The sequence below is a fragment of the Papio anubis genome, chromosome 1, assembly GCF_008728515.1.
Source record: "Papio anubis isolate 15944 chromosome 1, Panubis1.0, whole genome shotgun sequence".
NCBI classification, from domain to species: Eukaryota; Metazoa; Chordata; class Mammalia; order Primates; family Cercopithecidae; genus Papio; species Papio anubis.
The window spans coordinates 132,912,457-133,039,299 of record NC_044976.1 but is presented as its reverse complement, the minus strand read 5'-3'; the positions used below and the strand labels follow the sequence as shown (position 1 = coordinate 133,039,299).

At 40.9% G+C, this 126,843-nt stretch overlaps 1 long non-coding RNA gene across 1 annotated transcript; it reads right to left on the bottom strand.

Annotated features, from left to right (window-relative positions):
* Positions 1-6,325: 6,325 nt before the first annotated feature.
* On the bottom strand, positions 6,326-107,940 carry LOC116270245. The gene is made up of 5 exons (XR_004178186.1): positions 107,859-107,940; positions 107,326-107,584; positions 105,753-105,872; positions 76,408-76,571; positions 6,326-11,391 (listed from the first exon to the last, which is right to left on the bottom strand). It is a non-coding gene; the product is annotated as an uncharacterized LOC116270245 (long non-coding RNA).
* Between the last annotated feature and the right edge of the window lie 18,903 nt (positions 107,941-126,843).

Sequence of the window (126,843 nt, the reverse complement as noted above, 5' to 3'; positions counted from 1 at the left end):
AAAGAAAGAAAGAGAAAGAAAGAAAGAAAGAAAGAAAGAAAGAAAGAAAGAAAGAAAGAAAGAAAGAAAGAAAGAGAAAGAAAGAAAGAGAAAGAAAGAAAGAAAGAAAGAAAGAAAGAAAGAAAGAAAGAAAGAAAGAAAGAAAGAAAGAGAGAAATTTGGATAAAGGAAAAAGAAAATAGGAACAAGATAAACTAGAGCTAAAGTTAATACAGAAGGTGTACTGCATTTGGTTCTATACCACTGGCTGATGATAAGTTTCAACTTTGGCTCTGAGCTTCCTAGAAATCAAGTCAAAAAGTAAAACACAATTAGTTAACATGAATCGCAGTGGCAACAAAGTATAAATCCACTTTTTATTAATGTCTCTGTTTCTAGGTGGGATGGAGTAGCGTACAGTAAGTAATCAGTGCTCCCTCTAAAAGTAACTGGAAGAGCTAAATAAAATTCATAAATCATCTACTTGAAGGAATCTGATTGTTTCTAAGGCAATGAGAATACAGAGACCAAGACTTCAGAGAAGGGAGAATCTCAGAGAGGTGAGGGAACTTCTATAGCCACTTTCAGCCATTTGCCCATTTGGAGCAGGGGCAGGAGGCTGACTCCGGGTTTGGCACTAGCAGAGGGTCGCAACGGGACAAAATCAGCAGAGTTTTTGAGGGAGACCTGGTATCCCTCAAGCATGCAGCATATCTCACTCAGCACATGTGCCAAATGCTGGGGCTACGTGGAGGAGGAATGTAAGGAGAAGCCCTCTGACGAGGTGAGCTGAGTTTTTGAGAGTTGGACAAGACACAGATTAGAGTTCAGGACCTGGCGGGGAGAGAGAACATGGAGATTTTAAGCAGCACTGGAAGACCAAGAATCCAGGCTTATATCCTACCAGCTACCCAGAATGAAGACACTCTGCTCTGCTTTCGAGGTGGATTTGCCCCATGCCCAAGCCCAGGGCTCCTCCCATGCCAATACATTTCTCAAGTTAGCAATGTCTGTATATAGACAGTAAACATCATTGCATACTTCCTATCTTTAATATAGGTTACAGGAGCCAAAAGATTGAATCTGACTTCCTCCCTTGAAATGCCAATCATAGGATATTTACATATATTTGAGTCAAATTCAACCACACTTTCCTTTAAGTATAACGATCAAAATGCTCCACTTGTGGCCTTTAGGAACAAACATGAAGGCCTCCCCCTCCCCCGCAGCCCCGGGCTGCTCTACCTCTTCAAGGAGATGGGCTCTCCCAGTTCTCTAACACTAGAAGGTTGGATCCCTGCTGCTGCACTTTAATAGCTTCAGCTAAAGCGGCCTCGGTTCATTATCTTCCCTCTAATTTACTCACTCCATACTCAGCATCTCATCATTTAAAAGGATGATATTCCTAAGGGTTCCTTCTCAGCTTCACAACGTCTTTCTGAGATCAAGTCTCACATGGCATCATTTAGATCTTTTTTGTTTTGTTCTTTGGGAAACAAACAAACAAAAGGCCAGGTGCGGTGGCTTACACCTGAAATCCCAGCACTTTGGGAGGCCAAGGTGGGCAGATCACCTGAGGTCAGGAGTTCAACACCAGCCTGACCAACATGGAGAAACTTCATCTCTACTAAAAATACAAAATTAGCCAGGTGTGGTGGTGCATGCTAATCCCAGCTACCTGAGAGGCTGAGGCAGGAGAATCTCTTGAACCTGGGAGGCGGAGGTTGCAGTGAGCCGCGATCATGCCATTGCACTCCAGCCTGGGCAATAAGAGTGAAACTCCGTCTCAAATAAATAAATAAATAAATACAAAGAAGCCTGGGAGTTTCCTTAACTTCCTTTTTCCCCCTCCCCCTTCTTATTCATCAAACATTTGTTGATTACCTATATAAGCCAAGCACTGTCATAGGTGCTAGTCATGAAGACACAAAAGATTATCATTACACCAAAGACAAAGACCAAAATCATAAAAATCTCTGAAGCAGGAAAAAAAAAAAAGTTGCATAAATTTTTTTAACAACTCATCACCTCCCACTTAAGCTCATAAAAAAACCTCACTGATTTTAGTGTCTTAACTTCTACTTTACTGTGTATGTGTCCAAACCACTGAAAAATTCTGTGAGGGCTATCTTGCCACATCCATGCTCTTCAGAGACCCACAGGCCAAGACTAAGAGCTAAGTCAACAATCACACTATTCTCCCCAGAAAAAAAAAAAAAAATTAAAAATTAAAAAAAAAAACTATATATATATAGAGAGAGTAATGGATACGCTTGACCTGAGCACAGGGCCCTACATCCCTTTAGAGTTAGGGTGGCCAGAGTTCAGGACCGTTAGAAGCTCCATTCCCCAAAAGCAACTTAAGTCTGTCTTGGGGACCACAAAGGACCTTAATGGTCACGAATGGAGTTTTTTTCTCTTTCTTCCTCCAGCATCATCTGCTTGATAGAAACTATTGTTTCATAGTGTTTATTTTCATTTTCTTCTCTTCCAAAAGTAATAAGTCACAGTCTTTGATATTTGCATGTAACTTTTCAAAGCCCATTTATTTCCATTTTCTCGTTCAATCCCCTGCAGTAACCCTATGAAGTTCAGAGAGCAAAGTTTATGGAATCCCATGTTATAAATGAGCAAAGTGAGGTGCAGAGATTTACCTAAAGTCACAAAGCTAGATAGTGACAGAGCTGGAACTAGAATCTGGATCTCTTGATCCTCATTGCCATTGTCTAGTAACCGTATCACATGGTCATCACACACTGCTACCAGCACACACACACTGTTTATAGTGTGATCCCTAGGGTCCAGAACCACCAAGCTGGGGAAGAATCTGGACAGAGAGCCCAGGGAGGATTATTGCTTGTCTAATTTTTAGAACGCGCTGGTCCCAGGATTTGTTGAAATGTGATAGCAAAAGGAACGTGCACCCTCGGAAAGACAGCAAGGCATAGCATTATGTTAACACCAGGTGAAGCAAGGCCTTTGATCATAAGGCATTTGTCATATACTGAGTATCCCAAGACTATATGGTTCCTACTTTTGGTCCCATCCTACCCCCACCTTCCCTCATGACCCCTCAATAATCACTATCCTGACTCTTGTTTTTCTATTTGTGCCTCTGCGGCTTTTCTTTGGCTCAAAAGCTTTCCCTTCCTCTTTTCACCTAGCCTAGCAAATTCTTTCAACTCCAGCTAACTCTCATACCTTCAGTATCTCAACTAGCACAACACTGGAGATTTGACCCGATTGGGTAAAATGTGAACATATTTACATATATATTTATGGAATATGTATGTACATATATAAAAATATATATCTAAATATAGATATTTATATAGACATATATGTTCACGTGTAACATGTAACACGTGAACATATAGATATATATCTATATATACATACATATATACATAAATATACACACATATATATTAAATATTTATTATAATGTTTATATTGCTTTTTATCCTGTATATATATTTGTTTCATATCTTTTTCCTAGTTTTTATCTGTATCAATGTTTCTTACATACTTATATCACTATACTGTATATTCTGATCTTATAGACTTGAAGCTCCTAGAGTTCTTGTCAGCTTTCAGAAAAAAACATTAATAAGCAAATATGTGAAGCACCAGTGATGCACGGCCCTAATGGCCCCAGTGCCTGATTTCCATGGTAAGCAGGGTCCCTGTCTCCTTGTCTGCTCCTGCCAACACTGTTGTTCTTCTGTAGACTCTTAGTCTTTCCACATGAGACCTCTGAGCAAACCTGAGCTCTGCAGGTGGTTGTGAAAACTGAGAGGTCCAGAGAAGGGACTTTGTGTGAAGCTCTTCCTGCAGTCCCATGATCATGTTCCTGGCCCCAAAGTTCAGACTCAAGGAGACTAGGTCTTCATGGGCCTCTATCCCTACTGACCACAGAAAAAAAAGTGGAGCCTTATTTTTTCTTGCATTACTTTTAGCTCCTGTGACTGCCTTTTACAAGTTAGGAATCCAGGCCTCAGAATGCAAAACAACAGGGTAAAGGCAACGTTTTAGGGTATGAACCGGGAATTCACCTGGCTACTTTGGATGGAAAGCTGATGATGCAGTAGATGCATTTGGAACCCTTTTATCCCAAGATACAAAGCCCAGGAATTAGGAGAAGTCTGCCCTCAGAGAAAATGAAATATTTTTACAGTTAAGTTAAAATATAGAGAACAGTATAGAATAATGGAAAGACTAATGAAGTCTGCCATTATCACAGCACAATATACAAAATTAAGGAAGAGGACAGAAGTTCTAGCATTTATTAATCACATTCTGTGTGTCTGATGCTATGCTAGGTACTTTACATATATTCTCTTACTCTTTGTAACAGCCCTTAAGGCAGCGATCAGTGATAGGTGTCAAGACTACGGTTAGAGAAGCCAAAACTCTGACCGTGCTCTCCCAGCAAGTAGGCAAAGACTGATTAGGTCCGGTAATAGTGTTTTCAAACATGTTTCTTCCCATCACTTTATGTCCCTAAACCTCAGTTTCCTCATTCGTACAAGGTTAGACTAAATCAGTCATTCTTAGCCTTTTCTGGAACTGGTCACAGAGTCTTTTGAGCATCTGATAATAGAAAATTTTTTCCTTCTGCAAATGTACTTTTGTTTTCATACATTTAGTTTGGAATGCAATTTCAGGGGATTCACAGGTCTCTGTAGCCCATTCATGGCTGGTCCATGAATCTGGGGTTCCTCTGCCTTGACATTCCTTGAGTCTCACACTCCACAGGCAGTAGAGCACAGAGGTCAAGAGCATGCTTGTGGCCGAGTGTGGTGGCTCATACCTGTAATCCCAGCACTTTAGGAGGGTGAGGTCAGGAGTTCAAGACCAGTCTGGCCAACATGGCAAAACCTCTTCTCTACAAAAGACACTCAAACTAGTTGGGTGTGGTGGTGCATGCCTGTAGTCCCAGCTACTTGGGGAGCTGAGGCAGGAGGATCGCTTGAGCCCAGGAGGTCGAGGCTGCAGTGAGTCATCTTCATGCCACTGCACTCCAGCCTGGGTGACAGAGCAAGATGCCCTCTCCAAAAACAAACAAACAAACAAAAAACTATTAACTGATACATTGTTGGAAATTTGAAAAAAGGGGATAAAGAAAAAAGAAGAAGTAGAAGAAAACAGCACGCTTGCTGGAGCTGGGTCGAATCCCAGTTCTGCCACTTAGCTTTCTCTATAACCTGGTGTGAGTTACCTAATGTTTCTTGGCCTCACTTTCTCCTCTGTAAAACTGGAATAATACTACTACTATTATGTAATAATACTAATACTAATAAGGTTATTGTGAGGATTAAATTTGTTGACACCACTTAAAATGGTACCCAGAATATATTAAGTGTTCATTGAATATTCTTTGAATTTTGAATTCTCTTTTTCCCTATTCGGCACAACCAAGGGGGCTCAAGGGGCAGATGAGTTTCTGTTTTACCCACAGAAAGACTCTTTTACTGGCAGGAAGGATGCCAAAGGCAACTCTCAGGTGTCAGCCTAGACTTAACAAACACACAAGCAAGAAAGAGCCAATCTGGGCAGCTTCTAGCATTGTTCACTTAAGATAAATTCAACCAAAGAGGGCTTTTGCCAGCCTTTTATGTCTTTGTCTCAGGGCCCTGTTCAGGCCATCTAACACACAGTCCCCCCTACCACCCACCCCCCCACACACACATACACACAGATCACAACACTAGTACCTCAGGCCTAGTTTCACAAACCTGAAACTAGCATCACCTTCTCATTAACAGACAAGGCCACATAAACCTTCTCAGCACATCTCTGGGAACATGAATGATGAGAACCCAGGGAAACAAAAGTGAGTTTCCAATTTGGAAATATGTGTAGGTGAATTAACACATAGCAGCCTTGGTGGAAGACAAGGGAGAGGTGATAAAGGGACAATCTGGTGCAGAAGGGAACCAAAGCATCCCTGGTGCTTCAGTTTCTGGGTAGGGGTAAGTTGGCCCTGCAGGGCTTCTAGCTCCAGCCTTCCTCATTTAGCATAATGAGACTAGGTGTGGGCACTGTATATCCTATTCATCTGACTCCATTCTTTGGCCTCAGGCTGTCCCTCAAACCTCAATTACATCTCACCCCCATAAAGGTACATTGGAAGTTGGTTGCAGAAAGGAAGCCATGAGGCTGCGCAGATACACATGATTTTTAGATAAAGGTCACTTCAGCACATCGCACTCTGAGGGCCCAGGTGGAAATCACCTGGGGTTGGGAGACAGGTAGCACTGCGTCCTTGTCTTAGCTTTACTATTAGCTAAATGTAGAGCATGGGCAAATCACTCACCTGTTTTGACTCCATTTCCTCATCTGTAAAATGAGGAAGAGTGACTTAGATATTTCTAAGGTCCATTCCAAAATGAATAGTCTAGAAATTCTAGTTGTCTGACCCTAAGAACTCAATGACATGTGGGATTGATGCTGGAAAGAACAAAAACCACAGTGGTGCACCTAAAATAAATTTGGGGCCAGCAGGAGAAAAGCTCTTCCTCTCCTAATCCCAAACCCTGAATGGCTTTGCCACTCTTTTTCAAAGTGGAAGCATTCTGAATACCAAAAGGGGACTCCCACCCCAGGACTCTGAACTGGTAGTAAGTTGCCTGCTTCCTATGAGGGGAAAGTGTGAGATGAAAATGGGAAGTCCCAGCACTGCCGTGCCCCAGCTTTGTACCATGGATCCTAAAGGCCTGGTTTGCCTGTTGAGAAGAAGAGATGTTTCTCCCTTTCCTAACCACAAACAGTTGTCACAGGCCAAGTCAGGGGAGTGAGAATAAGCACCCCTGTACTTTTTATACACAACGGTCCTCTAGTTGGCTGAGTGGGTCCCAGGGCTTCAGACCGCTGGGCTAGAATTTCAGGATCATCAGGATACTTCTGTTCATCCTCCTATCTGGAAAAACATAAGGTGCCAGTTCCCCACCAACCATTGCAACAGTGGTTTTATGACCCCTAGGGGAGCCTGACACTGGTGTATACTCAGACAACTACTGCAGCCCAGTATTTTAGTACATGATTGTGGAGTCTAAAGAGGTCCCTTTCCCATGGAGATACCCTTAGTTCTCCTATCAAGTTTGGCAGTCCCAGCCCAAGTTGGAAATAAGGGAAAACTTGACTCAAGGATCCCACAGAGGAATGGATCCCTTACATAGCCCTGCTGGCTCTCTCACTCATTACCCTCCACTAGGAGCCCCACATGTTCCTCTCCCTCCTCTCAGCCATTGCATATGCTGTATCTTCAGCCTGAAATGCTACTTCTTGGCCCCACCTCTAGAGCAAAAGATGCTCTGGAGCAGGGTGGCTTGTAGCACTATGATGCTCCTACAGGTTAGGCTAGGGCAGGGTTTCTGCACTCACCTGCCACTAAGCAGAGTTTAGGGTTTAAAATTTTTAAGTATTTATCAGTCACTTCCTGTGTGCTTTACCCCAAAGGCAAGATTCTCCTGAAATTCAGACTTCACATCCCTGAACCTGGAAAGTGGTAGAGAGTTGGAAACAAGTAGTCTTTCTTGCAAAAAACAGCCATGCAACTTCAGGGGCTATACCTCCAAGCCCAAAGCCCAACAAATCTTCCAGTATGTGCTATAAAGTTCTCACACCATAAAAATCACAGCAATTTTGTAGCAGAAAGGGTACCATAGATTATCTAATCCAACTTAATCTTACTACAGGAAGTACAAAGAGACACATAACAACGTCCTCACTGTCACACAATTAATTTATGACCAAGTCAGGATTATAATTAGGGTTGTTACTCAAAAGTAAGCTAAATACTTTTTTCTAAGTTAACTTCAAATCATTCATCAGAACTAATAACATTGCAACCATCTGTTGATTTGTAGAAATGATTTTCAGAAATTATTGGGATGATTATTTGTTTGATTTAGATGTCACTAGCTAAATGGTATTTCTGATCCATGATTTGGATATAAGAAACTGCCTCAAATTCTTCCAGTAACTTCCCCCACTGGATGAATGATGATTAGGTTCCAGTTCCTGGTGCACCGTTGCAGCTGGAAGATACACTGCCCACAATTCAGGACTATGTATATACAATTCATGTCAGCATTTCCCACAAAGTCTTGCATAGCCTATGCTGCAGGCCCCATTGACAATGCTGCCTTTAACACTGCCATTACTGGAAATGCCACTAATACCATGTGCCTCACTGCCTGCTTTGCCAAAACTCAGATGCTTTAGAACAGTGAGTCAAGAGCTCTGCTGCCTTCGTGCCTCGGCCAACTATCTCTGTCATACTACCACTACTCTGCAGCCTCCCTGGATGACACCAGTGAGACATTTATGATTTAAAATAGTAGAGAATTTTTAAAATATAAACAAGATTATTTATCCTCTCTTGGTATCTGCTGAGATCCCAAGATGGATATTTCATATCATATCATATTCAATGTTTCTGCTATCAACGAAATCATGCTAATACTGAAGGCTTATTGACCAATAGTCACTGTAAAATCTTCAACAATGAGCTTCAACTAATTATTATTTTATTTTTATTTTATTGAGTTTAATGCTTAGCTCAGTAACTATTAACCAACCAATATTTTATATGCAATAACCTACTAAAATGTTTTGATAATTTAATAATTGGTTGCATATTGGATTTGCTTATAACCCAGGTCTCCTGGCTTAAGTTCTATTTGTTATATCATGTGGCCACCCTATGGGAAAAACCTAACTGGCCAAGAATTTACTCAGTCTTTCAGTGCCTTCAGTTACCTTTCAATACTTTTCGGTTATAGTCAGTCTTTCAGATGACTCCAGTAAGGACTCCTGAAGAGTCATCCTTACATCAACATGAATTTATTATATGTTGACTTTATGCTCAGCAGTGTGCAAGCTATAACATTCCATGAGCCTCAGGATTCATGATAGACTCTTCATCACTGATAATGAATGAAAATTTCTCATCTGCCTCAAACACTCATCTCTGGTTTAACTTGGTAAAATAGAAAGAAATGGCAGAGGGAACGATTAGTCCTTCAACATGTCCTGTTTTCCTATAAAGGTCTTTGCAAATCGAGATGTCTGTTTCTTTTTCCCTGTCAGAAAGAGCCAACAGAAATACCTGACACCAGAAATAGAAAAAAAAAAAAAAAAAAAGTAAGATGACTATTTGCTGTCTTCAAACAGTCCGTTTCCTGTTCCAGGGCCACAGTGTGGACTCTAACACAGAAGATTAGCTCTCCTGGTTAGTCATTTAAATGTCCTCATGGTATGCCAGTCTCCGTGAGTATGCTTACCACCAAAACATCCCACCACTCCATGCACTCACAGCACTCTTCCTTGGAACTCAGAGCATGAAGAATGTAGTAGGAGGCAACCAAACATCAACAATTGATTTGAGGAATACAGAGCAGAAAAAGGAAAAAATGGTACCCAAGTTAGGATCCGAGATGCAACAGCTGAGCTAATTATGAGAAAGTAACAAGGCACTGGGCTTCTTCAACAAATAATTCTTTGATATTTAAGGAGTTTTGATCATATTTCCTATTGAAGGTATAAAGAAAAATCCATGTACATGGAACTTTTGTGGAAGGAGGAGAGCAAACATTTCACAAATGAACCCTTATGCTATGAAGAGGACAAAATTAAAGCACCCTCCAGAATCAAAATATAGCATGGAACAACTGGAACTCACATATACTGCTACGGGATGGTAAAATGGTAAAGCCCTTCAAAACAATTTTTGGTATTATGCAGAATAGTACATCATATGCTACACATATGAAAGTTCCACTTCTAAGTGTATACTCAAAGGAACTGAGTACTTATCTCTACCAAAAGTTTTATACAATAATAATTATAGGAGCTTTGTTCATAATGGGCCCAAACTAGAAATTATCCAAATTCCCATCTACAGTAGATTTGCTAAATAAAATATTCAAACAAAGTAATATACAACAATGAAAATGAATAGTTGACAACTGCATGCAACAGTAGGATGAATCTCATAAACAAAATGTTGAGTGAAAGAAGTCAGACACAAAGAGTATTTATGCATCATCTAATTCCGTGTATATAAGTACAAAAATGGGCAAAATTCATCTATGTTGCTGGAAAGCAGGATAATGGCTACCTTTGGGGGGTGGTGAGAAAAGTTACTGGAATGAAGCATGAAGAGAGCTTCTGAAATGCTGGTATAGTTCTGTTTCTTAATTCGGGTACTGTTTAGATGTGTTCAGTTTATAAAATTCATAAAATTCAACACTTAAGCTGTGTATACTTTTCCATGTTCATATTTGTGGCAAAATGAAAAAAAAAAAATGACTCCAATTCTTCTCCAATACCTGCATCCCAGATCTTTACCATCTAATTTTTTGTGCTCTCCCACTCTGACTCTGGGCTTGGCCACATGAATTGCTTTGGCCAATGAGATGTAAACATGATTTCAGCAGTGACTTGAAAAATGTTTGAATATTCTGGCTTCTGGTCTTGTTCCTGTTCAATTTCCAGGAAAACATACCCAGGCTAGTCTGCAGGAGGATGAAACAGAGCACAGCAAAGTTGCCCCATTCATCTGTGTCATAGCCATCCTAGATGAGCCAATAGCCAGCTGACTCTCAGTTATGCTTGAGTGAATCAACACAGAACAGAGAACAGTCCAAACAAGTCCAGCTAGGAGCCAAATAAATGTTCATTTAAAGACATTGAGCTTTGGATAAGTTGTTAAGCAGCATTATTGTGTAACAAATAATACAATTATTTACTTCCATTTAAACTTTAAAAGTGCATGCAATACAACATAATCCCACAAAATTAGGCTCAAAAGATTCTCCTAACCTATTTATTTTGAGCATGGCTACACCCTAGAGGAAAGAGATCCCACAGGAACAGGATCCCAAAAGCATAACAGGACATCCAAGTAAAATCAAAGCCTAAGACAGCCAGAAACAACTCGTAAACCAACCTGAAGAAGTTCTCTAAGACATCTAAAAATTCTGTCCTGTTTTTCTCAGAAGATGCAGAAGCAAATGGTTGCTTCTGCCACCTCCCATTTTTTAAATGCCCTCTTACTGCGCCCTACTCTATATAAGAAAATCTTTTACAATATTCAACAGGTTGTATTAAAATACATATATATACGTGTGTGTGTGTATATATATATATAAAAAATATTAGTTTTTGTTCCTATTTCACCATGGAGAAAGAACTTTGTAGACCCTCTTGGCAGCTTTTAGACCCACCATTGAACATTGATGGGTTTTAACATTCTGCCGGTCTTCTAGCATATAACTGAGTAATAGCCATGTTACCTGGATTAACCTGAGCTTTTGCAGAACTCAAGATAGGCAGCAGCAGGAACAGCACCAAGAGCATTCTGGGAATCAGGATCATCTCAGAAGATGGTGTTGGAACTGGAGTCTGCCGCCAACCAATAATGCAAGAAAACAGAAAGGGAAGCAGAGGAAATGAGTGAGGCAGATACTGCCAACATGAATGAATACACTTCTCACAGTTAATTTTGTGTTTCTGCAGTGTTTATTTTTATATATGGGACTTCAAATCATAGACTTTGGGAGTTGAATGGCACATCCAATAATCACCTAATACAAGAATTTTCAAACTCTATCAGATTGCACACTCATGAAATTTAAATTAGCAAAACTACAGTCAGACAACAAAGTTTTCCTAAGATAAATACTTACCCAAATGGTGAATAATGGCAAAGTAAAACTTATATTTATCATGTAAACTGATGTTTTCAAAATCTTAATACTGATTCCAATATTCAACCAAGAGAAACATTCAATACTTTTAATGTTTGCCTTTCAAAACATACGTTCGATATTTATCCCGATTCATTATCTCTGGAGTGATACCTGGGATTCTGTATTTTCAGGTTTCCCCAGAATGATTCATATGATAATAGATTAGATTTGGAGACATCAGTATGAACTCATGTTTAGCTTAATAAGGATACAAATAGTTACATATGGAAATATTTGTAGACATGTGTATATGCCTGGGTTAGTATACACACATATGTTCCATCCGCTGAGAGGGCCTAGAGGCAATGACATCCCAGTAGCAATGAGAAAACCTAGTGCTCAGATCTTGATTTCTAATAACCATTCTTCAATAAAAGGAGACAGGATTCCTCAGGAAAATGGCTGATTCTGGGAATGGAGCCGAATATACACAAGATAGACTTGGAGTATCTTTTAGTGCCAGAAATTGAGAAAACGTACATGCAAAAAGATTATGGGGGATGTCAAAGGGACACAGTAGCCCACTTAATGAGTTCCACCTCCAAAAAAAGTAGTATTGAATTATAAACCAAAGAATAAAATAAATATCCATGAGTCCATGCTGCTATAAATTAATGATTGAATAAACAAATGGGGAGAATAGCATATTTCCGATGCAAAAGAATTCCAAATAATTTATGTAGATAATCTGCTCTTAAGGAAATGAAGCATTACTATCTCCCTTCCCCAGCTCCTTAAGAGTTAGTTGCATGTAGTTACTCTGTCCCAAGAAGTACAGTGTAAAAATGGAGAAAGAAAAGTGTCACTTTTCAGTGGAGAAATCTGACAAACACTTCCTCAAGACAGGGTGATCAAGGTTAACACCAACACTGATAAGTCATATTGATGGTATGTGTACTTGATATTATGTGATGAAAATGACACTTTACCTCTGTGGTCTTCCACCCAAAAACCCATTACCTCAGTCTACTTATAAAAAAATCACCAGACAAATCTCAATTGAGGGAAATGCTATAAAGTTTCTGGTGAGTAATGCTCAAAACTGTCAAGGTAACTAAAAACAAGGAAGTCTGAGAAACTGTCACAGGTAAGGGAGCCTAAGGCGACATGATGACTAAGTGCAATGTTATATCCAGACAGAGGACATTAGGGGAAACTGAGGAAATCAGAATAAAGAATGGACTTTAGCTAATAATAATGTATCCCTATCAGTTCATTCATTTTGACAAATGTACTATGTTAATATAAGATGATAATAATAGGGGAAACTGGATGTGGGAGATGTCTCTTACAATATTCACGGTAACTCAATGAGTTTTGTTTTCAACAACAGGGGAGCTAAGGAGAAAGAGGTTAAAGCTGATCAGGTTACACACCTGATAGGTGACCAAACTCATATGTGAACCTAAGGCTGGTGTTACTTCAAAATCCACATGAGTTTTTGTTGTTGTTGCTCCTTCTTTTGTTTTTGCTCATCATCGCACTATATCATCCTTCGATCTGGGCTCCACCTACTTCACCAGAGCTGCCCTTCTCCTCATCCTTTCCACCTCAGTCACACTGGGGCTTCTTTTCTTTTTTCTTCCATTTTCTTTTGCCTAAGGACCTCTGCCAAGAACTTTCTCTCCTCTCTTTGCCTAGTTCAGATCTCCACTAAATGGTCACTTTCTCAGTGAAATATTCTCTGATCCACTTGATTGTTACATACTCTAAAAACATGTTTCTATATAGAAATGATCATAGTTTCTCACTATATATTCATTGCTGTGATTGTTTAATTTGTATTACCCCCAACACATACAAGCTCCATGTTCATTTTATTCACTATTGTAGTCTCAACACTACCAGAGTGCCTGGTAAGTATTTGCAGAATGAATTAATGATTGTCTTGAGCCATATATTCAGTGACTACATCTGGTCATTTTAAATTCCATGCCCTAAAAGGAAGTATCTCCAAAGCTTATTGTGAGCAGAAAAACCCTTTTCTGCACCTTTGAAGGAGTCTTTCCAAGGGTTCAATATTTAAACAATGTGACATGTGAACAGAACTCAAAAGAAGCATGTCAAGGACTTCTGAAAAAGCCCTTCTCTACCCACTTCTTTAGTTAGTAGTAGAAATCCCTTTGGCAATTTATTTAAGCCTTAAGAAATAAAACTCAAAATGCAAACACCACTGGTCAAGCCATTGGCCTTCATTCATTCATTCAGCAACTATTTTGTAAATAGCTATTAGGTGCTATTACAGGTGATAAGCACATCAGTAAAAAAGGCAAAGAAGGTTCCTGCCAACATGGAACTTATAGTACATAAGCAAACAAGTAAATGAAGAAGAATTTTAAAGAAACATATCTACATGGAAGAAGATAAAATACAGTAATGTAATACAAAGGGAATGAGAGCTATTCTCGGTAAGGTGGCCAGCAAAGGCCTCCCTGAGTATGTAATTGGTATATAAATAGATAAGCAGAACATTGAAGAGAATGAACAACCCAGAAAAGACTCATGAACAAATGGAAATGTACCACCTGAGAAAGGGAGCATTTAAACTTGGTGAAGAAGTTTCAGATGCTTTAGTAGTCGACATAGGCATGGGCAAGGACTTCATGTCCAAAAGCAATGGCAACAAAAGCCAAAATTGACAAATGGGATCTAATTAAACTAAAGTGCTTCTGCACAGCAAAAGAAACTACTATCAGAGTGAACAGGCAACCTACAGAATGGGAGAAAATTTTTGCAATCTACTCATCTGACAAAGGGCTAATATCCAGAACCTACAAAGAACTCAATCAAATTTACAAGAAAAAAACAAACAACCCCATCAAAAAGTGGGCAAAGGATATGAACAGACACTTCTCAAAAGAAGACATTCATACAGCCAACAGACACATGAAAAAATGCTCATCATCACTGGCCATCAGAGAAATGCAAAACCACAATGAGATACCATCTCACACCAGTTAGAATGGCGATCATTAAAAAGTCAGGAAACAACAGGTGCTGGAGAGGATGTGGAGAAATAGGAACACTTTTACACTGTTGGTGGGACTGTAAACTAGTTCAACCATTGTGGAAAACAGTGTGGCGATTCCTCAAGGATCTAGAACTAGAAGTACCATATGACCCAGCCATCCCATTACTGGGGATATACCCAAAGGATTATAAGTCATGCTGCTATAAAGACACATGCACACGTATGTTTATTGCAGCACTATTCACAATAGCAAAGACTTGGAATCAACCCAAATGTCCATCAGTGACAGACTGGATTAAGAAAATGTGGCACATATACACCATGGAACACTATGCATCCATAAAAAAAGATGAGTTTGTGTCCTTTGTAGGGACATGGATGCTGCTGGAAACCATCATTCTCAGCAAACTATCGCAAGAACAGAAAACCAAATACCACGTGTTCTCACTCATAGGTGGGAACTGAACAATGAGATTACTTGGACACAGGAAGGGGAGCATCACACACCAGGTCCTATTATGGGGAGGGGGGAGCGGGGAGGGATAGCATTAGGAGATATACCTAATGTAAATGACGAGTTAATGGGTGCAGCACACCAACATGGCACATGTATACATATGTAACAAACCTGCACGTTATGCATATGTACCGTAGAACTTAAAATATTTAAAAAAAAAAGCAAATGAAGGTGTATCTACACCTCACAAAAATGAAGAGCCCAAAATGTAAAGATGCAACCATAAGAATATTTCAAGGAAAATCTAGAACAATTTGCTATGACCTAAAGATAAGGAAGGCCTGCACAAATAAGACATGGAAAGCAAAATCCAGAAATGAAAAGAATAATAAATGTTTCCATCAAAATTCAAAACTTCTTTAAGATCAAAAGACATCATAAACATAACATGTAAACAACTGGCAAAGATAAATATTTGAAATTGTATAATGAAATAACTTCTAGTATAAATAATCTCTATAAATCATTTTTAAAAAGCCACTAGAAAAATGGGCCAAGTAAATAAAAAGCATTTAACAGGGGAGACAATATAATGCTGTAAACATCTGAAAGTATTCAACCTTGCTAGTAGTCACAAAGACAAACATTAAAGCAGTAGTTGAATGCTAATTTTTATCTATCAGATTGGCAAAATTTTAAAGTGTGATAATATAAAACTTGGCAATAAGATAGGCAAATGCATACTCTCATACTCTGCTGCTGGATATATAAATTAGAAGATAATTTCAATAAAAATACATATACCATGATGTATATATCCCATTTATTATTCACCCTAAAGAAAGACTTGTGTGTGTACACAAAGAGGCATGCACAAAAAAGTGCTTTGCAATATATTTTTAATAATAAAAACTTAGAAAAATGTCTACCAGTAGGATAATGTTATTAACTATAGTATATTCCTACTGTGAAATGCTATGCAATCGTAACAATGAATATATTAGAGCTACTCACAGTTACAAGGTTTGAAGTTGATGACATGTTTTTAGGTGAACAAGGTTGCAAAGTTTATGTAAAGCACACTATATATTTCTATGAATAGATACACACTCATGTACATTTATATATATATAAGATCTGGAAGATTAAACACCATGCTGACAGTAGTGGTTCCCGCAGAGATGGAGTTAGGAGATGGACTGCTGCATTTGTCAGAAGAGATTGTGAATGGTGATCAAAGGGAGACTTTAGCCTTATTTGTAATGTTTTGATTTTCAACAAGGAAAATGTGTTCCTTGTTAATGTCATTTATATTAGCTTTTCTGATGAAACCAAACAAAACATTTTTCCTGGAAACAGACTATCAGAATCTCAAGGATGCTTTCTGTGCATTCCCAGAGTTGGAGGTGTGGGGGGAACATGTCCTATACTTCAAGAATCACTTGTTGTATTGGGAGATATTATTGGTTAGCACACCTTGCATGTGAATAGAGTGGAAAAAGAAAACAGTTGAGAATCACTACCTGTTTCTATTTTAGAATTCCTGAACTTCATCAGTTACTTATAGATGCATTATATCATTGAGCCTCACCACAATCCTGTGGAGAGAAATTATCATCTCCTTTTGACAAAGTAGAAAAGTACAGCCCTCAGTCCCTTCACCCTCAATTGAGGCTGTTTTACCTGGTCTGACTGCTGCTTCCCATTCATTGTGCTGAATTAGAGTTTGCTTCTTTACCTGTCTTTCTCTCAAGCCAGACCATGAGTCATTGAAGGTCAAGGATCTTGCATATCTCTACATCGAAATGAGATTAATTTTGACTTACTTGGGTCACTAAGTTAGAAGACCACAGAGTTAGAACTGGATCCCAGTTTCCCTGACTCCAAGGTCAGTGTTTCTAGGCCCACAGCCCAACACTTACCAAAGAACATCAAGGAACACGTGACTCAGAGAGAATATGTCCTTTGTAGTAAAGAACCCACTTCCCTCTTCACAGTCAAAATCCTCTTCCTTAGCCAAGCTGGATGGACATTCCAAATTGATTTCAAAGGAAGTCATGGTTCAGGACCTCCCAGATCTGACAAAAGACCGCCAACTCTCCATCTCAGGACTGCCTCCACTGGGATCTGGACAGGCCATGTGTCAAAGCCACCGGTAAACCAGGAAGTAAAATGGAAGATCAGGCAGACGGGAGTGTGGCAGCCACAACTAGAAATTAGCAGCTCTCCAGGAAAGAAAAAAGCAAGAGTCTGAGAGGTTAAATGTCTCACAAATTATCTCTGCACTTGGATGAGCTTCCAAAAGCCTTTTTCTGAGACACATTCAGGGCCAAATCATGGTGAAAGGGTAAGTTTTCTGCACATTCTGCCTGAAACACTGCCAGTCCATTGCCAGTCCATGTATGGTTCTTATAAGCAGGGTTTGCTCCTACCTATAAGAACCTCAATGAATATGTGGCTCATGGATGAGCCAGGAATATGTGGGCATCCTAGGTCAGCTCTTGGCTGTACACACATGACACTATATATTTTTTTCCAACTGTCTTAGCAATCAGATCATTTCCCAAAACAAGCTTCACACTAGTGCTCAGATAGGATGGTATGGGGACACAGCTAGGAACCTTGGGAGACGAGTACGGAAATGATTTTTGACCTGCGAAGTGAGAAAGAGTGAGCAGGAAATTAAAGTCTCCCTCCTGCCTGGTTTATACTCCTGGTGATCTCAGAGCAAGCCCCAGCACTCTGTACTGGTGGAAACAGCAGCCCTTCAGTGGTTCAAAACACAAGCCCTACTGCAATGCAACGTCTGTTTCTTGCTTTAGATCTAAATATACATGATAGATTATATATGTATATACATACATATGTGCATATGTGTGTGTGTATATATATGCGTTTGTGTATATACATGTATGTGTGTGTACATATGTATATTTATATATATATATATTTAAATGATATAGATATGAAGAGCAACACCTTTGAAATGTAGCTATAATAGTGAACTACATTTCTCTGGGAAAATAATCTCCATAATTTCCACCCCAGTGATAATACAGAAAGTAAGAAGAGCAGGCAACTCCTGGATCTTTTGCTCTAACAAAATGGAAAGTTTGAGTACCTCCGTTCTTCCCAAGCCCCTCAGGAGTGACCATAACTCACATATGGTAGAGCTCTTTTTCCTCCAAGTCTGATCATTAGCAAAAAACAACTTTTTCTCTGAAGCAGAACTAGGGGTATATCCCACTTTAAGAAATGCCTAAAGTTACCAAACTCATACATCATGAAATGTTTATCTACACTACAGAATAGTTCTTCGCAAAAGGATTCAATGCTGGTAACTTTGAAAAACAAATCCCACACAGTACATTTAAAATAACGTTCAGTATACAAAAATGTTCCATCTACTTAACAAACTCATAAATCACTAGATGAGTAGCCATTACAAAGTAATTCTTCCCTTGACAAAAGAATCCAGTGCTAGGTTCCTTTGAATAGCAAATTTCAGTACACTCAAACTTGATGCAACATCCCAAGATCCAGTTTATACCCAACTTTTCAGAAATACAGCTTGTGTACAAAGCAAGACATGTCTGATTTGGTAGATGGCCATTCTGTCCATGGAGTCCATTTTTCCAGATCCAAAAGCTAGGGACAATCTGAGGTGGCCTCGACTTTGCTGAAGAATGAAAATTCAGATTTCCCACAGGGATCTTGACACCGAGCCTGTGATCTGGACTGGAGAGGAGGTGGTGGCCCTCCTGGAAAATCATCTGTGGCCTATAGCTCAGGCCAGGCCCCTCCACCTAAGCTCAAATATGTCTCCCCTTGCAGGAAAGGCAGGACCCTGGAAAGGCTGGAGTACGAAGGGGAAAAGAGATAAAGGGACTGAGGTCAAGTTGTGGCAGGCAAACACAATGTGTGTGTGTGTGTGTGTGTATGCATGACTGTGTGTGGCACTTGCATTTGTGTGTGTTGAAGATTAAGGTTTGGTGGGGAGAAAAACATCCCCATGATTTGGGGCTATATATTTTAATTAAGGGGCCATTCAGGGCATTTAAATCTTGTTTTTCCTCTCTGCTGAGTCATTTTCATTTCAGATTAAACAAATATGAAGAGCAGTTTTGGAGTATTTCATATTAAGCAAACAAATATGCAGAAATGAGATTGGATTTGGCAAGAGATGGGCCCCCAAACACACACACAGAAACTAACAGCAGAGCTGTCCCGAACATCCTCATCTCATGTTCTGTTTCGATTCCTGAGGATTTGTTGAAGTTTTCCTGACTCTCAACTTTCCTCTGGGAGTCCCAACCTCATGCTTCTCAAAATGCAGCCCCTCGGTGCAGAGCCAAAGGCCCAGAATGACCCCATCCGTAAGTATCTGGGCACATAGGATGTGCCCCAGGTGACCTGAGGTGACCCACACTGGTTGAAACAGCAAGCTCCACTTCTGCCTTTGTTCTGCCTTTGCTCCTTTCCACCTCAGTCTTTTCTTCTGTAAAATGAGATGCTAGAGTTTGTAGAAAAGGTGAGGGGGGAAAGTGCTAGATGGCTATCTCATTCTCTCACTCCCTTTCTAGGAAGAGAAGAGGATGTTAAGTCACATCACTATTATAGAAAACATCCCTCTTCCAGGGGCAGAATGGAGTCACAGAACATTGACTGCATTACACCATTCACCTAGTTTCCTGTCTGTACTATACACACTGGAAAGAAACGTCAAATCTAACGTCTTCATTTGATTACCGAGAAGAAGAAGGAGAGAAAATACAAACTGAAGGCAGAGCATTTTCCAAATACAAAACAATGTATTAGAAATGTTATAATCCAATATCCCTTGGCCTGCTAAGACCTTGGACAAGTTATTCCACCTTGGTAAGCCCTAGCAATCTCTGGCTTTTCATTTGGATCTTTTACTCTCACCTCTGACTTGCTGGAAACTTTTCTGTACGTAAGCATCTTTCCCAACCAGCTCCTCTCATTTTCTTTCCAACCCTACCTTCTGTCCCAGGCTCCACAGCCCTCGGAAGCACGTGCTGGTGAGCAGAGGGCCATCTTTCCACATTACTGGGCACAAGAGGGTCAGCCTGAGGGACTGTGGTCAGAGGGTTTTGGAAGCAACCAGGAAAACATGCCAGCCCTCAAAAATCACAGAACCATAAGGTAAAAATTTGAAGGGACCTGAAAGCTCATCTTTCCCAATTTTCTCCAATTGGAGGTGAGAAAAATAAGGCAGCCCTAAAAGCAGAGTGACCTGCCCCGAGGGAGCAGCTGCTCACAGCCACAGCCAGGCCCCTGGTCTTCCAGCCTAGCACTTGTTCTCTTATCATGCTATCCCTATTGGCCCAACTTCCTGTTTTTCCTTCCTAAAACTCTGAGCCACCCATACCTTCTTTAGGCCCTGTCTGTCTCTGATAACTGGTTTCTTTAAACCAGATTGAAGTTACTTCCTTCCACCCTCTGAACCCCTGCACTGAATGTTCTGCCGCCTACCTCCTTTCCTGCTCCTTATGAGTCACCTTGTCTGAGACCAGGCTTGCTGGGTTTGAGTCCTGTCTCCCCCTCTCACTGGCGGCATGCACCTGGGCACACACTTGAACTTTGGCACCTCTGTCTCCTTACCTGTAAAAATGGGAGTAATAATGGCACCTGCCCATAGAAATGTTGTAAGGATGAAATGAGTTAACACATAAGAAGTGCCTAGAACCTAGTGCCTGTCTCATAAATGTTACCATTTATTTGTATTTATCTTTTGTTTTCACTGTGCCTGGCATCATGTTCTCAACAAATTTGCAAGTTAGGGGCAAAAAGCATGCCACCCCTAGCCACACCCTTATTTTTGTATATCTTAACACCTACATAGTAAGTACTCAGAGAATATCTGTAGGTTGGTTGGCGGGTATTTACATGATAGTAAAATAGGCAAGGACAATAATACAAACTTCTTGCCTTTGACCAGGACATTTCACTTGGTCCATCCTGTGAGTGATGCATGCTGCCCCTGGAGAAAGTGCCTCGGGCTTCAGCAGTCATGAAACACCCAAGTGGTTTCCTATGAACCAGCAGAGCAGAAATCAGCCTGGGCTGAGGAGAACTGAGTGGCTGCCACTTCTGTGGGGGCAGTGATGTGATTACGCTGCTTGATCAACACTGCGAGTGAGAGTGCTCACACCCCAAGAACCTTCCAGTTCAGCCACTCAAAGCCACAAGGCCCAGGAGCTTGTTTGATTGTGCCATTTCCACCAGGACCATCCTACTCTTGCGGTTATGGCTGTGCTGTCTCTTGAGAACACGTGGCTCTGAAGGGCGGTTTGCCTTTAGCGCAGGTCCAATCAACATGGCCTGAAGCATCACTGAGACATCAATCAATTCTGTCTCATCTAGCTATAGGAAACCCTCCTGAACCTAGAAGAGGTCCTGTGTGATGCCAATAGACCTTCCTTCCTGATCCCTGCAGGAGACCCTCCTTGGAGAGAAACTTGGGCTCAACTTCCCAGATACCAGGCAGGGTCTGCCCTTTTGGCAGAGCAGTCTTAGTGTCTTTCCCTTAACATACTCAAGACTCAGGAGATCAAGGCCTACCCTGGTGTTTTTACCACAAAGAGACAGGAGACCTCTTACCTTCCCTGAAACCATCAGAGACAGAAAGGATTTCTCCTTCCAGGCCTTTGCAACCATATCCTGTAGCGATAACTTCAGAAATGTTATGGGTCAGGAACTTCCAAAACAGCCAGGTACTAATAAGTCTCTGGGTTTAGGGACACTTTTCTATCAGTGTAGAAAGGATGAGATAGTTAAAAGTAGAAAATGGTATAACTATTAAAATTAAATGGGATAATGCATATAAAGAACATATAGTACAATTCCTGGGATATAGTAAGTGCTTATAAATATCAATTTTTGAATAGTGGTGTGAATAGAATGGTGTATAGGAAGAAAAAGATCAGCAGTCGAGGTGGCAATCGTATGCTGAGCATCTATTGTGATCCCAGGACAGGTTGAATCACCTGGGGATAACACAGCAACAACAAAAAGTCAGTCTTTTTTCTTGCCAGGAGGAGATTTACATGACTAGTGCCTGTGAGCGTTTGGAAAAACCAGCGAGACAATGAGCAGGCAACTTCACGCCAGGCCGTGGCTGCAGGGTTCATGCAATAGATTAGAAGACATATAAGTGGACCTGGATGAATAACAGACTTTAGGAAAGACCATGAAGAAAAAATACAAAACAAGCAATCATGAAAAATTGCAGTCTCAACATCCAGGCTGATGAAAGAGGCAAAGGCTCAGGAAGACCTTCAGTTGTGAAAGGGAGAAAGAGAGAGCTGAATTCAGAACAGACCAGCTTGTTCTCCGACCTCACCAACCCCTGACAACTGTAGACCTCACAGGGACTTACAAGGCCTTCCAAGGTTCAATTGCCTTAGGAAAAACAAGCAGGATGAAGACACAGAGCAGTGGCTCTAAACTTAATCTACCCTTTTTTTTCTGATGTTAGGCATGGTAGAACAAAGCAGATTGGACCAGGGACATACAGACACTAAGAGTGAAGGCTCTCTAGTCCTATACCTAGGAAGAATGTGGCCCAGGAGTTCCTGACTGAATCCCAGAGGCTGAAAGCCTCATTCAGCAGTTGGGTTAGCACCAAGTGTCTGGGATTCCTTTCCTGGTCCCTACCCCTTCCTCTAAACAAGTCACTCCCTCAGCACCTGCAGTTTCTGCAATCCTTGCCAAGATAATGAAGTCATTGATCAAGAGAAGTTCAGCTTCTAACCCTTTCCATTTCATGCTTCCTTCACCTTGCTGGCTGGACATTCTCTTCTATGTTACTTTAACCTGTAGCCTCTGAACCAAGCAGTGCAGAAAATGTGTTTGTTTTAGGCCATTAAACATCTACAGACTCCATATCCATTCAGGAAGTTTCCCCTTGAGTCACCAGCATCTGGTACCTACTCTTGATAAGTAAAGAGCCTCCCTCTCCATTCCACCAGGCCCACTCCTCTCCAGTTCCTGGCCCAGCTCAAAAATACCACATTGCCAGGGCCGAATGTGACACCAAAGTCTTGCCCCATGCTGGCCTCAGAGGTTTCTCAATCTCATTCTCAGAATGCCCTTGATTGGGTCTAACGTCCCAGCAACTCCACCTCTCCTGCAGAAGACTCACAATTACCAGCCCCTTTGCACAAGAGCTTATGGCTTGTGAGTTGCCCCTTTTTACCAGGTAAATGTATGCTTTCCTTCAAACTCTTGATCCTATCTGACTTGCCTACCCACCTGTGGGCTCAGATGATGCCTTGAGGATATAAATAGATATGAATGTAGAATTTTTCAGTGGTCATATCTTTATGCATGTCTGTCTCCCTGGCTAGGCTTGAGGAAAGGATCTTGTCATGGTCTTCTTTACATTCTCATGCAGAGCACAGAGCTGGGTGATAATTAGTGAATGTGCTGGGTAGATGAGTGGCTGGCCTGAGGGCTCTGCAGTGTCCAGGAATGGCTGCTGACCTGTTCATCTCACTGCCAGGAGTTGAAAAGCTGTCATACACAGATGTCATACACATTATGCTCTTATCTTCACCATGGCACTTCTTCTAGGCCATAATAATCTGTCTCCTCTCTTGCGTGATCCACTGCACCTATTCCCCAAAACTTAGCAGATAACCATTTAATGACTTAAATTGCTCCTTAAGTGTGTTAGTGTGTAAGTGTGAAAATTTTGTCTCCTCCTCAAGACTGTAAGTCCCTGAAGGGCAAGAATATTTTGCATGTCTCAGGGCTTATGAGAGTACTGATAAACATTTATGGAGCACTTATTACGTATCAGGCAGTGTGCTAAGATTTACATGAATTTTCCTCATTTGGTTCAGGGCCTCAGAAGGATCTTGAACAAGCGAGAACAGAAGCAGAAACTTAGCCAGATGACAGCAAGCTGGTCTCTGGGCCTGAGTTCTAGTCCCAGATCTGCCACTCATCACCCCAGGGCCTGAACAGTCGCCCCATACCCAGAATGGGCTCAACTCCCTCTTCACTCAAACAAGGGGCTGGGATGTGTGAAAATGCGGGAGTTCCAAGGCCCCTGTCAGTCCTGGCACTGTAAATTCTACCAGCCATGGTTTTAAACACTCCGGCGGGTGCACCACAACAGAATAGAGCTGCCCCCTCATCCAGAAGGAATGCTGCTACCCCTTCAGCCCAGGCACATACTGTATTACAGTAATGAGAGCTTTGGCTGCTTTAAATATCACAAAACAAAAACAACGGGCAGCCCGAGTTCATCATCCCCATCCAGACCACAGAGGAGCACACCACCAGGCTGAGGCCAGAGTGAGATGGTGAGAGAAGCCCACACAGTCGCTTTCAGGGATCCATTGGCCCATAGTTGGAACGAAAATCACCAATGGCAGGGGCTGTTAAGAGGCAGGCAGAGGGACAGCCCGCAAGGTCACACTGGGACAAAGAGGCCCTGGCTGTAGTGAGATTGGATATCTGGAATCCTGGATCCACCAGAGATGAGTTGGTGCCAAGCCTGAGGCTACAGGAACCACAGTCTCTCACCTCTGGGAGAGCCAGGAGAGTCCAGCCAAAGGTCTCCACAGAAATGAGGCTACAGTGTCCCTCTGGGTCCTGGGAGGCATCTGCAAAGCAGAACAGCAAACATTAATCAGAAGGGCCGGAGTGGGTGAGCATGCGGAAAGCACGGGAGCCAGGTCCTTTTTCTCTCAATGATTCCCCCAAAAGCAAAAGGGCAAATCTTTAGGTGATTCTGACAGGTCCTCCATGGGAAACCCCTTGAAGCAAGAGCCATGCTATTGAGAGTCCTTAGTAAATCCCCATTACGTAAAATGGCCCAGAACTATTCAGAAGTCTTATCAGATAGTGCTACAGACTGGATGTGTGTTCCCCCAAAATTCCTATATTGAAATTCTAACCCCTAGTGTGATAGTATTAGGAAGTGGGGCCTTTGAGAAGTGATTAGGTTATGAGGGTGGCACTCTCTTTCAGAGTGCTTTTAAAAGAGATCCTATAGAGATCCCTCATCCCTTCCACCATGTGAGGACACAGCGAGAACATGCCATCCATAAACCAGGCAGTGGGCCCTAACCAGACCCTGAATCTGCCAGCACCTTGATCTTGGACGTCCTGGCCTCCAGGACAATGAGAAATAAATTTCTGTTGTTTATGAGGTACCTGGACTATCTTTTTTTATTATAGTATCCAAATGGGGTAAAGCAGATAGTTATTTGATGTTAGTATGTGTCAAATCAGGGTGAAAAGCATGTACATGAATCAGCTTCCCATATGGATGATGAATAAGGTTCATGCACACTCTCCTCCTGCAGAAGTGGCTTTGCTGCCCCCTTACAACTCTCAGGCTATTAGACTCCATTGCTCCAAGGCATTTCCTGGTGATTGGGGAGTGGAACAGGCATTTATCTCAGGAAGGTAGAAGCAGGGAGATGCTCTATCTATATCCCATCTGCCCCATAATAAATGGTACCTCTGCCAGAATAGAAAATTGATAAAAGATTTGCCAATATTTTTTGTTTGATAGTGAAAACATGTGGGCAACTCTTTCCTAAGCTGTAGGTTCTTTGCAGGATAAGGCTTCTCAATACCTATGTGAGCCAGGGCTTTAAAAGGGAGGTTGAAGGTCTAAAGTCAAATGAAGGATGCCACCACCTCTGCCAAGATTCTGCTCAGCATTAACTGCAGGAATGTGCAGATCTGTCTCCTCTCTTGCGTGCAATAGGAGCCAATGGCATATGATGTCACCAATCCCATGGGGATCCCGGCATGCGCACAAAGTATCAAACTCATTTTGGAAAGACAGATACACTCTGGAAAGGCTGGGGTTTGGTGGATGGGGAGAAGCTATGGTAAAAAAAAAAAAAAAAAAAAAAAAAATCCATTAGATATGAAAACCAGAAACTGGAATAACTACATAAGGGGAGCTTATGTGACTTCAGCACCTCCTTCCTGAGATCAGTTTTGTGAGGTTCCTAGCACACTACCTGGCCTGCCCTTGAGGGTGAAGATAGTATCTCTCTTTATCACCACTGAATCTCTAACACCTAACACAGTGCCTTCTACAGACAGGTGATCAAGAAATATTCATGAATTCACATATAGTAGGTGCTCAATAAATTTTTTTCCCTTTTTTACATTCTTAATCTCTTCTACCTCAAGAGCTTAAGCCAATTGGAAGTTCGTGTCCTATTTGCCACACAGGGCTGGTACTAAATGGACAACATGTCTCTGGAAAACACCCTCTTCTCATCTTCCATCTGTCCTCTCTTCCTCCCTCACACTCACCCTTCTTCCGATGAGAACAATAGCATAATAGCAGGCTCTTCATTACCTTCCCTTCTCTGAACACCTTGTTGATGTTGATAACATTCTCTTGAACTGGAAACTAATCTTTTCCCATATGATTCAGTCTTATCTCCATTTTTATCTCATTTTCACAACGCCAAATATAATATGTTTATCTCATTATAAACTCACTGATATCAGGAACTAGACTATACATTCTGTATAGGCTTTGTGGCACATAGCACAATGATTTATGTACTTCTGAACAAACTGCATTACTCTTCATCCCAAACTATGACCTTTCCTAGTTATACTTTATACTTTATTGCTCAATCTAGTCTTTTTCCATTACTTATGCTCCCAACTTCCAAAAGGAAAAGATGGTTTGAAATATTCATTAACCAGCATTTATCGAGAACTTATTACATATCAGAAAATATGCTAGGTGATAAAGAAGAAAAAATGTACACACACACACACACACACACACACAGAGTATAAAAGATCAGAAATGCCACAGTTTAAGTCACTTTCTCTATTGAAGCCAAGGGAGTTAGCTAACTGAGTGGCTTATCGGAAACAGCATCTGACCAGCTGCTGAACTAATGGTGTAGTCTTGGATGAGCCAAATATTCTCCCTGAGCCTCTGTTTCTTAATCCTTCATAATGTGGGGAAGACATATCCTCTCTCACATTAAGTTCCTTCTGGATAATGAGAAGTACCAAAGCTTATGTAATTAGATCCTATGGTAGAGAATAAATATACTGTAGCTATTGGCATAAGAATGAGAACCATGAGGTTGAAATAGGGTAACATTTAAACTGCATGTAACAGCAACTACATTTAAGTTCACATCAACTGACTACATACTCAGAGACTCTAGCAGTAACAGACATTCAATGAATGACCTATACTCAGAGTCTCACACATGAATCTAGTTGGGTAGGGAATATCTATTCAAAATCAAGAGCCAACAATAGGAGATGATACATTGTTCATGTTCTTGGTTTTTCTGAACTCACTGCTTGCATGGGACCTAAGTATAAGCTGCTTGCATAGTCAGTATAAGCTGGAGGAGAAGGTAAAGGATGTAAAGAGGGTCTCTTTTTTCCAACTGATGGGAGAATTCAAAAATTTTCTAAGGAGAATGAAAGAAATAATCCAAGAGGGAAGACAGAGTGACAAAAATTACAATGAACAAAGTTGAAGAATATGATTCAGAACTTTATGCACAATAATGCCAAGTGATGAGGAAGCTGGGAAGAAAAATAAGACAAAGAGGAGAAAAAGGAGAATCCCAAACCGTACAACTAAAACTAATAAAAAGAACTAGACTCTTTTCAGAGAAGGTAAATTGGGCTTTGTGACAAGAAAGCTGTATCTCCAGGATGCAAAGGTTCAAGGAGCTTAATACAGCTGCAGTGGGAAGAGAAAAGTGATGATGAGTGACTCTCTGCCAAGAAAACAAGGGGATTTACTGAAAGACCTTGGAATGCTTCGTGCAGAAAAAAGAAAGCTACACTGGGACTCGATGATGGTCTTCAAATATGTGATGCCCTATTCTGAAATCGAAGGTTTCAGATCATACAACAGAACTCCAGTCATGACTGAGGAAGTTACAGGGAGGCAGATTTTTATCAAAAATAAGAGGGAACACCCTAAAAATTAGAGCCATCCAAAAATGGGCTGTGCTTCTTTGTGAGGTTGTGAGCTCTCCACTACTGGAAATATTCAAGTAGAGGCTGACTAATCATCTTATTTGTGAGGCTGTAAGGAAGATCCTTCTTCACATAGGATGTTGGTTTAGACAAATTTTTAGATCCCTTTCAGTTTTAATAATCTATGTGTCTGTTCCCCAGAGTACGAAAGCAGGGTAACTTGACATCAGCCTGACACAGAAAGCAAATGGATACTCATGAGCTGAAAGAGCTACCTTATTCATACTGATACAGAGTCAAAGCCTTACGTGGCAATAGTTTATGGCCAAGAGCCATATGACTTGTAAGCATATGAACACTCCCACAAGACCATACCACCTACACATGTAAATACCAGAGCTGATCATTGTTACCTTCCATTTACTGCAAATGCCATCTGGCCCAGATTCTGTGGCAAAACTTGTGTATCAGGCTATCCTCTACTACAACTGAATTGTTTAAACCAACTTTGAGCTTCAGAAGTAAGGTCTGGAGGACAAAATTAATCACTTTTCCAAGGGAATCAGGTCAACCTATTTAATACCACTTAATAGTTGTAAAGAATGATTCCATCTACTACGGTCAGCTATAAAAAGTGTTTTAACCTACAAACATACATTAGTAAATTACCTCTGGTTTTGTTTTTTTTTTTTTTCAGTTCTTCTTCCCATGCCCAGATCTCCCCAAGTCCTAAATTATTTATCAGGGTCTTGAATGCCATTGAAATATATACCAACACTGCTCAATGTTTCTCCTGAGCACCTGCTGAACGTGGTAAAGTTTCATTTCACCACAACACATGTAGAAGACAGAATGCAAAAAGGAAAACACTGGTTTAATCACACAGCATATAGTTTTCTTTTCTGTCTCAACCAGTAGCTATAAATGGTTTTAAGACATGAACTATGCCATTCTCATAGTGCCCTGTAAGTGATTAATGACTCTGAGTAACAGCTCATAGAGGCATCTTCTCAATAATACCTCCTCCAAAGTCTTGCTGTGACCCCATATCCCAATAGTAGAGTAAGAGATTCTCATTGCTTCCAAAATTTTGGTTACAATGTATGCTTTAACATGTGCAGCAAAAGGATGACCCAGCCCCAGCATGCTCATGTTTCTATGCAAACACCTCCTCTTGTGTAGAGGTCTGCAAGTACATCAGATTTCCAAGCCTGAAATCATGTGCTAAAAATGCTGAAGGCTCAGCACTCTTCATACTATGCTGGAGTTTCAAAGTCTTGGCTGCCTGAGAATAAAGTATTCCCCCGAGTGTGAATCTTCAATATGGCATGCAAATGAGTTGCATGATGTCCTTGACCTAGCTCCTTGAAAAGGGATGTGGCATACAAAACTGAGTGTCTGGGTCATAGTCATGGGGTCCACAACAGCCCAATAGACATTGCACTCACAAGGTCCTGAGCCTGGCTAGGATCCAGGGCTGATAAGGAGCACATTTACCCCAAATAGCATAAGATGGTGTTGCCAGTAGAAGCCATCAGGTGAGGGGTGGGAAAGTCATATGGTTAGAATCCTGCAATATTGAAAAGAAGAAACAGTGAAAGATAGGGTCAGGGCAAAGTCATAGTCACGGCAAATGTGCTAGACATCCACCTCTGTGTGGTCCATTGCAGTTTAAAGAAGCTCTCTCATGAGTAACCACCTGTTTGAAAATAGAATTGCAGATGCTTTGTTCGAAAACAGAGTTGCAGATGCTTATGATTATAGTTAGGGCATGTGTGGGAAATCCCTTTCCTAACAAATTGAGCTACATATCAACCTAGGACGAGGTGACAATAGAAGCTAATTAGCAGGAAAAGATCTTTCTGAGTGTTATCTAAACTATTTATTTGTGAATCCAAAAATCTCAGTGTTTATGTCTAAGAATTTTACTGTAGAACTTTGCATCTTATTGTTATATCTGTGTGTTTTAAAACTAAAACTGGGTTTTCACTCACATAAAATTGATGGCATATTCAGAAATAATGACTGAGTCTTATAAAAAGGAGATAAAAGTGAGCTTAAGAGAAGTTGAATTCATTGATTACATTTTGCTTTTATTTTTTCATGCTTTGAGTGGAACAAACCAAGAAGCAGAGCATATCATAACTGTATCCAACCACCTGCTGGACAGTGTGTAGGAACCATATTGCACAACCACGTTTAGCCTCAAGCTGTCTTCCAACAACACTCCGTACTCTTCAAAACCAATGTTCATGACACTCAGCAATCTCAAGTGGGAACAACGTCCAGAGACCATTTTTCACAGAAATTTGGATTCACAGTGCAAGACAAGGTAAGTGCTATTCCTTAAACAGGTGATATTTGGAAGTAGAAGTGTCCAGAGACAATGCAGAATTGGTAAAAGGAGATATAAATGGATGCAAGTAGAGTGAACATAGATTCTTTAGAGGATATTATTAAGCCATTGCGGCCTAGCAAGGAAAGTGTTTAGATTTATAAAGCTAACAAGGTAAGTTTCAATTCATCTCTGCACATGGTTTTTCAGAAGGCATGGAGAAATTCAAATGTCTCTTATCTGTTCTCAAAATCTCCTCGCCCTTTCCCCATATTCACAGGCATCAGGGAGCACTGGTATAAGTTAGAAGCCTATGCCAGCCTTCTTCTGAATTCCCTGTCATGGGAGCTCCCCATTGCAGACAATCTTGGTTAAATAGGCATAAGTCCCAGAGAATATCCTTATAGTACAGACAATCCCAAAAGGATTACAGATTATAAAGCTCCTCACTATATGAGTCAAACAGTGTAATTTTGGGCTAGGGAAGGCATGTTGATCTTCATTCCTTTTCTTCAAAAACCCCCAGGACAGGGCTTTAGGAATAAAGCGCATTAGTATGAGGCTATGAACTATGGGAGAAGGCCCCCAAAGCTAGCAATGGGAATGACTGGGGAGAATCCTCCGAACAGCCCCTCAGACTGCTGCATAGTTCTAGAGGAGAATGGTAAATTACAAAGTGCCTACAAGCCTCCCACTGGCCAGCTTCTGCTGGTAGGAACATTCCTAATGCAGCCTTCTCCCAGCCCCGAGGATGCTTGAGCCACGCCCACCTATACACAGCAGGAGTTAGGAGAGAGGCAGGCAGAGGATAGCGCAACCCTAATCATAGTGCTAGGTTTCAACCCAGCTTGAGAAGGAAACTATTCCCCCGATTCCCCTGAAAAATATTCACCATGGCACATCCAGAAGTAAAAATAAAGGAGAAGGGAGAGTGTAGAAAATATATTGTCTGTAACGGGCAGGCCTGGAAGTGGCAGCGAGATAAGACGCCTGAAATGAACGCAGATCATGCCTCCCTGGTGCTTTGGATGCCTGGACTGAGTACAGACCATGCCTCCCTCATGCTTTGAACAGCCCCAAATGTGCGTACAGCAAGGGGCTAACCGACTCTGTAAGGAGGGTGTCTACCTGAACAGCTTCTGAATTCAGAACTGAATCCCTTGACTGTTCTGCTTGGACACAGTATCCCACAGAGCATTGCCATTTGTCTGATCTTACTCCCTTCTCAACTATCCCACCTTCTCTGTTTTCCCTTCAGTCAGCTTTCTATGTTCAATTTCATTCAGCAAAGTGTTCTAAGACAGTTCTACTGCAGATAGACAAGCAGATAAACTGCAGATATTAGTGACCAACAGATTAGCAGATTCTCTTCTCGGTCTCATTGAGGATTTATTTAATTGGCAGTTGCTGTCTTCAGTGTTAATAGCTATAGATTTTTAGGGTTAGAAATGGAGAACTCTAGCCCATCTACTTCTACTATCACTCCACCAACAACACTAACAAGCAGTATAGCTCAGCGGTTGAGCCACAGGCTCTAGAATGAGGGTGCCTGGCTTTAAATCTAAGCGCTGACCTTTACCAAATGTGTGAGTTTAAGCAAGTTCCTTAACACTGAAGCTTCAGTTTTCTCGTAGAAAAACAGGATCCTTTCCAAGAGGACCATCGTGAGGAGTAATCATGAGGAGTCAATGAGTTAATACCTAGAAACAGTGCTTGGCATCAAGTCTTAGCTTTTATTGTTACAACTGGAGCTGTTTAAACAACTGGAGCTGATCTCATTTCATAGTAAATGTATTTTGACTCTCCCTAGTACACAACTAGGCCTCATACATATTAAATAATCATGACATTACAACACTTTGGCAGCAAAAACAAATACACCCAAAGCAAACAAAAAACCCATCTCCTTTGCTGTAATAAGAAACAGTCCAGGTTAGCATGCAAAATTGTCAGGTTCAATCTCATATTGGAACGTGTTTCTCTAAGGAGGTCTAACCCCACATTTGCTGGGATACTTCAGTTTTCAGCAAATGACTATGTGAGACTTCGCAGTTTCAAGTTTTCTTTGCCATGAGGTTCTTATGACTCAGATTTTATGACCCACCCAAGAGACCACTTGGACTCCAATAGTTGAGGTGCTCTGTACACTCCTGCGGTGACAATCCTTATTTTTTTAAGAGTCTCTTAAAATGGAGTCATATTAAAATCTTAAGATGGAGTTACATCTCTTCTAAGAAACATGCACTCTAACAAATAGTCTTTATCCATTAATTCTATGAAGTTCAATAAAAAGACTAACAGAGAAAAAGTTGTTTAAATGAGTATGTTATTACTTTCCTACTGAGCTCTCCCCAATAAGATCATGATTAGACTCGAGGTACATGTACCCCCACCAACTCCCACCCCTACCCAGAATGAGAAAGCGGAATTCAGCAAAAAGAGGCATGGAGGCCCACGGAGAGGGTTCTGGTTGAATCTCTTGTATAATGGAAATCTCAGCAGAGAAGTGGAGATTCTGGGCAGCTAAGTACAGGAACCCAGGCCCAACAATTGGGAAGTACATTCTGGAACCTCAAACAGAGGATTAGCACAGTCAGACAAGTGGGGGCTTTCCAGCCCAGGGGAAGCTTGTGTCTGGGCAGACAGCGGGGGCAGGGAAGAAGGCTGGGAGGCACAAGCTGCCTCTGATTTCAGCAGGAAGAGTTGGGCAAACAGCAAGGGTATGGGGTGGAGAGAAGGGAGGAAAGGGGCCTCTCTTACTAAAGCAGTGGTTTGGGCTCCAACCAGGAGGGTGTAGCTGTCAGTTGCATTTGGAGCTGGGGATTGGTGAGGTGCTGGTCCAGCAATCGCCTCCATCAAATGTGCATCCAATCAGTGTCATTTTTCAAGCCCTCACTCAGCTTAGGCCAAGGAGGCAGCAATGAAAGCCAGAGGCTCAAGCTGAAACAGGCAGGAGCCTAGAGCTCATGAAATATGACACCCAGAGAGGGAAACCGAAGGGAAAGAGTCACAGCCAAACAAACACACCCTCAGCCAGAGCTGGAGCCCAGAGGCCCGAGAGGGGGGCCCTGGCCTTTCAGGGGGAGATGGCCAGCTGTTACTGCTCTCCTCCTTTCCAGGGTCACAATTCCCACAGAAAGGGAAGGCTCTTTTTGCTCAGAGCGTGCACACTTGCCACATCCACCATTTAGAGAGGATCTATGAACCCTTGTTTGGTGAAACTTTTAGTGTTATTTGGTTTAAAAGGAAAAGAAACATTTAAAACATTTCAATGTCTTCTGTCGGTCAGAAGCTATGCTGAACCCATGAAATTTACTATCACTTCTCTCCTACCTTTTAACCAATACTGGAATATAGTGGATGGGTTATGTCATGGATAATCCACAGCAATAGATAACATTTAGCTCTAGAATGAGTTCGTTGATTTGCTTTTCAATACATAAGCCAGTAGAACCCAGTCATTAGTAGCCTTGCACATTTTGAGTTGGAGGAACTGAGTTCATAGCTCAGCACTACCTCTGACCCGCTATATGACCTAGGGCAAATCACTCAACCTCTCTGAGCCTTAATTTTTCTCATCCATTAAATGGGAATGATGGTAACAATCCCATATAACTGTTATTACAATTAAATAAAATTGCCTATTTAAAGCAGTTATTATAGTGCCTGGCATATAGCAAGTACTCAGTAAATAGTGGCTATGAGTGTATCTGAGGGCTCAAACATTTATAATTCTCCAAATAATCTGTTAAAAGAATTTTTAAAAGCCCATTTGAGAGATATTGACACAGTGCTCCACATCCCCATTTCAAGTCCCTGCTCAGCTTTCTTCTAATGCTCATGCCCAGCAGGGATCAATAGCATCACTCCTCACACCGATGGTACAAAGCATCACCTTAAAAATTGCAGCTTTCTGCCTGGGCACAATGGCTCACACCTGTAATCCCAGCACTTTGGGAGGCGGAGGCAGGTGGATCACTTGAGCTCAGGAGTTTGAGACCAGCCTGGCCAACATGGTGAATCCCCATCTCTACTAAAAATACAAAAATTAGCCGGTGTAGTGGCGCATGCCTGTGATCCCAGCTACTTGGGTGATTGAGGCACAAGAATTGCTTGAACCTGGGAGGCGGAGGCTACAATGAGCCAAGATTGCACCACTGCACTCTAGCCTGGGCAACAGAGCTAGACTCCACCTCAACAAAAAAAAAAGAAAAAAGAGCTGCTTTCTTTTCTGGCTTGTCTCACCAGCTTTCCCATCATGTTAAAAGTTTTCGTGTCTATATGAAGGGACTGTAATAAATTGTAAAGAATGTCCACCTAGCATGTCAAAAACTTGACAAAATTAATAAAGTTGAATTCAAAATGGTTTTTTTAGCAATTAAGTCCAAGTTCTAGAATTAAGTCACAATAATGATATCGCTCCATAGCCAAAGCAAAATATCTGGATTTCGACATTTGAATATTTTTCACAGATACATTCAAAATTCTCTGAACAAAAATTTTACATGTGATTGAGTCAAATAAGGTGGTATTAAAATTTGAAAGATAATGTTTATGTGTTTGAAAAATTATGGAACACAAAATCACCAGGAAAAAAAAAAAAACTCAAACACAAAGCTAGGCTGCTTTTTTATGAATTGATGAATAATGTTTTGACTGAAAGATATTTCTATGAGTTATTAATAAAAATACTTCTAGATTTTTGACATATCACAGAAATGTAGCTCAACATGCATTCTTTTTAAATATTTATTGAGAAATTTCTAAACATCAGGAACTTTGCTAAGCACTACAAATAAGTAACACAGTTACTTCCCACGTGTATCTTAGAGTTTCAGGGGAGGCTTGAAAAAAGAAAACTCAATGACAGAATGATATGACAGGGCAATGATAGGAGAATACAGGGACCTGGCCAAGGTTTAAGGGGCAGGAACATCTTCCCAGACTAAACAACATCTAAGCTGAGACCTAAGGGATGTACAAAACATAAAATGAGGAGGTGGGGGAAAGAACTCCACAGGTAGAGGCACCCTCATGAAGAAAAACCCAGAGACTAAAGGGTCTTTCCTCAGAGGGAATGTGGGAAATGTGGAATCGCCTTGGTGTGGCTCAAGCACGGAGTGTGCGGCAAATCAGAAAGATATGAGACCAGTGAGGAAAGCCAAAACCTTGTAGGGCATTTACTCTGAGAGCAAAGCAGAGCCACTGGAGGGCTTTTAGGCAGAGAAGTGGCATATCCAGTGAGTGACTTAAAACCAGAAGAGAAAAAAATGGAAACGAGAAGGCAGAGTCAAAAAACTATTGCCCAAATAGGCAACAATGGAGGGGATGGAGACAAACCAGGAGTTCGAGGACATCCTGGCCAACATGGTGAAACTCCATCTCTACTAAAAATACAAAAATTAGCTGGGCGTGGTGGCACGTGCCTGTAATCCCAGCTACTCGGGAGGCTGAGGCAGGAGAAGCGCTTGAGCCTGGGAGGCAGAGGTTGCAAACTATGAGAGATTTAGCTATGAAATCAAATGGATCATGACTTGATTCAAATATGAGGGTGAAGAAGAGAGAGAGAAGCCAAGAATGATGCTGAGTTTCTTGCTTCGGAGGCCAAGCATCCCAATGCAGGGCCTTTGTGCTTACTGCCCTCTCTGCCTGGAATGTTCTTCACATACCTCTCAGGCTCCCTTACTCACTTCATCCAGGCTCTGGCTCCAAGGTTGCCTGGTCAGAGGTCCTCTTCAACCACCCCATATAAAACGATACCTAGTCAGTGCCCAAACCGTCAGCCCAGCTCCATTATTCTTTATCCTCTTATCCCCTAATACCACTTTAGAGTATTTCTTATCCCCTAACTTGTTACATATTTTTCTGTTCAATGACCTTGCTGTCCCCTTGAGAATGCAAGCTCCATGAAAAGGGCAATTGTTTCTATTTTGTTTCACTCTCAGTACCTAAAATAGATCCCAGCACATTGTCATTCTCAATATGTCTTTGTTTGATGAATAAACTCATAAAGATAGAAAACGTCAAAAGAAAAAACACAAAGGCGGTCCAGAAACACTCCCTCATTTTCCAACACTAGTTCTAACACTTTCATTCAGAAGCAGAAAAGTGCACAAATCACACATGTAAAGCTCAATGACAAAGTGAACATACTTGTGTGATCACCACTCAGGGACAGAAATATAACATCCTCAGCAACTCAGAAGCCTCCAACACAGCCCTCCCAGTCACTAACCTCTTGCTCTTCCCCAAAGGTATCAGGTAAACTGATGTCTAACCTCATAGAGTTTTGTCTGTTTTTGAACTTTATATAAATATAATAACTCCATTTTGTCTTCTTTTGTGTTTGGCCCCTTTCACTCAAAATTAGGTTTATGAGGTTCATCCATGTAGTTCTATGGAGCAATATGTCATGCTTTTTCATAGTTTAATAAGATTCCACTTTACAAATAGCCTATAATTTATTTTTTACTGTTGATGAACATCTGGGTATTTCCAATTTGGAGCCATAACTAATGATGCTGTATAAACATTCCAGTACATACTTTTAGGTAAACATATAGATATACATTTTCATTGGATTATAGCTAGGATATTAATTCTGGGTTATAGAGTATGCAAATGTTCCATTTTAATAAAAATTGCCAAAATGTTTTTCAAATAGGTTATACCACATTTGATTCTTACCAGCAGTATACGTTATTTCCCACTGTTTCAAGTCTTCGACAATGCTTGGTAATACAAGTCTATTTGGTTTCAGCCACTTTGGTGGGTATGTAGTGGCATCACATTTCCCTAGTGACTGAGGTAAAGGTACAGTGAAGGCAAACTTCTTTTCATGTCATTTGGATATCCATTCTTGTGAAGTTCCTGTTCTGGTCTCCTGCCCCTTCTCCTGTCTTTTTCTTATTGATTTGTGAGAGGTCCTTACATGTCTTGAATGCAAATCCTCGATTGGTCATAAGTGCTCCAAATAGTTCCTCTGACTCCATTGTTTGCCTTTTCCTTTCTTAACAGTGACTGTTGATAAACACAAATTCTTCACTTTAATGGAATCCATGTGATCAATCTTTCCCTTTCTGTTAGTGTTTTCTGTGGCTTGGAGCTGTTGTAGGAAGCATTCATAAAGAAGGATGAGTACAGCAGGGAAACGGAGGTGGAGGGAAGGCACTTTCCAAAGAGGGGTGTGGTGGGATGGTGTCACCCAAGGCAGGGACGTGCTCTCAAGATTGAAAACACTGGACTGCACTCACTAGAGCAGAAGGTTTGTGTTAGTAAATGTGGGAGAAAGCTTAGCCAGGTAAGGTGAGGCTAGACTGCACGGGACCTTAAGGCAGGCCAAGGCATTTCCCCATGACCTGAAGGCACTGAAGATGCTCTGAAGGTCCCTGTCTCCACCTACCTATAGGCCTTGTCTGTCTTTTTTTGCAGGCTACCATGTGGATATGCCCACCATGGAATTGAACCAGTGTCCCTTGTGATACCTTTCTACCTTCTACATACTTCTATTTCTGTCTTTATCAGACTGCATGGCAATTTATGTATGTTCCAATCTAAACTGACAACTTCAAAAGTAGATATTAGCAGCAGAATGCAAGATCAATTTGTACAGGCTCATAAGAGCTGATTATTAAATTTTCAGGGCTTCTGTAAGCCAATTGACATGATGTTGGTAGCTTGAAATCAAACATGGCAAGAGTATTTACTCGATGGAAATCAGCAAAAGCTACAAATCAGGGCATCGCCTCCCACAGAGCCAGTTGTACTTGCCAGGACATCACTAGACACTGGTCTTATTCAACTCTATATTCCTGTCACCAAGCACAGCGTTTGCCTCACTGTTTGTTGAATTAAATTTCATTTTTTTCACAACACTTATCACTCCTTTTAGGACTCCACATAAATAAATTCTTTGAACAATCATTATGAGAATCCTGCTCTCTGCTCCTTCAGTACACCCAGCCAGTAGGTCGCATTCCTTCGTTATGCACAGCGAGGCCATCCTTGAGAGTTTTCAAGGGCATTTGTGAGGCAATTAGAGAACACTAGGCAATGCACAATTAAGGGCAAGGTAGGGTGTTGGAGTGCCCAATCCTTTCAGAGCCCAGTCTTAAAGAGATCTTTACAACCTGGCTGGTGCTCCTAAGAGGTCTGTGAAGCATCCTTTCTCATGAGAATCTCAGAGTAATAGCAGCCCAGGCACTTCCTAGAGCCAAAAGCTCATCGAACTTACGAGGCCACTAAAGGAGCAGCCTGTGGGCCCGCTGGGTTAGACACAAGGCATGTCCCTTGTTGTTCCCTCCGAAAACAGGATGGGGAAATGTCAGTTGGTGAGAGAGCTCGTGACTCACGACCATACCCTTGGGGGGAAAGAGGTTTTCAGTAAAAGGAATGAGTAAAGTTTTATCTGCCACACAAACCCAAGAGCCAAAACTTGGTGAAAGAATGAATATAAATTAAATAGACACAACTCTGGCATTTCAAAGCAATTAAAAAACATAACTGTAGATCTGTTTTTAGAGCAAGAATACTGTTCCACTGAATCTTAACCAAAAGAATGCCCAGGGTTCAGGGGGCCAGCGCAGGAGAATCTCCTCAGGAACAGGCATGAGGGTTTGTGTGATTCAAACAAAAATTACTCACTATTATAATTGCTTTAATTTATTTTTAGTCATGGTTATTTACTCACTTAGAAATTTCAAATAACTTTAGGGAAGGCAAAACTTTTTATGTTTATAAAAATATGTGTGGGTTTTCTAAAGGATGAGAAACATTCATATATTTTAATTCTCATCTTTTACACATAAGGAAACTGAAAATCCATCTGTAAACTCTACAAAGACATTGAGGAAATCTGTCTTATCACCCGTTATGTGTCTAGTACTAACAATGTCTAGCACACAGTAGGTATGCTGGAAAGAGCTGCTGAATGAATCAGTAAATAAACAAACGAGAACCCGAGAGGAGATATGACTTGGCCAGTGTCACACATGTTGACATTTTGGCAGAGCTGGCATGAGTATCCTGTAACCCCCAAACCAGTGAGCTTTCCACCCTAGAGGAGTAGTTAATTAAGAACATGCACTCTGGAGCCAGACTGCCTGGGTTTCTATGCCAGCCCCACCACCTGCTAGCTTTGTGACTATGAGTAGATTATGTAACATTCATGAACCTCATTTCCTTCTTCCATAAAATGGGAACAATCACAGTCCTGCTTCCAGAAAGCAATTACAAGCATAAAGTGAGGAAACACATGTAAAGTATTTAGAAAGTGCCCAGCTGTCAGGATGTGCTCAATACACAAAGGTCACAAATGATAGGACAAGACTAAATGAAGTAGTTCCTAATGGCTCAGCATTCTGCTTTTTTTTTTTTTTCCTTATTTTTTTTGACAGAGTCTTGTTCTGTCACCCAGGCTATAATGCAGTGTCATGATCTCAGCTTACTGCAATCTCTGCCTCCTGGGTTCAAGAGATCCTCCCAACTCAGCCTCCCAAGTAGCTAGGATTACAGGCATGCGCCACCATGCCAGGCTAATTTGTTTTTGTTTTTGTTTTTGTTTGTATTTTTAGTAGAGATGGGGTTTCACTATGTTGGCCAGGCTGGTCTCAAACTCCTGGCCTCAAGTGATCTGCCTGCCTCGGCCTCCCAAAGTGCTGGGATTACAGACGTGAGCCACGGCACCCAACCAGCATTCTGTCTTCCATGTTCTTGGTAAGCCCTTTGAAAAATTAACCTAAGACAAAACCTTGATGCCTTCTTTTTAAATGACAATTTACATTTTTTCCAGCAGCCCATCAATTTAAAGTAAACCCAAAGACTAACAAAAAAAATAAGTGAGACCAACAAGACAGTCTTTGAGGAAAGTTCTACTTTACTCTCCACTTTATCCCCTAAAAAGCCTGGCAGGGGACAGGTAAGGTAGCTTGGTGGTCATGAGCACGGACTTTAGGCCTTAACTGCCGAGGTTTAAATCTTAATTTCTCTACTGGTTTTCATGTATGACCTTGGGCAAATTATCTTCTCTGTTGGTGCTAATGCTTCTTCAGTTATAAAATGAGCTTAATAACTGCCCTTACCATGTGTAGGGGTGTGGTGAGGACTAGCCAATGCCTGGCACTTTCTTGGAGACACAGGTATTAACCATCACCTCACACAATAGACATTCATGTGACATCACGTGTTTCCAAAATTTCAGCTGCATGACAGAGTGCTGTTGTCTCACCATTGGCTATCCTTGAAGACTATGTTGCACCTGGCACCTGAACCACAGTCCAGATCCACAGTGCAGCATGACACTAGCCTGCAGAGATGCGCAAATCATATCTAAAGCCAGCACTGATCACTGGAACCAAGCTCCATGTCAACCAGCCTGAGTTAAAGAACCTAAGTCACACAACAAAAGTGTGCACAATTTTCCCGCAGAACATCATGAGGGGACCAAGGGCCCTGAGGCTTCATCATCAGTGAAAACAGAGCACCAGGGTACGAGCTCCCTGACAAGGGTCTCAGGAAGGCCGGCCCCACAGCCAGAACCGACCAAGCTGTGACTGGCAGGTGCCAAGGGGCACACTGGGAGCTGAGCACTCTCAGGTACTTCTCTACTTCTTGGTACTTTCCTGGACCTTCTCCAGCCCGTTTCCTGGCAGAAGCATAGCTAAGTTCAACCCAGGCCAGCTTGTGGATTATCACGTCTCCTGAAGCTCCACAGACACCCCTCCTCCGTGCATTACGGCAGTCTTATTTATGGGTGAATTCATAACCCACACACAGTTGAATTTTTAATAGAGACATGTATAAATGTTCTTCAATTAGTAGAGCTTAAAACCAATAAATGTGTAGATTTTATAGAGTCAGTGTAGTGCTGTGGTTAAGAGCTTAGCCTTGAGTGAGGTGCTGCTCGAGTTCAAATCCTGACTGAACCACTTATTTACTTGGGGTGAAACACTTAACATCTCTGTGCCTCAGTTGTCATATTGGTAAAATATAAACATTATATCGACCACATAGTTTCCATGACAGGAAGTAGAGTTAACCTGTGTAAAACATGTGGGAATTACCCAGAAAATAGCAGGCACGCAGCACAGGCTAGCTACGATTAGTATACCACTTATACTGGGTGGTACAGATATCGGTGCAAATGAAGAGAAAGGAGCCATAGAGAAGTCTCACATTGAACCAAATACGAGGTTGTGTCCTTGTATGTGCTGTGCTTGTACTGGAGACATGTCAGTCTCATTTGATTCATTCTTAATGCATGCTCACATATTCCCATTGGTAGAAGTCACTTAGAACATGTCCAGAGCAGTGGCCCTTTCAACTGCCCTCATCCTTTTACTTGCATAACACTGAAGTTGCTGAACCAATCTCATTCAAAGTTTCCAAAACAGTCACCTTTGGACTGAGTCAGCCTGGAAACTTTTACTACACTGGGTTGCAGCTTCAAAAAGCTGTGAAAATACCAGATGCTCACCTACATGGTGTCCTGCTTCTGTGACTGCAGAGGCATTTAAAAGGACACTCAAAAGAATGATCCACCTCGTAACCCCATTAATGCTTGGTATACGTGCCCTAAATACTCATTATTCATTGCAGGACCAGGTATGCAACTGCACTAGGGCCAGTATTGATGATGTCAGTGTCTTGGAATTCAGCCTCTTCTCTCCATCCCCAACCTGGCTCAGGCAGCATCCCCCTGGTTCTGTGCATCAGACACCTGCTCCATCCCCACCAGAAATCTCAGTCATAAAAGAACACAGGTCAGACTGTCATTACAGTATTACAGTCAGTTATAATTGAAACTGGGATGAGAACACTCAGGGGTACTGGCTTCAACATTAGAGCTCTTTTCCTAAGACAGCTGGGAAAGCAGCCCTTGATGTTATGTTCATCCAACAACGTGTAAAATTAAAAAAGAAAAAAACCCACCTCAAAATAAACGTTTGTTCCTAATCTGCCATGATCACTTCTGGAAATAATAAGCCATCTCGCAACATTGCTATGGGGAGTCCATATAACGAGCATGGAACTCACAGAGGCCAGGGAAAGCAAGCCCAGCAGTGGGGCCATTTTATGGCCATGGTGACCACATTTATTCCTAGACTTAAGACCAGGCCACTGGGCATACAAGAAAGAGCAAACCACTCATCAGTATTCCAGGAGCAGGTAATGCCTTGCCTCCTCTTCCTTCTACCACATCCAGGCCACCTTTAGGGGAAATCAGAGAGCTACAACTCCACCTTTATAGAAACACAGTGAGGCTGGACATGAAGACAGTGGCAGGCAGCCGAGAGGCCAGAGCAGCCCAAAGCCTGGCAGCATCATTGTCTTCTCCTTGCTCTGGATCTTCCCACTTTCTCCCCAGTCAGGAGCCCTCCTGAGCCCCAACCAAAACCTTCACCTTGTGTGAGTAACATCAACAAAAGAAAATGAAACTTAACGCAGCCAACTCTGCAACACTGAGCAACCCAGAAGACTGAAAGCAATTTAATCCAATAACTTTTTGTCATAAACAAAAATGAGAATGATAGGCCAGGCATGGTGGCTCACACCTGTAATCCCAGTACTTTGGGAGGCCGAGGCAGGCAGATAACCTGAGGTTAGGAGTTCAAGACCAGCCTGGTCAACATGGCAAAACCCCATTTCTACTAAAAATACAAAAAATTCCTGGTAACAAACCTGCACGTTATCCACATGTACCCTAGAATTTAAAGTATAATAATAATAATAATAAAAATTCCCATTACTGGGTATATACTGAAAGGATTATAAATCATTCTACTATAAAGACACATGCACATGTGTGTTTATTGCAGCACTATTTACAATAGCAAAGATTTGGAACCAACCCAAATGCCCATCAATGAAGGAATCAATAAAGAAAATGTGGCACATATACACCATGGAACACTATGCAGCCATAAAAAACAGTGAGTTCATATCCTTTGCAGGGACATGGATGAAGCTAGAAGGCATCATTCTCAGCAAACTAACGCAGGAACAGAAAACCAAACACCGCATATTCTCACTCATAAGTGGGAGTTGAACAATGAGAACACATGGACACGGCGAGGGGGATATCACACACCGGGGCCTGTCAGGGGGTGGGGGGCGAGGGAAGGGAGAACATTAGGACAAATACCTAATGCATGCGGGGCTTAAAACCTAGATGGTGGGTTGGTAGGTGCAGCAAACCACTATGGCACATGTATGCCTATGCAACAAACTGTATCTGCACATGTATCCCAGAACTTTAAGTAAAATTTAAAAAAAAAAAAATTAGCTGGGCATGGTGCTGAGCACCTGTAATCCCAGCTCCTCCGGAGGATGAAGTAGGAGAATTGCTTGGACTCAAGAGGTGGAGCTTGCAGTGAGCCGAGAATGAGCCACGGCACTCCAGCCTGGGCGACACAGTGAGACTCCATCTCAAACAAACAAACAAAAACAAGAATAATAAATACCTATTCAGAACCTACATAAAGCTCCAGGCACTCTTACAGATCTGTAGGGAAAACAAAGTGAATAGGACACAGTCCCTCTTCTTCTGTTATTCTTTGCCTAGCACTGTCTGGTGCTGAATAGAATGCCTGGTGTGTGTACCTCACCTTACTGGACTATGAATCTCAGCTCTGCCACTTAATAGCCATATGGCCTTTGGGCAAATCACTTAGCTTCTGACTGCTTCAGTTTCTTTATCTGTAAAATGGGGATAACGATAAATCCTTCTTCATAGGATTGCTGCAAAAGTTAAATAGGTCAAAGGGCTTAGAAAAGTGGCTGCTACAGAAAAACTACTTAATAAAGATTTGCATTAGTAAGCTTCCACAGTATGTACATCAATAAACCAGTTTCCTCCCCTAGGGAGCATCCAGTCTCTTAGGATATTACAGCCAGAAAGGACCTCTGAGATCACCCAGTTTAGCCTCCTCAGTGTACAGATAAGAATGAGGTTCAGGGATACCAGTTGACTTGTCCACAATTATATACCTTGTTAAAAAAGTAGAGCCCTGAGATTAGACCCAGGCCCCCAACCTAGAGCTCCTGTGTGCCTCCCAATCTAAAAAGCTAGTTTGTAAATCACTCTGCTGACTCTGCTCAGAACATGTTTGTATTTAAGTGACTCAAATAAAGAAAGAAATAATGTTAGGAGTATTGTTGCAATAGCACAATGACAAGATATATGGGGATAGTATTTTAAGGCAGTGACCACCCACTGTCCCATTTCATTCATACATTCTATGAAAGAACACAGATACTTCTGCTTCACTCTGTTCTAAATATATTTCATGCATAAAAGCTTAGTGTAAATGATTTCTTCAAATCCTCACAGCAATACTGTGAGACAGATACTGTATATTTTATATATAATTATTCCAATTGTACTGAAGAGCAAACCAAGGCACCCAGTAGTTTAAAAACATGCCCAAAATCACAGTTAATGAAAGGTAAAATTGTGATTTAAACCCAGAAAATTTATCTCCAGAATTCACCCTTCTAGCCACTATGCCATACTATCTCACTAGCCTGAGAAGGAAAAGTTCTTGTGTCCCAATTCAAGTTTGAGTGTTATCCACATCTGTAGATTTCAAATTTGCTTGCTTTTTTAAGTGTGGGTTTTTATGGTAGGAATCACATAAGGTAGCAATGGTACTAAGGGTGCTATTCATGTGTGTGTGTGCGCGCACGCGTGTGTGTGTGTGCGTGTGTGTGTTGGTGTATGTGTATACGTGTTTCTGTGTTCCGGGTATGTGGTTTTCAAAGCTCCCAGGACCTATACAATATGAATTTACATATAATCCTTTTTGGGTGGTTGGCTGTTGATTGGTTTGAATCATTTTAAGAATTTTCTGCCCATACAAGCAGAAGTATTCTACTGGGAGACAGAGAATCTACCTTTGAACCACTGTTTAATTGCCATAAAATCTCTTGTTCACAGACTTCTCAGAAGTTCACATGGCTAAACTCTGAGCTTTGAGCAGTAGCAAACTCTAAGAACAGTTCTGCAAGAATGAGTTCCATTCTTCGTGTTCCTTAAGAAGTCCAAATAAAGAATTAGTGGTGTTAGTTGGGAAGAAAAAACCAAATTCATAAATTTCATGAAAGTTCTTGGCATTTGACTTCAGGTTTGTGGAGCCAGGGCCTCCTGGTGTTGAGATGTGTTATTCACATCAATCAATGTAATAATTCTTTTGGTCTGTAGAATTCCTTGTGTTTAAAAAAGAAAGATATTTTGTCATCCTTGTCAAATAGAGGCTTGGAAGGAAGAAGGAAGGATGTTCCCTTAAACAGAAAAGAAAACTGAGACAGAAAAGTTTAAGTGCTTTAGACCCAGAAAATCAAAGTTTTATAACTAGAAGAACTCACTTGTGCAAGGCCAAGGACCTAAACCTGGGCTTCCTGACCCTGAGTCTACAGCTTTTCTGAAACATAAGGCAACACAGAGGTGTATTTGCCTGGGTCTATTTCTGGATTCTTTATTGCATTCCTTTGATCTATGTCTGTACTTCTGTCAATACCACACAGTCTTGATTACTATAGCCATATAATAAGTCTTCAAATAGGGTAGACTGATTCCTCCCACTTAGTTTGCTTTAAAATTGTTCTAGCTTTTATGGTTCCTCAGTCTTTCATCAAAATTTTAGAATAATCCTCTTTATATCTATTTTAAAAAAACAACATTGCTAAGATTTGGGTAGGTATTATATTAAATGTATATATTGATTTGGGGAGAATTGGCATCTTTACTATATTGTGTCTTTACTATGTCAAGTACTTCCATGAATATAGTATATTTCTCCATTTATTTAGTTCTTTCTATTTCTTTCATCAGGCTTCGCAGCCTTCAACATACAAGTCCTATGCATGTTTTATTATATTTACACTTACATGATATATATTACAAATATAATATATTTAAATGTACTTACACTTATTATTTTTGAGTGATTAAAATTAGCATTGTATTTCTTATTCTGGTGTCAGCATGTTCATTAGAAATATATAGACGTACAATTGATTTTTGTATCCTGTGAGCTTGTTGAGCCTGTATCCTGTGGTCTCACTGAACCCACTTATTAGTTCTAGGAGAGTTTTTTGTAAATGTGTTGGTATTTTTTTATGTAGGCAATCATGTCATCTTCAAATATAGCTTTATTTCCTCCTTTCCAATCTTTATGCCTTTAATTTCTTTTCTGTAATGGCTAGAATTTCCAGTGCTGTGCTGAATAAGAGTGGCAGGAGCAGATATTCTTGCCTTGATCCCTGTCTTAGGGAGAAAACATTAAGTCTTTCTTCACAAAGTATGATGTTAGTTGTAAACTTCTTGATTGAGGTAATTCTTCTATTCCTAACTTGCTGAGAGGTTTTTTTAAGTCATGAATGAGTGTTGAATTTTATCAAATAATTTTCTTCATCAATTAATATAATCACATGATTTAAAAATATTGAACCAGTCTTGCATACTTAGAATAAATCTAATTTGATACGATGTGTAATTCTTTTTGTACATGGTTGTATTCAATTTGCTAATATTTTGTAGAGGATTTTCACGTGTATTAATATGGCTACTCCTGCTTTCAATTCGATTAATGTTTACATAATATAGCTTTTTTCATCCTTTTTCTTTCAACACAGCTATATCATTACATTAGAAGGGGCTTCTTATAGACAGCATATAGTTGGATCATGTTTTTAAAGCACTCTGCTAAACTTTGTCATTTAATTACATGTGTTAAACATAAGTAGTTACATTGTTTTAATCCTCAAAATGATATCCTCAAAATCCTTAAAATATGAAAATTCCACAAGTGAAGAAACTGAGACATAGAGAAATAAAAGTACTTGCCTAAGTTAGTATATCTAGGAAGCAACGGAATTGGAATTTGAACCCAGTCTGACTCTGGTATTCCTGCTTGCACCCATTATTCTTTGCCAGCCTGGGCTAGCCAGCAAGCAGAGCTGCCTCATCCTCACCCCTAGAGTTAACTTTAGCACAGGCTATACATATTTTAACAGGGCCACCTACTCAGTGAACTCTAAGTCCACTTGGGAGAGAAGTAAAGTTCCAGTTCACTGGTCAGGCCCTTGGCCTGACAGTACTTGCAGCCATGAATGCTGGTCATGACTAGCTGCTGTTGCTACTAGGTTTGGGCAGGCAGTGGGTAATAGTGCTCTCCTTATCATCCTAGAAGGTTTAGGCAGAAGAGGCCAAAATCAATGGCAGGCCAAGTGACTGGGGGAAAGTCCCTGGCCAGTTAAAAAAGGAGATGCATACTTAAGCCTGGGCAAACAGAGCAGCAGTGTCCAGCTCTAGTGAGGCACACCGAGATAAACATGGACCCCCACCCTCAACCCTCACTGTGGGTTTCTCCAGGAAAGAGGTGGGAGGAGCCCAGGACACAGGACAGGCCCTTGGGTCTGGTCCAAAGAAAACACACAGACATGACCAGGGACTTCATGAGGTTATAGCTCAAAGCTATCCTATATTTGGTAGGAGTCACCTAAATGTTCCAAGAGAGACCCAAAATTTACCTTCTTCCTTTGAATGAAGCAGATTATACAATGAATCAGAGCAGAAGCATGAAAGTCTCTACACAATTCATGGGTCCCTTCTGCTGTGAACCTTCCTGTGCTGTGAACATACACTCTCTGCTATAAACTGAATGTTTGTGTCCCCTTAAAATTCCTATGCTTAAATCTGACCCCCAAAGTCATGGAATTTGGAGTTGAGGCCTTTGTGGGACGATTAGATCATGAGGACAGAGCCCTTGTGGATGAGACTAGTACCCTTATACAAAGGACCCCAGAGAGTTCTCTTCCCCCTTCTACCATGTGACAACACAGCAAGAAGACAGTTATCTGTGAACCAGCAAGCAGGCCTAACCAGACACCAAATCTGCTGGCACTTTGATTTAGGACTTCCCAGTCTCCAGAATTGTGAAAAATAAATTTCTCTTATTTATAAGTCACCCCGCATATGGTAGTTTGTGACAGCAGGTCCAACATACTACAACCCTATCTTACCACCTTCATCATCTGTGAATGGTCTCTGGGGATTCAAGTAGGCTTCAGTGGCCTAATTAATGAAAAGAGAAGGACACAATGCCCTGGTAAATTACCACTGTCACCAGAGAGGAGAGGACCTGTGTAACTACCATAAAGAAAAACATATTGCAAAAGACTCTCAATCAATCTACAATTTTAGATTGTGTAACCCAACCAACCAAACTGCAGTCAAAGGTCATATAGATGAAATCATCACCCTGCCCCTGAAAACCTTTCTCCCGTGTGTCAAGGCTGAGCACAGTGCATGTTAACAAGCTGATATGCCAGTGATCTATTTTATAAATGCTAGAAAACAGATCCAGGAAGGTTAAGACACTTCCCTAAGGTCATTCAGCAAAAGGGGAAGCAGAGTCCAGGCTTAAAGTCTGGTTTCAATCTGGATCTTTTGACTTCAGACAGCACTCTCTTCATTCTACCATGCTTCCTCACAAAAACAAGCAGACGTCGATGTTCACATCTCTGAAGACACAACACTCCTCCCAGAAAAGAAGCCGGATTGACTTACCCAAAGATAATCAACAAGTCCCTAACTGAAATTAAGTTTTCTTAGAAATATCTTAGCTCCATAATTTCAACTTTATAAAAAATTGTGTTTCTATAGAAGAAGACTGGAATGTGTTCAGCTGATAGGATTATGAGTAAAGTCCTTTCCCTCTCCCCCCAAAAAAATAGTCTTTAAGGTTGGGTGATATTATTTTCTTTTTCACCTTTTTTGTAAAGGAGTCCATTTTCCTAAATGCCATTCTAAAGACGTCTAAGGTCATTGAACTTAAGTCTTCAACAAGAAAGAAATGAGCTGAACAAAGCAGGAGGTATCATGTTACTCCACTTAACTTCAAAGTATTCTACAGGGCTGCAGTAACCAAAACAGCATGGTACTGGTACAAAAACAGACACATAGACCAATGTAACAGAATAGAGAGCCCAGAAATAATGTTGCATATTTACAACCATCTGATCTTCAACAGAATCAACAAAAACAAGCACTAAGAAAAGGACTCCCCATTCAATAAATGATGTTGAGATAGCTGGCTAGCCATATGCAGAAGATTGAAGCTGGACCCTTATCTTATATACCACATACAAAAATCAACTCAAGATGGATTAAAGACTTAAACGTAAAACCCAAAACCACAGAAACTTTGGAAGATAACCTAGAAAATACCATTCTGGACATAGGACTTGGCAAAGATTTCATGATGAAGACACCAAAAGCAATTGCAACAAAAACAGAAATTTACCATTGAGAACTAATTAAAAACCTTCTGCACGGCAAAAGATACTACTCACAGAGTAAATAAACAACCTACAGAATGGCAGAAAATATTTACAAACTAGGAGGGGAACAACAGACAAAGGCTTAATGTCCAGAATCTATAAGGAACTTGAACAAATTTACAAGCAAAAACCAAACCACCCCATTAAAAAGTGGGCAAAGAACATGAATAGACACTTTTCAAAAAAAGACATACATGCGGCCAACAGGCATACAAAAAAAAATACTTGACATCACTAATCATTAGAGAAATGCAAATCAAAACCATAATAGGATACCATCTCATACTCATCAGAATAGCTATTATTAAAAAGTAAAAAAATAAAAAATAAAAAATAAAAAAGTAAAAAAAAAAACCAGATGTTGGCGAGGTTAAAAAAAACACACACATACTCTGCTGGTGGGAGTGCAAATTAGTTCAGCCATTCTGGAAGGCAGTGTGGTGATTCCTCAAAGAGCTAAAAGGAGAATTACCATTTGACCCAGCCATCTTATTATTGGTTGTATACCCAAAGGGCTATAAATTGTTCTACCATAAAGACACATGTTCATTGCAGCACTATCCACAATAGCAAAGACATGGAATCAAACTAAATGGCCATTAATGGTAGACTGAATAAAGAAAACATAGTACATACGTAGAGAAAAGAAAGAAAGATCAGACTGTTACTGTGTCTATGTAGAAAGGCAAGACATAAGAAATTCCATTTTGACCTGTACCTTGAAAAATTGCTTTGCTGAGATGCTGTTAATTTGTAACTCTGCCCCAGCCACTTTGCCCCAACCTTGTGCTCACAGATATGTTGTATGGAATCAAGGTTTAAGGGATCTAGGGCTCTGCAGGATGTGCCTTGTTAACAACATGTTTACAAGCAGTATGCTTGGTAAAAGTCATCGCCATTCTCTAGTCTCAATAAACCAGGGGCATAATGCACTGTGAAAAGCTGCAGGGACCTCTGCCTTGGAAAGCCAGGTATTGTCCAAGGTTTCTCCCCATGTGATAGTCTGAAATATGGCCTTGTGGGTTGAGAAAGACCTGACAGTCCCCCAACCTGAAACCAGTAAAGAGTCTGTGCTGAGGTGGATTAGTAAAAGAGGAAGGCCTCTTGCAGTTGAGATAGAGGAAAGCCACTGTCTCCTGCCTACCCCTGGGAACTGAATGTCTCGGTATAAAACCCGATTGTACATTTGTTCAATTCTGAGATAGGAGAAAAACTGCCCTATGGGGGGAGGCGAGACATGTTGGCAGCAATGCTGCTTTGTTATTCTTTACTCCACTGACATATTTAGGCGGAGAGAAACATAAATCTGGCCTATGTGCACATTCAGGCATAGTACCTCCCCTTGAACTTAATTATGACATAGATGCTTTTGCTCACATGTTTTCTTGCTGACCTTCTCCCTATTATCACCCTGCTCTCCTACTGCATTCCTCTTGCTGAGATAGTGAAAATAATAATCAATAAAAACTGAGAGAACTCAGAGACCAGTGCTGGTGCAGGTCCTTGGTATGCTGAGTGCTGGTCTCCTGGACCCACTGTTGTTTCTCTATATTTTTGTCTCTGTGTCTTATTTCTTTTTTCAGTCTCTCGTCCCACCTGATGAGATATACCTGCAGGTGCGGAGGGGCTGGCCACCCTTCATACATACACACCATGGAATACTATGCAGTCATAAAAAAGAATGAAATCACGTCCTTTGCAGCAACATGGATGGAGCTGGAGGCTCCATTCACGCCTTAGTATTGTAGGCACCCTACTGTCAAAAATATAACTGAGTTCTTGACTTAAAAATACAATATTCATCTGTGACTCTGAAAATTTTTAAGTTTCTCTTTCCACATCAAAGGACATGATCTCATTATCCTAAGCAAATTAACACAGGAACAGAAAACCAAATATCGAATGAGCTAAACAAGGAAAACACACAGATACTAGGAGGGGAACAACAGACTCTAGGGCCTACTTGAGGATGGTGGGTGGGAGGAGGGAGAGAATCAGAAAAAATAACTATTGGATACTATGTTTATTACCAGGTGACAAAATTACCTGTACACCAAATCCCCATTACCTATATGACAAACCTGCACAGATACCACTGAAATTAAAATGAAAGTTAAAAAAGAAAGAAAGAAAGAAAGAAAGAAAGAAAGAAAGAAAGAAAGAAAGGAAGGAAGGAAGGAAGGAAGGAAGGAAGGAAGGAAGGAAGGAAGGAAGGAAGGGAGCTAGTGAGTGTCACTCTCATAAGAACATGCCTTAGTACTGTAGACACCACAGTGTCAAAAATATAACTGAGCTCTTGACTTAAAAATATGATGCTCATCTGTGTCTCTGAAATCTTGTATGTTTCTTTTTCCATGTCAAATTATTTCAAGATCTTTTCAGGGCCCTCTCCCTGATGCGCAGGTCTCCAGGACTCTGACTCTACTGAGTGCCAGTCACCAAGTCTGGCCTGGAGTTCAGCGGCTAGGCAGTTTCTCCACCTCACTGGTCTCTGAACACAACCTACTTTGTTGCCTGAGGGATCCTTAGAAATTGTGCCACTTTGTGAGGAGAGATGGTTTTACAGGAAGATATGCGGTTACCTGGGGAGGGCTAGTCTATCTGCCCTCCAGGACAAGCATGGCCAGATTTGTGGGAAGGAATGCATTCCGGGCAACAGACCAGAGGGATTACTCAGTGACTTCCTCTGTGACCTTGGGCCAGTGATTCCTCATTTACAAAAGACGGTTTTGGATTAGACAATCTTGAGGGTTCCTCCCTGCTCTAACTTTCTGCAAGACTAAGTTTCTAATGCTAAATCCCAGAGGATTTATTTGAAAGAGATAGACACATCAGGTAGGACAGACCTTTAGCAACCAAATATTAATAACAGCTCATTTTAACGTGTTTACTCTGCGTCATGCACTGTTTTAACACTCCACATACATTGCCTCACTTAATCTTCACAGTAACTTTATGAGATAGGAATTATTATTATCACTAACTTACATATCAGTAAACTAAGTTCAGAGAAGTTACTTAACCTGCCCAAGGTCACATTAGTAGGTAACAGAGGTAGGTAACTAGTAGACAACTAGTAGGTAACTACCAATAGGTAACTAGCAGGTAAAAAAGTCAACTCTTTAGCTCAGCCAGTTTGACTCCAGAGCCATGTTCTTTGCTGCTGCTTCACATTGAAAGATCTCTCTGCAGTGCTCAGTGTCTCCCATGTGACATTTACTGACTGTTGGTTTCTCCAAATTCACTCTGCCTCTTCCCTACAAGTTGCCCAAATTATTTATGACTTCCCTTGTACAAAGTTTAAAACTAAAAACAAAAAACAAAAAACAAACAACAACAAAAAAAAACACCTTTGCTCAAGTCCCAGCACATAGGTATAAATAATATAGAGGCAGAGTAGAATTATATAAAGTAGATGTGAAAGCTGAAAGCTGAGGGAGTTATATTCATATCCAGCAGGTAGGGAAGTGGTTTAGAAAGTAGAATAACTTCCTGGATCCCTGAAATCACTGACTGCACAAAAATTCATAACCACCTCCTCCACATTTTCACTTGTTTCTGCCTGGTTCCCAGGTGAAGGTTGCTTGGGAGGTGCTGTTCAGTTCCAAGATGCTCAATTAAAAGATGGGGATGAGTCACTGAACTTGGGGAATGTAGAAAAGTCAGAAGAAGAAAAGCTAGAAGTCCTCCCTTGCGTCCCCCCACCTATTCATGTAGGAGAGGTTCCTCTGCGCCTCCTCTTTCTCCTGGGGTTATCCATGACAATGAAAACCCCACTGGGAAAAGGCATAAGGAGTCTGAGAAGATCAACTGTGATTTATCCATGAGTAGAGCATTGCAAACTGTAATCAGCTATTAGAATCCATATAATAAAATATTAGTCGAATGCCAGTATGTGCAAGGCAATCTGGAGATATAGGGTACTTGCCCTCTTGACTAAGTCTTCCACAGTAAAACCTCAATAAATTTGAAGTTTTCCACCAAGTGACAGAGCAGCATTTGGAAGTGGTCCCCTGGGGTAGGAAGCATCTTGCCCGGACCCTTAGGGAGGAAAAGAAAAATGCAATAGTTTGAGGAAAGCAAAACCTCTATCCTCAACCCACCATGGGCTTGGATCTTAAGTATGCTATTATCGTTTTTCCTCGTGTGCTCCTGGGATCCAGCTCACAGCATCCAAAGCTGGAATCAACCCAAACTGGCCGCATCTCACATAATATTGTTTTTGGTTCACTCTCTGTGATTAGCCAAAACCCCCTGAGCACAGAGGAAACACTGTTTCCTTTTGACTACTTTAAACCCTTTCATTTCTCATAGGAAGGGCACTGACTTTTCCACTATAAAGAAAATAGAAAACTGGGCATGGGGCATCATAGGGAAGGGAAGTCTGCAGGGTGTGCTTGTTTGGAGCCCAGGCTTTGAGTTCCTGTTTCAGCTCTCTACTTTCTAGCTGTGTGACTTGGTACATTACTTATCCTTAGTAAGCCTCACTCCTGTCGTCTGTGGAAGGGGTGGATAATATTTACCTCCCAGGACTTTTTTAACTCCAGAGACTTTAAAAAACACTGCACATAAAATCACTGGCTCCCCCAAAGTACTTGGCACTGTGCCTTGCACATAGTAGGTTCTTAAGAAATGGTAACTATTATTGCTGTTGCTTCCAAAATGTGCAAGAGGCAATGATGAGATTTTGCTTTGGAGTCTATGTTTGCGCTTAATAAGCTATTAAAGTGTGCCTATTCTCTTAGTTCATTCAACAGACATTAGTTGAGAACTTAGCATATGCCTGAATGAGCTAGACTCTGGAGACAAATGATACTTAACACATTTTCTCCTCCTTCAGGATTTCACAGTCTAGCAGGGGGGAAAGTATTATATAAACTAATAACAACAGTGGTGTGACAAGTGTTGTACAGGAAAGTGCTGTGTGGGATAAGAAGGGAGCAATTAATTCACTTGGTTGGAAACAGCTTAGTGTGACTCAGGCTGGAATTACAAGGCCGAGCTGTTCTGCCCATTTCTGCTTGTGACTTGGAGCATGTGACTAGGAGTAAGGCAGAAGTCTTATGAGCCTTTAGACCAAATAGGTAAGTGTTAGACACTATTCTTGACTGTTCACTTGCACTCATGCACACACACACACATTCCAATGCACTACCACACCCTGCGTTCCCCTCCCACACACACATATACTTCAAATCACCTGTATACATGCGCATGTACATTCCAACTTAAGCACACACACAGTTTTCAACCCACTTGCCTATAAACACACACACATTTCAGCTTGCACATGCATGCACACACACATTTCAATCAGTTACTAGAATGTGACATTCCACTTCTTGTCTGTTTCTGGCTGTCTACACTGCTTGGCCAGGCCCAGGACTTCTCTCTGAACTCCAACAATTTCTGAACACCCTTCCTGTCTACACTTTCAGCTCTCTCAAAATGTTCAGTTACCCTTCCTGTCTGTGCTCACAACTTCAGTCTCATTCCCACCAAATCATCCTCTTTTCTACAGCCACAGGGATTTTTCTAAAACTCAACTCCACAGGGTCTCTTTTCTGCTTAAATAAAACTTCATTGACCACTTCTCTACTTCCCATTACTGATCCTAGCATGATGCACAAGGCCTTCCATGATCTCACCTGTCCCAACAACTCAGCCGTCTTTCTGCCACTTATATTCACTTATCCATTTATTAAACAGATATTAGCTAAGTGCCTACTATGTACAGGTCTTTGACCTGGGTACATTCTCTTTGAAACACAAGCTTTAGCAGGTCTAATGAAGTGTGGTTCCTTGAAAGCCCCAAGCCGCCTCCAGGCTACAGGCCTTTGCTCACTTGTTCCTTTTACTGGTAGACTTGCCATCAACAATGACATGATCAGGACCCTTCCATTTCCCACCATTGTCCCCTCAGAGAATTGAGCACATGTGCATTTGCAGTCGCTTTCACCCTGTGGTTGCTGCTGTGCCAGCACCAGAACCCCTTTCTTCTACTCATTGGCTTATATGTGCATCCCTGTCCCCACTACCCTTTAATCTCTACATTATTCCACATCTCCATCATCCAGCATCATCCCTGGACCATGAGAATCTCTTAGGAAGCACTTTCTGAGTGAAGCAATATTTCTCCTCTTTTTTTTGGTTTTTTTTGTGTGTGTGTGTGTGTGAGATGGAGTTTTGCTCTTGTTGGCCAGGCTGGAATGCAACAGCGCGATCTCGGCTCACTGCAACCTCCACCTCCTGAGTCCAGGCGATTCTCCTGCCTCAGCCTCCCGAGTAGCTGAAATTACAGGTGCCCGCCGCCATGCCCGTCTATTTTTTTTTTTTTTTTGTACTTTTAGTAGAGACAGGGTTTCACTATGTTGGCCAGGCTGGTCTCAAATTCCTGACCTCAGGTGATCCACCCGCCTCAGCCTACCAAAGTGCTGAAATTACAGGCATGAGTCACCACACGCGGTCAATGTTTCTCTTCTTATCCAAATCATGAAATTTAGTTGTGCCGTTTTTATCCCTCCCAGTTAAAGATGTCCTAGAGAGGAAACTGTATACGCGGTTTTCCAACATTGTAGCAAACAATAAATAACCACTGTATAGTGCTCCGCACCAGTTGATCTTTATACTAGTAGGTGGCAGAAGTAAGACTCAGGTGCAAATTTCTGACTAAATGCTGTGTCCAAAGGAACAGGCAAAAATAAAACAGAGATAATTGGTGAAACAGTAAAGCAAAAGGGGTGAGCTGCTCTCACCAAAAGATAAATGTCACACTTCGCGAGGTTCACTGATTACCTATGAAAGCAGGTTAATCGTGCTCTGTATTATTAAGTTCTAGGAGGAAGAGTTTCTGTTATTCGTTCATTGATTCATTCACTCACTCATTCATTCTTCAGCGTATATTACTGAGTACCAAATATATCTGGGTCTGTGTTAAGTGCTAGGTAATCCATCCGTGAATTAAGAGCACGTGAATTAAGAGCACACGAACTGCTATTGGTGAGAGCAGACCACCCCTTTTGCTTTACAGAACACTCTGCATTGGGATGGCAGCCTGAATGGAGGGAGAGGGAAACAGACAGATTGAAGATAGGTTCTGGAGGGTGAAACAAGCCTTGCTGATGGCTCATATGTCGAAAGAATAATCAAGGATGACTCGGCTTGAATACCTGAATTTTGCCATTTATTGAGTTTGGGAAAAACAGAAAAGCAATACATTTGGAGGAAAAGTAAACCCAGTTTTGGACACAGCAAGCTTAAATTATCTATAAATCATCCAAGTAGAAATAAGCATTCTGATTGTTATCTAATCTGGAGCTCAGAGATGAGGCCTGAGCTGGAGATATAAATGGAGGGACAAAAGAGTATAAACGGCCTTTAAAGGATGAGACTAGAGAGATTACCTAGAGAGAGAGTATGTATAAAAAGGGAAGAAAAAGGGGCCAAGACCCTTACTGAGGCTCTTTCTACTCTACCACACTGCCATTTTTTGCTTGGATTTATAAGTGGAGAAAATAGATACATATGTAAAATGTATCGGCTGAAATGGACATAGCATGGTACATGGGGGGAAATGCTGGAACTCGTCTGTTTTTTTGCTTTGTTTTGTTTTAACTAAAGTGCTATAGGTGAAGGAAAAAATGGAGATCTGAATCATTGAAGTTCTTAAAAAACAGATTCTAGCTCTCTCTCTCTCTCTCTCTCACACACACACACACACACACACACAATGACAGATGATAATCAGCTACCCATACACAAATGAAAAATACAAATCCCATGAACCAAAAATGCTTCATCTTCTCATCTTTTAATAGGACACAAGAGAAATAAAAAACCAGAGTTGCCCTAACATTAGTTCATTCCTCTCCCATGACTCATTAAGCATTGATGTCACCTTAAAATTTTACAATTAAGAGAAATTGGTCCTACATGCATTAATGGAGCTCTTCCCTGCCCTGGACCCTGCAGGGTCTATCTGACATGAAGCAACAGAGTTTATGGGGAATATAAGAGGGTGATGTTCCCATACCCTTCCTGAACCGGGGCCCCACCTTTGAGAACACCAACTGGCTCCCAAAAGCTGCCCTTTAAGAGGCTCCTTCTGTGCACAAACTTTTTAATGATGTATTAATTTTTCTTGAAAGGTAGGGTAGGGGAAAGAATTTGGAAGACATTTGAGCTAATTGTTGTATTTACAAAATTAATGTCTTTATGTCTAATTACAGAACTAAAATGGGCAATTAGAGCCCATAATTAAAGAATGTACATAATGATGAAATTACAGTGTGCAATGATTCAGGAAAAATCTTAATTATACTCTGTGAACCTGAAGTTCCTGGCACTATCTCACATTGCTATTTTCATCCCAGAAATCATTTGTATGAGCTCACAGGTTTTCCATGTCTCTGAGTGGGGATGCTTCATGGGGACAGAGAGGCCCTGAGAACGTGCCCACTGGTAACTTTCACTAAGACCAGTCAGCACAGTCCATCCTCATGAGAATGGCTGCCAGAACATTGAAAAAACTAAAACTGTAATGACTAGTGTGATAGAAAGCTGTTCTCTGAGCAGTTTTCAAAAATTAATCTTTTACCACAACATTATGGGTGGAGATTTGCCTAAGTACCACTTATTTAGAAGCACCATCAAGACATTTGGTCAGTTAATTAAGAAACAATAAAGTATATATGAATCTATACGCATATATGTATATACATATATATTTAGTTTAGTATAAATATGCATATGTGGGTACACATATAATACATAGTTTTTAAAAGAATATGAAGAAAGACAAGAACATCACATGTGATGTAGTTTGTGTAGATACAGGCACTAATTTGTGCACTACTTTGCAAAAAACTATTCAGAAATATAACAGACAAAAGTTAGAAGAGCAAAAAGTCAAGGTACAAGAGGGAAAATGTAGAGGACCAGGAGCCAGAGGATCTACCTGAAATGGAATGCCAAAATTATGTCAGACTTTTTTTTTATAGGCACTACTTATATGTTGACTCATTTAATCCCCATCACAACTCTATGAGATAGACACAATTGTTTTATAGATGAAATAATAGAAGCACAGAATGGTTAATAATTTGCCAGTTACCCAGCTGGTAAGTGATGGAACCAGGTTTAGAACACAAGCACCTGGCTGCAGAGCCCAGCAGTGGTTCACTGAAGGCTTTTGAGCAACAGAGTGACACAAGAAGATGTATCAAGAGTATGTGCTCTGGTAGCTCTGAAGAGGATGAACTAAAGTTGAGAGGAAACTGTAAGCATGAAACTATAGCGATTGCCCAGAAAAGTGACCAAGACAGTCTGACCATTGAGAGTGACAAACAAATGGAGGGAGAGATGAGAGACATCGTGGGAATAGACAGGGTAGGACTGAGTGGTAGGTATGATAGGGAAGGTAGGTCAAAGATGACTATGTTTTTGACCTAAATGACAAAACGAATTGTGATAACATTATCAGAGACAGGAAAGGGAAGGAAGAATACAATGGAAGAGTTGAGTTCTTCACAGATGTATCTTTGAGATGTCTGAGGGCTTCCACAAGGAGGTGTCCATCAGGCAGCTAGAGATTCCAGAAAAGAGCTTGATTGATCGGGCTAGAAAGGCTAATTAGAAAGGAGACTAGGAAGAGAGAACGGAAGCCAGGGGCAGCCCGACAAGGCCAAGGGAGAGAACACAGAGGAGAAGGAAAGGGGAGTCACAGAAAGGACATGACTCCAAAGTAAAAAAGGCAGTAGTTATTAGTCACCACCTCCCAGAAGCTTCTTAGCCTTCACCTAGAATAACCCCATCTTCCTCTATCATAGCTCACACATTTGGGACATGGTAACCCTTGGGAAATTCTAATGATATGATCATTGCTATTTATTAACATTGCTCAACAGTCAGCTCCAAAAGGGCATCTGTCTTGTTCACTGCTGAATCCTGGAAGCCTTGTGCTTAGCCTGGCATTAAATATATGTCCTGGGCAATAAAGGAGTGAGTACAGGATTGGAAGAACTGAGCTGATGACAAGTTGGCAGTAGGAACTCATTCCCAGTCCAGTGCCATTTCTACTGTGCCCCCATGACCTTCTCCTCTCCCGACCACTGCCCCCAGCTTCTCAGGGACAGCCCTCACAGCTCAGTAATGAGTACCCACGTGATAGGTTCACATGTTACAGACCATGCGTGTATGTGTGCTGACAAGGTACAAAGAGGCCAAGCCACAGCCACTTTTCCCCTCACAGACCATACCCCTCATTTACTGTGAACCTCCTGGCACATGAAGAAAAGGTTAAATACAGCATTTCAACCACCATAACAAGCATAAAATGTTTATCAGGGCCAAAGGAAAAAGCAGCACCCCACCCTCGGGCCTCCCATCACTTGTACCAGAGTCCAATCACTGAAATTAGTGTTCTGGCTCCTCATCTAACATAACCACTTGCTCCTGGCAAATCAGAGAGAAGCCACTTACCCTTCCAGATCACATAAGCCTCTGGGTATCAACAGACAACAGAAGCACTAGGGGTTTGCCCTTGGTTAAAGCAACTGAAATCAGAGGCATCAGCAAAGCTAAATTCAGTCAATCTTATCCAAAGTATTTGGGTTTATCTTAGCTAAATTATTAATGCCCAAGAGGAAACTAGAGGGCAACAGTTTATTTTATCATTGTTGTCACAGCTCTTCTGATCTTTCAACTTGGGTAGGCTATAGACCCCAGTTACTCAAACACTGATCTAGGTGTTGCTGTGAAAGTGTTCTGTAGATTGATTAAAATCCATCATGGGTTGACTTTACATGAGGAAGATTATCCTAGGTAACCTGAACAAGCCTGATTCAATCAATTGCAAAGCCTTAAAAAGCAGAGCTGTGGCGGGCACAATGGCTCACATCTGTAATCCCAGTACTTTGGGAGGCCAAGGCGGGCAGATCACGAGATCAGGAGTTCCAGACCAACCTGGCCAACATGGTGAAGCCCCATCACGACTAAAAATACAAAAATTAGCCAGGCATGGTGGCACATGCCTGTAATCCCAGCTACTGGCGAGGCTGAGGAGGGAGAATCACTGGAACCCAAGAGGCAGAGGTTGCAGTGAGCCAAGATCGCGCCACTGCACTCCAGCCTGGGCAACAGAGCCAGACTCTGTCTCAAAAACAAACAAAAAAACCCAAATGTTTACAAAGCAAATCATCTATATAAACAAAATTGCAGGGAGAACTTAAACCTTTTTAACCTTTAGAAAGCAAACTATTTTCAGGAATTTTAAAAACGCATTATTAGTTGATAATGTATGTAGCAGCAATGATAAAGTTCCCAGTTTCTCTGTTCATCACAGCAGGGCCCGTCACATTGTGCTAGCAACGCTTGCTGGCCATGCTTCTCTGTTAACATTAATGCACCCATGGAGAAAGTAGCCCAGTTACAGAAAGATACAGCTGTCTCTCTTTAAATGGGCTGGTGACCCCTGACCAAAAGCAGGAAAAATAATATGTAGTACATTTCAAGCCCAAATAAACAGAATATCAATTATAAGGAAGAATTACTGTATTCATAAATTAAATAATTCACATAAAGGGATCAATTCTTCTGTCTAGCACATAAGCACTTCATAAATATTAGCCATTATTATTGAATTATTAATTAATGAGTATACATTTATTGATTAGTAATTAGGATTGGCGATACAATAATTAAAATAACTAATGTTATTATTGCTGATACAATTAAGTATACCTACACATGCATGTCTATAACAAAAGTGTTCACCAAAAAGCTATGTAACATTCAAGTTTTTGGACTTGACTGTGATGTGTTTGGAAAATGGGAGAAAACAGATTTGATTCCCATTTACATCTCAACTTACTTAAAATTCTAATGGTATTCAATCATCTCCATTGTTTCACAGCCCTTGAACAGGCTTCAGAAGCATTATAGCCATATTTCATAAATTAAAAATCAGAATACTGCATTTTACAAACAACATTTTTCCCCAGTTGGTGAATTTTTGTGAAAAATATCTAAAGTTGTCATATTCAGTTATAGTAATAATTTAGTAAGCGCCTTATATTGAGAAGAATAAAATAATAACAAAAGGAATATAAAATTTAGTAAAAATATTTCTAGTCACTATTGTTTGCATGTTTGAAATCAGAACTACCCTTAAAAATCCTACACGTATTTGTCACCATGTGACATTAGCAAAGGTTATAATATTTGCACCCCAAAAGAACTAAAGTACATTTCCTTAAATATTTTCTTAGGTATTTAAATCATGTCAGGAGTCTGCCCCTGACTCCGCTGCCAGATTCCTGTGAATGGATAATGTTTCTGCTGCACCTAAGTCAAATCTCTCCCCATCTCCACCTACTTAATAGTGTGGTGTGTTGAATTGTGTCCAAGAAAGACTCTATTTACAAATAAGGAACCAAAGAGTTAAGGTTATATTCATAGGTAACCTTAGGAATGTAACCTTATTTGAAAATAGGGTCTTTGCAGATGTTTTCAAGTTAAAATGAAGTTATCTGTACTGGGATGTCACCCAATGACTAGGATCTAAGGGAAAGGAGAAAAAGATGTGGACACAGAGACAGAGAGACATACACAAGAATGAGTATGCAAACATCAAGGCAGAGATTGGACTGATTGCAAGAGCCATCAAAAATTAGATGTTGAAGAAAGATGCTTCTCTAGAATCTTCAGAGGGAGTATGGCCCTGCTGACACCTTAATCTTGGACTTCCAGCCTCCAGAACTGTGAGACAATCAATTTCTGTTGTTCTAAGCCACCTAGTTTGTGATCACTTGTTACAATAGCCCCAGGAAACCCATAAAAGCAGTCAGATCCATTATTCCTTTTCTTCAGAAGTATTTTTCCCACCAATCACAAGCTAAGGTCTAATGTGTCTAACATTCACAAGCTGAACCAGGGTTTTCACATCAAAGAATTAGCCTGGATCTCCCCTGCCACAGTACCTTTACTTCCAGTGGCTTTCCAATAAAATTGTATTTACAAACAGGCTGCTGGCCCACAGGCTGTCATTTGTCAACTTGATTTTTCAATATTGAATTAAAATTTTATTTATCTTGATAGCTGAGTTTTTGGTATCCCCTTAAAGTTTGTACTCCAGGGGAGTGCTTCACTACCTCACCCTACTACTAGCCTTATCCCTCTAAGTTCTTCCCCCACTCCCCCAACCTTGCTTTACCCATTAGTTTGCATTTTTCCAGGCTGAATTGTTCTCTTTCCTGCCAGCCTCTCTCCAATGCTCTGAGTAATAATTCTTGGTCTCCAGTGACTCTGACAATTGAGTGCATCTGCAAATTTTAATAACAGCTAATATTTCCTGCAGATAATTGAGGAAGGTGTCAATTAAGGCCAATCCTAACCAGATGCCGACAGACCTTCCCTAGACACTTCCCTTGAGGGAGAGGAGTAGTGTCATTGTTGGGGTTGCAGGGGTGTCCTTTGTCATTCTCCTGCCACATTTATGCAATCTCAGCCATCCTAATCATTTGAATATCATATTGAGAACACTGCATAAAAGATGGTAACTAGTTAAAGGACAGCTCATCTTATGCTGGTCCCTCACTCACCACCAGTGTATTTCTTCCAAATAATATCTTTTAGATGTGTTTGGCCTTGAATTTCTTGTTTGTGTGTATGTGTTTGTTCTTTTCTACAATGTAATGTGACTGCCTGCTCCCTGACCCACGCTTCTCTGCCTGGTTGTAAAGGTTCCCTGTTGACTTGTGCTTTATTGCAGTGTGACAAAAAGAGCTCTGGACAAGAATTCAAGCCACTGGGAAACACAGGCTCTGCCATAGTCTATCTGTGTGGGTCTCTGGCCAAGCCACTTGTCTCCTTGAGCCCTCCCTTTTCTTCATCTGTAACACAGAATAACAATTTCTGTCCTTTTTTCTTGTGGTGGTTATGAGTAAAGAGAACAATAAGTGTTCAAGTGCCTTATTACTAAAGTAAGTACTGTACAAAAGCTTACAGATATAGATGTACAAGGAAGACCCTTGCATTATTATTTGTAATCACAAAACACTGGAACTGGGGGACTGGCAGCAAAATATGGTATATTCAAACAACAAATGCTTCTGCCATCATTCAAAAACAATTGACTTGGAGATAGATAGACATGAATAGTTCCATTTTGAAAATGAGGAATAGTTACATTTTGGAGATATGTGATATACACACACATATCTCCAAAGTTGCATGGATATATACGTACATGTATATATTTATGAGTTTACATATATCTTAAATAATTATAAATATATGTGTGTATATATATCCATGAAACTTTGGAAAAATATCAAGAAAGATAAACATCAAACCTAAATGTAAACAAAAGTAGTTATCTCTGGAAAATTAGAAAAGTTGGCTGGGAAGAGAAATTTTATTTCTTATTTTATATAATTCTTAAGTGGTGAGATTTGAGGTTAGTATAACTTAATGATTTTCAGGTTTTACATTTTTTAAAAATGCAGGAAAAATAAAGTGCTACATAAATGCCAGCTCTTTAGCTGCACCATGTGCCAGATGATTTTACATACATGCTCCTTATGGTACACATTTTTAATCACTAACCCTCCCCCTTTCCCCTACATGCATTTTTTCAACAGCTGGGGAAATTAATCCCACAGTGATAAAGGGGTTTGCTCAAGATTACATAACTAGTAAGTCAGAGCAATGATCCATCATCCACTTTGACTATAACTCTGCATACTCTTTCCGGAGTTCACACTGACCCATTACCATCAAAGTTACGCCTGTCCTTCATTTATTCATTCATTAATTCCACAAATACTTACTGAATGTCTACCCTGTGTTTAGCACCATACTTGGTCCCAGCAAGAGCTGCAAAGATGAACAAGGCAAGCTTTCTGCCCTTAAGCACTTCAAAATCTTTTGTGCTGCTAATAAAAAGCAGAAGCAAAAAGAATGCGAGAGAGAGAATGAGGAGAGAGAGGAGAGTAAACAGTTGGGAATTGTCCATCTGCCCTGGCTCCTCTTGTGAGGCTGAGTCAGAAGATGACCCTGATCACCTCCTTCTAACAGTGCCCTTTGTGCTGAAACATGGCAAAGATGCTCTTGGCATTTTGGTACAGTTTCTCAACCTCCTTCATGGTTTTTGTCCAACATGGACATATGGGTAGTGAAAAGAAAAAAGGGGAGCAATGCATTTGTAGAAATTTGAAGGAAGGAAAGGGCTCTGTCATGTTAGGAGTCATTCAAGAGATGAAGTTTAAACCAATTTACACTGGCTAAAAATGAAAAAAAAAATCCTCTAACTCAAAATAAAGAAACATAGACTTACTGTGGGCCTGTGTGTGATTTTTCTTAGGCTTTTCAGAAATATCATAAATAATTTATGTATCCTTCTCCTCTTATGTATCTGGGGATCACAGATTGGACTTTATTGATTAATAGACCATAAACAAAGGATTTAGAGAAGTGTGCACCTTTATCTCTAAAGCTTACTTAAGTAGGTTTTTTCTCCCCATCGAGTTGACTTCTTATTCAAATGATATTATCTGTTATATCTTTGGCATGTGCCATAGTTTTGATAAAAGGCAGCATGTATGAGTGACAAAAAAAATCATACATGCAAGTCCCTGTTAATCAGAATCACTGAGGACAGCATTATAAAGGAAATGGGACATGAGCTAGGAAGGGTTGAATTTGACAGTGGGGTAGGCAGGGGCCACTTAAGATGCAGTGGGAACCTGAGACAAGGTGCAGGCAGATGAATGAGCACACCTAGGGCCATGAGGGAACAAGGTTCACTCAGCTGTAGTGCTGCAAGGAACATTGGCAACCATCTACTATATAATCCTTTGTTTTACAGGTGTTCCATCTGAGATCTAGAGGGTGAACTAACTGCCTTGTCAAAATCACACAGCACAGCAGTACCAGACTGCGTATGTTAAAAGAGGCTCCCAATCCACTTTATGATGTTTAATGCATGCTCTGTGAACATTCTGTCCCCACGAACAAGTAGAGTTTCAGAAAGGGGAGGTTATGGACACGAACAAGAAATAGGAAGTCTGAAAAGGTTTTTGATTTGTGTAGAAAATATATGTAGGAAACTAAGGGAAGTGAAATTGGGAAGATCAATTGGGATTTTACTCTGAAAGACCTTGAATATCAAACCAAGGAGTTAAGACCTTGTTTTCTGTATATGTAACAGAGAATTACTCCACATGTTCGAGCAGAGCTAAAATAGCAAACTTACCATTTTATCCCCAGGAACAAGACTAACATATGAAAATAATTTAACTAGGAGCAAGGAAAGATATTCCCAAGAGTAAAAAAATTCTCAGAATCCCAGGGAAATAAGGAAATTACCCAGATTTTTTATGCATCCTCTCAACAAATATTCCTTCACAATATCTTCCCTTTAAAAATGATGTAACTCATTTCTTTTTCTGATGAAAAAGTAATGCATGCTCATTTATGACTTTTCAATTGCATAAGGAAACAAAATGGTCCCATAATCCCCTTATCTAAAAGCAATCATAGTTAACATTTTGGCATATTTTCATTAGAGTTTTTTCCCATGCACTTTTACATCCTTGATTGTATATCTTTATATTACATTGTAACTTTTATCTTGATTTAATATAATATCATAAACACCTTCTTCTGTTACCTAAAACTCTCAAAACTCATTATTTCAAAGGCTTATACTTACATATTTAACCATACACTCAAGGCTGGTCATTTAGGGTTTTTTATACGTAATTCTATAATAAATTTGTGTATAATCTTTGTGTATAGATTTTGTCCTTTTCAGGGTATTCCTTAGAGTACATTCATAAAACTAAAGTTCCTAAGTCAAATATTACGGAAAATTTTTAAGGATATTCACATATCTTGTCTAATTGGTTTCTATTTCTGATTATTTAATAGGTAAAAAATATACACACAATTCTGGAGTTAGGAAGAATTACTAGAGTTTTTATTGAATGAAAGTAGTTTTTCCTGTTTTAATATCTTTTCTTTAATTAGTAAATATTTAATATTTGGGCAAAAAAGTCTTCATAAAATTAGTTTGTAGCAAAATAAAAGTCTAGATTAAATTGAATGTCTACTAAGCCCTTCTCCGCATTTTACACTGTTGCTTTCTCCTGTCTTCTGATCAGTACTCCAGCCCCCTTCCTTTTCTCACTCCTGTCCTCCCCCAGCCTCTCAGACTCTTGGTATTTTCAGTTCTGTGATTTATTAGGGGGTTTCCATTTTGCATTTCCGAGTACAGGGCTCAAGTTCACGTGCTGAGGCTTCCGCACCCTTCCCCAGAACTTTGAAAAGTGAAGTTTTGCAACAAAAAGATTAATGGTGCTTTCCTGATTTTCATGGCCTGTGTGTTTCTCATTATCTTCCCTTGGATGCAATCACCGGCTTTTGTTCCGAAGCCACATAAGGCTAGACATTGGTCTTCCCAGAGCAGGGAGACTTTTCTAGGACTAACACTAGGGAGAAAGCTGAGTCCCCAGCCTCTTGGGTAGTCAAGTCCCCTCCACTCTAATCTGCTTGGCATGGTGCTGCCACAGCCTCCTTCACGGCCCACTTGCTCTTATCTTGGCCCTCCTAACAAGCCTCTCCACCCCCAATTTCTTTCCCTTCTAGTCTTTTTCATACATTACAGCAAGATCAAGTTTTCTCACAGCAAAATTCATATCATTTTACAACTCTGCTGAAACATCTGCAGCAGTTCTTTGTTACTTACATGGGAAAGAAATTCCAATATTTTGCAGAGAATCCATAAATATTTATTTATTGAGTTGACACGAGATAGGGGACCCCCTCCAGCAAACTCTATAAGTTTTTTAATGGGTAGCCAGAGCATTAAGCACTATGGAATCTGTACAATGATCTCCATGTCTAGTTTGTGAGCTAAAACAGACACATGAAAAGTGAAATGACTCAGCGCTGAGTATTTGACTGCCAGATGTCACACTCAATATTTTTCAAACTCAACTCACTCTCTTCTCCCCAATCTATGTTTTCAATCTAACAGTTCCATTATTCAGGTTCTCAAGACAAGACACATACAGGCCAGGGATACTGGGAGATTTGCGGGAGCAGGAGACTTTGGCCTTGCAATGCCCATTGAAATCCAATTATTACATATCCACTTTCTTAGTTGTGCTTAGGGTGAATAAAGGGGCAAATAAATTAATAAAACCTATCCCCACTGTTATGAGTATATAATCTAGTGGCAGAGACATAGAGCTTGCTGGAAAGGGTCCTCTGTCCTGTGTCAACCCCACACACCAAAACTCAGAAGCTGAAGTCTCCAGATCCCCCTTGTTCAGTCATTTAGTTTAGAAAAAGTGGACTAGGACATCTCCACATACTTTCTTGATTCTCTTCTACTTGCTTTCTACTGAATCCCAATCAATCCAGATATTAGAACAACTATTACTATTTGCAAGCACTTCATATTTATAAAATACTAATTCAAACATTATCTGATATAATCTTCACAAAAAACTCACAAGGCACGTTTTTATCACCTTCATTTTACAGATAAGAGACATATGCTTTAGGGAAATTAAGCCACACAACTAGGTTCTTTTCAGTGCAATAAACATATGTCTAATTTCTAATATATGTCAGGCACTAAGGGTAAAAAGTATGTGAAATGAAGCTCTTTTCTATCAATGACTTTACAATCTGGAGAGAGAGACAGACTCCAAATGGATAATTTCCACATAATGTGGTATGAGGACAGACAATGTAGAAGTTGCTACGAAAAGCTGGAAACCATCATTCTCAGCAAACTATCGCAAGAACAGAAAAACAAACACCGCATGTTCTCACTCATACGTGGGAACTGAACAATGAGAACACTTGGACACAGGAAGGGGAACATCACACACCGGGGCCTGTTGTGGGATGGGGAGAGAGGGGAGGGATAGCATTAGGAGATATACTTAATGTAAATGATGAGTTACATTTACTCATCATTGTGCTGTATTGACTGAGTTGAATAGTTGTAAAAGAGACCGTATGACCCACACCAACATGGCACATGTATACATGTGTAACAAACCTGCATGTTGTGCACATGTCCCCTAAAACTTAAAGTATAATAAAAATAAAATAAAATAAAATAAAATAAATGAAGATAAAAAAAAAAAAAAGAAGTTGCTGCAAAAGCAGAGAAGTAAATGTCCAACCTAACCTGCAGAATCAGGGAAGGAAGCTGGGGTGGTTATGTCACCTGGATGGAAACTTGAATGAGGTGTTAGTTAGCTCACAGATCAAGAAACTAGAATTTGAACTCAGATGGGTCTGACTCTCCAGTTCATGTTTTTCCTCACATCCTGTTACACAATAGGTTTTCAATGGATATTCACTGAGTGAATGAATTAATGAATGAATGAATGAATGAATGAATACATTATGCTTCTTCCAACGAAGAGAAATTCTAAAATATCAGCCCAAATAGTAACTTTGGCTTTAAAACCTTCACATTCTGACCGGGTGAGCTAATCAGCTCTGCATCTTAGGGAATTTCAGGAGGGCTTGCCAGAAACAGGGTTTAACATAAGGAGATCTAATTCACTCCTACAATCTCTAATTGGTTGAAGTCAAGGAGAAGAATTAAGGAGAAGACTCTCCACTTATGTCCACCCAGCCTCTTCACAAACCCTTTTAGTGTCCTGGACTATTCAGACAAAGGGAAAAGGAACTAAGTCAGAATAAAGCTTCTGGAGCTACAGCAAAGATTCCCACAGAATCTCACCCTAAACCTCTCTGGCCCCAGATAACTCTGGATGAGGAAAAAGAATCTCAATTCTCCTACACCCACCTCCTCTGAAATTTGGTTCTGGAAAGAAAACCAAGATCTCCAAGACTTGTAGAGCAGAGCAGAGTGCTCACATCCTCTAGTGATTACATGGGTCCCACCTCCCTCCTCCTACAACCTCCGACTTCACTGTATTTGTGGAGCAGATGCCTCCATGCCAGCTTCTCTTCTGTATTTCCTGATCCTTGGCCTAAGTCTCTGCCTTCTGTCTCTGTATGCTTGGCGTACACACACAGCTATTCTTGGAGCTTGTGTGTGCCATCATTTCACAATTCAAAAACCCAAATAAGAGACAGGTGGTGGGATTCTCTAAGAGAATTAGAAGAATGACTCCAAGCCCACACAGCCTGCCCAGTGAATAGCCCAGAGTGAGGCCGAAACCAACGCTACCTTTTTAGGAGTAAAATGTGTATTATAACCAACTTGTACAAGTCTTTTTATTTCCTTGGTCCCAAATATATTTTTACTCAGAATTTCCTTTTGATTCCAATTCTTGGGAAAAGTCAAACTTGTGTTGAACAATTAATGAAATCAATTTGTGGAGGAGGGAGTCAGCTCAATAAAATTACAAAAATTACAACCATTTCTTTGAGGAGAGACATATTAAATGGATTTTGGAAAGTCACAGGTGCTGTGGTACCATTATCCAGACCAATTTTAGGCTCAAGACCCTTTGTGGGTCGCTTGGGAATTACGGTTTATGGTTCAGCTTCTCCATGAATAGCCATAGATTCAGATGGGCTTGGAAAGTTTGCCAATGGGGCAAGAGAGTATAGCTATTTGATTCCTTTAAGGAAATATTTAGGGTCACTCACATAAGCTAGGGTCAGCAAACTGTTTTCTATAAAGTCCCAGATAGTAAATACTTTTGGCTTTGTGGGTCATACGGTCTCTTTTACAACTATTCAACTCAGTCAATACAGCACAAAAGAGGCCATAGACAATATGTAAATACATGAGTGTCACTGTGATCTAATAAAACTTTATTTGCAAAAAGAGGTGGCAGGCTGGGTATCACCAGCAGGCCACAGTTTTTCAACTCCTGTCATAAACCATCTATTCTGTGCAGGAGTGTCACTCTCAGGAGGGAAGGTGTCCAGTGACATCTCTAGATAGGAAGTTGCTTTGAAGCGAGAAAACTTCAAGGCCTGGTTGTTGTATCATTACCAAAGCAACTGAGTGCCAGAACCTGCATTTAACGTGATCCCTAGGTGATGTGTATACATTACATCTGGAGACCAGCAAGTCTCAAAGGACGGTCAAATTACACAGATTCTGATTTAGTCTGAGGTCTTAGATCCTGCATTTTTTTTTTTTTTTTTTTTGAGACGGAGTCTCACTCTGTTGCCCAGGCTGGAGGGCAGTGGCGTGATCTCGGTTCACTGCAACCTCCACCTCCCGGGTTCATGCCATTCTCCTGCCTCAGCCTCCCGAGTAGCTGGGACTACAGGCGCCCGCCACCATGCCCGGCTAATTTTTTTTTATATGTTTAGTAGAGACAGGGTTTCACCGTGTTAGCCAGGATGGTCTCGATCTCCTGACCTCGTGATCCACCTGCCTCGGCCTCCCAAAGTGCTGGGATTACAGGCGTGAGCCACCACGCCCAGCTTAGATCCTGCATTTTTAACAAGCTCTTTGATGATGCCAATGCTCTCACTAGATAATATTTCAGATAGCACAGATCTATTTTAGACCATTCTCTACAAGACTTAATACTGGACCAGAACATAAGCACGGGGTGGGGGGTCCCAACTGCCCACCGCCACCTACCTCCTCTACCCTCAAATAAAGTAATGCCTGATAAATACTATGCTAAATGTTACACAAAAGTGAAAATGTTTGACAGACACCCAGACCTTACCTAGAAGGGATCATGGTTTTTTGAGTCCGGAAAAAAAGATAATGTCTCTTATAAGACAATTAGATATCAGTGAGAAATCCTGAAACATGCTATGAAAGTCTAGAAAAGAGACTCCAAACCCCTCTCATCCATCATAAATGGAGAAACCAGGAGTTCTGTGCCCTAAAAAACAGGAAGTTTGAGCAAGTTCAGGCTCAGGAAGCAATTTAGTGAACACTGCTAGCCAAAAATACTTAACAACGTTGTTCCTGCAGCCCACAATTTGGGGCTAAAATATGTAGTATAATACAAAAAATTACAAAGAAATGAGAATCAAAACAATGAAAATAAGATTCTACCTAGCAGCCCAAATCTGCTCTGACAGCAATAGAGTTTGTGGCTAACCCTGAAATCTACTCTTATAAGCTATAATGATCAAAGCAAAAACAAGAAATTGAGACCTTAGAAAATGCTTGTTTCAAGTGCTTCATGCATACATTTTTTTTTTACATTTTCCAAATGGTTTATTGTCATGACACCTTTAATCTGATTCAGGACTGCACTCACACTCAGCGAGAGGGACATCAGAAATGAGCATCTCTAACAGTAAAGTCATCCTTCCCCGCTAGAGCACATAAAATGCACGTGCTGAATCCCTAACATGGTGTCCAGACTGTCCAGATGTCTTAGCCCAGCCAACAGTCAGGGCTCTCCACAGTCTGGCAATTGTCCTCCTTTCCAGTGTTACCTTCCACCGCTCCTCAACCCAATCCTCTGCCCCAAGTAGACAGCCATTTCCTCCCTCCCTTCCACTCCACATGCCCAGCACAGTACTTGTTCACCAGATCACAGCTGCCTAGGTCAGCTCCAACGATAATGACCCACATCTTCCCTTCTGCATATCAAATTCCTTCCTAGCCCCCAAGGCTTGGCTCAAGCTCCACACCCTCTATATTCAAAGCACGTGTTCCTTAAACATCCCAGCTACAAGTGTTCTTTCCTTCCCTCAACCATTTGTCATGGTCCTGACTCATGCTCGCCTCCCTTGAGTGTAATTCTCTTTTTTGTTCCTTTCCTTTCCTATTAGCCCATGCCCATGAGAAACCGAGGCTGGAATTCTCTCTTATTTATATTTGTATCCCTTCAGACTACTTCCAGAGTCCCTTACACATTACAGGTACTCAATAAACTTTGTTATCTTTTTGGTAAATAAAAATATTGTCCACAGTTTATGAATCCCATGAACAAATAAGAGCATGTTATTCTCTAGACTGCTCCCCTCCTCCCTAGTTCTTTCTTCATGTTACTGAAGTCTGCTCTCAGCTTATGCTTTTCAGAAGGTTTCTGGAGCCCTGTTTGCCTAGAATTGTCCATGTTCAGCCCTTGGTTCCTCCCCTCCATTCCTCTTCGAAGAACTTTTACTTATTTATTTATTTATTTATTTATTTATTTGTTATTGTGACAAGGTCTCATTCTATCACCCGGGCTGGAGTGCAGCGATGTGAACAGGGCTTACCATGCCTCAACCTCCCAGGCTCAAAAAATTCTTCCGCCTCAGCCTCCCCAGTAGCTGGAACCACAGGCAGGCACCATCACACCTGGCTTTTGTTTTTGTTTTTGTTTTGTTTTTGTTTTTGTTTTGTACAGACAAGGTCTTGCGACATTGCCCAGGCTGCTCTCCAACCTGGCTCAAGTGAGCCTCCCTCCTCGGCATCCCAAAGTGCTGGGACTACGGACGTGAGCCGTTGAGTGGCCTGAAGAGCTTCTCTCCTCAGTTTCTGCTACGCTCTCTCCCTCTCTGGTGGAGGGACATCCACAGCAGCTATAGATTCTCTGGTTAGTTGAACACTGATCCTGAGTTTGTCTTTCTAAAATAATCCTGGCACAGCCATCATCCCAAATTTCAGACGTTGGGGTTTATGCAGCAACATGATCACAGAGTTTTGTTTACTTCAGCTGTAATCCATTCTGTGACAAGCAGACATTTCCAGGTGTGTCCTATCACAGCCAGACCATCATCCTCACTGCCACTCCCACCTGCAATGCCCCAGGCTGCCCTGTCTTCATGCCCTGGAAAGTGTGCATAGCAGAATACATAAAACCAGAACCTCCAACCAGAGACTTGCGAGAAACACACCATTCCTAGGCCACTTGCTGTGGGAAAAAGACAGTTTCTAACTAATGAAGGAAGACTAAGTCATAATTGGAAATGCAGGCTTTTCCCTTTCAAGGAGAAATTAATGTTGGCAGAGTTGCTCTTTTGAGCTGCCCTCCAATGATTTTGGAAGAGCCATTTTAGAAGAGAGAAGGAAAGGAAGACAGTGTGAATGGCAAAGGGAGAGAAGAAAATAGAGAAAGAGAAGGCGATGGAAAGAGAATACAGAAAAGGAGGGAGACAGACGGAGGAGGGGGTGGAAGGGAGAGGGAGAGAATAAGGATCCAAAAGAGAAGGGAGCAGATTGGGGAGTGGGGAGGGCAAGGGAAGAAGGGGAGGAAAAGGGAAAAGCGGAAGGAGAGGGTGGAGGAAGACTGACTGGGGGTACCACCACTGGATCTCATAAGCACGGGGCCATCGGTGCTGCAGTGGTCTTGACTTCTCCCTCTGGGAACTCTAACATCCACTAGGAGACAGGCCCCCCACAGCTTGTTAGAAATACTCAGTGCTACAAAATCTGTGTCAGAGTTCCCTAGCCCCAGACAACTGAACAGAACTCAGGAGTTCAATCTCCAAAGGCTGTTGTTACCCTTCTGCTCTCAGTACCTATTAAAGAGGCAGTATCTTTGAAAAGTAGGTGGCCACACCCATCCAGAGTATGCCTTATGTTCCAGATTACCTATTAATAACTTCTCCTGTCCTCACTAGTTCTCCAGATTGGATGCTGAATTATTTGGTCTCCCTATTAATAAGAAACACAAGAAACTAAAACTTAGTAAATCTCTAAACAGATTGAAATATTCAGTCTGATCATTCCCAGAAAGAGAATGAGCCTGAATTGATGACCAGAAGGACTCTTCCTGGAGGAGCCAAGGTATGTGAGATAGTTCTAGGGATAATATGACAGTGGGGTTGGAGGAGGGCACCGAAATCAGGCTTCATAGGACAAGGCTATATATAGCACATGTCTTGAATATTGAAATAATAATTTATGGAAATCACTACTTAAGATTGGTGGCCAGGCATGGTGGCTCATGCCTGTAATCCGAGCACTTTAGGAGGCCATGGTGGTAGGATTGCTTGAGCTCAGGAATTCAAGACCAGCCTGGACAACATAGTGAGACCCCCATCTCCACAAAAAATACAAAGTGGTGGCGTACACCTGTATTTCCAGCTACTTGGGAGGCTGAGGTGGGAAGATCACTTGAGCCTGGAGGCAGAGGTTGCAGTGAGCCAAGATTGCACAAGATCGCACTGCTACACTCCAGCCTGGGTGACAGACAGAGCAAGACCCTGTTAAAAAAAAAAAAAAAAAAAAAAATCCAATGGCAGGGAAAGAAAAGACCACAGTGATAGTGCCTGAAAGGTAAAGCAGAACAAATGATAGATAAATAATGTTTGAAAAATCTCATGTAATAGAGAAACACTATAATAATTTCTGGTTGGTGGTGAAGCATAGCAATGAATTATTCATTCTAAAATATACACTGTGAAGGCTCAAGTTAAGACCTGTTAACTCTCCCATACCAAGAGTCTATCATAAGGAAGGAAAAAAGGGAGGAAAAGAAAGAGGAAGGAAGAAAGTGAGGGAGGAAGAAAAGGCAAATTTCAAGGCAATCTGTGGGAAGAAGAAAATCTAAGATATTAAACTATGAAGTGAATTATTACCACCAGGAAACTAAAGAGCAATGAGGCATTCCCTAGATAATAAACAGAGAGGAGGGGATAATCCAATAAGCATCTTGACAGGGAGAAGAAATCTTCTGGGGAATGTAAGAAAATACTACTTTAGCCCCACCCTTATCCCAATAATCATTCACATTATTTACTCAATCATTCATTCATTCAGCACACATTCCAGAAGCTGTGCAGAATACAGTAAAGCCCAAGTTGAATCTGAGGGCTCTCACTGAGCATCCTCCATGTGCTAGAAGCTAGAGGCACAGGCGTGAAGGAGATATGGAGCTCCAGGATGGGAAGGTCTCAGACGCAATCTAGAAATTGCTACAGTTCTAGATCCTCGGTGGGATTTGAGCCTGCCAAAGGATGAACCGAGAAGTCCCATTCAGACCAAAATTCACCTGTAGCAGACCACCTTGATATGTGGAAATGGTTTCCTAATAAAAGTTCTGCAATATAGCATGCTTCTCTTTTTGCCTTGAGTCACAGCTAAGCGTGGTACAAACCTGCAATCAGTATCCCTGGGCTAGGTTTTCTTACATTTAATTCCCCCAAAACATAATTACAGGACTCTTGTACTATTATCCTGGTTGTAGTGCTTCTATTAAGTATTGTTTTACTCTAAATCACCTCAAATTATTCCTAGAAGAAAACAACTTATAAAATAATTGTTAAAAATAAAAACAAATTTTAATATTAGAAAACATGAATTGACGCAGGAACCCTAGAGATTTCCAGTGGGTCCTGTAAGGACAGAGAAGTCCCAGAAAGAGGCCAGATACCCTGGCTCACTCAAAACTGAGGAAGACACTCTAGGCCAGGACACTCCAGAACTGCCCTCTAATCTAGGGCTGGTCACGACCAAATCAATGGAAGTGAAAATGAGTTAATTGACAGTCCATATCAGATTTCCTATATAGTCAAATACATTGTCTCCTCATCTGATAGCAGCCCTAGGCACAGAAACCAAGTGTTCAACTTTCCCTGTGACACCAGGCAGGATAAGTGGGGGGATTCAATGTGAGCCACACCACTCCCAATCTCATGTGGTAACAGAGCCTCGGTGACTGGATCTACTTACATCAACAGGGGCAGAGCATTCTCTGTGGAGCGGGATCCTCAAAAACAGCTGGCCTCTACTTCTCTTCAATTATTTCAGCTTCTTTAGAACAATTCAAGCCACAAACCTTGGAACTTTCTATAGCATTGAACCCCAGGCAACTTGTAGATCTCCCTTGATGGAGGCTGGGAAAAAGAGAAAGCAATATTTTATTACAGACTTCGGTTCCATTCACATTTCTTTCCTCCTTGGCATTCCTGTCCAGCACTGTGCAAAAGAAGCTTTCCAAGCACACCAGGCACTGAAGGAATTGGATGTATCCCAGAGGATCTCAGAGGGATGTTGTTTATACCTACTGATATTTGCCCAGTTAGAAATTAAAACTGAGAATTTAAAATTTGTGTATTAACTCATTAAATAATAGTAATTTTGTTGAATAATACTTGTTATAAAAATAACTTTATCTTCAAAATTGTTATAAAAATAACTTCATCTTCGCCGGGCACGGTGGCTCAAGCCTGTAATCCCAGCACTTTGGGAGGCCGAGACGGGCGGATCACGAGGTCAGGAGATCGAGACCATCCTGGCTAACACGGTGAAACCCCGTCTCTACTAAAAATACAAAAAAAACTAGCCGGGCGAGGTGGCAGGCGCCTGTAGTCCCAGCTACTCCGGAGGCTGAGGCAGGAGAATGGCGCAAAACCCGGGAGGCGGAGCTTGCAGTGAGCTGAGATCCGGCCACTGCACTCCAGCCCGGGCTACAGAGCAAGACTCCGTCTCAAAAAAAAAAAAAAAAAAAAAAAAAAAAACTTCATCTTCAAAATGAGAAGAATTATATCATTTTACATTCTTTAAAATCTCTTAAATATTTGGCTTGACCAGACACAGTTGTATTATCATATCTGCTTCTGGATTCAATTTGTTGCAATGGCACATGTCACTGAGCCTCTGGAAAACTCCACTGTATACTCATGAGAGAATGAGAATAAAAGCAACTTGGTATTATTATTAAAATAATTTTGATCTATGGATCTCCTGAAAGGGTCTCAAGGACTCCCAGGAATCCCAGAACACGCTGGGAATCACTGCTCTGGACAATGAAAAGTGAGTCTCATTTCCACCACACCATCCCTACCTTCAGAGGTAACTAGTTATCAGTTACTTGAATAATTTTCTAGAACTACTTTACACATATATAAAAACTATGGATTTGTAGTGTTTTGGGTTTTTTTGTTTGTTTGTTTGTTTTGCTGTAGTATTCTTTAGACAGGGTCTTGCTTTGTTGCCCAGGCTGGAGTGGAGTGGAGTGATCATAGCTCACGGCAGCCTTGAACTCCTGGGCTCAAGTGATCCTTTTGCCTCAGCCTCCTGAGTAGCTACGACTACAGGCACACACCACCATGCCCAGCTAATTTTTGTATTTTTTTATAGAGACCAGGTCTTGCTATGTTGCCCAAGCTGGTCTCGAACTCCTGGCTTCAGGCAATCAAGCGATCCTCCCACCTCGGCCTCACAAAGTGCTGGGATTACAAATGTGAGCCACCATACCTTGAGAGGCACAGATTTTTAATTTAAAAAGTTGGATATTAGTATGCTATATATTTCACCTTGGCTTGTCTGTTATACATGTTGGGGACAGTTCCACGTCTGCATACATAGTTACCTCTTTCCTTTCCTCTGATCTGGTGTGTCCCTCTGAATGGATATAACTCCCTATAACTATATACAGTGCCACAGTGTTCAGGCGGGCTGCTGAATGGCTGCTGTAAGTTGCCCATTTCTTTAGTGGAGTACTTATTGGGAATAAAATGGCCACACAAAGCAAGAACAAATGCTACACATCTTAGCACAACTTTCCTCCAGCTTCTAGTTTCCTAACAAGGTATCCAGCTGAAGTCTTGCAAAGTTGACAAAACAACCAAACTTTTACTATACTTCTGCCCTTTACTACTTGGGGCTTACCTCACACTGCTCCAGAAAATTAACATTAACAATCTCTGAGCTAACGTTTATAGGGATGTTTACAACCACCAGCCTCTCCTAGTTCTTGAAACACTCACTATCATCAGCATCACATCAGCGTCAGGGAAGAAAACAGGACCCAAGTGTCCCCAAACAGTTTTTCGTTTGTTTGTTTGTTTTTTGTTTTTTGAGACAGAGTCTCACTCTATCACCCAGGCTGGAGTGCAGTAGACACGATCCACGATCTCAACCACTGCAACCTCCGCCTCTAGGGTTCAAGTGATTCTCATGCCTCAGCTTCCCAAGTATCTAGGATTACAGGCATGCGCCACCATGCCTGGCTAGTTTTTGTATTTTTATAGAGACAGGGTTTGGACATGTTGCTCAGGCTGGTCTCGAACTCCTGACCTCAGGTGATCCACTCGCCTTGGCATCCCAAAGTGCTGGGATTACAGGCATGAGCCACCGTGCCCAGCCCTCAAACAATATTTCTGAAAGCTAGTTTCCCGCAGTACTAAGGTGGCAAAAGGTAAATCCTGTTGGTTCACAATTTCGCTGACATAGAAGCTAAAGGAAACCCCACCTCATAAAGCTAATTTGCTTTGATCACATTGAAGATCTCAAATGCTAAAAGTTTCTTTCTTTGTTTGTTTGCTTGTTTGTTTGTTAAGACAGGGCCTTGCTCTGTCACACAGGTTGAAGTGCAGTAGTGTGATCATGGCTCACTGCAACCTCCACCTCCTGGGTTCAAGCGATCCTCCTACCTCAGCCTCCCAAGTAGCCGGGACTGCAGGTGCATGCCACCACACTCAGCTAATTTTTGTATTTTTTGTACAGACAAGGTTTTGCCATGTAGCCCAGGCTGATCGCTAACTCCTGAGTTCAAGCAATCCTCCCACCTCGTCCTCCCAATGTGCTGGGATTAGAGGCGTAAGCCACTATGCCTGGCCACAAATGCTAAAAGTTTTATAGACTATCTGAGTTCATTTCTTCACTCAGATTTACTAGCTGTACAATCTTGGGAGGTTGCTTAGCATCTACTTGTAAAATAGAGATGATACTTATATGACAAAGTTATGAGGAAGTATAATTATAATTATGTAGAAAATGTTCCTACCACATAGTGGGTACTCAGCACTCAGTAATTGTTGAGTCCCCTTTCCTTATTGTCTATGAACCAAAATGAGCTGTGGGGCTGATCTTATGTCCTGGACTTAGCTGGTTTCTCAGGGAACCCCAGTGGTGTAGTCTTTTAGGAAGTCTGGGAATGTAGGAAACTGAGGTAAGAGAAGACGGTAGAGCATTTTTTTCCCAAACAAAAGGAATTTCCTGGAGTGTCTGTCATCTGTCTGATTCAAGATGAGAAGCACAAGTCTGCTTTCCTGCATCCCTCCCCACCAAGCCAGGAAGATGGGCACCAACAGTCCCTGCATTTCTGTTTCAGCTTTCCAATCTGTCTCTGAAATTACATAGTCCAGTGTGGTTTGCATTTGTAGGTCCATAGAGCATACAGAAAACCCCGCCCAGGCTTGGAGGAGCCCCTCAGTTAAGTATGACAATTTTTGAATCCTTCCAAGAGTAGAACCAGTACCTACAATTACAGGATGTATTATTACCTCCATTTACAAGTGAGGAAACCAATATTTAGAGATGCTAACTAAATTCCCCAAGCAGCCCTAACAAGGCCAGAGTCGGAATTCCAAACCAAGTCTGTCTTATGCCAAAGTGCATGTTTTCAACCACATCATCAGATGACGCTCCAACTAGGAAAGATAACACCTTTCCCATGATGTAGTGAAGCCAGCCGGTTTCTTGGAGATAGTGAGATTTCACAGGACAGACAAATATCCTTAACCATAGGCTGATGGTCTTACTTAAGCAAAAGTATAACTAAAATCAAAGTCAAAATTCTTCAGAAAATTATTTCTAAACTTGACACGAAAGTAGAATGGTAAAACACCAAAGAGTAAACCAAGATTCAATTCATTTTTGGATTATTGTAGATTATTTATTTTACTTAAATTTAATTAGTATTTTGTTAGGAGATTAAGATTATTACATTATTTCAATAGATTATTGTTTTAATAGCTTAATAATTTAATAGGAATTTATTCAACCATGTTTTTGAGTTCCTAATATGTAATATGCACTATAGTCGATAGAAAGATGAAGGAAACATGTTCCTTGGCCTCAAAAAAGATATAAAGGATACTACAAGATATAGTAGATATATAGTTTGGGTTGGTAAGGTAGTAAGAAAGAAAAGAACAAGGCACTAAAAGAAGGAGAAATCAAGCCAGTTGAGAGTTCCCTAAAGATTTGTTGGAGTGAGGAGGCATTATTTGAGCTGACTCTTGAAATATCACTAGGATTTTGTCAGGTAGAAAGAATGCAGACAAAAGTCTAAGAAAAGGGAACAATTTGAATAGGCAAGTTATGAGATAAGAAAACTAATAAATAGTTGGCAGGAGGACAGGAACACACAGGTGATTGAAGACAAAGCTGGAAGCTGCAAGATGATTGAGGTGGGAAAATGCAGGGCTCCGAATGCCACCAAGGGGTGAGCACAAGAGAGCCAGGAAGGGCTTTGGAGAGGTGGGATGGCAGGCTCAGAGAAGCTCTGTGAGGCTGAACCTGGCATATGGAGTGCTTTGGAGGAGAGACCTGGGATAGGATGACCAATGAAAGCCTTATGTACAATAATGACATCAGGAAAGGGAAATAAATAATGTGGACATATAATAATATAGAGAGGGGCTGGGCACTATGGCTCATGCCTGTAATCCCAGCACTTCGGGAGGCCAACGCAGGTGGATCATTTGAGGCCAGAAGTTCAAGACCACCCTGGCCAACAAGGTGAAAACACGTCTTTACTAAAAATACAAAAATTAGCTGGGCATGGTGGTGCACACCCACTGTAATCTCAGCTGCTTCGGAGGCTGGGACATGAGAATCACTTGAACCTGGAAGGCTGAGGTTGCAGTGAGCTGAGATCGAGCCACTGCACTCCAGCCAGGGTAACAGAGCAAGACTGTCTCAAAAAATAATAATAATAATGTGGAGAGAATTGAGAATTGACCAGTGACTACCACAGGAGGGAAGAAGGAAGGAGTCAAAAAGCCTGGGTGTCTGGGCTGCATGTGACCAGGAGCACATAGTTATTTATTTATTTATGAATTTATTTTTGATATGGAGTCTCACTCTGTTGCCTAGGCTGGAGTGCAGTGATGCAATCTTGGTTCATTGCAACCTTCACCTCCCAGGTTCAAGTGATTCTCCTGCTTCAGCCTCCTGTGTAGCTGAGATTACAGGTGTGCGCCACTCCACCCTGCTAATTTTTGTATTTTTAGTAGAGATGGGGTTTCGCCATGTTGGCCAGGCTGTTCTCGAATTCCTGACCTCAAGTGATCTGCCTTCCTTGGCCTCCCAAAATGTTGGGATTACAGGCATGAGCCACCACACCTGGCCAGTTATTTATTTATTTATTTTTAACCTGGAAGAGGAATTGGTTTGTAAGGGGAGACTGTGAGTTTGGTTTGAAACATAAGTAATTTGATTTCCTTAGAATGAAAACAGGTAGACACACCTTGACTTTGGCATTCAAGAGAGGAGTTGGTCTTAGAGATCCACATTTGAACTTCAACTACATAAATGCAATAATTAAAGTCTGAGACAGATTAAGTGATCCAGGAGGAAAGAAGAGAAGAAAAGCGAAGACAGAATGTTGGGGCCCACCTGCATGGGGTGGGTGAGAGGAGAACAGCTGTGTTTCCTTTACCTTCTTCCAGGTAAGACTTGGGTCAACTTAAAAATGGTTCCAGACCTAACCCAACCTCCTTATTTTACAGATGAAGGAAACCCAAACCCAGAGGGTTAATTGATTTATCCAAGGCCTCACAGCTTCTTAATAGCAGAACTGAGACTAGACGGATTAAGTGACCATTGGGAATTAGTGTTGCTTAGTAACTGAACTAGTTGCTGTATATCACATGATGTGGCTGGATTCAGAGAAGCCTGAGAACACACTGCAAAATTCATCTATCTTTGTTACATCAGCCCAGCACTGTAACTGGGCCCAACAGTCGAATCAGCTCAGGGGTTCAGACCGTATCTTATTCATCTTCTTGTCACTGTCCCCTCTACCCTCTCTTTTCCTACCACTGCCTCCACCACCAGAGTTATTGCAGAGTAGAGAAAGTGCAGATTATTTTCCTTTTTGAGTATGAAGACAGGCTTTTGAAAGGAGTTGAAGAGTTCATTTACAATGAACATAACCCCTGGGAAAACTGAACCTCAGAGACATTCAATGACTTACCCCAGACCACCAGTTAGTGGTAAAGCCTGGACCCAAATCCCAACTCTTGTTTTTTTGCATGACACTACCAACCTCTAGTGCAAGACACAAACTTTCTAGTCCCTAATTTCTTTACATATATGCTGTGTTATCCTCTTCTTTCAAGGTGCTTCTTTTTAAAAGAGCTCCATGATCCAAAAAGTTTGTGGAGTGCCCCAAGCTCGCCCTCTCTTGGATAGTCAAAATGTTGATTACCATATTAAAGACTGTGGGACATCCTGCAGTAAAGAAACTTGCTTAATTCTCTAACAATACTTTTTGAACTAATTTGACCATGGAACTGTGACCCTGTAATCTACTTACAAACCCACAGATTTCCAAGAATGGCACTTTGGGAAACAGTGCCTAAGTCTCATTAGCAAGACTTCCTTTGTAGGTCTAAAGCAGAAATGTCACTAGTGAGTGGTCCTCACTGTGGGATGAGGTTGGGGAGTGATGAGAGACAGAAGAAGCAACAAATTGTCCTAGTCTCTTCCAGAGCCATCTGCTCTGCCAGCAACAAAGGGTGAAACAGCTACTGAGCAATTTCAATTTGGAATCCTCACTGTAAGCTTAAGGTACTGTCTCCTACTAAGGGTTCTGGTGAGAAAATGAGTGTTTTTGTTCTCATACGTTCCACATCAGCTGATGTGCTCGTTCCACACTGCTTCTGCCACCATTCATGGTCATGCCATCTTGTCCTTCCACATCCCTCTGGCTTTTCTTTCTGCACTCCACCACCCTGGTCTAAACCCTGTCCCTTCACATCTGGACTACCAAAAGCAACCTTCTTTTTTTGTTTATTTGTTTTTAATTTTTTCCTCAGTGCTCCTTGTTCTGAGAAAGCAGCCTTCTAGTAGGTCTCCCTGACTTGATTTGTTCTCCCCTGCAATTCACCGGCTTTCATATAAAGGAAATGTTCAAAATTCCACAACATCCAAAGCTCTACTTAATGTCAGAAAACACATCTATGCAATGCTATTTCTCTATGCTCCCCAAGGCAAATATCGCACCACCCTAGGCTCCTGTCCTTACTGTTAACTGAACCAGCCAGCCATAAGCAATCTGACTGCCAAGCATCTGTTCCACTGCTCTTTGCTTCCTGGCTATCCAATTTATTCCAATTCTTATTCAATTTGCAGCATCCAGCACCAGTCCCCTGGCTATACAAACCCTTTCATGCACTCTTACATTTGCAGATTCTGAACAAGTATCCCCCCATTTACTTGCATTGCTCTTTTACTGCTCCCTGAATTTTCTAACTGAAAATAAACTCAGAAAGGGAAAGGACTATGTCTTATTAAATACAAGCTTTTTAGTAAGTACTCTAAAAAAAAAAAAAAAAAAAAAAAAAAAAAAAAAAACTCTTGCTAAATACAGGAATGAATCTGTCAGAGGCATTTGAACCAGAGTGACTCCATCTTGAATAGGGGCTGGGTAAAACGAGACTGAGACCTGCTGGTCTGCACTCCCAGGAGGTTAAGGCATTCTTAGTCACAGGATGAGACAGGAGGTTGGCACAAGATACATACAGGTCACAAAGACCCTACTGATAAAACAGGATGCAGTAAAGAAGCCTACCAAGTCCCACCAAAACCAAGATGGTGATGAAAGTGACCTCTGGTCATCCTCACTGCTCATTAGATGCAAATTATAATGCATTAAGATGCTAAAAGACACTCCCACCAGCGCTATCACAGTTTACAAATGCCATGTCAACATCTGGAAGTTACCTCATATAGTCTAAACAGGGGAGGGCTCCTCAGTTCCGAGGGAAATCCCTGCCCCTTTTCCAGAAAAGGGAAATCCATGAATAATCCATGATTATGGATTATTGAATCCATATTGAATCCATTATTGGATTTCATGAATCCATGAATAATCCACCCCTTATTTAGCATATAATCAAGAAATAACTATAAGTATACCCAACTGAGCAGCCCATGCCACTGCTCTGCCTATGGAGTAGCCGTTCTTTTGTTTCTTTCATTCTCTAATAAACTTGCTTTCAGTTTACTCTATAGACTTGCCCAGAACTCTTTCACGCATGAGGTCTAAGAACCGTCTCTTGGGGTGTGGATTGGGACCCTTTTCTGGTAACAAATCCATATTGACCTTAGAGCTATGAGTTAAGTAGAAAATGTCAGGTCCACAAAACTTTAAGGGAACAAATCTCTTTCTGGGCCTCAAGTGCATTTAAACATTTCTAGTTCAACTGACTTTAGTTTTATAAAAGCAAGAGAAAATTTATTCTATCTCATCCTGGATGGTCCGGAGCATTTTCATTTTTTTATATATATGTAAATGGATCTGTACTTTCTACCACCCTCTCATCGGCTCTTTGCCATACTTGGCCTCCAGGAAGGAGAGTCTAGACCGAGTATATTATAAGTGATATTTAAACATGCATCTCTAAATTTTCCAAGGGTCTGACCAAAAGCATATTCTTCCCAAGAACACATCTTTCTTGACAATTGCCCCTTCATTCATTCTTTTACTTATCTGACAAGCATTTAGTGAGTGAGTCCTTGAGATACAAGGATGGATTTTTTTAAAAGCCATGGTTCTTGAGGCATCCACAGTCTAATGCTGTTTTACACAAAATGTGATCAGACAGACACTTGCAACAGAATCACCTGAGGGGGGCTGTTTTAAAAGATGCAGGCCTCCTGGACATTTGCACAGAAAATTTCTTATTTAGTAAGTATGGAGCAGCGTCTGGGACCTGCATTTTTTAAAAAGTACTCCAGGTGATTCTGATGCATAATAAAGATTGAGAGCCACTGGCCCAGTGGAAAAGACAGGAATGTATGAGGATAATTGTAGAGCAGTTGTGCCTAGTTGCAGTAAAACAGATATTCACAATGTGAAATGGAGACATAAGAAGGGGCTTTAGAGGGGGCGGAGCAAGATGGCCAAATAGGAACAGCTCCAGTCTCCAACTCCCAGCGCGAGCGACACAGAAGACCGGTGATTTCTGCATTTTCAACTGAGGTACTGGGTTCATCTCACTAGGGAGTGCCGGACAATCGGTGCTGGTCAGCTGCTGCAGCCCAACCAGTGAGAGCTGAAGCAGGGCGAGGCATCGCCTCACCTGGGAAGCGCAAGGGGAAAGGGAATCCCTTTTCCTAGCCAGGGGAACTGAGACACACAACACCTGGAAAATCGGGTAACTCCCACCCCAATACTGTGCTTTAAGCAAACAGGCACACCTGGAGATAATATCCCACACCGGGGGGGGGGGGGGGGGGTCCCACGCCTACGGAGCCTCCTTCATTGCTAGCATAGCAGTCTGCGATATCGCGGCAAGCCAGCAGCCAGGCTGGGGGAGGAGCGCCCGCCATTGCTGAGGCTTAAGTAGGTAAACAAAGCCGCTGGGAAGCTCAAACTGGGTGGAGCTCACAGCAGCTAAAGGAAACCTGCCTGTCTCTGTAGACTCCACCTCTGGGGACAGGGCACAGATAACAACAAAAGCAGCAGAAACCTCTGTAGACGCAAACGACTCTGTCTGACAGCTTTGAAAAGAGCAGTGGATCTCCCAACACGGAGGTTGAGATCTGAGAAGGGACAGACTGCCTGCTCAAGTGGGTCCCTGACCCCTGAGTAGCCTAACTGGGAGACATGCCCCACTAGGGGCAGTCTGACACCCCACACCTCACAGGGTGGAGTACACCCCTGAGAGGAAGCCTCCAAAGCAAGAATCAGACAGGTACACTCGCTGTTCAGCAATATTCTATCTTCTGCAGCCTCTGCTGCTGACACCCAGGCAAACAGGGTCTGAAGTGGACCTCAAGCAATCTCCAACAGACCTACAGCTGAGGGTCCTGACTGTTAGAAGGAAAACTATCAAACAGGAAGGACACCTACACCAAAACCCCATCAGTACGTCACCATCATCAAAGACCAGAGGCAGATAAAACCACAAAGATGGGGAAAAAGCAAGGCAGAAAAGCTGGAAATTCAAAAAATAAGAGCGCATCTCCCCCGGCAAAGGAGCGCAGCTCATCGCCAGCAACGGATCAAAGCTTGACAGAGAATGACTTTGATGAGATGAGAGAAGAAGGCTTCAGTCCATCAAACTTCTCAGAGCTAAAGGACGAATTACGTACCCCACGCAAAGAAACTAAAAATCTTGAAAAAAAAGTGGAAGAATTGATGGCTAGAGTAATTAATGCAGAGAAGGTCATAAACGAAATGAAAGAGATGAAAACCATGACACGAGAAATACGTGACAAATGCACAAGCTTCAGTACCCGACTCGATCAACTGGAAGAAAGAGTATCAGCGATTGAGGATCAAATGAATGAAATGAAGCGAGAAGAGAAACCAAAAGAAAAAAGAAGAAAAAGAAATGAACAAAGCCTGCAAGAAGTATGGGATTATGTAAAAAGACCAAATCTACGTCTGATTGGGGTGCCTGAAAGTGAGGGGGAAAATGGAACCAAGTTGGAAAACACTCTTCAGGATATCATCCAGGAGAACTTCCCCAACCTAGTAGGGCAGGCCAACATTCAAATCCAGGAAATACAGAGAACGCCACAAAGATACTCCTCGAGAAGAGCAACTCCAAGACACATAATTGCCAGATTCACCAAAGTTGAAATGAAGGAAAAGATCTTAAGGGCAGCCAGAGAGAAAGGTCGGGTTACCCACAAAGGGAAGCCCATCAGACTCACAGCAGATCTCTCAGCAGAAACTCTCCAAGCCAGAAGAGAGTGGGGGCCAATATTCAACATTCTTAAAGAAAAGAATTTTAAACCCAGAATTTCATATCCAGCCAAACTAAGTTTCATAAGTGAAGGAGAAATAAAATCCTTTACAGATAAGCAAATGCTGAGAGATTTTGTCACCACTAGGCCTGCCTTACAAGAGACCCTGAAGGAAGCACTCAACATGGAAAGGAACAACCGGTACCAGCCATTGCAAAAACATGCCAAAATGTAAAGACCATCGAGGCTAGGAAGAAACTGCATCAACTAACGAGCAAAATAACCAGTTAATATCATAATGGCAGGATCAAGTTCACACATAACAATATTAACCTTAAATGTAAATGGACTAAATGCTCCAATTAAAAGACATAGACTGGCAAACTGGATAAAGAGTCAAGATCCATCAGTCTGCTGTATTCAGGAGACCCATCTCACACGCAGAGACATACATAGGCTCAAAATAAAGGGATGGAGGAAGATTTACCAAGCAAATGGAGAACAAAAGAAAGCAGGGGTTGCAATACTAGTCTCTGATAAAACAGACTTTAAAGAATCAAAGATCAAAAGAGACAAAGAAGGCCATTACATAATGGTAAAAGGATCAATTCAACAGGAAGAGCTAACTATCCTAAATATATATGCACCCAATACAGGAGCACCCAGATTCATAAAGCAAGTCCTTAGAGACTTACAAAGAGACTTAGACTCCCATACAATAATAATGGGAGACTTCAACACTCCACTGTCAACATTAGACAGATCAACAAGACAGAAAGTTAACAAGGATATCCAGGAATTGAACTCATCTCTGCAGCAAGCAGACCTAATAGACATCTATAGAACTCTCCACCCCAAATCAACAGAATATACATTCTTCCCAGCACCACATCGCACTTATTCCAAAACTGACCACATAATTGGAAGTAAAGCACTCCTCAGCAAATGTACAAGAACAGAAATTATAACAAACTGTCTCTCAGACCACAGTGCAATCAAACTAGAACTCAGGACTAAGAAACTCAATCAAACCCGCTCAACTACATGGAAACTGAACAACCTGCTCCTGAATGACTACTGGGTACATAACGAAATGAAGGCAGAAATAAAGATGTTCTTTGAAACCAATGAGAACAAAGATACAACATACCAGAATCTCTGGGACACATTTAAAGCAGTGTGTAGAGGGAAATTTATAGCACTAAATGCCCACAAGAGAAAGCAGGAAAGATCTAAAATTGACACTCTAACATCACAATTAAAAGAACTAGAGAAGCAAGAGCAAACACATTCCAAAGCTAGCAGAAGGCAAGAAATTACTAAGATCAGAGCAGAACTCAAGGAGATAGAGACACAAAAAACCCCCCAAAAAATCAATGAATCCAGGAGTTGGTTTTTTGAAAAGATCAACAAAATTGACAGACCGCTAGCAAGACTAATAAAGAAGAAAAGAGAGAAGAATCAAATAGATGCAATAAAAAATGATAAAGGGGATATCACCACCGACCCCACAGAAATACAAACTACCATCAGAGAATACTATAAACACCTCTATGCAAATAAACTAGAAAATCTAGAAGAAATGGATAATTTCCTGGACACTTACACTCTTCCAAGACTAAACCAGGAAGAAGTTGAATCCCTGAATAGGCCAATAGCAGGCTCTGAAATTGAGGCAATAATTAATAGCCTACCAACCAAAAAAAGTCCAGGAACAGATGGATTCACAGCTGAATTCTACCAGAGGTACAAGGAGGAGCTGGTACCATTCCTTCTGAAACTATTCCAATCAATAGAAAAAGAGGGAATCCTCCCTAACTCATTTTACGAGGCCAACATCATCCTGATACCAAAGCCTGGCAGAGACACAACAAAAAAAGAGAATTTTAGACCAATATCCCTGATGAACATCGATGCAAAAATCCTCAATAAAATACTGGCAAACCGGATTCAGCAGCACATCAAAAAGCTTATCCACCATGATCAAGTGGGCTTCATCCCTGGGATGCAAGGCTGGTTCAACATTCGCAAATCAATAAACATAATCCAGCATATAAACAGAACCAAAGACAAGAAACACATGATTATCTCCATAGATGCAGAAAAGGCTTTTGACAAAATTCAACAGCCCTTCATGCTAAAAATGCTCAATAAATTCGGTATTGATGGAATGTATCTCAAAATAATAAGAGCTATTTATGACAAACCCACAGCCAATATCATACTGAATGGGCAAAAACTGGAAAAATTCCCTTTGAAAACTGGCACAAGACAGGGATGCCCTCTCTCACCACTCCTATTCAACATAGTGTTGGAAGTTCTGGCTAGGGCAATTAGGCAAGAGAAAGAAATCAGGGGTATTCAGTTAGGAAAAGAAGAAGTCAAATTGTCCCTGTTTGCAGATGACATGATTGTATATTTAGAAAACCCCATTGTCTCAGCCCAAAATCTCCTTAAGCTGATAAGCAACTTCAGCAAAGTCTCAGGATACAAAATTAATGTGCAAAAATCACAAGCATTCTTATACACCAATAACAGACAAACACAGAGCCAAATCATGAATGAACTTCCATTCACAATTGCTTCAAAGAGAATAAAATACCTAGGAATCCAACTTACAAGGGATGTAAAGGACCTCTTCAAGGAGAACTACAAACCACTGCTCACTGAAATAAAAGAGGACACAAACAAATGGGAGAACATACCATGCTCATGGATAGGAAGAATCAATATCGTGAAAATGGCCATACGGCCCAAGGTTATTTATAGATTCAATGCCATCCCCATCAAGCTACCAATGAGTTTCTTCACAGAATTGGAAAGAACTGCTTTAAAGTTCATATGGAACCAAAAAAGAGCCCGCATCTCCAAGACAATCCTAAGTCAAAAGAACAAAGCTGGAGGCATCACGCTACCTGACTTCAAACTATACTACAAGGCTACAGTAACCAAAACAGCATGGTACTGGTACCAAAACAGAGATATAGACCAATGGAACAGAACAGAGTCCTCAGAAATAATACCACACATCTACAGCCATCTGATCTTTGACAAACCTGAGAGAAACAAGAAATGGGGAAAGGATTCCCTATTTAATAAATGGTGCTGGGAAAATTGGCTAGCCATAAGTAGAAAGCTGAAACTGGATCCTTTCCTTACTCCTTATACGAAAATTAATTCAAGATGGATTAGAGACTTAAATATTAGACCTAATACCATAAAAACCCTAGAGGAAAACCTAGGTAGTACCATTCAGGACATAGGCATGGGCAAAGACTTCATGTCTAAAACACCAAATGCAATGGCAGCAAAAGCCAAAATTGACAAATGGGATCTCATTAAACTAAAAAGCTTCTGCACAGCAAAAGAAACTACCATCAGAGTGAACAGGCAACCTACAGAATGGGAGAAAATTTTTGCAATCTACTCATCTGACAAAGGGCTAATATCCAGAACCTACAAAGAACTCAAACAAATTTACAAGAAAAAAAAAAACAACCCCATCAAAAAGTGGGCAAAGGATATGAACAGACATTTCTCAAAAGAAGACATTCATAAAGCCAACAGACACATGAAAAAATGCTCATCATCACTGGCCATCAGAGAAATGCAAATCAAAACCACAATGAGATACCATCTCACACCAGTTAGAATGGCGATCATTCAAAAGTCAGGAAACAACAGGTGCTGGAGAGGATGTGGAGAAATAGGAACACTTTTACACTGTTGGTGGGATTGTAAACTAATTCAACCATTATGGAAAACAGTATGGCGATTCCTCAAGGATCTAGAACTAGATGTACCATATGACCCAGCCATCCCATTACTGGGGATATACCCAAAGGATTATAAATCATGCTGCTATAAAGACACATGCACACGTATGTTCATTGTGGCACTATTCACAATAGCAAAGGCTTGGAATCAACCCAAATGTCCATCAGTGACAGACTGGATTAAGAAAATGTGGCACATATACACCATGGAATACTATGCAGCCATAAAAAAGGATGAGTTTGTGTCCTTTGTAGGGACATGGATGCAGCTGGAAACCATCATTCTTAGCAAACTATCACAAGAACAGAAAACCAAACACCGCATGTTCTCACTCATAGGTGGGAACTGAACAATGAGATCACTTGGACTCGGGAAGGGGGACATCACACACCGGGGCCTATTATGGGGAGGCGGGAGGGAGGAGGGATAGCATTGGGAGTTATACCTGATGTAAATGACGAGTAGTTGGGTGCTGACAAGTTGATGGGTGCAGACAGCAACATGGCACAAGTATACATATGTAACAAACCTGCACGTTATGCACAGGTACCCTAGAACTTAAAGTATAAGGCCGGGCGCGGTGGCTCAAGCTTGTAATCCCAGCACTTTGGGAGGCCGAGACGGGCGGATCACGAGGTCAGGCGATCGAGACCATCCTGGCTAACACGATGAAACCCCGTCTCTACTAAAAAAGATACAAAAAACTAGCCGGGCGTGGTGGCGGGCGCCTGTAGTCCCAGCTACTCCGGAGGCTGAGGCAGGAGAATGGCGTGAACCCGGGAGGCGGAGCTTGCAGTGAGCCGAGATCGGGCCACTGCAATCCAGCCTGGGCGACAGAGCGAGACTCCGTCTCAAAACAAACAAACAAACAAACAAACAAACAAAAAAAAAAGGGGCTTTAGTGGGTAAGGCTTGGATGTTGCAATGAGAAAGATACAGTTTCAAATTCTGCTGCTGCCACTTACTTGTCATGTGATTGACCTTTTCTTGGTGTCTAATGTCCTCACATGTAAAATAGCCAAAGCTCTCACTTCACACCAATTACCAGGTTTTCATGAGACTACATATGTAAAGTGCTTAACTTAAATTTTGGAGCATAATAAACACTCATTACTCAGAAGTCATCACGACTGTCATTTTTAATTATTAATGGAACTTAAAGGAAAGACCACAGATGAGAAAAGTTTTCCTGAGAACCGTGGAGCCTAAATTTAATTTTAAAGCAGTATATCTCAAAGGATAAATATCTTGCAGTCCACAAGAGTTCTAGGATTTTTAAAATTTTGTGTCTTTGATTATAATTTAACATTTTATACAAGAAGTAACCATCATGCAGTTTCACTGCCTGACTTTTCATTTGTGTTTACACTTGCACAAATGCCAAATGAAAGCCAGATGAAGTCAAGGATGGAAATAGAGGAAATGTTGGGAAAACTAAGTCGTTGCATGGCATGAGGCAGTTTAATCTACTAAGCCATAGGATTCAACGTCATCTTCACGCTGTGAGCAGATGTGCCATGGGGACTCTGGCTTTTTACATACCAACACATACCAGCTTATAAGCAGAAACTTGAGGCATAAATACACAAAGAAGAATGGTTCTGTCCCTGATTCTGTTAGTAAATGGATTAGATATCCACTGAGTACCAATTTTAATATCAACACAATGCTAACCCCATCTTCAAGTGAGTAGACAATTTAACAAATTATCAAATGATACGTCATTGAAACTGACATTCGATGATTGTTTACTACAGAGTTTTGGTTGAGATCTTATTTTCCTGAACCTATGAACCCTCAAAGCTATTAACAACAATTTGTTCAATGTACTTACGCTAACAGGCATGTTTTGCATGAGTATTAATACATCTAAATAACACATTTAAACACAGACCAGACCCTGAGGATACATGGTTCTACTGTGTCTATCTTTAAGTTCCATACTAGTGATTAGTTTCAACAAAACCATATTATCTATCACGTTAAAATAATTTACATCTTATTGGGTTTCATAGTTATATTTGATTTATTTTTCTCTCTCAAATCCCGAGGTCTGCTCAGATATAGTTGATTTCATTTGTAAATTTGTTTTGGCTCTAGAGTCACATAAGAACTATAAGCATAAGTAGTGTATACCTAGTTTTAAAATTATACATATTTTAATAAGATCCTAATAATAGATCACCCAAAGAGCTGAAAAAAAATTCCCTATAAAACATGCCCATGTATTATTCAAGTTTGAGTAATACCAAAAGGGACAATCCTCAGGAAAAGTTTGTTCAGAGTTGTCTACTCTTCTATTATCACCTGTCTCTCTTGAAGAAGGCAGTCCCCACCTGTTCACCAGGAATGAGTGACAGAGAATCTGCTTCATCAGCAACTTATGACCAAGCCACCCCTGCAGCATGCCTGTTCAATAAGGCCCTCGGCCATTGCTTCACAAACTTCCCTTCCCGACCCACCCTCCATCGCCAATAGCAAAGTCGTTATTTGCGGTTGGGGAAAGGAGAGGACCAAGAGATCCTCTTCTTTGCAAGTGAAACACCATTTGCTCTACGCTTAAAGCTATTTATTTATCTAGCCTTAAGAAGTGTGGTTGGCTGGGCACTCATGCCTGTAATCCCAGCACTTTGGGAGGCCCAGATCACCTGAGGTCAGGAGTTCTAGAGCAGCCTGGCCAATATAGTGAAACCTCATCTCTACTAAAAATACAAAACTTAGCCAGGTGTGGTGGTGGGTGCCTGTAATCCCAGCTACTTGGGAGGCTGAGGCTGGAGAATCACTTGAATCCAGGAGGCAGAGATTTCAGTGAGCAGAGATCATGCCATTGCACTCCAACCTGGGTAACAAGAGTGAAACTCCGTCTCAAAAAAAAAAAAAAAAAAAAAAAGAGGTGTGGTTAATGGTGCAGGTGGAAATTGAATTCCTTTTGTTTTTTAGTTTTGTTTTATCTCATTTTACTTTTTAAATTCTAATATTTACATACAGATACTGATTGAGTAGGCCTCGTATGAGGCCTAGACTGTACATTTCTTTTTTATAATTTTAAAAAATATTTTTAAATTGACAAGTAAAAGCTGTATATATTTACAGCACACAACATGATGCTTTGATATATGTCTACATTGTGAAATGGCTAAATCACACTATTTAACATATGCATTACCTCACATACTTATTCTGTTGTAATGAGAACACTTAAAATTTACTCTCTCAGAAATTTTCAAGGATACAGTTTATTGCTATTAACTGTAGTCACCATGATGTACAATAAATGTCTTAAATTTGTTCCTACGGTCTAACTGAAATTTTGCATCCTGTGACTAACATCTCTCTAATCTTCCCATCCTACCTCGCCCAGCCTCTAGGAACCACCATTTTCCTCTCAGTTTCTATGAGTTCTACTCCCTTATACCCCACATACAGATGATATTATGTGGTATTTGTCTTTCTATGCCGGCTTATTTCACTTAACATAATGTCCTCCAAGTTCATTCATGTTGTCACAAATGACAGGATTTCCTTCTTTTTTAAAGCTGAATAGTACTGCATTGTGTGTATGCACTCACTTTCTTTATCCATTCATCCATTGATAGACACTTAAGTTGATTCCATATCTCAACTATTGTGAATAATGCTGCAATAAATCTGGGAGTGCACGTATCTCTTTGACATACTGATTTCATTTCCTTTGGCCACCCAGTAGTGAGACTGCTTATAAAAGTAAACAATGGCAAGGCACTGTGTCTCACACCTGCAATCCCAACACTTTTGGAGGCCGAGGTGGGCGGATTACCTGAGGTCAGGAGTTTAAGACCAGTCTGGCCAACATAGTGAAACCCCCTCTCTACTAAAAATACAAAAACAGCCAGGCGTGGTGGTACATGCCTGAAATCCCAGCTATTCAGGAGGCCGAGGCAGGAGAATCACTTGAACCTGGGAGGTAGAGGTTGCAGTGAGCCAAGTGTGCCATTGCACTCCAGCCTGGGTGACAGAACGAGACTCTGTCTCAAAAAAAAAAAAAAAAAAAAAGTAAATGATGTGGATCTAGATATCTCAATCCTTTGTCACCACTTTCATCTAACCCGCATGTATTCAGAAGAAAGTGTCATACACCATGATCATCAGGCTGTCTGGTGGATATGTTTTCCTAATGCCTATTGCTGAATCATGCATTTGTAACTATAATAACTTCATCATCATACAGATGGATTTGAAAATATTTTTAAATTAGCATCGTAGTACTTCTCTCAATAGCTCTGAGAAACTGTGAGTAAATTTAGGAACAAGTTGTAGATGACAATTATTGCTTATGTTCCTATGGAGGGCTGGATTAAGACCTTACAGAGGCTTCAGATACAGAAATATTATAGTCTCTTCTCCATTCCCACCCCAACATGTACTTCACTATTTTTAAAAATGCTAAAAAGTAGCATTAGGTGCAAGAACATTCAATAACATTTCTATTTTCTATTTTTCTCATGAAGACTACTTCAATACATTTTTGGAAACCAAATATTAGCTTATTTCCAAAAGGAACTGGAGGTGTCCCTACTAGAGTCCTAAACACTTTTGGGTAAAGCCAGTCGCAAGTATATTCTGGGTTTTCACAGGCATCATATCTCTTAAAAGCCAGGTCTCATTTCTTATGTACAGTCTGCGGGTAACAAATATGGAACCATTCTGAATGTGCCAGACTCTCTTTTTCCAGTTTAACTACCCAAGAACTCCTTCCCAGACTTCTCCTTGCCCTAATCCTACCCAACCCAAATGAGGGTTTCGTTCTAAAAGTATGAAATTCCTTTCAATATTCAAGTACGTTGTAAGTTAGAAAATTAGATATTCTGGCCGGGTGCATTGGCTCACACCTGTAATCCCAGCACTTTGGGAGGCTGAGGCAGGTGGATCACCTGAGGTCAGGAGTTCGAGACCAGACTAGCCAACACAGCAAAGCCTCATCTCTACTGAAAATACAAAAATTAGCTGGGCGTGGTGGTGGGTGCCTGTAATCCCAGCTACTCGGAAGGCTGAGACAGGAGAATCACCTGAGCCCAGGAGGCGGAGGTTACAGTGAGTCACGACCAAGCCTCTGCACTCCAGCCTGGGTGACAGAGTGAGACAACATCTCCAGAAAGAAAAAGAAAATTAGATCTTCTGCCCTATTTAAATGCTCTTCTTCTTTCCTATATTACTTCTGCAAAAGGCATGAGGCCATCAGTGAAAGGGAAATGCAGAGTTATTAAAGTTTACCTGTGTAGATAGGTCAATATCAGACATTCTGAGCATCTTTGTTAGAATATATTTTGTAGATGTTGGCAACTCAATCAATTGAAAAATGATGATGAGAAGCACCTGGGAACCTAGAGGTGGAACTTTCTACAGCTCAGGGAAAGGCACAGTGTAGCTCCATTTTTCTGGAGCATGTGGGGCGCTGGTGGATCTATGAAAGGGGCAGAAGAATCTGGTACCTTAAGCCATGAAAGTGAAACAGGCAAGTGAACTTCAGAAAGTTGTGAAGGAGAAGGAGAGACAATACGAAGACTATCAATCCTCTTTAAACTGTGAAAACAAAGCTTGCCGCCAAAATACAGCAAAAGGATTAGAAAGCAACTTTTCAGATGCCCTTGAAGGAATTGTATAGGTCTAGAATTTACATCCTAGATTGACATCCAAGCTTGATACCCCTTTGGTAATAAATGGCTGAGCAAAAGGCTTAGAAAATTTTTCACCTCCAAACATGGTATTAAGGAGCAGTTAATTTGTTTTTTTACATAACACTGAATGTTCAAATAAGGATTTTTTAAAAGCTTTAACAAATGAAAGGTATTTTAGAAAAGAGAGAACACTCAGTGAGAGAGGGAAAGGTTAAAGGTAAGCACTTCTATTATCAGAGGACTGAACACACCCATGAGGAAAGGAGTATGATCAAGAGAAAGACACCAGCACTGCCTGTAGTCAAACCAGGAGAAACCAAATCTGGGGTAGTATTCTGAAACCCTCCTGGAATAACCACCTTCTATTTGTTGTTAAAATAAAATAAAACAGTCTGGGCATGGTAGCCCACGCCTGTAATCCCAACACTTTGGGAGGCCAAGGCGGGCAGATCGCCTGAGGTTGGGAGTTCAAGACCAGCCTAATCAACATGGAGAAACCCCGTATCTACTGAAAAAAACCAGAAAATTAGCTGGGCATGGTGGCCCATGCCTGTAATCCCAGCTACTTGGGAGGCTGACGCAGGAGAATGGCTTGAACCTGGGAGGCGGAGGTTGCGGTGAGCCAAGATGGCACCATTGCACTCCAGCCTGGGAAACAAGAGTGAAACTCCACCTCAAAAAATATATAAATATATAAAGAAATAAAGAAAATAGGCCGGGCATGGTAGCTCATGACTGTAATCCCAACATTTTGGGAAGCCAAGGTGGGTGGATCACCTGAGGTCAGGAGTTCAAGACCAGCCTGGCCAACATGGTGAAACCCTGTCTCTACTAAAAATACAAAAATTAGCTGGGTGTGCTGGTGGGTGCCTGTAATCCCAGCTACTCGGGAGGCTGAGGCAGGAGGATGGAGAATGGCTTGAACCCAGGAGGCAGAGGTTGCAGTGAGCCGAGATCACGCCACTGCACTCTAGCCTGGGCAACAGGGTGAGACTCGGTCTCGGAAATAAATAAATAAATATAAATAAAACAAAAAATAAAATAAAATAGCCCTGTATATAATATAGGCCCAATACAAACCGAGTTTTCACATGAGCTTATCTGTTCCTCCTTATCTGTACTCACAAGACATTAGTATATTTCTACAATGTTCACAAATCATAAGAATCAAGATTTAAGTCTAGTACTTCTGATAGTAAGTCCAGTACTTAAGCCATTTTTTTTCCATGACCTAGCTCTCTTTAGATGCTGATCTTAACGGCATAACCAATTAATAGAAACTTACTGAGCTCTTTTCCATCCTCAAAGACTATAGTGTATGACATTTCAATTACTGCCCTCTAAAATTTTTTCCAACAACAAATAAGCACTGTGCCAGGCATGTAAAGTAAGTCCTTAATCTAATATACAGTGAGAGTTCGGTAAGTACTCACTTATGGGTTAATGCTATAAGGTGAGTTAGAGCGATCACCTAAGATATAGTCTTTGCTAAACTAAGTGATACTGACCAAAAGAACTAGGGATTCCAAGAAGTAAGATCTGGGATGGATGGAGGATCTGAAACTTAAGCTGGCCTTCAAGAAGAGTGGTATTTGGCTAAAATGAGAGGAGAGAGGAGCATATTCAGAGAGTATGGGGACAGGATGACAACTAGGGTGAAGATCATAGCGACTCAAGTCTTAATCTGTGAAAGTGAATAGGGGGGTGTGGGTGCTGACAGGACAGCTATTAGCATAATTGAACCAGAAAATGTAGAAATTGTATATTGTCCTTTACAGATGAGAAAAATTTAAATGCTGAAAGATTTAAAACATTGTTGCACAAAGACCCACTCCTCATAGGTGGCAAAGTTAAAATTAGAATCTCACCCTATTAACCCTTGGCCCATTACTCTTTCTACCATACCAAGTTGTAGTTAAAACAACACAATGAGGGTGGGTCCAGTGGCTCATGTTTGTAATCCTAGCATTTTGAGAAGCAAAGGTGGGAGGATCGCTTGAGCCCAGGAGTTTGAGACCAGCCTGAGCAACATAGTGAAATCACATCTCTACAAAAAAACAAAACAGTTAGGCAGCTGTGGTAGTGCGCACATATAGTCCCAGCTAGTTGAGGGGCTGAGGTGGAAGGATCACTTGAGCCCAGGAGGTACAGGCTGTAGTGAGCCATGAATGCACCCTGCACTCCAGCCTGGGCAACAGAGTGAGATACAGTCTGTAAAAACAAACAAACAAAACAAATGACTATTCTTTAAGTGATAGTTATTATAATTTGAAGGGTATAACACAAAAATACCTATATATCTGCTATTAACCTATTGAATTAGTCTTTCTCAAGAATTTGAAACATTTCTGCCTCAGGTCGCTTTAATAAATAAAATAATATCATTTAAGTTTAGGGTACTTATCTGAAAAACAAAATTAATCATTTTAAAATACAGATGCTCACGATTATAACTATATTACAATGACTGCCTTCAAATAAGAAAGAAGTAGCCAAGATGGAATCAAAGTGCTAGAATTTGGAGATTGGGCAGATTTTTTAAATTAAACTCTAATTCTTTTAGAGCAGTTCTAGGTTCCCAGCAAAATTAAGTAGAAAGTACAGATTGTTCCCATATACACCCTTGTCCTCTGCTATAAAACCTCCCTCACTATTGACATCCCTCACAACATTGGCACATTTATTACAATCAATAAGCCTATCAATAAACCTAATCGTGTGTGATATCAAAACATCATTTTCGGCCAGGCGCAGTGGCTCACACCTGTAATCCCAGCACTTTGGGAGGCCTAGAGGGGCAGATCACGAGATCAGGAGTTCGAAATCAGCCTGACCAACATGGTGAAACTCCGTCTCTACTAAAAATACAAAAATTAGCTGGGCGTGATGGCACGCGCCTGTAGTCCCAGCTACTCAGGAGGCTGAGGCAGGAGAATCGCTTGAACCCGGGAGGCAGAGGTTGCAGTGAGCCGAGATCATGCCACTGCACTCCAGCCTGGGTGACAGAGCAAGACTCCATCTCAAATTTAAAAAAAAAAAAAAAAATCATTTTCACCCAAAGTACATTGTTTACATTAGGGTTCACTCTCAGTGTTCTACATTTTATACATTCTATGGGTTTTGACAAAGGTATAATGACATACATCCCCCACTGTAGTAACCACAGAACAGTTTCACTACACTAAAAATCCTCTCTGTTCCATTTATCCCCCCCTCACTCCTAATCCCTGGCAACCTCGAATAGTTTTTACTGTTTCCATAGTTTTGTCCAGTGAAATTCAAAATTCGAAGTACTATTTCTACTGAAAGAGTATCGCTTTTGCACTGTCGTAAAGTTGAAAAATCATAAGTTGAACCGTTTTAAATCAGGACCATCTGTATTTTCTCTCAACTGATGGTTTGTATTGTCATTCTCTTGACATTGTCTTTCACAAAGTGGAAGTTTACAGTTTTAATGAAGTCCAGCTAATCAGTGATTTCTTTCACAGATAGTGCCTTTGGTGCTGTATCTAAAAGTCATCACAATACCCAAGATTACTGAGATTTTTTCCTATGTTATTTTCTATGAGTTTCATTGTTTTGCGTTTACATTTTGGTCTATGATCCACTTTGAGTTGCTTTTGTGAAGGATGTAAGGTTTGTACCTAAGATTCATTATTTTTGCATGTGGATGTCCAGTTGTTCCAGCACCATTTGTTGAAAATACTACCTTTTCTCCATCAGATTGCCTCTGCTTCTTTGTCAAAGAACAGTTGGCTACATTATATGGGTCTGTTTGGGCTCTCTATTCTGTTTTGTTGATCTATTTGTTTATTTTTTCACCAATACCATGATGTATTGATTACCAGAGCTTTACAGTAAGTCTTGAAGTCAAGTACTATCAGTCCTTTGACTTTGTTCTCATTTAGTATTGCAGTGGCTAATCTGATCTTTTAACCTCTCTATATAAATTTTAGAATCAGTTTGTTGAGGCCAGTCATGGTGGTGCACGTCTGTAATCCCAGCTACTCAAGAGGCTGAGACAGGATAATCACTTGAACCCGGGAGGTGGAGGTTGCAGTGAGCAGAGATTGCGCCACTGCACTCCACTCTGGGCGACAGAGCAAGACTCCATCTCAAAAATAGAAAAAGAAAAAAAAAAAAAAGAATCAGTTTGTTGATATCCACAAAATAACTTGCTAGAATTTTGGTTGGGATTAGGACTTATTTTTAATTTCCATTGATACTATTTTAGCATTATTATGTCCATTTTAAACTCTCAGTTATGTACACATTCTAAAATTACAACTGCATCTGTCTGAGGAACAGATTGCTATTCTTGAGTGAATTTAGCTCTCACTACTCTCTTATTGAGGTCGATTTGTTCCCCTGCATCTCAAGAGGGTTCATCCTGAAGGACAAGTGCCAGTAGCCTTTGAAAACTTCACCAATCCTCTAACTTTTACATGCCTCTGAGAAGTTACAGTACTGCAAGGCATTTTGGTATGGCTCCCATGAGGACTTCCGAAGTGCGATTTTCTTTTACAAAGCCCAAGTAGTCACTCATTTTACTTCCAGCAAGAAACGGAAGTGGCATATATTGGTGTGACTGTACTTTAAAATTGCCAAAAACACACATAGACGCACTTGCACCCACTTCTCCAACCTTACCATGGGGATATGGGAGTTTGTTCTTTAATGCTTGGATTTAGACATAGAACGATAGCCATAATTATGAAAATAATGAAGACTATGGCAACAAAGACAATGGTGATAAGAAGTACAGTCCCAGGCCAAGCGCAGTGGCTCCCGCCTGTAATCCCAACACTTTGGGAGGCCGAGGCAGGTGGATCACCTGAGGTCAGGAGTTCAAGACCAGCCTGGCCAACATGGTGAAACCCTGTCTCGACTAAAATTACAAACATTTGCTGGGCATGGTGGCGGGCACCTGTAATCCCAGCTACTCGGGAGGCTGAGGCAGGAGAATCACTTGAACCCAGGAGGCAGAGGTTGCGGTGAGCCAAGATCGCACCATTGCACTCCAGCCTGGGTGACAGAGCGAGACTCCATCTCAAAAAAAAAAAAAAAAAAAAAAAGTACAGTCCCAAAAACAAGGAAAACGAGGATGGGACTCTTAGTAATGGCTTTATGCCTCATTTGCCTATACCAGTGTCTCCTTTATCAGAGATTTAATCATATTTTATGTGTTTCTGAAATTTTCTCTAGTCACTGCTGTATGTGTCTGTTGTTTCCTAAGTTCTTAAGGACAAGAATTATGTCTTTTACTTCTGGATCCTTCATTTCATTTGGTTATATATTCAGTAGATGTTTTATTAAATGTCTACTATGTCCAGATATTGTGTTAAGCCCTAGCACTGAATAAGGCATGCACTAAGTGCACAGAAAAATTTTTTTCTAATAAATGAGAAACCTCAAACTATAGCTACATAACATTATAAACAGCTTGAGAGGCAGCAATATGACTTATTATTTTCACAATAACAAATAGGGCATAAATAATAAATTTATTTATTATTTTGTTATGTTTAATAAATACATATTGAGTAATTAATAGCAAATAAAACATAATACTAATACAAGGTGATAGTAGTAGGGAAATTGTGCAAAGGTTAGAAGGAATTCATGAGAACTCTGCATTTTGCTCTCAGTTTTTCTATAAAGCTAAAGTTGCTCTATAACTTTTAAAAATTATAAAAAATGTAAAATTTAGGATCCTATTTATTATGGCATAACACCTGGCTCCACTGACAATCACCATCTAATAACTATTTCTGTATTGTTTTTGAATTATAGTTCAGCAAACTTTAAAAGCTAAATTTTATTAATCCAGGTTGGATACCAATTTTCTAAATCAAGTTTTGTACAGTCAAATTCATAATATACTCCCTAGAACCTAAAGCAATGAATGCTTATAAATGCTCATAACTTCGTGGGGTTTGTTCATCACAAAATGTATAACAGTGTCCAACAGAGAATAGGCATGCAATAACTATTTACTGAGGAGTAAATAAATCAATACAGCAAAAACAAAATTATGACAGAGTTTACCAGGATGCTATGACATTTTTAATAGATAAAAAAATACCTGTGATTTTTTTTTTAAATCGCCACTATTTAAGAGAAAAATAAAATCAGTGAAAACTATCTTAGACATGAGAGTTCACTGAGATTTGTATTGTTTCATGTCTTTGGATTCATAAGAGCATTCAAATTTTAAAAGGAAAAAATGCAAAAATGCTAGATTGTTTGCCCTCATTTTTAATCCATCTCCCATCTCAATTTATTTTGGCTACCTAAGCCATTAAGGCCCTAAGGATTATCTTGCATTACAGCAAACTTTGCGGGTTTAGCTACCTATGAAATATGTCCCAAAGGGCATCCACACCTATTATCCTCACAGGTACAGTGCTTTCCAGTTTCCTATACATTACCTTATCTAAACTCAAATGAAGAGGATAAAATTCATGAGGAAATTGAAGACCAGTGAAGTTAAAAAAACTCCTCTGAGATTGAAACCCTAGAAAATGATGGGGGTGGGACCATAGCCGCACTACCTGTTCTTTTCACTACATGACGCAACTGAAGTTCTATTTATCACTTGCCCTCTCCCTCTCACTCATACTACAGAGCACCAGCCAGCACTAACCTCGGAGCTATAGATCCAAAGGGCCCCTCACAGATTTTTTTGGGGTTCCTTTAGGCACAAAATACAAGTCACAGATGAGTTAATGAGTGGATCCATTACAGACAATATCCAGTTTCCAAGAGAAGCCCAGCTAAACTCAGGAGCTCTGTAGTAAGTCCGAACCCATGTTTAGAACTCCTCTACCTTTGCATTGCCCTTCCAGGCCTTAGCAACTCTTGGGCTGGCTCAAAACTGACCTTGTTCAGCATTTCAAAGCCAAAGTAAGATTCCAGCTAGTAATAAGTACATAATTTGCCAAATGCTGGGGTTTATAGCATTAGGAAACATCAAATATTTCTATGCAAAACAATTAGAAAAGAAGAGAATTATTTTTAGCCAAATCATATGTGAATAATGCAGGATTAATAATAACATATTTAAATGTATACAAATATAATTAAAAGAGAGAAAAAGTTTACAGACACCATCACTTTAGCCACTAGGTGATTGATGTTCCAATAAACATCCTTGACAGGTATCTGGACATCTCAGCTCCTTTACTAAACTATGTTATTAGCACAGTGTTAATAAATCTTTGACAAATAGAATTAAATCAAATGGAATAAAATTGAATTGCCAAAGACAACACAGTTAGAGATTTATCTGCAGAGGTACTTAACTCTGTTTCACATCAGAATCACCTGGGGAGCAGTTCACAGTACTGATTCCCAATCTCCAACCTCAGATATTCTGATTTGATTGGTCTGAAAATCTTTTAAAGTCTACCTGGGGTTTCTAATTTCCTGGTGAGCAGTCCTCACTATGGATGGTTGCTGCATTCAAGGAAGCTCTGGGATGCCTGGGGATGCTGGACACATTTCTGGACTGAGTAGTCATTGTTGGGACAGAGTTGATCAATTCATATGTTACACAGCTTCAAACGGGCAAGAGGTATAAAGAGTCCAGTGTGTCTGTGTTGCGGACAGGTCACCATTTATGTGAGCTGGCACAAGAATGTTAGCATGTCTGTGGAGGTCCGGTTTTAGACATGTGTTTGCTTTCTGGATGCCTGCGAGATGTGTGTTTGGATTGTGTGTTTGAGGTGAGGGTGATGTGAAGTGCCTGAAAGTAGATCTTTTAAAGGAGCTTAGGAAGGATATCTGAGCGATCCTGCGAATTGAAAATAGTGTGACACGAATGTATGGAGGGTGGCCACTCTAATTTTTTCATGTGTCTATTAAAAATGAAAATACATGGAAAGGTTTGAAGTAAATTCACTGTGTGTGATCGAGAATTCATATGACTTCAAGACTAGGGAGCGATTATACAGGAAGGGAAGAAAAGAGGGAGTTCACAGAGTGGCTAGGGGAGAATAAGCAGGTGATAAGGTTCTGTGCTTGGACATGGAGAGTGTTGAGGAATCTAAGTGAAAGGCATTCCGGAAACACCTTCCCCACTTCCCTTACATTTAAAGTTTCTAAAGCAAATGGATCTTACCCTGAAACGGAGGCTGGGGCCTCCCCACTACAGGCTGGCTCTCCACCCCCACCCCAGGAGCAGTGGCCTCCCTTCTGACTGCAGGCACAGAATAGCGAATGCCAGAGAAAAGATGAAGGGAGATGTGCCTGCCAGTGACAAGAAGGTCCTGGGTCAAGGATCTGCCCTCAGCTAGATACGAAGCTCCTCAAATGTGAGTCTCGTCTGAGGAGCAATCAGGGGACTGGTCCTGAGTAAACCCTTCCTTTTCAGAGACAGGGGGTGCTTCACCAAGCACAGTGTCCTTCAGCCTGCGCTGCTTTGGGTGAGGAATCACAGCAAACCAGGCCAGCAGAAGAGAAGTTAAGACAGAGCCCTCAGGAGTATTCCCCTGGGAGGGAGGAGGGCCTGCTTCCATTCAAAGGAGATGGGCACTAAGGCTGAGGCCACCCATTTCAGAGTTTCACACACATCCAAATCCATCTGCCCTCCCGCCAGCGTCAGCACTGACTGCCAGACCCAGCACCACAGGGTCTGCCTCACAAGACGTTCTGGTGTTTACTGATCCTAATCACAAGAGCTGATACCGGTAAGCCCTTGATAGCCTTCAGCATGCATGCACATCCAATACCTCTTACAGCAATAACACTGAAAGGTACTGCCGTTGTTCCCATATGATAAACACAGAAGTCAAGGTGCGGAAAGGCAAAGCAACTTTGCTAAGTAGTAACAGGTACAGCCAGAACTTATCCTGAATCTTCTGACTCTAAGTCCCAGACTCTTTGCATAACGAAGGTAAGTATATACCAAAGACCCAGAAATCAACTCACATCTGATATTCCGACAAATGTTCAGCCAAGTGCAGGAGTGGCCTCCGAGAGAGAATCCATACTGCTCCCGTAGCTTGACACCTTCACCTCCTGATCACCCGGAGAAATATGGAATTTGACCTCAAAAGTAACCAAATGCAAGGGAGATGAGGAGAGTATCATTGAATAGTGATTCCAAGCACAGATTTTAGAGTCGGATATACATGAGTTTCAAATGTATTAGCTACATTTCCTTGAGCAACTCATTTCACTTCTCTAAGCATTAATGTCCTTACATGTAAGATAGAAATAATGCCTTACATAGCTGTGAGAACTCAATCAAATTATGTACGAAAAGCTCTGAGCATGAATTATGTATTATTTTGAGTCTGGTGCATAGAAAATACTAAGAAGTTAGCTTCTTTTTATTTTACACACACACACACAAATATAACCATAGACATCATTAGCTGATGAGCCGCCATTGGCATCCTCTCTATTACTGATAATTAATGTCCTCGTGGTGACTTGCTCATCATACTGCCTCTATTGTCTCAGGCAGAATAAGCCTTAAAAAGTAAATGAAAGCAGAGGTATGGGGTGGAAAGAACACTGGACTAGCAGTGGAGAGAATCTCAATTTCATTTTCAGCTCCGCTACAGATGTACTGTGGGACTCCAACAGGTCGGTCCCCTTCCTATCATTTTTTACATCTGTGGAGTGAGGGGGTCAGATGAGAGGCCTAAGGCCCTTTTCAGGACTCTTAACTCTGGGTTGTAGGAAGCCAACAATCGGCAAAATGGTGCTGAACCCCCTACTGGCTTGAACAGTACGAACTCTTGCCTCAAATGGCTGGTCTGAGAGTTTCAGCCACTGGGAACAGTTCTCTTTCCCTTTGGATCGGACTCTTGGACCTAGGCCAGGACTCAGAGGTCCCAAATGAAAACAGCCCCAAGTCATTCCATAACAAAGGGAAAGACACCAAGAGCCAGCAAGGAGATGAGTCTGGGAAGCTGTATTTCATCGTCACAACTGAAAAATCCTCCATGCACCCAACCTCCCCCTAGCCACCCCAAATCTCAGGAGGAAGCCACCCCTCATCCAAAGTTACCCTTCTCACAAGTAAATCAGCAACTCCTCTGAAAAACAAAAAGTGCTTGGTCTACATTATCTCCAAAACTCAGGACCTTCTAACACCACTACTAAATGTCTAAAAACTTAGCTCTCTTGCTCTGCCTTCTTCATCCTGAAACTAACTCTGCAATCGGCCTGTCTTGCCTGCCAACAATTTCAGCTCTGCTAATGCTGTTTATTGTATCCTGCAGCTGTTATGGATTCATTTATTTTGCTTCAGCCTTCTTTGGTTATTAGTGATCTTTATTCTTCCCTCATAGCATAAATCCAGACCCCCAAAAACATGGGATCTGATTTCTCAAGTCTGTGGTGCCTCACTCCGTTCCCCTCCTTGTCTGACTGAAAAACGCCCTTCTGTTTCCTTTTTAAAACTTTTCCTGAAACACCAAAAGAAGTATATGCGGAGCTTTCATTTTCAAACAAGAAAAAATAATAAAGAAAAAAGACCCACATAACTTACTTTCATCCAGGGGTGCACAGTTTTGGAAAGAAGAAAACAGAGCTATAATCCACTGCGTTTCCCCAACCCAGAAAGAAGAATTTGTTGTGAAACGCTTCTTTTTCCACTTTGCTGGTGAAGGAGCCTGGTGGTAGGCATACATCCACAGGCTGATGCAAGATGCCTTTGAGAGAAACCTCACATTCTGAGGATTCCTGGGAAAGCGCCAGGGATCCCAGCATCCAATATATTGCACATTTGGTTTCAATTAGGAAGGGGGCTGGGGAGGGAAGAAGGAAAGTCACCAATCAGAGCTGTTTTCTGTTTAGAGACTATTTCTTTTGACCCAAGGGACTATGGGCAAAGCTATAATTTACAGCAAAACCCATTCATAGAAGAAAAAACACGTATAACCATAGGACAGACTTAAAGACACAGCTCCCTTCTGCCTTATTCCCAGCCATATCCATCTCCTCTTCCTTCCCCTCCATTTAAGACTTGATCCCCATCCTGTGATCCCCCCCACCACCTACCCCACACCTCATTTTTCTTACTTAAGCTGAAGCTATAAGCACAACTTAAAGTTTGGGGTTTCTTCGAGTTGAAGCTTCTGGGACAGTTGGGACACACACGCGGAGCTGACCTTTAGTATTTTGACCATGAAAGCCTAGAGCTGAGTTCTCCCCTGAAAGATTTGATTTAATCGCTTCCCACCACTGCTTCCCCCACCAAAAAAAAAAAACAAAAAAAAAACAAAAAAAAACTGGAAAGTGCCAGAATCCAGGATTCCTATTTTTTTCCACTCAATTCCCAGTTGGCTGCTGCCTCTGAGGGTCTGTTGCTGTCCTGGATTCATGCTGCTAAATGAAAACACAAGCATTTATAAGGACTTTCTAAATTATTTTGTGAACTTTTTTTTCCCCCCTTTATCTTCTGCCCGCTTCCACAGCCATGGTCAGAGATCATGTGAAAGGGGCGGGTAGGCAACAGGGGAGGAGCCTTCACTCCACTCTCCAAACGATAACTAATAACCCTCTCCATCCATCCAGGCTCCAGCCTTAACCCTTCAGAGCCTGGATCATTCCTGACCAAGCCCACGCTGGGCTGTTCTGGAGGTCCTGATTCTCTGTGAGTATGGAGAACTCAGGGCAAGCAGGGACCCAGGAGCAGGAGATCCAAAGAGGGAAGTAGATGGCAAAAGGCAGGTTAAGAAGAGCGAGCTTACCTTTGAGAGCCAGCCCTCTCGTAAAGAGACCTCCTTTCTCTGGGCTCTGGAGCTATCACCAGCTCTTCTCTGTTTGTAGTTAATCTGGGATTGCACGGTCTCAAGATGAGCAAGAAAAGAAGTGAGCAAACAGGAAAGGGAGGATGGAAAGAGATCATGGAGGAACATTCCCATAGTAAGTTAGGGGCAGGAGATATTTCACAAGGGGAATGGAAAGGCACACACACACACAAACAATGAGGGTGGCCATGAAACTGAGAGCCAGTGTTGAGTCAGTGTTAAGTTCCTAAAAGTCTCATAAGCTCAGCACCAGTCTGAGGGTCAGAAAGCAGCAGCTGTTAATATCTGTGCCTCACAGCTGTTACAGAAAAGGACACAGAGAACATGGGATTGGTTCAGAGGGCAGCCATGGAAATGATTAAAGGTAACAAGCAAGACCTTAGAGAAAAAAATAGAACTAGGGTGATTTTATGAAGAGAAAAGACACTGCAGATATCAACTTATTAAGAAGACTCTTCAAATAACTTACAGCATCTGAAGTCAGGTCTGAGGGTGACTCAGGCCAGGACATGCAGCTCAACTCAATAAATATGTGTTGGTCTCTTATCAGGCACTTTACTGGGTGCTTGCCAGAGACAACTAGAAATCCTCCTCAAATGTCTACGCCAATAGTAGTTCACCTCTTTGGCATTACTATAAAGAATGTACCAAAAATACAATCTGTGATTTCACAGATTTGGTGAACTATAGGTCAAATGTGGAAAACAGTAACAACTTCATAAAACCAGACAGAGCCTGATAAAGGACAGGGCCTGTAGATATAGGTATGTGTTTTCCTTTTTCATTTTAAGGTGGTTCTACTCCATAGGTGAGATTATTTTTTTCTGTGTAGGTATAATTAGAACTCAAGTTATAGTCTTAATTGAGCCAGGACTGAGCCAGGGATGTAGACTGCAAAACCCAGATACACCAGAGTTTGTCTGAGGCAGACTAGGCAGTCAAGAGTCTACTTGTATATAGACCAGGACACTTCTGGGGAAGAAGTCACTGAACATAGGACCAAGGCATAAAAGTCCCAAGGACAACTGAGCTATGTCAATAGTAAGGAGTAGCTCAAAGGAAAATATCATGTCTATCAATCACTCAAAACACCATCTCCATCACTCAGGCTACTCTCAGTCAAACCTGGGGTCTAATCTCGAACTCTAGGAAGAAGGTTCTACAAAGAAAAGAGCAAGGAGAAGCTGAAAGTGATATTTTACTAAAATATTTGAGGGATATTTAAAGCATGAGGAGGATTCATTAGACTGAAGCCTCAGTTTTTGGAGACAACTCTGGTTGAGTGACAACCAGTGTTCAGCCTTGACACCAGCCATTGCTGTGGGAAGCCAGAGCTTTAAAGTAAGAAAACGGCAAATGCTAACTTCAAAGCTGAAGGGACTAACCCATGGAATACACAAAGAAATTTCCCGGGAACTCCCAGAACTATTTGGTAGGGTTTTGAGTAAGACTGGAATTCCTAATATTGTGGGAACAGATGTGGAGAAATACCAATTTATTACTCTTCTGTGAACAGATTTTACCCCCTGGTTGGTCTGGCTTGGGAAATGTGAGTCATTGTATTCAGAATTATTTATGTTCCATAGGAAGTAATGTATTCTCATTATGAGGACTGTTTTACACTGAAAACAAATGACTGAAAAACAATATAGAATTCCATTACTGGGATTTTACTAAAAATAGGACAGATCTATCAGGAATGGTCAAGATGCAGTGTTCATTAGAAGTAAGATGTGCAAGATGACTTTTCAAGACCTTTTCTAGTCTACAAACCAAGGTTTAAGTAAATACAAAAGTTGAGCATTGAAATAACTATAATATTTCTGTCTCTAAATAGCTATGAGCTGGATGCTTTTGTGATGTCTCAGGACATAAAATGAAGGATGAAAGTAAAATGAATTAACCTAACTTAGTTTGAGAAACACACACATACCTTAAAAGGATACATGGATATTCGCAGAAACCAAACCCACATGGTACATTTAACTTCACAAGGAATTTAAGCCACAAATTAACCACCACCAGTAACTTAGTCAACAGGTTTTTCTTCTCTCCTGTCCTGTCTTCTCTTCTCCTTTCCTCCTCTCTTCTCTTCTTTCCTCTCCTCTTTTCTTCTCCTCTCCTCGTTCTCTTATTTCTTCTCTCTCTCATTCATTTCTTGTCTCTCTCTCTCTCCTCTGCTTACCGCTGCTCACTCTGCTTTAGCCCATTCTTTTTCAGCAAACCAGCCTTTTCTGCTTCTTTTCACATAATATTATAGGCGGTTATAATAGGCACCTGTAACAGTGCCTTAGCTCTCAAATTTCTCTCTCCTTACTTGAAGCGATCATGAGAGAATGACAGATATTGTCGGAGTCCAGTTCTCAAATACTGGGATGGAGAATTTTACTGGTCAAATATGTTTCTTATGTGCATCCTCTATCTCTAAACTGTAGAGGGCAATGGATCATATAATACTGAATATAGCTCCAAGGGCTCATATGCATACATGAGTCAATGCTCAGAAAAGGGATGTCATACATTAGAAGACACCCCAAAATTGTCTGTTACACCAATAGTTAGCCAAGCATGACAATCCCTGGATTTTAAAGAAATTATGCCTTACTAACATAAAACCAGAGAATATTGTGTACGTCGGAGTTATATTCTGCACACATTTAACTTAAGCACCAATTTTAGAACGTAATTCTTTTTCTTTTTCTTTTTTTTTGAGACAGAGTTTTGCTCTTGTCACCCAGGCTGGAGTGCAAGGGCATGTACTTGCCTCACAGCAATCTCTGCCTCTCAGGTTCAAGGGATTCTCCTACTTCAGCCTCCCGAGTAGCCGGGATTACAGGCGCACACCACCATGCCCAGCAAATTTTTATATTTTTAGTAGAGACGGGGTTTCACCATGTTGGCCAGGCTGGTCTCAAATCGCTGACTTCAAGTGATCCACCCGCCTCGGCTTCCCACAGTGCTAGGATTACAGGCATGAGCCACCGCGCCTGGCCTCCAATATTAGAACCTAACTCTTAAGACTCCCTGTTACTAGTTGATCTATCCATAATAGACAAATCCATTGACATATATTAAGGCAAAAAGGATTAATAGTCTTTAAAAATCAGTATGGAGGAACTCTTGTAGACAATAGAAACACCTTGGTTTTCTAAAAAGCAAAATATCTGAATGTTCAGACAGCTGCATATAGACTTGCTTTTAGTTTCTTCCTGAATTTACCACATGATTCTCGAATCTTAGTGTCCTTAAGAATTATCCTATGAAGTCATCCACAGAAGTATGTATACTATCTTATGAGTGATTTAAAGATCTTTCAAAGATAATTTTAACTCTATGAGATTGTTCACTTTATCATCTGGGTCCTAACCCTGCACACTACTAGGTGGTGTTCTCCTGTCAGAGACTTTCATGGAAAACGATCCAATTACAAACCCCTAGGGGGCAGAGTCACCTTGAACAAGTCATTCACTTTTCTAACTGTAAAATGGGGGACAATATGAACTGACAATTCACAGGGTTGTGAAGATCAAATAAGATCCAGAAAGAATAATTTATTGAGTACAAATGGTAGGAGGGGAGATTTAGGATATATAAAGCAGAACTTTTGACATATAAAACTTCTGACACCGTATACCAGACACTGTGATAAGAACTCTATATTTATTATTTCATTTAACACTCACAAGAATTTTATAGGATGCGTACTACTATTTTCCCAATGGCCATATGAGAAAACCAATGCACAGAGAAGTTTACTTGCCCAAGATCATACCTGCCAGACTAGAATACGTGTGTGTATGTGTGACAACAAAATGTGTGTCTATGTGACAATGCTGTGTGTTTGCGTAGTGAATAGGAAAAATTTCAGAGCAGTTGGGAAATAGTTAATTCTTAGGTTTTCAGGGCTTGAAGTCTTGTTATCCATATGGAAAATCATCTATGTCTTTTTCTTTCCCATCCTTTGCTCTCCTGAAGCCCATCAATGACTATGTTCCTACCCCCTTAGCATGTCCACCAGAGAAAGAGATGAGAAATCAAAAAAGGAAAATTCATATCAGTCCATCTAGTGACTCTCCCATGGATGAACTGAAAAGTTAAGTAAAGAGAAAGTTAAGGTTAATGGCCAAAATAAGATTCTTATTTGTCTGCTTCTAACAATGCCACATACAATATTTCACAGTTCAAGGAGTGCTTTCACAGACATGACTTCATCTGATCCTCAGACAGTCCCAATATGTACTCAGTGCAGATATTAATATCCTCACTTCACAGAAAGGAAAATGAAGCTCAGGGACTTGGTAACTTAGTTGAGGTTTTTTGCTGTTAAGTAACAGAATCTGAGTTTGAATCCAGTTCTTGTGATTCTCAGTGCTCCTCCTGCCCATTTGGCATCAATAACAAACCTCGGAGCCGCTAGACTATTAATTTACACTCAATTCTGGAGCATGAGGTTATCTGGTCTCCCTGCCTGCTTTGCTGTTCTTTCATTTTCTTTTTCATTGTAGAGAAAGAATAGCAATTCCTTGCCTCGACAGAAATTCTAAGATGAGAGGTGAAGAAACAGACAGAAATCTCAGAATTGTAATTCAGTTTTAGCTTCCTTGAAGAGAGTGGGGCTACAAAAAGTTTTTTAAATGACTTATTTTATATAATGGTCAAGGATATAAACCCTTCTCCAGGCTATAGTCTGGCACCCTAAACCATCCCTGTCAGATAAGATAGCAACCTTCTTTTAAGCATCTCCAGAAAACAGGATCTCTTAACAGTTCTCAGTGTTTATCAACGCTCAGTGTCAACATTTCTGCTTTATGTATCCTGAATCTCCCCGCTGCCATTTGTACCCTATCCTTGTCTGTATTGTGTGGAAACAACCCTCAGCTGGTTGAACCATCGCCCAGTTCCTCATGCACCCCTGTGTCCGAGCAGAGTGAACTTGGAGCAGTAGTGTTATTTTTCCATGCTCAGGCCCAGTTTTCAGGAATCATCTTATACATAATAATAACCCTCCTTATGAAACTTAAAGACTCTCAGCTGCCTCGCTTCCAGGCTGGAGTTTTTCCAGCATCTATGAGAGAATCAACATAGTCCCCACTGACTGTACTGATCCAAGAAGTTTGGAAGATAAAGGACGTTTAGTTATTGAGCTTTATTTTTAGTGATTCATTCTACTTTTCCCATCGATCTCTGGAGGACACTGGAAGTCTGGGAGGTTAATATCTGTGAGTACTTATTGGGAAAGAGCATCTAAGTAATTATTAAAAATTATTTTACCCACTAAAACATCTGTCTTTAGGGACTCTGTTTGCATAATGTCCTATCGTCTCACTCTTAATGCATAACTCTATCCCAGTGTTCTGAGTTACACCATAAACACTACCTCTCTGTTTCTAACACACAACATATTTCAAAGCAGAAAGGAATTTATAGCACCAATGTTATTTTTCCATGTACAATTCCAGTTTGGAATGTCCAACAGCACTCAAATTGCCTTTCAGGATAAAGACCAGATTCTGATTCTGTGTGATCCTTGTTTGTTTCTGGGAAGGCTCAGATGTTTATCTTATGGACGGAGACTGTGTTCTTCAAGGCCCTTCATGTCCCACAAAAGAACCCAGGTGCATAAAATGTTTTCATATTAAACATTTAAGAGATTTGAGGTGAACAAAATAAATAGAAAAAAATAAATAGGCAAAGCACCCCAAAACCAATCAGGGGTCAGGGGAGTGGTTTGAGGGGGATGGAATCTAGAGAAGATCACCCTATGAGATGTCAGTAATCTCTGAGAACACAGATCAAGCCCTGCAATCTCTCATTCTTTGCTTAGCCCATGGGGAGACCCAGTTTCTTCAACAGAATGAAGATTAGAGATAGAATAATTATTTTTTTTTCATGAGAAATCTGGAATACACTTGAGAGACCTGGCAGAGGTGAATGGAGAGATGAGTCCTGAGTCTGCATCTCTCCCACTTCCTGCAACTGAGACCCCTGGATCCTCATCTGCAGACTCAGTCTCATCCCTCCCCACCTCCTTAGAATCAATCTGAGCCTGAGGTAGGGGAATCTGTTCAGTAGCAGTTAGTCCATCTGGGATTAAAGACCTACATCTCATCTGGGCCCCAATTCCAAGTTGCATTGGCATTACTGAGGTCCAGGAGAGTAGGCATTTGTAGGTCTTCTCAGTCTACAGTGACCTTGGTACTGCTCCCTCTCCTATAGATCTGGCCAGCAGGAAAAAAAGAATGAAGTCAATGTGCAGAAAAATGCAAAGGCTAGTGAGACTCCTGGCAGTTTTCTAGTTCTCAGTCGCAAGCTCTTCCCAAGGTCAAGATGCTCCTCCTGCTCTTGGATTCCATAGGACACTAGTGTCCATAAACTGTGTTCCCATTTGCTGCTTAAACTGCATCAAACAGGTTTCTGTGACTTGAAGTCATACCCTTTTCAGGTCTCTCTGTACAGGTGCCTTTTCTAGTAAATTAGCTAACACTGCTACCAGAATAGAAGATGGGTATTGTTATTCCAATTATGACAGACAAGGAAACCAATCAGAGACTCATGTTGGCATTCCCAGTAACTCTTTGATGTAGGAGTAGAGCTCAGACCATGGAACCCACAGGGAGGTATTATTCAGAAATCCAGGCAAATAAGTACTTGGTCAACGGGTAGGCGAAGAGTCAAGATCCAGTCAGGAAAGTAGACACCATATTAGGTCTTTCAACAGCATGGATTTAATAAGGAATTGATTGATCACACAGGTGTTGGAGAGCTGACTGAGCAGAAATTGAATAACTGCAGAAAGCAGTTACCATCCCAAGGCTGAGGGAGGAAAAGGTGAGGGTTGGGGCTATCAGAACTTAGGAACTAGAAGAAGTGGGCACCATGAAACTAGGGCTCTGACCTTTGAGGTGGTTCATAACGTTGAACAGTGCTGGTACCATTAAGGAGGCAAGTTGAGGCTGGTTCTGGGAATGTGGAAAGGAGCTGGAAGCCATAATAAACTGCCACAGTGATATGAAATGCCACTGCTGGGGCAAAGTGGCAATGACATTGATATCAAGAAATAGAAGGCCGGGTGTGGTGCCTCATGTAATCCCATGCACTTGTAATCCCAGCACTTTGGGAGGCCAAGGCGGGCAGATCATGAGGTCAGGAGGTCGAGACCATCCTAGCTAACACGGTGAAACCCCGTCTCTACCAAAAATACAAAAAATTAGCCAGGCGTGGTGGCAGGCGCCTGTAATCCCAGCTGCTTGGGAGGCTGAGGCAGGAGGACGGTGTGAACCCAGGAGGCAGAGCTTGCAGAGAGCTGAGATTGCGCCACTGCACTCCAGCCTGGGCGACAGAATGAGACTCTGTCTCAAAAAAAAAAAAAAAAGAAAAGAAAAGAAAGAAAGAAAGAAAGAAAGAAATAGAAAATTACTCTCTTCTCTCCTCCTTCTGACTTTCAGTCTCCATCTTCTGCCTCCTCTTGACAGAACCTAAGAGGAAGCCTACTGGTAAAGGAATCTCTGACTGCAGTTTGCAGAGCCTCAGATCTGACAACACAGAGCAGAGCATAGAATGTTTAGAGCCGCCGGGCGCGGTGGCTCAAGCCTGTAATCCCAGCACTTTGGGAGGCCGAGACGGGAGGATCACGAGGTCAGGAGATCGAGACCATCCTGGCTAACATGGTGAAACCCCGTCTCTACTACAAAATACAAAAAAAACCTAGCCGGGTGAGGTGGCGGTCGCCTGTAGTCCCAGCTACTTGGGAGGCTGAGGCAGGAGAATGGCGTAAGCCCAGGAGGCGGAGCTTGCAGTGAGCTGAGATCCGGCCACTGCACTCCAGCCTGGGCTACAGAGCGAGACTCCGTCTCAAAAAAAAAAAAAAGAAAGAAAGAAAAAAGAATGTTTAGAGCCGACAATAGGCAAATTCCCACCACTCTTGGTTTCCACTCATTAAATACATTCTCTCCACCCATTACTGATCTCTGGCCCAGATTGTCACCTATATGTGTCCTCTCTCCTTAGATTCCAGGTTTTGCGATGCCAACTAAATCTTCTTTCAGTTGCCATACCTGGTACAGTATACCAGGCACCACTTCCTCTCTACAGGGTATTCCCTAACTATGGCCCTATTCAGGCAGCTCCAACCTGCACCTACTAATCAGATTATGCCAATACACTTCCTCAGATCAGACAACCAACCCCAGGGCCTTTGCATTTGCTATCCCCTCTGCATGGGCTACTCTTCCCCATGTAGCCACCCACATTGTTCCCTTCCTTCCTAAAGGACCTTACCACTGAAATCTGGCATCCCTTTCTAATATTTTATGTCCATTACCACTTTCTATCCCCTTTTCTCATCTTTTGTTTCATTTTAGAGTTTATTAACATACTGCAGGCCAGGCATGGTGGCTCACGCCTATAACCCCAACACTTTTGGAAGGCTGAAGTGGGAGGATACCTTGAGGCCAGGAGTTTGAGACCAGCCTAGGCAACACAGACTTTGTTTCTACTAAAAAGGAAAAAAAAAAAAAGAAAAGGAAAAAAAAAAAAAAGGCCATGTGGTGGAACATGCTTATAGTCCTAGCTATTCAGGAGGCAAAGGCAGGAGGATCACTTTAGCCCAGAAGTTTGAGGCTGCAATGAGCTATGATCACACCACTGCACTCCAGCCTAGGCAACAGAGCAAGATCCTATCTCAAAGAAAAAAAAAAAAAACAACTATATCGTTTATTTATTTATACCCCCTAGAATGTAAGAACTGTTACATTGTTTACTAGCATATCTCCAAGTGTCTATAACCATTCGTAGCACATACTAGGGATTTATAAAATATTTGTTAAATGTGGAATGAATGAATGAATACCTGAGATAAAACCTACCTGAGAAAGCTGGAAATGTCTGCGTCCTAAACAAAGAAGACAGAAGGAGACTAGAGAGAATATCCCTTGCCTGTTCTGGAAGTCACCTTTAGGAGTCAGTTGGGGAGATATGAACACAAAAGCTCCTTGAGCTTTCAGGGCCATTGTGGAAGGAAGAATAAAAAGAACCAAGTGGGAAAATGCAGTGGACCATGGGTGTCCAGCTCTTTCAGCAGTTCTTACTCCAATAAGCTCCAATAAGTTGAAGGAACTATAGCTAATGCAGCAGCAGATATCTAAATCTCATAGTAGAGAAAGATAAATTGCTAAAGGATGAAGTAGAGGCATGCAGGTAGCATGATGGAAACAGTGGGACATCAGGATGTGGAGGGGATGGGAACTTTGGGTCTTGACAGGCAACACTGTATCTGTCCTTTAAAAAAATCTCATCCCAGACTAAGGCTAGCAATGAGCTTTGATCCTTGTCCTTCAAACAAGTTATTCCTCCATGGGTGGAGAGAATATGATTTTTACATTGAGGAATGGAGAGTTTCAGACATCATTCACCCTGATCTACCTCTGCCACTGAAGGGTGAGGCATGATGGCTAGAGGAGAAACATGGTACTCATGTGGCCTAAAATTCCAGCAGTGATCAGGGAGGGCCAACCTTATGCCAGTAACCTGAGACTCCCAGGGATGGAAGAACCCAAACTAAGGGTCAGCTTGGTCCTAATACTTTCCTGATGGGGCTCAGGGTATCCTCTATCTCTGGATCCTACTTTTCTTTCCCTTCTCTGCCTCCCAAAACTCCACCCAGCTCTTCTACCTGCCAATGCATCCTGACCAGGGAGGAAAAAAAGCTGGTGGCTGTGTTACACTGGGAAGTTTCCTTACTTCACCATCAGCAAGAAGAACTCACGAATCAGGGACATGAACAGTGTGACCGTAGGATAAGAAGTCAGAATTACAGGCCTGGAGCAGTGACTCACGCCGTAATCCCAGCATTTGGGAGGCCAAGGTGGGTGATCACCTGAGATTGGGAGTTCGAGACCAGCCTGGCCAACATGGTGAAACCCCGTCTCTACTAAAAATACAAAAATTAGCTGGGTCTGGGAGCGGGCACCTGTAATTCCAGCTACTCGGGAGGCTGAGGCAGGAGAATCACTTGAACCCGGGAGGCAGAGGTTGCAGTGAGCCAAGATTGTGCCACTGCACTCCAGCCTGGGCGACAGAGCGAGACTCCATCTCAAAAAAAAAAAGTCACAATTACAGAACTTTAATCCATGTTCTGCCACTTACTGACCACGAGAATCTTGGCAAGATTTCTCCAAGATTCTCACAACCAGCAAAATAAGTTTTCTTTCTAGGATCCCATACAACATAACTAAAAAGGAAGCCCTTCCATCCATGGCCTAAATTTTCTGTATTTCAGTTTTCTCATCTGCAAAATAGGGATATTAATAGTATTTAATCTGTGGAAATGTTGAAAGGTATAAATGAGTTCATATACTTGGAGAGTTTAGAATAGTGCTAAAGATAGTAAATCTTCAATTAATATTGGCCTTACTACCATTATAATTAGAATTATTTTTCTTAAATGTATGCTTAGCTAACCTAACTAACTAACCTAACCTTAGTGGTCTCCTGCTTACTCCAGGCTCCCATCTACAATTTCCTTCAACCCTACCCAGATCTACTTTCATCAGAGTATCTGAATACCCTCTCAATCGTTATCTGCTCTCACCCAGAAACTACTAACAGTTACTCTCCTAAATGATTACAGCAGGCCTCAAGTGCCTCTGCCAGAAATTTCCCCAGAGAAAGAAAAGAAAGATCTTCTGTGCAGTTGCAGAGGATAATAATTCCCCAGAACCCATCAGTCTCTCCAGCAAAGCCCCTGAAGAGTCACATTTGCAGTACATTGTCAGTTGCAGGACCCCTAATTGGCATGGCCCTTTCACCCCTTCTTCCTCGTCTTCATGTTGAATATTTAAATAAATATATCTTCCACCTGCCTCAAAACTTCTTGAAAGTTGGAATTATGTCTTCACTTTGTATCCCCAGAATCTACAGCCCATAGTAGTAGTTCAACCCATGCTAGAATAACTATAATACATGGTTAAATAAATAAATAAATAAAACTTTTTTAAAAAATGGATGTCATCGGTGAGATCTAGATCAAGTGTTACAGGATTTTAGAGGAAGATGAGAGGACTTCTTGTTGGATGGATCACAAAGTGAGATCCATCCATCCATAGAGAAAATCACATTTTGCCAGGTCTTGAAGAACAAATACAACTTGGAATTCCTGGTAAAGAGAACCAAGTCAGCAAAGATGTCAAGGCCAGAAAGTGCAGACCATGTTGTACAAACAAAACAAATGGTGACAAGCTCCCAAACACTGGTACCTGTGTGCAGCTGAAGCAAAGAAGAGAGGAAGGCATTTAGTGTTGATAAGTAGAGCAAAAAGGAGAATCAAATATCTACTTGTAGTCAGAGACTATAACAAAAGGATGCGGAAGAGAGAGATGCTGAACTAGGTGCTACGATCCTTGATAATGAAAAGGAGGAGCCAGTTTGTAAGGTGTTGAGAAATTAGCATGTGCAGAAATGGAGAAACAGTGAGTGAGAAATAATAGTTTATACAATTTTACAGTGAAAGGCAAAGAATAAAAAGATAGCAGCTTGAAGCTACATTAAGATGGAACATAGGATTCTTACACAGAAGTATAAGGTATAGTGCAATGATTAAGAACACGATTCTGGTTCTTGGCTACTTGAGTTTTAATCATAGTTCAGCTACTTGCTATCAGGGTGATCTTGAGCAAGTTATTTAACCTCTCTGTGCCTCTTTTTCCTGATACATATCCTGGGTGATTATTGTGAGGATTACATGAGTTTATAAATGTAAAGCTGTTACCATAGTATCTGCCTCATATTAACCACTCAATAGCTAGAATATAGAAGACAGAATATGTGTACATACACATATGTGTATATACATATATATTAAACATAAATATACATGTGGAAATATATAGAAAGATGATGACTATCAGGAAATCAGGAAAAATCAAAAGCACTAGATAAATTAAGGCTTCTATTGGATAACCAGAAATATTTCTGCTTTGAGCCACAGAAAAATATAAATTAAGAGACTAAAGAAGTCTTGAAGCTCATTGAGCCCAACACCTTCCCCCTTCCAACACATACACACTCTCTGCTCCATTCTACAGAGAAAGAAACAGCCTCAAAAATAAATGACTGGCCTCAAGTTACTCTAGTTAATAACTAGGTTGGATGAAACTCAGGTACCTTGTTTCTCAATCCAGTGTAGAGCAACCATCTCATACTGTAAAAAGAACCCAACAAGTTGCTCGAAATCTGAAGTGATTTATCAAAGGGTTAATAGAATAAAAGAGAGACCCGTCCAAGGTAAGGGATGAAGACTGCCCAGGAGCAACTGCATTGAACTGGGCTCCTATCTCAAAATCCCAAATCTCCAGCATTTTTATTTCTACTTTGGAATTAGTTTAAAAGACAGTGTCTCTAGAAAGAACCCACAAAGTATTCAATTCTGAAACACAATATTATATAATCATGAGCATATCCAAAATGTACATTTGGCAATAATGAAGAATTCTGAGCTTCCCAAAAAAAGAGGGGGAGGGGAGTAGAAAAGGGTACCATTTCTTCTGTGGAATGATAAAAACAAAAGTCAAATCTTGGTTAAACTTCTAATTTTCCACTTTCATATATTACCAAATGATACAATTTTGGTGCATCCAATTTTATACTAAAAATCCTCCATTGTGTATGGAAACCTAAATGAGAATGTATTATTCTCAGATATATTAAACAAAATTTGGTTACCCAATAGGTCGGATTATGTTTCTGATTAAACAATTTGCTGGTTAAATATAGGACTTAAACCAGTAACAGATTACCAGTGGTTTGCTATTGTTTGGTTCTTCACAAAGGAGCAATTATTTGAGAAACCAGGGATGGAGGAATGAAAGGAAGCTGGTTTTTGGAATAAAATAAAAGGACTTAATTTGCAGTTTTCATGAAAAAAAGAGGAATCAGATGAAAATAAAATTGGTATTCTGGGTTTGGGGACCTAAACAGATCCAATATAAAAAAAGAAAGAAATGGATTATGGAAATGTGAAACTATCATCACAATTTTAGTTGCATATTTGAAAAACATAAGGAAAAGTGTCGAAAATAGAACTTTTATTTGATCTGCCAACTGAAAATTGATATTTTTATTATGCTTTCAGTCAAGGGCTAATCTGTAAATACTATGTAGTTTTTCTTCATAAGTTAAACAGCTTTTTTCTGTAGAGAATATTCTGAAAAGCATGAGGAATAAGAAAATACAGAATATGTTAGGAGATTTTTAAAAGACAGCAAAGACTGGGGCCTCTGGGCCTCATCTCTTGTATTCCTACAAGGGTATAGTAAAGTGCTGGGTCCAACTTCATCACTTATTAAATCCTTTTTGGTTCATTCACCTAAATCAAGTAGGATAAACAAAGGTTAAAAGAATCACAGTTCTCAGATAACCATTGGTTATAATTAATCTGAACAATAAAATTTTGATGCTTGGTTTTGTCCACCAATAAAAATAAAACCCTATAATGATAATTCCTGTTTGTGATCAAAAAAATTGTCAAGAGAGAAAAATATTTGTATATTCTAAATGGCATCCTTTGATAAAAGGGCATATGGGTGTATGACCATCCACTAACTTTTGTTTTTTTCAGAATACATCATGAGATGTGTTCTTTTTTAAGCTAACACCCCATGTTTGCAAACCTTGAACCATAATTATAAAATAATTTGCCTGTGTAAGATGTGTTGTAGCCAGTATCTCACAGGAAGAAAAGAAACATGAAAATTCAGTTTTTAAAAATTAGTCATTTCAGGATATCATATTTACATGCATTTTTACCTCCCTCCACCTGAGATTGCATTTAAATGTCACTAAAAGGAGAAGCACCTCCAGGATGCTGGAGTAAACACCTCTGAAAACCTATTCCTCCACAAAACAAAAAGAACACTGAAGAAATTATCAAAATAAACTTATTTAGAATTCTGAATGTTAACTAAAGGCTTGCAACAATCTGAGGAGAATTTATTAAAGAAAAACAGCTGAAACTAGGTAAAAACAATGAGCTTTATTAAGTTTTAACTTGCTCTATTTTCATCCCCTTCTACCCAGCTCTACAGCAGCCTCAAAAACAAGATAGCTTGGAAAACAAAACAAAACAAAAAAACAAAAAAACCAGCCACTTATCAGCCATGAGAGGCAGAAGAAGGTTTGGAGCTCCCCTAAAATACTATCCCCAGAAAATTATTACTATTCTACCTGTCTCCCCTCAAGACTTGTCTCTATTTAACCTGATTCAGATCTCACTTAGTAAAAAGCCTTATCCCCAAGATGTTTGTCAAAAACAATCAGTGGCAATGGTTTAAAACTGCAGTGGCCTAGAGCAGCAATACCAGTTGGGGCAAGCAAGAAGTTGGCCAAAAAACTGAAAAGAAAAAGCTGGATATTTATACATCCATAGAGGACTTTGAAAAGTTCCGACATATTCTTGATAATCTAGGAGGCCATAAATACATACAAGTCCATGAGTCTGTCCAGAAAAGACCTGAAAAGGACCTATGTTCTCACCTCTGTCTGACCTGTAGGTTCTGTGGAAGCAGAAAGTGAAGACTAAAAAACAGTTGTAAATTTCTGGCCAATGCATTGAAGGTGCACCCCAAAACACACAGAGAACCCCTCAGCAAAGAGTGGAGAATTTTTGGTTCAAAATATTTAAGAAAATCTGTCCAATCATTGGCTGACCACTAAGTTACCATAGCTGAAATTTCAGTGGCTGCACATGCAAAGAGTTCAGACTGAAAAATTAATCAAGAAAAGTCACTAAATATACAAACAGCAACAACAAGCTCTGAGGAGAGGGAAAACCTGATTTTCAGGATTGCCACTATGTATCATTCAAATTGTCCAGTTTAAAAAAAAGAAAAGAAACATGCTTACAAGAAGGAAAGTATGGCTCCCACAAGAGAAACAAACAGGTAACAAAAATTGTCCTTGAGAAACCCCAGATATCAAACTTAGAAGTCAAAGACCTAAAATAAGCTATTATAAATGGTGGCCTATGGGATACCATCAAGCATACCAGCATATGTATAATGGGAGTCCTGAAAGAAGAGAAAATAGAGCAGGAAGAATACATAAGAAAATAATGCCCAAGAAAATTTGATATTTAATTAAAAATATTATTCTTCACAGTAAAGAAGCTCAATGAACTCCAAGTAGAATAAATTTAAAAGATCTAAACTTAGACTCATTATAGTCAAATTATTAAATGATAATTTTATATGATAATCTTGAAAGCATCATGAAAAAAATGATTTCAGCTGCTCAGAAGGCTGAGGCAGGAGAATTGCTTGAACCAGGGAGGTGGAGATTGTGGAGAGCCAAGATTGCCCCATTCCACTCCAGCTTGGGCAACAAGAGTGAAACTCCTTAAGAAGGAACCAAAAAAAAAAAGCATGCATGATAAAAGAGACCCTTAATAAAATTAAATACTGACTTCTCATCAGATACCATGGAGGTCAGAAGGCAATGGTATAACATATTCAAGGTGCTGAAAGAAAAAGAACGTCAATCGAGAATTCCACGTCAGCAAAACTATCCTTCATAATGAAGAAGAAGTTAAGATATTACCAGAGTTCTTAAAACTGAAATAATTAATTGCTAATCCCAGCTACTCAGTAGGCTGAGGCAGGAGAATTGCTTGAATCCGGGAGGTGGAGGTTGCAGTGAGCCAAGATCAAACCACTGCACTCCAGCCTGGGTGACAGAGTGAGACCCCATCTCAAAAAAAAAAAAAAAAAGGTACTGGGTTGGTAAGGACAGCAAATGGTTGAGATGAAACAAGACTGACAATAAATTGACCATGATAGAGGTTGGGTGAGTGATACATAATATATGTAGGTTTATTACACTATTTTGTCTTCTTTTGTATGTGCTCTAAATTTTCCATAATAAAAAGATTTACATTAATTAGTTAATATCAGAAGAACCTATCAGAAAAAGAAGGGGGGCTATCAGAGTACATACTCTCTGTTAGGAATATCATTGTGAAATTTTATGTGTCCCAAGATACAGAAAAGATTCTTAAGCCTTCCAGAGAAGGAAAAAATAGTTTACCTACAAATAGGAATCAGACTAGCATCAGGCTTTTCATGAACAATAATGGATGTTTGAAGCCAATGAGGTGAGACCATTAAACTCCTAAAGAAAAATTCTCCTAAACTTAAAAGTATCTACCCTGTCAAAATATCTATCAAATATGAGAATAAAGTTTCTAAGAACTTGGGAAATTTGGTTCTCATTCTCCTTTTGTGGGACATTGCTTGAGGATGATTGAAGCAAATGAAGAATAAACAAAAAAGAGGCAAATGTGATTTCAAGAAGAAAAAATGTATTAAAGTCCAAGCAATAAGTAGAACTGGCAGGGAAATGACAGAAAAGATATGTTTCTCCTGCCAACAAGAAAGACATATAAACAAAAGTAACTGTAAAGTACAAAAAATGTTCATCTTCAGAACTAAACGAAAATACATGTTTAAATAAGATACTTTTTATCTATCAAACTATTACACAAGTGTTTATAATATCTGGTGAGGTTAAGATTTGGTGAAATAAAAAATTGTGTATTGTTGGTGGGGTAGGAAGAATAATGGCCCCCAGAGTTATCCATGCCCTAATCCCAGAACCTGAGAATATGTTACCTTGCATGGCAACAGGGACTCTGCTGATAGGATTAAGCATAAGGACCCTGAGAGAGGAAGATTATTGTTGGTTATCTGAGTGGTCCTGTCTAATCCCATGAGCCCTTAAAAATATAGAACCTTTCCAGCTGGGTCAGAGAGATACAACAACCAAACGCAACAGAATGAGTCTGAAAATGGCAGCATGAGAAGGATTCCACTCTCAGTCTGGTTCTGAGATGTAGGCGCCATCTGTAAGGACCAGAGAGAGGCGTGGGGGAGCTAAGGACAGCCCCAGCTAACAGCCAACAAGGAAACAGGAGCCACAGTCCCACAACCCCATAGAACTCCATGCTGCCATCTGAATGAGAAAAAAAAAAAAAATGGATTGTTCCCTAGAGCCTATGCGAAGAAACTCAGCCCTGACAACAACCTGATTTTAGGCCGGGCGCGGTGGCTCAAGCCTGTAATCCCAGCACTTTGGGAGGCCGAGACGGGCGGATCACGAGGTCAGGAGATCGAGACCATCCTGGCTAACACGGTGAAACCCCGTCTCTACTAAGAAATACAAAAAAAACTAGCCGGGCGAGGTGGCGGGCGCCTGTAGTCCCAGCTACTCGGGAGGCTGAGGCCGGAGAATGGCTTGAACCCGGGAGGCGGAGCTTGCAGTGAGCTGAGATCCGGCCACTGCACTCCAGCCTGGGCTACAGAGCGAGACTCCGTCTCAAAAAAAAAAAAAAAAAAAAAAAAAAAAACAACCTGATTTTAGCCTGATGGGACCTGTAACAGACTTCTGATCTGCAGAAATATAAGATAATAAGTTTGTGTAGTTTAAACCACTAAGTTTGTCGTAATTTGTTATGGCAGCAATAAAAAAGCTAAGACACAAGTATAAATTAGCAAAATTCCCTAGCAATGCAAAAAAAAAATAGTAATCAGAGCTTTAAGAATATTTATATCCTTTGACGAAATAATTCTATGTCTGGGAATCCATACTCAGGAAACATAAATATGGAAAGCCTCTTATTAAAAAATATTTGTCATAGCATTATTTATATTATCAAAAAGCTGGAAGAAAAAAAATTCATGTTCAACACTAAGTAAAAGGTTAACAAATCCACCCTAAGAAATATGATTTGGCAAATAAAAAGTAGACTTATAAATATTAATTACACAATATGAGGAAATGTTTTTGCTATAGTGTTAATTATTTAAACATTTTTTTTTTTTTTTTTTTTTTTTGAGACGGAGTTTCACTCTTGTTGCCCAGGCTAGAGTGCAATGGCGCGATCTCGGCTCACCGCAACCTCCGCCTCCCGGGTTCAGGCGATTCTCCTGCCTCAGCCTCCCGAGTAGCTAGGATTACAGGCATGAGCCACCACCCCAGCTAATTTTGTATTTTTAATAAAGACGGGATTTCTCCATGTTGGTCAGGCTGGTCTTGAACTGCTGACCTCAGGTGATCTGCCCACCTCGGCCTCCCAAAGTGCTGGGATTACAGGCGTGAGCCACCGCGCCCGGCTATTTAAACACTCTTTAAGGTACATAGAAAAGAAATACCTAAGAGAAAAATACACAGAAACATTAATAGCAGCTGTATTCGAAAAGAGGTCACTT